This window comes from Ambystoma mexicanum, chromosome 3q, assembly GCF_040938575.1.
Source record: "Ambystoma mexicanum isolate Mex_15411 chromosome 3q, UKY_AmexF1_1, whole genome shotgun sequence".
NCBI classification, from domain to species: Eukaryota; Metazoa; Chordata; class Amphibia; order Caudata; family Ambystomatidae; genus Ambystoma; species Ambystoma mexicanum.
This window is the reverse complement of record NC_090926.1, coordinates 1,303,642,811-1,303,786,989: the sequence shown is the minus strand read 5'-3', so window position 1 is coordinate 1,303,786,989 and position 144,179 is coordinate 1,303,642,811. Positions and strand designations below refer to the sequence as shown.

The 144,179-nt window shown below is 47.2% G+C and overlaps 1 protein-coding gene across 1 annotated transcript; it reads right to left on the bottom strand.

The window, feature by feature from the left end:
- Positions 1 to 64,966: 64,966 nt before the first annotated feature.
- LOC138447914 (zinc finger protein 268-like) lies at positions 64,967 to 140,806 on the bottom strand. The gene is made up of 3 exons (XM_069604431.1): positions 140,692 to 140,806; positions 100,857 to 100,922; positions 64,967 to 68,650 (listed from the first exon to the last, which is right to left on the bottom strand). The coding sequence occupies exon 3, from the start codon at positions 68,130 to 68,132 to the stop codon at positions 66,081 to 66,083; it is 2,052 nt and encodes a 683-aa protein (XP_069460532.1). The 5' UTR covers positions 68,133 to 68,650; positions 100,857 to 100,922; positions 140,692 to 140,806; the 3' UTR covers positions 64,967 to 66,080.
- Between the last annotated feature and the right edge of the window lie 3,373 nt (positions 140,807 to 144,179).

The following is a 144,179-nucleotide window of genomic DNA, read 5'->3' as shown; positions in this document are numbered from 1 at the left end:
CCCCCATCCCACTGGTCGCCCGTGTGTGAGTGAAACCCCATCCCACTGGTCGCCCGTGTGTGAGTGAACCCCCCATCCCACTGGTCGCCCGTGTGTGAGTGAACCCCCATCCCACTGGTCGCCCGTGGGTGAGTGAACCCCCCATCCCACTGGTCGCCCGTGTGTGAGTGAACCCCACATCCCAATGGTCGCCTGTGTGTGAGTGAACCCCCCCATCCCGATGGTCACCCGTGTGTGAGTGAACCCCCATCCCACTGGTCGCCCGTGGGTGAGTGAACCCCCCATCCCACTGGTCGCCCGTGTGTGAGTGAACCCCCCCATCCCACTGGTCGCCCGTGTGTGAGTGAACCACTTCCCCTTAAGTACCTGATGTGCCACATATTTGGACTATCTGCACTCTATTCTGATGTCTCCCTTCAAGACGGGCTGCGCATCAGGTCTGTGCCACATATTCTGTCTCTGCATTAGATGCTGACACCACCCTTTGCGGCGTACCATGTCTGTGCCCCATATTTTGACTTTCTGCATTGTGTGCCTATGTCGCCCCTCCAAAGGGGGTCTGGCTCACTTTTTATCTTTGCTAGCACTTCTGTAACAAAGTTTGTTCTCACAAGCACTTACCTAACTAAGTAAGCCTTCTTTACAGCGACACAATGCCCGAAGGCAGATGTGCGATTTACAAATGCAAATAAATAAAATAAAAAAGATGGAGGGCAAGACACTATTTTTACGGTTTCAAATAGGGCCTTAGGTCTGTTAAAGGCAAGGTCTATTTGTTTTTGAAGACAGTCTGCTTTGGCTGCAATGATACCCTCTTTATATTTTTTTATTGCTGCTTTAGCCTCGAAGAAGTCTGCAGAAGATCTAGTTTTCAAACATAGCTTTTCCCTGCGGCCATACTCTTTTTTTTCTTTGTCCTCAATGAGTCGTTAAACCACTGGTTGTTCCTACAACTGGGTTTGTTAGTGCGGGTAATAGGGGACAAGGTTTCACAGTTCGTTTGTAAACAAGTCATAAGATTTCGGTATAATTCAGCACACCCGTTATTCTTTTACAGGGCAGGGGGACGATTCCTCTCAAAGTTAATATCAGACAATGGCAAGCAAATTATTTCTAAAGAGATAAGAATTTCTTTAAAAAAATGGCAGAGTTCATTTGTGTATATATATTCAAATAGGTACACAAAATCCCTATTCATATAATAACATCTTACTCCACCAATGGGGATATCAATTTATATAATACAATAAAGAGTAAGATGAATAATGTTCTCTACTCACACCCCTCCACCTCAATTAGGAACCTCTGAGAGATTCTCCGGCACTACAAGTCCTGACAGAATAGACTGCGTGCAAAACTTAACTTTCCCAAAAGATTTTTTTAAGTTTATTCAAAATATTTCAACTAAAACATAAAACACTACCCTCACCTAACACAGTGCAATTACTAACACTAAAATACACAGTGTATAAAAATCCGGCCTCAAATTAAACACATACACAAGACACAAAAGGTATCACATAGCAAAATACAAGAAACCTCAATGTGTCATTAAAAAACATATAATCCCAACAGGTTTCTGTTCTTCAAAACCCCTTTCGGGCGAACATTCTTCAGGGGATAATTTAAAACATCCACTATTCTCCTCAACACCATGTTGAATGGGTAGTTTCAGGCAAACGTGGCCTGTAGAGGAAAGACAGAGGAAACTAATGAGTTCCAAACGGAAAGGGATGCTACGAAATGTAGACGCGAGGCCAGCTCAAACCATAATGCCAACCTCACACGGGTCCAAAAACAATGGACCACTACAATTTACCTTTAATTTGTGAACCTTCGATGCACGTCTGTAAATGACCAGTTTGCTAATCTCTCACCAATGAGAAACCAATACTTCACAGGGCGTCACAGTCCGCTGAGGTATCGCAACACCTGAATGAGACAAACCAACATACAGAGACCATACGCTCTGTAAAAGCCAAAAATCACTGAAACAAAAGCTATAACAAAATCATGCCAGAACTACAGTCATAATTACCTCCACAAATGTAGGGATGGGAACTGCGGGAAAAAAGCCCCCAGGGCAGCACCAAATGGACCAGATCCACAAAATTCTATGGCTTATCACAGTATCAATCTGTAAAGCAAAAGTGATCATCAACAAACTGTGGTGCCTATATAAGTCAGATTCTCCACCTTCTTCACCCCATGCATTAGCAGGACTGAAGTTAACCCTAGTAGATAACTGTGTACCACTCTCATGCCAAAATGAAAGCCCGCACCGCTGGTTAATATACCGACCAACTGTACCCCGTGTCAATATGGGTATGAGTATAGTGAGGCTACACCCCAGTAAAAAAACAATCGGTGACATACGAAGCAGCTCAATCACCTAGCATTGTAATCACTACCACTGTGAGTTCAAACATATCAGAGCCGTAATAAATAACATGCAAAACGGGTGCGCGTGTCCTACGAACACTGACATGTTTACCTTCAACGTGCGTGCATTCCGTTACAGAGAACAAGTCACCAACGGGCCATAGAAAGACATCGGCCGTCTAACCAACAGGTTTATACAGACGCGGAAACGCTGTCTGCATATCAATGACTCCAACCTCGGGAGTAAACACAGAAGAGGGACTACACACCTCAGAGGAGCTCACGCCAATGAAAAAAGAGTGGCCATTTTAGCACAGACCCTCAATCGATCCCCACACAAAACCTACGGCCGGTGTTGAGGAGATTAGTGGACCACAATCTAACAACCTGGAGCATTGTTAACAAATAAAGCATATAATTTGTTGTGGTTACAAAAAGCAATGTGAAAAAAACAATGTGTTATTTGTTACAATTACAAAAAGCAATAAGTTGCGATTACAAAAAGATATATATATTTTAGACCACATTCATGAAATTATGAAATGTACACGAAATATAGTCAATACATATTTACAATGTTTCACAATACCGTGACAACTTTGACACTTCATATTTGGAATCGCATACTCAATTTTTTAGGAGGCAAGATATGTAAATATAATATGATCCGACAGAACTCTTCATATTTGACTAACGAGATGCCAATCAATGCTTTCATTGAGCCCTAACACATTGCTTTGTAATTTAAAAATAATTTTTTGCTCCAAATTCAGTAATTTTTGATCTGTCTCTGCTTTACTGCGGCCGTGCACCTTTTTCAATATGAGCCACGTGAAGTCATTATAGCCATGTTTCATGTCAACAAAATGTTTTACTAGGGGAGCTGCAATTGCTTGATTTTAATGCATTGGAACTTTACACTGCCTATTAGCCTTACCCACATAATGTAGGCACACAGGCACGTGATTATATACACATTAGATGTGTTGCAATTGGTCATTTCAGTAAACACCCACTTGACATTAGGCAAAATTTGTATAGATCTGATTTCTTTTGTTTGGGCACACATGCTGCATTTACCACACGGAAAATGTCCTTTTACTTCCGGCAACCCCCACAATCTTGTTTGTCTGACAGGTGGTGTATTCATTTCTGTCACATCATTTCTAATCAATATATTCCGTAAGTTCTGACTTGTTGTAAAACACCTCTTTGCCTCGGTAAACTTTCTTCCATGTTTTCATAACAATGCTTTCGATTTTATAGGATAAATTAGAAAAAGTGTCTACAAAAACAGTGCCAATCTTTCTCTTGGTTTTCATATTTTTCTCTAGCAAAGCCTCCCGGTTATTGTTATACGCTCTTTTGGGAGCATTTCTAATCACTCTGGACGGGTAGCCTTTGGCTAACAATTTATGGGTCGGTACATCTGCACTCTGGCTGTAATCCTCTTTCCTACGGCTGTTACGTTTCAACCTTAAACATTGTCCAAAAGGTAAGTTGGTCTTTAAATGCTTTGCATGATGACTATTAAAATGCAATAGAGAATTTTTTATCAGTAGTCTTATTAAAAGGCTTCACTTCCATTGTGATGGAAGATGGTAATATCCAAAAAATGAGTCTCAAGATCACATATAGACCCCATGAATTTCAAAAAACGGTTCTGTTGGTTAAGCCAAATCACAAAACAGTCAGCCTCTTCCCTCGAGCCATCCCATACGATCAGTATGGCCCTCATTCCGACTCAGGCGTTAAGGGGTTTACGGCGCCGTAAACGGCGCCGACCCTTAACGCCTGATTACAATGTTCCCTTTGCGGGATGGCTTTTAACGGCTGCTTTTTGCAGCCGTTAAAATCCATGCCGCAAAGGGACCTTGGCGATAATTACGGCACCGTAATTTACGGTGCCGTAATTATCGCCTTTCCCCATTCCCATTATGCCCTATGGGGCAAAAATGGGAATGGGGAAGGGGCCATTGGTGAATGGGGAATTACCACCCCACTCACCTTGGAATGGGGCGGTAATTCCGCCATCCACCATGGCGGAATTGCAACCTTAGCGGCATGGACCATGGTGCTAATAGCACCATGGTCCTCTGCCAAGGTTGTAATGAGGGCCTATGTCATCTATATACCTCAGCCACTTCCTTAAATGATGGATATAAGGATTCGTGGCTGGGTATATCACAGTTTTCTCAAAGTACTCAACATAAGTGTTAGCTAAGTTAGGGGCCATGGCCGCCCCCATGGCAGTACCCGCAATTTTTTGGAAAAATGTCCCTTGGAATTGAAAGAAATTTTGAGTCAGGGCAAACTCTGTGCACCATAAAATGAAAGCATTGCTCACAGGATGTCCGTCCTCTCTACTAAGCGAAATTTCCTTCAACCACCTCTAGCGTCGTCTTTGGGGTATCATTGTATAAAGGGATTGGATGTCCAAACCTATCAAAAGGGAATGGCCCGGGACAAATTCTATACTCTCTATTTTGTTGATGGCATCGGTGGTGTCCCTCAAATAGCTTTTCATTTTCAAAACAAAAGGTCGCAAGTAGAAGTCTGCACATTTCGACAGTGGTTCCAGAATGGAGTTAACTCCAGAAACTATTGGACATCCTGGGGGATCAACAAGTCTCTTGTGAACCTTAGGCAAGATGTAAAAGACTGGTACCCTTCCTTGTTCCCTGGTTAAAAACTCATATTCTTGTTTACTAATCATCTCAGAGTCAAACGCTAGAGCCACTTTTTCTTTTATAGTCTTCATAAGTCTGGCTGAGGGGTCACTGGTGAGTTTCAAATAGCTAATATCATCTGATAGAAGTCTCTCACATTCTTTTACATAGTCACTACGATTGTTTAAAACAATCGCTCCCCCTTTATCTGCTTATCTTTAGCTAACTTCAGCGCATATGCTTTTTGAAGTTTACTAAAATTCGAGTTATGAGACTTTTCACAGGACTCTAGTTTACGGACTTCCGCCAGGACCTGTCTTTCAAACACTGTCGATTCAGCAGCGTAAGAATGGCTAGGCGCAAAAAAAGTAGACGCATTACGCAGCCCACTACATTTGTGGCTGTTGTATCCTTCGTGTTCAATGAAGTATTCATTTAAATGTACCTTTCGCATGAACGCAAAAAAAACTCAGTTCTAAATTCGAAAGGATCATGTGGTTTAGTGATGACAAAGCTAAGACCTTTATTAAGGGTACTTTCCTCTTCAGGGGAGAGGGTATAGTTGGACAAATTGGTCACCACTGATTCCTTGTCCGACTCTGTGTCCTGACCTGGTTGTCCCAGTCCCCTCGGTTTGGACCCTGCCCTAAAAAAGGCATCCTTTGCCTTTGTCTATTAGCCCCTTTATGGCCTCTTCCACTCCCTCTGTTCAGATTAGACTGAGCATCAGGGCCATTATCTCCTGTGCTACTTTCTTCACTTGAGCCGTAAGAAGTATCTCTAAAGTGTACACGTCTGTTGTTTTTAGAAGTTTGAAATGTGTTACCAAATGTATAACCCTCAGTAACATAGGGAAAGATTTTTCATGGGAGAAATTGGTAAGATCTCTTTTCAACCTTTTTATCCTTTCTAGGGTGGTGTAATTTTTGAAATCCACTAATCCTTTTAGATGCTGTTCCAATTTCACTTTGAAAGTATCTAAATCTAGGTCTTTTTTTTATTTCTTCTTCCAGTTTAGTGATATCTATCTCTATTTGTTTAGAGACTTCTGTCGCTGTATCAATGATTAAGACTAACCAATCCCTCCCACATTTATTTGATATGTAACTCCATTTTAGTTTGAATTCTTTATTGTCTAAAAATAGACGTGGGGCATTTCTTACTATGAGGCCTTGAGGAAGGGCCTGGTTCTTCAAGTACTCGAGCATGATCGCTCCATGTAGTTGAGTACGTATAAGGTGTTTCCTTAATTGAACTGATTCGCCCCACTGATCATTGTTGTTAATACTGATCTCATTTTCACCTGTTCCTGACAACACTGATAGTGAGTCTAGCAGTTTTCTAACATGGTCCTCACTATATGCTAGACATTTGTCTGCAGCCACAGCCATAGTGTATGGCTCTGGATAAAGTCTTGTTATGTCCCAGGACTTTGTACTGGGACATAACACGACTTTATCCAGAGCCATATATATATATATATATATATAAACGTGAACAAGCGGTCTGTTACCGCGAAACGCGTCGTTATTCGTGTTTGTTTTTCCCATCCTGGACATTTTATGAATTAAAGTATTGATTTTTGGCTGACATTACCTGGTTTCCTGTCTCAGTGTTTTGCTGTGACTATTGCAAGCAAGACTGTTTCCTGTAGTGCCTTCCACCTTTCCTGGACCTTGGTGCAGGGTTTTTAACATATATATTTATATATATATATATATAAAAAAAAAACTTTGTTAAAGGGACGTTATGGTTAAGTTGCGCTACTAAAAACCTATGAAATTCAGTGAAAAAACTTTGTTAAAGGGACGTTATGGTTCAAAGTAAAACCGAAAACCCCCTGAAATTTGGCAGTTATGGTAACATAAGCAACCATAACTCGCGCCACTGTGCACTGCTAACACTAACACCCAGGACATCAAAGATGACATCACAAATGTCATTGATGACATCACTGATGACATCACATGTGCATTTACTTTTCATAAAAACTCTGTACAAGGGATTCTTATAATGCTGACCAAAAACTGTCAAGGATCATTGGGATAAATATCATGAGCTAATCAGTGCATTAAGCAATGCATTGATATAAATAGCATTCTATTATGAAGTTCTATCCAGTATACTAAGCTACTCATGCAGAAACATTGGCAGTGTGTGCAGCATACATGATGAAGGTGCCATATTCATAATCTTGCCATGTTGAATACTGAAATGATAACTGCTTTCTTATTAGGGTTTTGCGTACTGTGAAACATTTAATAAGTAGATAATAAAACCCACTTAATACATAATTATTACAGACAAAACACAAAGAGACAACAACACATACAAATATGAGTATATACAGGGACAGTGAAGTAAACAAGAAAGCAGAAGTAGTAGCAGAAAGAGTTCATAACCTAACTGATTGTCTTTATACAGAGAAACTATTGCTCTGCTTCAAAGCTGCTACTTACCATATGTATGTGTATCACATGATGTGACTGCACCCAAAGGAAAGGAGAGTGAGTATAATGTATACAAATATGAGCATATACAGGGAAGGTCGAGTAATAAAAATAAAACTATGAGAAAGTGCTGATAACCCTAATGATTATCTTCATGCACAGAAAGGATTTCTCTCTTTCAAGCCTGTGTCTTCCGCTATGTATATGTTTCATATGATGTGACTTGACCCTAAGTCTACAAATATAGTACCTTTTCAATGTTTACTTCCTGACTGTTACTGAAGAAAACTATGTGGCTTCGATATGTCAGTAAAGGATAAAAAGGGAAAGCCAGCCATGTGATGTCATCAGTGATGTCATCAATGAAATTTGTGATGTCATCTTTGATGTCCTGGGTGTTAGTGTTAGCAGTGCACGGTGGCGCGAGTTATGGTTGCTTATGTTACCATAACTGCCGATTTTCAGGGGTTTTTCGGTTTTACTTTGAACCATAACGTCCCTTTAACAAAGTTTTTTCACTGAATTTCACAGGTTTTTAGTAGCGCAATTTAACCATAACATCCCTTTAACAAAGTTTTTTTACTGAATTTCATAGGTTTTTAGTAGCGCAACTTAACCATGACGTCCCTTTAACAAAGTTTTTTCACTGAATTTCATAGGTTTTTAGTAGCACAACTTAACCATAATATCCCTGACTTCATATACATGTAACATAGAACATACTAACCCCCTCGTAGTTATTTTCATGTCCGCGGACTACCGCCATGTCCGCGGACATATCGAAAATCTGAGCGTGGTGAATGTAAATTTAAATAGTGTGCCCCATTTCCCCTTTGAAGTTGGCTCTGAAAAGAGCTGTTTTTTTTGTTGTTTTTTTTAACGATGCTTGACAGACACCTGTTATTTTGTATTTTTTTTCTTGTTTGTTTTTCTTACTTTACTCCTAAAATCTTCACATAACCTTCTCCAAAGCAACCCTTACATTCCAAAATAGAAAAGCATTTCCCGTAAAAGATAAAGAAATGCCATCTTCTTTAAAATTAACAGCATTACTGGCATCAATATTCTCATTGTTACAGAAGAACATACCAGCTCTAAGCATGAAGGCACACATGCCTCGGTTGATGACACACCTAGCAATGTTTTGCTGAGGACAAAAAACTGAACTATTGTCCCATATTGCCCTAGGTAGTAATCCAGAAAAAATTACTTTCGCATTTGAAAGGATCTTCATTACGGCTTGCACCAAGCGTTCCAAATCAGCCAACAAAGTAGGGGCACTGACGTTGCCCAAATGGAAAGCACCATAGTGCAAAACTACCACATGCGGACTGTTCATCGTGGCCATATCCTCACAAACTTGTACAATTCCCTGTACATTGTAATCAGGCACAGTGCTCCATACCACCTCCACTCCTTTCACATCAAAGTTCTTTGCAACATGCCTGCATTGAGCGTACTGTTGTAAACCATACACAAACATATCTCCAAGCACCAACACCCTGACTTTCTCTACTTCTGCCATCTTCACCACACACAGTCTCTTTCAACACAAATCCACAACCTCGACATCTGATTGGCTGATCCGTACAGTCTTCTTTCCATGTTGGATTTCCTGGAAAAACCCGGATGTAGCACGCCCTGTCCACAAACAGCCGCGGTGTCCGCGGACGGCGTCCACTTTACTCTCTGTGCCATTCCCTCATTGCATACAGCTAAGCAATCACACAATACGAATAACGTCCTCAGAACACCCCCATTTTGTGAATTTTCGAACATTTCAGGACAATTATCATTTAATTATTCAACATATTAACATTACAAATATTATACTTTCATCTTGTACTCTGCACACAATGCTATGTTTCTCCATTAGTTGCTCAGTATACCAGATAGAATCCCATAATACAATGCTATTTATATCAATGCATCGTTCAAAGCAATAATAACGGTATGATATTTATTGCAATATCCTTGACACTTATTTCGCAACATTATAATAAAAATCCCTAGTACACAAATTCCATGAAAAGTACATACACATGTGATGTCATCAGTGATTTCATCAATGACATTTGCGATGTCATCTTTGATGTCCTGGGTGTTAGTCTTAGCAGTGCACGGTGGTGGCGCGAGTTATTTTTCATAGCTTACCATAACTTGCGATTTTCAGGGGTCTTTCGGCTGTACTTAGAACCATAACGTCCCTTAAACAAACTTTTTTTAATATCACGCAAAAATATACAAACATGGCGTGAAAAAAAACAACTTCTCACAGATGTCTTTACACAGAATGTTGCAAAGTAAGAATTTATGCTCGTTCACAGTGAAGGTCAGCTGCTTCCATTTTTTTCTCGGGCCCCGGAGAGGCTCACGAAGCGGACTATAAGGTTGTATTGTGTTTTGACCTTGACAGACAGAGATTGTGATGAAAGACTTCTCTTGAAGGAGTGTTGCTAAAACGTAAGAGAAGATAAGGATGAAATTTCTGAAACGAAACCACTTTTATATATTATATCACTATGCGAAAGATCGTTCGCACACGCGGAGTCGTATTTTGGGACTGCACTACTTGTAGACAATGGAAATTGCAATTGTATTGAAAGTAACCCTTTAGATTATTTTATACCAAATATAATTACAATAGCGTAGCATTAAAGACTGCTCAAGTTGAACTTGTTCGTTGAAAGTGGCATAATGTTTTCTACCGCGCACTATCACTGCCGAATTGATCCCCTGTCGTTTAGAGGGCTCTGAAAAAGGCAGACGACACAGGGTGGGTTAAAAGAAATAATTTAACCGGTCTATAGGTGGTCAAGCGCTCTACTCGCTGTGCCACTTCACTGTAGCCTGTCAAGTGGCACAGCGAGTACAACGCTCGCTTTGAAATCCGTGCACAGCTTGCTAACGCAGGCCAAACTCAGCCTTTCATCCTTCCATGGTCGATAAATGAGCACCACACACCGTGGTTAATAATAAGCACCACTTAGATACCTCACGGTTCTTAGCGCTATGTGAATGGGAAAATATTATTTTATTATTAACATACTCCGTTGCACTATCTTCGATAGCAAATAGTTTCACGCCCTAATAAATAAAATGATGATGTTTAATGAAGATCGGCTGGTGAGACTAATTTATGTTTTTTAAAACAGGTATGTGGCCCCATTTTGCCTATGTCACGATTTACAGACTCCAGCGGATGGGGTCTTCAACTGCCAGGTGCAAGTCCAAATATGCAACTTCATGACCCTCACCATTTTATGGGACAATCGCCAAGGACCAATATGCCCTTACGCAGTACTAGCGGCTACAAACAACATACCAACCAATAGGGTTGTCTAATGGCTCGTTTTAACCTTCTGATTATCAGAGCGACCATTTTACTGCTTTTATCATAAACCAACAGCCTATCTACCGCAAAGGAACAACGCGTGGCTCAAAATAAACTTTTGCTGATCGACAGCAGAGACAATAGCAAATCGCTGAATATTCACTAAACATTTCATGTGAAATAAATGTACTTTACCAAATGTACAATCCTGCTGTTTACTTTTAAACCACAGTTTCATATTCCGAATTGTGGCGCACTGAGTTGTAAGCTGATCTAACACCCTCTGTACCGCAAAGGAACATCGCGTGCCTCAACATGAACTTTTGCGGATTGACAACAAAGACAAATGCAAATTTCTGAATATTCTCTAAACATTTGATGTCAAATAAATGTACTTTACAAAATTTACAATCTTGCTGTTTGCTGTTAAATCACTGTTTCATATTCCGAATTGTGGCACGCTGTGTTGTGACATAATATGTGTTGTCTTCCGGGTTCTGTGTAAAGTCACTTAGGACTGCAGAGGACTGGGCGCGTTTGATGACGCACCCTGTAACGTCACGGAGAGAGGCGGGGAATATGAATGCTTTGATAATATCAGGCTTAGGGGCGGGAGATATGATTTAGTGTCGCAAAAGCAAGTCAGCCAGGTCAATAGCGCCAGTCATAGGATTATCACATAATGTCGGTGCACACCAGCCGGATTTATCGTTTCTTTAGTGGACAAAAAGTCGGTTGACGCCCATAGGAAATTGTACTATTAGCGGACAAAAGGAGTGGTCTTAAAACACTTTCACCCTGACAACGAACAATACAAACAACGTTCTCAGAACACCCCCATTTTGTGTAATTGCAACCATTTCAGGACACCGCGAGTGTTCTTAGAACACATTCAACTAGACAGATTACAATACGGACAGCGTCCTGAGGACACCCCCAGTTTGTGTACTTACGAACAATTAAGTACACCGCAAGTGTTCATAGCTCATTTTTACCTTCCTTGCGAACAAAAATGACACATACTCCGTCCTCTAAACACCCCACCATTTAGTTTATTTACAAAATGTCAGAACAGCCGTGTTCTCCGCGGACAAATCGAACACAACAAAAACGTCTAGCACATAAAAAAAAAAACATTGAACCTATCTCATACTCCCTCACCCTCCCCAAACACTCTTACACACCAACACACGGCACTAAATACAATTTTTTATCCACGTTTCACCGCGCTGTACGCGGTCGACAGCGAATACAAGATGGCGGGCGCCACAGAAAATCTGACGCGCTCCACGCCCCTCGCCGTCCAATCAGCAAACACGTCGCATGTCCGTGGACATGACGCAAGGCCATGGGCCAATCGGGGAGCTGTCCGCGGAGCGAACAGGGAAGTCCATCCGCGAAGCGAACACAGATATCACTAATTTTTTTGCCTTACGTTTTGGTCATTTTATAAAAAACTACTGGACGGATTTACACCAAGCCCCTGCTCCTGCCGCAAATTTGGTGTAAATCCGTCCAGCGGTTTGGCCTGTGGCCGTGCGCAAAGTTTTTTCCCATTATGTCTATAGGAAAAAACACAAGTTTTGGGACCCCCCCTATAACTGTTCCCCCCCTGGACGAATCCTCACCAAACTTTGCAAATAAATTCAGAGTGGACCATATACTTTTTTTTGCAAAGTTTGGTGAGGATTCGTCCAGAGGGAGCGAAGTTATAAGCCACCCAAATAATGCTCTTCCTATGGAAACACCAACTTAACCATAACTACATGGACGCTACTGCGTCCATGTAATATATATATATGTGATCTTGAGCCTCATTTTTTGGATATTACCATCTTCCATCACAATGGGCTATTACAAGTGAAGCCTTATAATAAGACTACTGGTAAAAATTCTCTATTGCATTTTAATAGTCATAATGCAAAGCATTTAAAGACCAACTTACCTTTTGGACAATTTTTAAGGTTGAAACGTAACAGCAGTAGGAAAGAGGATTACAGCCAGAGTGCGGATGTACCAACTCATTAATTGTTAGCCAAAGGCTACCCGTCCAGAGTGATTAGAAATGCTCCCAAAAGAGCGTATAACAATAACCGGGAGGCTTTGCTAGAAAAAAATATGAAAACCAAGAGAAAGATTGGCACTGTTTTTGTAGACACTTTTTCTAATTTATCCTATAAAATCGAAAGCATTGTTATGAAAACATGGAAGAAAGTTTACCGAGGCAAAGAGGTGTTGCCACCCCTGGTGGCTTTTAAAAAAAGTCAGAACTTACGGAATATATTGATTAGAAATAATGTGACAGAAATGAATACACCACCTGTCAGACAAACAAGATTGTGGGGGTTGCCGGAAGTAAAAGGACATTTTCCGTGTGGTAAATGCAGCATGTGTGCCCAAACAAAAGAAATCAGATCTATACAAATTTTGCCTAATGTCAAGTGGGTGTTTACTGAAATGACCAATTGCAACACATCTAATGTGCATTTAATCACGTGCCTGTGGCCTACATTATGTGGCTAAGGCTAATAGGCAGTGTAAAGTTCCAATGCATTAAAATCAAGCAATTGCAGCTCCCCTAGTACAACATTTTGTTGACATGAAACATGGCTATAATGACTTCACATGGCTCATATTGAAAAAGGTGCACGGCCACAGTAAAGCGGAGACAGATCAAAAATTACTGAACTTGGAGCAGAAAATTATTTTTAAATTACAAAGCAATGTGTTAGGGCTCAATGAAAGCATTGATTGGCATCTCGTTAGTCAAATATGAAGAGTTCTGTCGGATCATATTATATTTACATATCTTGCCTCCTAAAAAATTGAGTATGCGATTCCAAATATGAAGTGTCAAAGTTGTCACGGTATTGTGAAACATTGTAAATATGTATTGACTATATTTCGTGTACATTTCATAATTTCATGAATGTGGTCTAAAATATATATATCTTTTTGTAATCGCAACTTATTGCTTTTTGTAATTGTAACAAATAACACATTGTTTTTTTCACATTGCTTTTTGTAACCACAACAAATTGTATGCTTTATTTGTTAACAATGCTCCAGGTTGTTAGATTGGGGTCCACTAATCTCCTCAACACCGGCCGTAGGTTTTGTGTGGGGATCGATTGAGGGTCCGTGCTAAAATGGCCACTCTTTTTTCATTGGTGTGAGCTCCTCTGAGGAGTGTAGTCCCTCTTCTGTGTTTACTCCCGAGGTTGGAGTCATTGATATGCAGACAGCGTTTCCACGTCTGCATAAACCTGTTGGTTAGACGGCCGATGTCTTTCTATGGCCCGTTGGTGACTTGTTCTCTGTAGCGGAATGCACGCACGTTGAAGGTAAAAATGTCAGTGTTTGTAGGACACGCGCACCCGATTTGCACGTTATTTATTACGGCTCTGATATGTTTGAACTCACGGTGATAGTGATTACAATGCCAGGTGATTGAGCTGCTTCGTATGTCACCATTTGTTTTTTTACTGGGGTGTAGCCTCACTATACTCGTTGTCATGATGCCTACCTCCAAGGAGCCAGGTCCGACCCAGCAACCCCAGAGGCAGGCATCATTCCCCCCAGGGAAGTTCCAGCGGGCCCAAGCTGGGGCCCTTTGGCCGCAGTCCTGGCGCCTTAGGCGCCAGGCTCATGTTGGACCCCAGTCCTGGCGCCTTAGGCGCCAGGCTCATAAAGCTGGACATGTGTTCAAGTGTTTTTATGTGCACTTACCTGATGCAGACCATGCTGCTACATCCAGGACCTCTTGATGCCTGAATGGGACTACTTTACCTGTGGGACTACTTTCCACCTGGGTGTGGTCGGGGAAGGATACATACCTGATCGGTGGAAGGATACATACCTGGAACTTCTTCCAAAGCTATTTAAACCCCACCCGAACAGCCACACGTGCTTCGCGTTGTTCTGCACCTAGCAGCTGGACGCTCACCGTATCTGCTACTGCTTCTGGACTTCAGCCACGCCTGTCAGCATCCTGGGACACCTGCAAAGGGTGATAAGAAGAGAATTCGAGAGGAAGAAGGCCTTACCTGCTAAACCTGCATCACAGAGACATTTCACCGACGATCCTGAAAAGGAAGACATCATTTTTAAAAGCATTTCGCTCTGATCGCTGCAGCGCTGCATTTCACTCACCTTTCTTGGGCGCCTCCATCTTCAGCAGCGATCAACCGGATCCGCAGCCACTTCCCAGAGCCTAGAGAGAAAAAGACAAGAACACAAGGTGAGAGAAGGAAGGGAATAGGTAAAGCTCAGTTTCCTTCTAAGACTTACCTGTTGGGTCATTCCCATTTAATTTCGGGTCTTGCTGCTTCCAGGCATTTTCCGGACCCCGGCCCCTATGGGGAAAAAAGACAAAGACATTAGATGAGCGAATGCAAAAACATTACCTGAGCGCTCATCTAGGATTTACCTGATCTTTACTGGAACTGCACTTTTCACTTCGGGTCGGCGCCATATCTCCAGCATTCCGAACCCCGGCCCCTATGGGGAAAAGACATCAACATTAGCGCTTTGTTGCAAGAAGTCTCCAAAGGAATCTTCATTCATCACCTGAAAAAGACAATGAACATTATTATTTAAAGCTTGAACTTTTGAACTTGCAACAGAACTTTTACAGCGCCTTACCAGTATAATCACGCTTACCTGAACTCCCATCCAACCTCAATCCAGTGAAGTAACTGGGTTCAACGCGCCCCTGCGTCAGAAGCAGGATGGAGAGCTCGTCCTTTCAGACCCTAAGGTGAGACTTCACGGGGGATCGTGGAAGGGTATCGAGGAGGGTTGGAAGGAAGTGGGAGGCTCGAGCATTATTCCGCCAGATTGTAATACTCCCTTTTCACGTACAGGAGGATATTTCTGCGAGCCAGTTTAGCCAGAGTAGAGGGGCCCGTCCTATCCATCTTCAGAGCCCTGCGCTTCACCATTGAAGAGGCATCAGCACTCGAAACCAGGCCAGCGCCCCTGTGGGAATCAGGTGAGCGTGACACTCGTACCCAAATTGACTCGGGGTACAGTTGGTCCGTATATTAACCAGCGGTGCGGGCTTTCATTTCGGCATGAGAGTGGTACACAGTTATCTACTAGGGTTAACTTCAGTCCTGCTAATGCATGGGGTGAAGAAGGGAAGGTGGAGAATCTGACTTATATAAGCACCACAGTTTGTTGATGATCACTTTTGCTTTACAGATGGATACTGTGATAAACCATAGAATTTTGTGGATCTGGTCCATTTGGTGCTGCCGTGGGGGCTTTTTTCCCGCAGTTCCCATCCCTACATTTGTGGAGGTAATTATGACTGTATTTCTGGCATGATTTTGTTATAGCTTTTGTTCCAGTGATTTTTGGCTGTAACAGAGCGTATGGTCTCTGTATGTTGGTTTGTCTCATTCAGGTGTTGCGATACCTCGGCGGACTGTGACGCCCTGTGAAGTATTGGTTTCTCATTGGCGAGAGATTAGCAAACTGGTCATTTACAGATGCGCATCGAAGGTTCACCGATTAAAGGTAAATTGTAGTGGTCCATTGTTTTTGGACCCGTGTGAGGTTGGCATTATGGTTTGAGCTGGCCTCCCATCTACATTTTGTAGCATCCCCTTCCCTTTGGAGCTCATTAGTTTCCTCTGTCTTTCCTCTACAGGCCCTGTTTGCCTGAAACTACCCATTCAACACAGTGTTGAGGAGAATAGTGGATGTTTTAAATATCCCCTGAAGAATGTTCGCCCGAAAGGGGTTTTGAGGAACAGAAACATGTTGGGATTATATGTTTTTTAATGACACATTGAGGTTTCTTGTATTTTGCTATGTGATACCTTTTGTGTTTTGTGTATGAGGCCACATTTTTAGATACTGTGTATTTTAGTGTTAGTAACTGCACTGTGTTAGGTGAGGGTAGTGTTTTATGTTTTAGTTGAAATACTTTGAATAAACTTAAAACCTTTTTTTTTTTTAAAGTTAAGTTTTGCACGCAGTCTATTCTGTCAGGACTTGTAGTGCCAGAGAATCCCTCAGAGGTTCCTAATTGAGGTGGAGGGGTGTGAGTAGAGAAAATTATTCATCTTACTCTTTATTGTATTACATAGAGTTCATTTGTGCACAGCTCAATGTCTCCCCAGGTCCAGTGGAAGTAAGAGTGGAGCAGTTTAATCCCACTCTTATGGGTTACATCAGGATAGTGTCCATGTCCCTGGATCCTCACAACACACCCTTGGTTCCCCCTTTGAGCTCCTACGAGAACGCAAACCTTACTCCGTTTGTGTCCTGGCTGTCTCGAAAGTGCCGGCCTGATGCAACTAGATTGCAAGCACACAAAGCAAACGTTGGGGATATGATGGTACAGGTCAGAGAGACGAGTGCCAAGACAAGTCAGGGAAGGGATGTTGACATGTAGGGAGGAAAAGCCATGTTCCAGTTGCAAGACGGATGTGTGTGGAACTTGGAGAGAGCAGTGGTTTTAGGAATGGGGACTCAACTGATTTACTCTGAAATGGTGTAAGTGATGTGGTATGATTCATGGAATTTTAGTGAGTCTCATAACTTGCACATGTATGCAGTAGAATGTTATTGCTAGTCGCCCAGCAAACATGGAGGGTTCTAAGGTTGGAATTAAGCAATGCATCCCTTGCTGGGGGGGCATTACAGGGTCAGGAAGGGCCCCAGGGCGTTAGTTAGAAGCCCGAGCGAAGCAAGGGCTTTAAGGTTAGAACTGGGGAATTACCTGACCCGGCAATGCCCCCCCTCCACAGCAAGCGATGTATTGTTATTAGTATCACAGCACTTTGCGCCGGGATACTAATATTCTTTTTTCAAGTAGAGAAACGGCGTGTTTTCTGTTTCTCAACTTGAAATAAAACTACAATCCAAGGTGGCTGCAATGGAAGAGGGAGTAGGGAACTACAAATAATACAGCATTCATTCTGCCTCATTAGAATTACTGTTACCACCGTGGTGTCCGGCAGAATAGCCGCCATATTACAACTTTGTGAGAGTGTGCACATACCACTGGTGGTAACAGTAACTCTGTCCGGCAGAAGAGTTAGAGTATCCAATGGTAGCAATATCCGGAATCGGTGGAAATAGCATCATTACCGGAAACAGGGAGAATGGCGGATGCATCTTGAAAAGTACAATCCACTCTGAATCTCCCATTTCCTGTAGCCATTCAGACTCCATACTAGGGGAAACATGTCACAGAAAAAGGGTAAGTCCAAAGTCCCTGAAATGAGGCTGCAAAAGCAAAAGTTCACGGAAGCTATACTCCAGTTCTTAGTAGACGAGGCAGTCTGCCACGCTGAGGTGGTATATGGCATAAGGCAGCGCAGGACCTCTGGCCAAAGGAAGACTGCCATCTGGTCCTCCATCAGAGACCATGTGGTGGCAGTGGGCATTTTCCCACAGGCCTCCAAAGACTGTAGGAAGCGATGGAATGACCTAAAGGCCAGGGTCCAAGCCTCATTTCCAGACACATAAGAGCTTGCGCAGCTACTGGAGGTGGTTCTGTGAAGCCCCTCTCCCTGACACTGTGGGAGCAGAATGCCAGCTCCATTCTACCTGTGGAAGGGATCGAGGGCACCGGAAGCGTGGAAGTAGGAGCAACAAGCCAAGGGGGTGGTGGTGAGTCTATCACTCCCCACCCCAATGGAATGCACTGGCCAAATGAATGCGTTCCCCAGCATTGATGAGCACAATGGACAACCATATGGCAATCATTACAAACGCACGATGGGATCATGTAGAACTGCACATGCACTGTAGGGGAAATGTGCACATGAAGCCATGGAACCATGAGAAGCACTCATGTGTGCTGTGACAGTCCATGTTGCCAAGAGAACCTGCTGCGCCACAACAACAAGCAACATTGTCAGGCCAACAGGCAACATGCATGCACCATGCACACCCTCAGCAGGCACTACTCCCACCTAGCACTAGCTGTACCCATTGGACTGAAACCAACTATGCCGATCATACAAAATGTGTGTAGGAAGAACAAACCTCATGTTGCATGAGTGTCTTGCTAGCCCACTTACCTGTATGCAAGATGACTGACAGCCTGTCATTATCCACCCAACAGGAACACAGTCGATTGATGCTGAAGAGGTTGTGCCCTCTATTACCCAGGACACCTCCACCACTGGCAGTGCATCCACCTCCACCCCTGCACAGGCAGACATGTGAGCAGTGGGAGGAAGAGCAGGAGGGAGGCAGCAAGACCACAGGAGACCTCCACAGTGCCAGCTGCGCCAGTTGTGGAGATACCTACCGTCCCGGCATCAGTGCCCAGTGGCCCATCCACCAGCCATGCCGCTGACACTGGGAGAACAGCACTTGCTGATGCAGGTGCTGCGACAGCCACACTACAGCTGGCCCCTCTGGAGTCTCTTAAGAGTGCTGAATGCACACCTGCACTCACCCAGCTGCCCCCTGACACTCCCTTGTCACCTGTGTCAGACAGGCATCGCCAGGCTGTGGTAGACACAGGGAGCAATGGCTCTCCAGATGCAGAGGACGATACAGGCTTCCGCTTTCCCTGCTTTAGCCCCATGTCTCTGCAGAACCCACTGCCAGAGCACACCCCAGCAGCGATTTGGGCGAGGCTTGATGCCATGGAGCAGTGCCAGGCACCCATGGAGCACCTGGCAGGACAGAAGCTGTCGCATCTGCAGGCGATTAGGGACAATGTTCAGGGCTCTTCCAGAGGTGCTGGCTGCTCACCCAGATCACCACCACCATCCCTACAGTTGTTCAAGGAATGAGGAAACATTTGCAGGTGTTAGGAAGAATTCTCCAGAATGGCTAATTTCCCTTAGCTAATGAGTCCCTCAGCAGCTTTCCTGGATTTCTAGGATGTATTTTTTCCACCTGGTAAGAGTGTGAGCCTTTTTCCCACTCTTACTTGTGTTTTGCTGTGTGTGTAACATTTTTTGTGTTCATAGACTGTGGAACTTCACCTACTCCATAGGCATCATCTTTCTACTGTGTGTTACACAGCACCTTTAGTGCAGTGACACAGGGTTGTCTTTTTCAGACTTCCCACTTTAATCTCCATTGTCTGGGGCTGACTACTGTCTCCCAGAACATGTAAGGCTGCCATTGACTTTATTAGTCTCTTTAAAACCACAGACCCAGTGCATAGAGTACTGCAAAGGGTTACTACTTATCCCTTTTTGTCTGTGTCTCCTGGAGCATTGTTTCGCTCCCTTTTCATCAAGACTTGGCTGGTGGCAGTGGTAACTACCCTATTTTTTCTACCGCGGTTATCTTAAATAACCTTAGTAGTGTTTTAGGCTATCTTGGTAGTCTCAAACTTAAACCTGCTAGACCATATACATTTTTATACGGTCCCGGCTGGGTTTATTGGCCATTTCTTTTTGAAAATGTCTTTCTCGTGTTTTACTCTGTGTGCCAAACCAGGTTTGGTTCCTTTGTTTGCCGCCCTTTCGCGGGCTTCTGCACAGTCTGGGTAGGCAGGATGTGAGGGAGGGGTTTTAGGACCCCTGCCATGGGTTCCCTTGGAAACCCAAGTCGCACTCCTGTTTGATTGGCTGGGTGACTGTCCTTGCCAGGACAGCCACCCTGCTGTGTGATTGACCGCCAGGCTGTATGAATGGGGGAAACTGCATAAAAAGCAGGTCTCTGGGACTGGAAAGGCAGAGTCGCCACTGGAACGAAATAACCGACGAGGAGCTGACAGAAGAGGACCCCTACAATGACTGAACAGCCCGGTGAAACCCTGATGCAGGTCCGAATCTACAGACTCCAACGACAAGAGAAGATCATCCAGGAATCTTCTTCCCCTGAGCTGGTGGGAGCAACCAGTTTGCCCGATCTGCAAACAAGGACTCCCTCGTCTGGTCGAATTTGCTGTACAGAGCTACAATAGGCCGGATAGTCAGGAAGGTCGGACCCTGCTTGGGTTTTAAGGAGCGCACCTTTTATTTGTTGCTTTGCTCTGCTACTGGTTTCTTCCCTGGGCAGTGCAGGACCCTCCAGTCTTCCTACTTCACGTCAGCCCGACAGTCGCTTCAGGAACCGTGAGCCTGCAGGAACTGGCAGGAACGTCCGCCTCAGCTACAGCTTCTTCTCCATTTAAAGGTACTGTGCAAATCCGGTTGTTCATTTCGTCCAGCCGTGGTAAAGGTGTGAAGGTGTGTGAAATCTTTCGCCAATCTGAGGGCTTGTCCTTCTCTTCTCTTTAAACTAACTAACTTTTCTGCCGACCAACTTCGTCCAGAACTCTTGGCAAAGACTTAATCACGAATTACCCTGAACTGTGTGATCTTGAGCAAAATGACTTTTGTCCTGTTGATTTTGGCCCTAAGCCTTTTTGATTTGTAGTTCCTCTTTCTAGATTGCCCTGCTTACTTACCTGTTGGTGCTGCTCAATTTTAGCCTAACTTTGTTTTTCCCTCCCTTTTTGAATTGCTGGAGTGCCATTTTGCTCACACTTCATTTTGAGTTTAACTTGTCCAGAATCTATTGGGAATGGTGTGGTGTATTAGAGTGTGATTTTTAGACTGCTTTACTTTAGTGAAATGTTATACAACTGATGTGTAGATAAATGTATATTCTTTTACTCAGAAACCTTGAGTCAGTGTTTGTTTGAATCATAGTAATTGCTGTCCTTTGTGTAACTATTGATACTGCTCACTTGCGCTTGAGATAAGTCTGGCTGCTCAGCCATTGCTACCACTTTACTGTGTAGTACAGGCTTGTACCAAAGGTGAATTTGTACTGTCACTTGTAGTCTTAATTGTGTGTGGTGTTCCCAAAGGGTACTGCATATGATTCTGTCTAACAGTAGGGCATGTCTGCTTCACAGAGCCCCTCCATTCCTGCATGCAACTGCCACTGCAGAACATCCAGGTCCCTAAGCCCGAGCTCTCCACCTCCATCACCTCCATCACCTCCACAGAGGGATTTGTGCCCAGCACCCCAACGCACCGCTCCTTGCATGATCTAACTCAACGCACATGACATTAAAAACATTTAAATAAGGAAATGTTAACATATTTCGAAGGCACAGTAGGTACTTTGCTTGAGATCGCAGCTTTCCTTTTTGTGCAACGTGGTGTATGATGCATTTTTTAGTCCAGACTTTAGAGGTGGACTCCTAAGGCTTATGCTGATGATGGCATCTCAGTGGACCGGTATGAAGTGCAATTTAGCCGGTCAGATAGCACAGCGGAGGTCGGGCACAGAGTTCAGTCTGCAGCAGTCTTGATGGAGAGATCATTGCAGGCTTCTACATAATACAATCCATTCCAGTATACCTTTGATGGACTTTACATTCCGTGATGCAGTGGACATGTGCAGGCGACTAGCTTCTCACACAGTCATGCACTCACAGTAACGCCACAGCAAAGCGTGTCTGCACATGCGCACTCGCGATATAGTAGCATAACACTACTCGCGGCGCGCATGCGCACACAGTACAGCCGTGCACAGCTCGGCTTTTTAGTTTCCTGGCTCACACACAGCATCCCAGTCGCTACATGCAAACGCGGCCCCGCACGCCAGCCTGCACAGAGCCCGGGACTTCAATTCCAGGTAAATACTTCTCCCAATCTTGCCACTCTACACAGACCCCTTTTTCGTACCATTTAACTTAATGGGCGCACGCATCTCGTTTCTCTCACAGGACAACTTCAGGTTAAAACGGAAATTAAGAGCCACAAATCCACCATTAGATGCTGGTCTCCAGCCTTATGAACAGTTACCACTCCGCCGGCACCACGCGCATTTCCTGTGTTTTATTGCACAGTGCAACCTAGCAAGGTGAGCACATGTCAATTTTGTGCACTTTGGTCAACACTTTCCTGGTATTGACCGTCACTAACAGTATTCTTACCTAGAACTATATGTTCTTTGACTCCTGTAGCCATCCACAGCCGGCTGCCAGAAGCCCAAACCATTGGGCACCTCATGCCATTCCTGTGCCACAGTAATTCCAGATCCATGCAGATCTGCAGCCCCCAAGGTCAGTCCCGTGTCTCCCTTGTCCCTGATTTTATAGTGGTGTACCATATTCATGGAAATTATTATGTCTTGTGTTTTTTAATGAACAAACGTTTTTAACTTTCTACTCAGTCACTAATAGAGTCCCCCTGTCTCTATTTTAGGGAGACCTACTCCAGGCCCAAGATGAAGGCTTTTAGCCGAAACGTCTTACCGACCAGCCCCCCCATACTCCTCCTGGTCCCAACATCTTCTTTGATCTACATCTAGACGTCGACCACTTGTTAGGTCACCCTCCAGCCTGGCTGACCACTTGTTAGGTCACCCTCCAGCCTGGCTATATATAACCAAGAGTTTTTTCATCCATTGCTTTTGTTTTGGTTATTGTGTATTGATTACATGCTAATCACTTGTCACTATAGGTGGTGGTTACACATTGTTTCTTTTAAACACTATCTTGTGTTCTTGTTGCTTGAGGAAAAGTTAAGACAAATAATTAACCTCCTTGCAAATTCTGTATTTGTGAATGAACCTTTTGCATTTTCTGATTGTTTTTTTCAACAAATACTTTTTTCAAAAAAACTACTGATGCATGATTACTAAATGCATCCAGCAGCAAAATAAATTTAAAAAGCTGACAGATTGATATCTATTTATGTCTGAAACTCCTATTTGTGCATTCTCACATTTTAAGTGTTTCTGTATCTCTCTTGACATAATAGAAATAACCTAGGCCTACTAAAATCAAAAAGTAGTCCCCAGAAAACGTAACACGTCAGAACAGACCCCCTTTGTTGACCAATTGATGGAGAGAGAAGCTGCAGCCACTGGCTTTGGAACTCGAATTTGCTTTCTTGTGCTTTTGTGCTATTGTGCGAGTGCACCTTTAAGGAAAACAACTCCTACATCCTTTAAAAACGGAGCGCGCCCTGAGTTTGGGCGCAGAGTTCAGTCTGCAGCAGTCCGCAGCTGAAAGCAGAGGTAAGCCCCAACATATGGCCGAAATTGGCCTACAGACGCACTCTAAGTTAAAGCATTCTTTGCAATTGCGAGACTGTGCTTTGAATCAAAACATGCTGCGACAACATGGAGATGTGTCAGAACTAATAGGGGCCCTGGAGGGGTATGATTAGTCAAGGGGGGAGCCGGATGAGTGTGAGGAAGTGCGGTTAAGACTTCAGAGCCCCCAAAGCCTCCAAAGCACTGAACCCCGACTCTATCCCCCAGGCACCCCCCCATATATACCCCAAAATACATACCCTCCATCCCTTGTGCAAATTGCGATGGAGTGTCTGCATGCCACAAGATTGCAACCGAGGGCAACAAATGCGGCAAAGGAAATCAATGTGGCAGTAGCTTCCAAGATCGATGATCATGGAGACAACGTACTCACTAACGCTACTGCAAGCACCCTGCGGGATGAGGCGGAGGTCTCGACCAGCGAGGTAGCTGAGGTAGCTGAGGTAGCTGACGCTGGCGGCAAATTCAACATGAAGGGAGACCGCAATACGAAGACGAATGCTGACGAAAATACGAGTTGCTGGAGATGGAAGTGCCCACAATTCACACGGATACAAAACTCATAAAATGTACTTTTCTGGAGAAAACAAAGGTGGCCAGTACAAACCTTGCAAACAGCGTAAATAGCGCTGCCACCGAGTCATTTGTTTTGGGGAAACAGTCCAAAATGGAGACGCAAAAAAATACTAACAAAATAAACACTGTGCTTCCTGAGAGAGGCACGAAAGTATTACCGGAGAAAATCGTCATCAACACGCCAAGCAAGAACTACAAAATCACACCACAGCTGCCCATAAAAACGGTATTGGTGCAGACAGGCGAACCAAGAGCTTTGCAAATTCTATCAAAAAAACACTGAGTTTGGATCCTGAAGGAGGCAGGCTGCTGCATAATTCTCACTCAAACAATGTAGCACAAGCGCAACATGCAGATCTGACACAATGCGAGGAAATGGTGTCTGCCTGATACCGCGCACTGGGTTCAAAGAGTAAAGCAGTGTACAATCGAGACAACGGGCCCCTTCAAAACATTAAAGAGAAAATCTTACCGGCAAGGCTCCCGTCTCACTGCTCTACTCCGAAGACGCGGCCTGATTTGAACGGTCCCAACCAGCAGTCGCAAAGAACTGTGGGACTCAGAGTTCAAGGCGACCACGAGCCGATTAATCTGAGCAATGAAAATGAATTTACGCATGTTCTGAAAGAGGCGTCTTCTGCTCTGAAATCCAACCTGTCGGCAGCCGCTTCCATACATATCCATAACAATGTACTAGCAGCGACATCCCTGGCGCTAATCCCTTTTACCAAGCTTTATGAAAATCTACATGAAGCTGTACAAAACAATGGGGCAATGCTGGGTCAACTAAATGAAAAGGTAATAAAAATGGAAAGTTTGAACACAACGTTACAAAGCCGTTTGGATAATGAAGCTGCAACTTCAACACTGTGGCACAACAGACTGAACGATATAGCTGTGAAAGATATTCCGGAAAAGAAAACGCTGATGGATGCCATGATCGAGTGCATGAAACACTTGACAAAAATTCCAGGATACAAATCAACAATGGTCTCGGAGATGAGCTGCAGTGCCTCAAATGCGACAACACAGGTAAACTTGCCAACTGAGGTTTACAATATGAACACGCAGAATAATGTTGTCCAACCTGCTGGGACCATATGAGAATTAACAAACACAATCCCTGGGGAACTTGCCACACCACCAGCTAAGATTCCCAATAAGGCACCAGCCACTCAGAGTGTGAGTCGAAACTCGGCAGAGGCCAGTCACGTCCGAAACAATGAGCGTGTAACCACTCCACCTGAGATCTCTGATAAATCCGCAGAAAAGACAAACAAAGAGTCTTCTGAAAAAGCTCCTACACAACAATCCCCTGTTATTGCACATAGTTCAACAACAAAAATGTAATTTGGAATATTTAGTGGGGCTGCAAAAACCTTGAAGACCGTGAATGTGAAGCAGAAATCGCAAGAGGCGGGCTCTGGACAATCCAAAAAAAAAGGAGAAAAAGAAAAACTGTGTGCCGAACAAATCGACCAGCAATACAAGAAAGTTTCTAAGAAATCTAACTACACTGGCCAAACCAAGTCTATTTGTATGGGGAAAAAATGGGGAAACAACCAAACCAAGACACTTGGATGAGATGAAAATCGTAGTGGTCCCACCGACGAAATTGCCTACTCCGAATCCAAAAACGCGACAAAGATTGGACTCGGATGTACAGTCAATCCACTCAGTGACATCATTCGAAGAGTTATGTAACCTCTCAACTTACTCCGAAGACTATGAGGAGGAAAATAGCCTCGATGATGATTTGGACAGGCAGGACAGAACGGCTGAGATACTAACTTCAAATCCTTGGATTGCAAAAATTCAAAATGGTACAAAATCTGATGGAGAGGGTGCTTGGAAAGATAGACAAAGACGAGTTGGAATCAGACAAGAAAAGGGTATACCTGCACCCATCCAAAGAGGAGCTGAAGAAAGCCAACGATCGGTTGCTCGAGAAATGAAACTAAAAATGCCAGTGAAATTGAATCCTAAATTAACGACAGCTCAGAGACAGAAGGAGCAAAGTCAAGCTGAACAACAAATGAGAGCGGACCTCAAGCCATCGACTTTGAAAATTCTTGTTGCGAATATATTTGAGGACGATAATGATGTTAACCTGAACAGAGGAAATGTAATTCGACTTCTGCATTCAGTACCGGCGCTAAGAACTGTGTCCTCTCATGACATCTCTATTGTCGAATACATCTCAGAAGACCAAGCCGACAGAGTCTATCTGCACATAAAATCTCAGGCTGTACGCAAGATCATATTGTCCGCAAAAGAAGAACTGCTGTTATTGGGTTTTGAGGTGTCAGAAGTGATGCCTGAAACTAACACAAATCAACCCAAAAACAGTGATAAACGCCCGAATGCAATTACCAATGAGAAGCGCAGAGATTAATTAAGGCAACATCTGACCATAGCGCCAAACCCCCAACAATCATCTGGCAAAGGGAAGCCTGGCGGGAGAAATCATTAACTAAACCAGAGCTTCGTAGAAACACCACGGCATTGATATCCTGGAACACCCGAGGTTTCCGACATTTATACGACGACTTTCCTGTGGATCTGAGTAACAACTTTGCAATATGTCTCCAGGAAACATGGTTGAGAAGCTCTGCGGTGAAAGATGGCTACTTGACTTTGTTAAATCCTGCAGGGAAAAACTCCCAGGACCGTCCATTCGCAGGCCTAATAACGATGATAAAGATTGGGACAAACTGGGAAGTGATTGAATCCGAAAATCCAAATATTTTTGTGCAAAGTACGTTGATGCAACACTTCACTGCTAAAACTTCCAAACTGCAGCAGTTACTGCTAATCAATGTGTATTGGAACACGGTTCAGATAACCTCAGAAAAATTTGTGTCATCCGTAACGGCGATTATAGACAAACATCAAAAAACCTTCTCATAATTGTATGCGGCGATATGAACATAACTTGGTTCAATGCAAATGGAGACCATATCAAAGAGACCAGGAAGGAAGGACAAAATCATCATTCAAGAGGGGAAAATGGGAAACCGAATTGGAGGCACGCGATTGTGACATGGCCAATGGACAGGTAGAGGGCGATATACCACCCAATAACACCTGGCATAATATGGGCTATGAGAAGACCTTGGATTATATCTGGCTATCAAAAGATTTTTGGCACAAAATTGTGTGCCTGAGAATAATCCCGACAAAAAAACAGCGACCATGATGCACTGGTAATGCACATGAATTTACCTCTAAAATCAGATATTTCGATTGGCCCAAAATTTGGAGATAAATAACGGGCAAAATAGGCTCAGAATGACTAATAAACAAATAACCTTGCTGACCAATAAATTCCAAATGCTGGACAAGTTTGACGGAGTTGCGGTAAACTATCTTGTACTTCTTCCTCGCCAAAAAGAGGGATCCTTATTGAAAAAACAAACAACTAAAATACGCACTCATGAATGGAGCACGAAGGTAAAAGAGGAAAAAAAGAAGGCTTACAAAGAAATACGGAAATTAAAAAGGCAAGGAGGGCAGGGTGCTCTTGCAAGGATCAAACAACGGAAGCAAAAATATCGCAATTGGGTCAAAGCCTTTGCCTTTTTGCGCGATCAAGAACGAGGAGAGGTCATGCTGGGACTAATAAAATCGAACAATTGCAGAGAGATTTGGCGCACCCTGAATAACTGCACTAGAAATCAAGCAGACAGGATGGCTAGTGGGGTGGCTGAAAGTGATTGGAAAAAACATTACAATAAAGTGTTCTCAAAGGACAATGTAACAACGTTTCCAGCACATGAGGAAGTGGCGGCCGGATGGGACTGCATTGAGACAAGTGAAGACATAAGTGCCGTAATTGCAAAGTTGAAAAACTTGCGTGCGGCTGGGCCAGACGGCATCACCAAAGTCATGCTGAAAACAAACAAACATGAATGGTCGAACTTCATCGCAAAATTATTCGCAAGAATTGCAGAGCATAGAAAAATACCACCTCATGGACAACGGATATAATAGTCCCGATTTTCAAGAAGGGCAATCGGACCGATCCAGCCAACTATCGACTGATTGCCCTACTTGACACAATCGGCAAGATATTCGCAAATTTCCTACAGCAGAAATTAACAGCCTGGGTAAATATGAAGGGAATTACTGATTGTCGTCAAACTGGATTCACAAAGGGCGTCGGGACTGAAATCAACCTGACACTGGTAAATATGCTAAAATTGGACGCCCTAGAAAAAAGGTCAAAGCTTTTCCTAGCTTTTATTGATATGCACCAAGCATTTGATACAATCAACCGCGAAATGCTGTGGCAGAAATAAAAAAACCGGGACTGCCGGAAAGTCTCTTACAACCAATAAAAGCCCTTCATACAATGACATCAATTCAAATAAGAATAAACGAAAAAGGACAACTATCAGAATCTATGAAGACGCAAAAGGGAGTGAAACAGGGCTGTCCGATTGCTGCATGTTTGTTTAAATTGTTCATTGCCTATGTGCCAGCGGCCCTGAGTGACGTGAATTGTTACCCCCCAAAGATAAATGGTCACCACATTAACTGCATAACCTATGCCGACGATTTCGTTTTGATCAACACGACCCAGATAGGGTTACAATGATTACTGCCGAAGCTCCAGTGTTACATGAACTACAATGATCTAAAAATAAATTGGTTCAGTAAGAGGAGCCAAAAACAAAAACTTCCGTTGGAGGACCGAAAACACAGCTATCGAAGAAATTCTTGAAATTAGATACCTGGGGGGTGCTGGTCAATAAATCAATACGGGAATGGAGCTGGGTGCAAGACATCGTGCGACGCATTAAAACTTTGGCCTGACAAGGTACACGAATCCATAGCCTCTACGGAAATTTCACCTTAACACCAGTTCGGATGTTTTATTTGCAAAAGGTAATACCTGCCATTACCTTTGGATCAGAAGGAGGGTGGAACTTAGACCACAGAATTTGGGCAAAATCGGAAGGGTTGTTTTGGAAGCAAGTATTAAAATTGCCAAAATACATATCGATCACCATCATCAGACACGAGCTGGCTTTAGACGAATTGTACGTAACTGTGATCTGGAAGTCGCTGGCACTCCTGAGAAAGATGATAATCCCAAATCCAGAACTGGCGTTTGAAATACTCGCCCTTAGCAACAGACGACCATATACTGGAATACTCTCGCAATGGGTCCAAGGACTAAAGGTGATTTTGCAAGCCGCCGACATAAACAGCGATATGTTGACAGCGCAACCGCAAATTGCAAAAAGAAAATTGAAACAATGGGCGTGGATACAAAACCTGGCCAAGTTTGAAGGATTACCAACAGCCCCAATACTCGGGCCTACAATGAATAAATTGAACAAAATGCCGAGGTATCTGACACAATTTCCGTCACATTACCATTGTGATGGATTTCTTCGTCTACGACTGAATGCCATCAAAACCAAAGAAATGCTGATGATGAGACATGATCAGGCTACTAAGGACAATGTATGTAGATACTGTGAGAGCAAAACAGAATCGCTAAGACACTTAATAACAGAATGTCCTATGCTCAAAGATTTGAGAACTCTGCATCTTGGAAAGTTTACTCCCATAAACTTGAATATGGACAATTGGTGGTTCCGCATATTAAGTGGGAGTTCTGTGCCCTTAACATGTGCAGTAATACATTTTATAGACACAATCATGTGTTAAATTAAAATGGAAAGTCTGACTTGAAAAAGAGTAGAAAACTATTAGTCGCGTAATGCGACATGTGGAATATAGAGTAAGTTGAAAAGTGAAATGAGATGATTTCTTTTCCTTTTTTTGTAATAAAAGTTTGTAATAAACTATATGTTACAATAATAAAAAAATAAAAATAGCACAGCGCGTCGAACGCTCGCTTTGACATCCGCGCAGAGCCTGCCGATGAATGTTCGGATCCCGGCAGGGCCAAACTCAGCCTTTCATCCTTCCGAGGTCGATAAATGAGCACCACACACCGTGGGCAATAAGCAGTGCTCAGATGCCTGATGGTTTAGTTTAGTTTAGTTTAGTTTAGTTTAGTTTAGTTTAGTTTAGTTTAGTTTAGTTTAGTTTATTATTTGTAGGGCGCGCCATGCCCTGGAGCATCAGGGCGCACAAGACAAGAATATGCTCAACTTTGTTACAGGTACATCTACATAATCATAGTACATTCTACAATAAATGAAATATGTACAGGTACATGTGCATGGTCATAATACAGTATACAATAAGCAAGAATGAGCAGGGCTGGAGCTAGGTCCAGACAAGAGGTGATAAGGGTACAGGAATATTTAACAATGTGGAGGTGATATACAGTGGAATAAGTACAGTGATATACAATGGTGTAAAATACAGACCGAGGTATCAGAGCTGGGGCATGCAGGTGGATCGCTAGTAGGGACAGTCAGGTCAAGCAGGTCGGATTAGTTAGATGTCATTAGCTCTCAGCCACTTGGTCAAATTCTGCCTGAATTTCGCGAAGGGCTGGGGTTCTCTTATGTCATGTGGTAGGGAGTTAGTAGCGCCATATAAATGCTGAAACAAAACAAAACAAACAACAAACATTGGTAGGTTTAGAGATGTGAACTGGGCACAGTAAAGTAGTGGATATGTGTGTGTGCGTGCCAGAGGTGGTTTATGCTTATGTGTGCAGACGTCTCTTTGAATTTGTTAGAGGTACACATTTTATTAGGAATTGCAATTTTTCATGTGCAGAACCAGCAATTCTGATTTACACTGTGATGTGTTTAGATGTGCCGTCTCACCTTTCTGAGGAATTGCAGCATTTGTCAGGTTACGCGCACAGAAAGATGGACTTTTAGAGCAGCATGTGTGCACATCTTTGAGGCTTTGCAGCATGTTTAGGTTGCGTTAACCACCTACATGGACATTTAGAACAGCAAGTTTAATACTGTGTTATGCATTATGGTGAAATGGGAATCACTATGGGAAGTGGATGGAAATCATTTATTTTGATGTTTTGACAGATGGTGTGGGCAGGGCCCTGCCTACACGCTGTTTTGTGTAATTGTGTGCATGTATGTTCTCACACCGGAGTGTGTTGATAGAGTATCCAATGGAAAAAGGCGACTGCAGCACTTGCTGGATGGTGTGAGGTTGTTGTGGATGCATAGTGTGTGTTGGGGGCGGTCCTGAGCCCCCCAGCTGCGGTCCCGTAAGCCCCCCCCCCGAAAGGACACACACACACACAGCCTTTCAGTTCAGGCTTCCCGTCGCTCTGCTCGCAGCCGGGAACGCCCCTTTATTTATACACTAGGCGGCGGCGTGCTACGTCACGCCGCCGCGTAAGCCCGTCACTGCGGGCAACGCCACACTCCTCCTTTTTCGGGAGGAACCACAAAACAGTACTTTTAATGATCATAACTTTTTAACACACAACTATGCTATAAACCACCACTGCACACCCAACACCCCTTTATTGTCAACCACCCGGATCCCTGCTTCACAGTTTACACACTAAGTGTCCAAGGGAGGATAGCTCAGCGGCAGCGTGCGCGTCTTGGAAGCAAGACGACACAAAGCAGCAACAGGTTCGATCCCCGGGTCCGCGCTTAGAAACCTCCGGGTGTTTAAGCGCGTTATAAATACGTAACTAAGACAAAAAAACACAATTACGCAACTAAGAAAAACAAACATTTCCTGTAACAGCGCCTCGATGCCTGCGGGCTGTGTGAGCGCTTTATAAATGTAAATAAATAAATAAATAAACATACTCGTTGAGGTAAGCAGGTTTCCCTTGCCCAGCCCTCTGGGGGTACCTCCTGCCTACCTCCGGCCCGTGGTGTCCCTCAGCTGTGGCTCCCCGGATTGGGGAGTCCGGGACCTCGTCCCGGAAGTCTCCGGCGTCGGGGTCCTCTGGTGGGTCAGGTTCCGGCGGAGTGTCAGTCCGGTGATCACCCAGTTTCTTGAAGAAACTCACATTCCGGGTGACGGCAGACTGCCCATCCGAGGCCGTCACCATGGACCCCTTGACGGCCACAACATCCAAGGGCTCGGGTTCACAGGGGAGTGAGAGCTTCCCGTGGGGGTGTCGGTTGCGGACCAGAACTTCGTCTCCCGGCTCAAGCCGTTGAGCCCGGAGACCCCGTCGTAGGTTTTCCTGGTCAATCCTCACTCTCCTTTCCGTTGCAACCCGCTGATCGTCAATCACTCCCGGTTCCTTCTCCCCAACCTCAGGGAGCAGACCTCGGGGACATCTTTTGAACAGCGCTTCCGCGGGAGCCACTCCAGTTGAAGCATGCGGGGGGGTTCGATACACCCGCAGGAATTGGTACAGGGCCCGTTGGAGGGGATGACCCTGTCCCTGGGCGATCTGGAATGTCTTATTAAGAGTCTGCATGAGTCTCTCTGCGTCGCCATTGGCTCGGGGCCACAGCGGTGACACCTTCCTGTGCTGCACCCCGCAGCTCTCCATTAACTCGGAGAACCGCTCACTTTGGAAAGGAGCCCCATTGTCTGAGCACAGGGTGTGGGGAAACCCGTGGGCTGCAAAGATCTTCTCCACCGCCACCACCACATGCTCAAACGCCACGGATTTGCCGAACTCCACGTCTGGATATCTAGAGTATTCGTCGACAATGGCCAGGAAGTGGGTGCCCACCGACGTCGATCCAAAATCCGCGTGGACGACCTCCCAGGGCCGGGTATCTCGGGGCATCACTTCTATTTCGGGCTCCCGTTGCAGCGGAGAGGCTGCCTGGCACCACACGCATGCCGCTACAAAGTCATCAACCTTCTTTTCCAGTTCGGGGAAACCAGACCTTCAGCCGGAGTCGCGCCTTGGTCTTGGCCGCGCCTTGGTGTCCATGGTGTGCCAGCGTGATGACCTCCCTCACTTTTGACAGGGGGACGACAATCCGGTCACCGCGGAGCAGCAGGCCCGACTCCGAAAACGACAACTCGTCTTTGACTTTCCACAGCTGCTCAAGCATTGTTTTGGCCTCAGTGTCTACCCGGCCACCGCCTCAAGGACGGACTTCCAGGAGCCGTGTTGCATCGAGTGCCTCAGTACTTGAAAGCACTCATCCTTGGCCGCCGCGGCCTCCAGCTCCGCCAGAGGCATCGCGTTTGGTGTGGCCGCCTCCACCACCATCTGCACATGGCGGTCAGCCTCCTCCTCACAGGCATCGTGCCCCTCTCCCCCGCGCACCCCCGGGTGGCGGGACAGGTAGTCTGCCGCATTATTGGCCCCAGCCCGGTACACCAGGGTGACAGAATATTCAAGGAGGGCGAGCATCCACCTCTCAATCCTTGCCGGCGGCTTTGACGATGACCCCACCAGGATCGGGAGCAACGGCTTGTGATCGGTTTCCACCGTCACCGGACGACCCAGGACATAGAGTCGAAAATGTCTGCAGCCCCACAGCACCTCCAGGGCCTCCCGCTCGATCTGGGAGTACCTCTGCTCAGTCTCTGATAGTGCTTTACTGGCATATGTCACTGGTCGAACTCCCCCGTTGCTGTCCACCTGAGTCAGCACGGCCCCCAGGCCAAAAGGACTGGCATCAACAACGATCTCCGACTCCAGGGCTGGGTCGAAGAACGCCATGGTGTCTTCCGTTGTGAGGGCTGCTTTGATGTCCTCGAAAGCGGCCTGCTCAAGTGGGGCCCAGTGCCACGCCGACTCCTTCTTTGTCAGTGCCCGGAGTGGTTCCGACCTGGAGGCGAGGTTTTGGATGAAACGTCCACAGTAGGTCACCATCCCCAGAAAACTCCTCACATCTGACACTGACTCTGGAGGCTGTGCCGATTTGATGTCCTGGACCTTTCTTGGATCAGGCGATACCCCTCCTTCCTTAAACACAAACCCGAAGAATTCGATGGAAGTGCGCATGAACTCGCATTTTTCCTTATGCAGGGTAAGGCCCAGAGATTGGAGTCGTTCCAGGGTCTTGCCAAGCCTCCTCATGTGAGCTACTTCCGTCTTTGCAAACACCAGGATGTCATCGCTGATGTTGAGGACGCCCTCGAGATCTGCCAGGGCTCCCCTGATGATATTCTGGAACACCTCGGCGGCAGATGACACTCCAAAACTCAACCTTTTGTACCGGTACAACCCCCGGTGGGTGGTAAACGTTGTTATGTACCTGGACTCCGGGTGAAGAACGACCTGGTGGTAACCTGCTCGGAGTTCCAGTTTCGAGAAGAACCTCGCCCCCTGCACTTCCGCAATTATGTCGTCGATCGTGGGGGTGAGATGCCGCTCCCTCTTTATTGCCTTGTTGGGGAGCCTCATGTCGACACAGATGCGGACCGAATCAGGTTTCTTGGGCTTTCTGGCCACCACGACCGGAGACACCCAGGGGGTCGGGCCCTCCACCTTTTCGATAATGTCTAGGTTTACCAAACTGTCCAACTCCTTGTCCACTTGCTCTCTCAGATGAAACGGTACCCTGCGATGTTTCAGGGCAATCGGTTGGACCGATTCATCAATGTGAAGCCGAACCTGTTCGCCGGTCATCTTCCCGATCCCACTGAAGAGTGCTGCGTACTTGTCCAGGAGATCATTGATGTCTTCCAAATAGACTGAATAGGCGAAACTGACAATCCCCAGGGCCTCGGCAGCCGCACAGCTGAGCAGGGTGTTGTCACTCACCGGGGTCACATAGAAGCGAGCCTTGATCTGTGAGCCGTCATGCTCAACACGGGCTACAAAGGCACCATCCAGTGGTATCGGTTCCAGCCCTCCGAACGCAAAGATGCGAGCTTTCGGTGTGTCCAGCGCCGGGAGGGGATCAAGCGTGTCATAATGTCCTCTGGCCATTACATTTACGGAGGCCCCCGTATCCACGAGCACCGGGACTGGGGAGTGGTTGACCTCCACCACACATCTGGGCTGTCTCCGGCTCTTCCTTTTCAGAACTTCCACACTCGAGACGAAGAAGATGTTCTCCTCGTCCTCCTCGGCATGCTCCACCTGGGGATCCACCTCTCCCTGATCCACCTGGGCCACATTTGGCGGCGGGTTCTGGCGTGGAATCCACGTCCTTGGCTGGCCTCTCGGCACCATCACGGGCAGGGCTGCACGGCATACCTTTGAAAAGTGGTCGGCCAATCCACATCTACCACAGGTCTTTCCAACCGCCGGACAATCTGTCGGGTGAGGGAGGTCGTACCCGCACTTCTGGCACGACTCCGCGGCTCTGCCTGCCCTGTCACGGGGTCCTCCACCAGGACGTCTCATGCCTCTGCCGCCCCGCCACACAACGCACACTTCCTCCGATCTCACTGACCGGGACCCTGCCTCCATCTTGGTGGCCCGAGCCTCTGCCACCTCATGGCACCGGCCGAGCTCCAGTATGCGGGGCAGAGTGATGCCTGGCTCTCTGAGGACCTGCCTTCTGAGTTTGCCGGATGAGCATGCCTGGATAAGCATCGTGCGCATCATGTCTTCTGCGTCCGTCCATGCACATCCTAGGGAGAGGCGGCACAAACGACCATAGAAGGTGTCCAGTGTCTCATCATCCTTCTGTTTGGCCGACAGCATGACAAATCTCTCATAGTCCACATTAGCAAGGGGGAGGAAATGTGCAAGGAGCGCCACCTTAGCCCCATCATAGGAGGCATTAGCAGGTGTGAGGGATTCAAATATCTCCTGGACCGCAGGTCCTGCGGAATAAAGCATGGTGGCCACTCTGCTGTCATCGTCCGTCACCTGAGAGGCTCTGAAATACATGACCAGGTAACTCATCCACCTTCTCCACTGGGGGCCCATGCTCGACGGTGGCCCCGATGCATCAAACTCCGGAATAGGCTGCAGAGCAGCGTGGGCCGCAGGAGCTCTCGTCTGAGCTATGATGGGGATTCCAGGTTGGGCAGCCGGCAACACTGCGGGAGGTCCTGGCAGGGGCAACTGTGGAGCCGGTGGCGGCTGTTGCATTGGAATTACTGGAGGCTGCCCAGGCTGTTGAGGAGTTGGCGCAGCTCCTGCCCCGTCATCCGAGTCTCCAGAGTCAATCATAGGTCTGAGCGCACAGGCACCCCCACCAGTTACCCTGGGGGCCGCAACTCAGCCACCCTTCACCACCCACAGTGTGAGTGCCTTCAACAGTCACATCCGATACCAGGTACACACTCCGAGCCTGACAGCTCACCTGGGACGGGCACCAGCTCCAAGGACCAAGAACACAGCATGCAGGCGTGAATGGCTCTCAATCCTAGCCTTCCCTGATGATGAAGAGGACGAAGAATAAACCACAGCGACTTGATGATGAAAGGGATGAAGAAGATTGCTGTCTCCATCCACTGGCATCCACCAATACATTGGTTGTCCCAAAAATTAAGCCATAAGCATGGAGTAGGCTAAGCAGGTCCAGCCATATTAACCCTCCTCCTGGCTTTCACATGACGTAGTTGCACCAAGACTACATAAAAATCCACAATCCAAACATGGGTGTGCAGATCAATTGCCTGCAAGCAGAATTGCCAAAAATTATGCCCGGACTCACTTCCCCTTTCCAACCGGAAGTCGGAGAACATCCGCGGCCTGTCACACAAAATGGCCGTCGGCCGCGTGTACGAGCCGCAGCCACGGCATAATACGGAGCATCCAGGCGCTCCGTGTGTGCAGAAAAAAATTCGGAAGCCTGCACCGCCGGGCCCGGGCATCCGCACTCGCTCGTCGCCACTGTTGGGGGGCGGTCCTGAGCCCCCCCGCTGCGGTCCCGTGAGCCCCCCCCCCGAAAGGACACACGCACACAGCCTTTCGATTCGGGCTTCCCGGTCGCTCTGCTCGCGGCCGGGAACGCCCCTTTATTTATACACTAGGCGGCGGCGTGCTACGTCACGCCGCCGCGTAAGCCCGTCACTGCGGGCAACGCCACAGTGTGCATGGATGTGTGTTTTTTCGATGTGTGGATTTATTGACCAGTGGGAAAAGGCCACTCTCTGTGGTTTGTTGGTCAAGATTGGCTCCAGTCCTGGTACCAGTTTACTGTGGTGAACATAGTCACTGGTTGGAGGCATTCTCTGTAGTTTGATTATATCGTTAGATGGCGTTTGTGTGGTCCAGTGTGGATACGAAAATAGAAACTTATGGTTTGTTTTTGTGAACCCCATCTAAGATTATTTCATCATTCACATTTTGTGTTTGTTTGTGGCTTTCTGGAATCATTCTGGATTCTTTTCAGATGATTCTGGAGGGCTTTGCAACCCTTACCATCGTATTGTGCAATTAGTCAGCTGGTCTGGTTGTGGACAGTCTTCTCAGTATGAGTTTGATGTCAGAGGCTCAGGGTGTCTGGCCAACACTCTGAGGTTTTGGGTTGCTTTGTCGTTTGTTGACCCAGTTGATTCTCGCTGTGCAGGTCAGTTGCTTGTTTGTGTGTGTGGGGCTTAAGTGTGTGTCAGGTAAGAGTGTTGCCCAGTATGTTGTGGTTAAGTATGCATCTGGCTCACGTGTCATCTGGTTGGAATAGTCTGTTATGTTGGTTAGTCCGGTTCCTTGTAGTGGTAGCGGGCCACGTGCCAGCCCTTACAGTGGCAGTTTGTGCTTGGGGGTGGCAGCCCTGAGGTTCGCCAGTGGCAGTGGTGGACGGGAGGTGTCAGTGTTTCTTCATGATGGTTCGTATTGTAAGTTTGTTGGCCCAATCTGAGGGAGCTAGTGCTCCAGTGTGGCAGGCTGGTGACCCGCCAGTGGCAGTGCTGAGTGGAAGGTGTTTGTGTGTACTTTGTGATGGTTATGGTTTGTTGCAATGTGGGTGTGGTGCTGCTACCTGTGGGTTAGTTACGCCTGGTGGGCCAGCCTTCTCCCTGCCGGCTAAGTGGATGTGTATGTGTCAGGTGTGCAGGTGTATGGTGGGTGTGTAGTGCTGTTCGGTTTGCTAAGTGTGCCTTTTTGTGGTGTAATGGAAATAGGTAAATTGTTAAGTTCATATATATATATTACATGGCCACGTTAGTGGTCATGTAGGTATGGTTAAGTTGCTGTTTCCATAGGAAGAGCACTTTTTGGGCGGCTTATAACTTCGCTCTCCCTGGACGGATCCTCACCAAACTCTGCAAAAAAAGTATTTGGGTCACTCTGAATATTTTTGCAAAGTTTGTTGAGGATTCGTCCAGGGGGGGCAAAGTTACAGGGGGGGTCCCAAAACTTTTTTTTTTTCCCATAGACATAATGGGAAAAAACTTTGCTCACGCCTACAGCCCAAACCGCTGGACGGATTTACACCAAATTAGCGGCAGGAGCGGCGGCTTGGTCCCGAAAGCGTGCTTTGCTTTATTTGGTGTAAATCCGTCCAGTAGTTTTTAAAAAAATGACAAAAATGTAAGTGAAAAAAATTAGTGATATCTGTGTTCGCTTTGCGGACACACTTCCCTGTTCGCTCCGCGGACAGGACGGTGATTGGGCAAGCAGCTTGCGTGATGTCTGCGGACATCTGACGTGCTCTCTCATTGGATGCGTGAAAGCGTGCAGTGCGTCTGGCTTCAGAGACGCCCACCATCTTTGTTCCTCGCATGAGAGCCTTTGTATCCCGCCTGCACAGTAAGTCCCCCACCCCCGTGTGTCTTTCTCCCTCTCGCCCACCCCCCGCTCATGTCCGTGTGTCTTTCTCCCTCCCGCCCACCCCCCGCTCATGTCCGTGTGTCTTTCTCGCTCCTGCCCACCCCCGCTCATGTCCGTGTGTCTTTCTCCCTCCCGCCCACCCCCCGCTCATGTCCGTGTGTCTTTCTCCCTCCCGCCCACCCCCCGCTCATGCCCCGCTCGTGCCCCGCTCGTCTCTCCCAACCGCCCACCCCCTGCTCTTGCCCCGTGTGTCTCTCCCACCCCCGTGTGTCTCTACCACCCGCTGCTCATGTCTGTTTGTTTCTCCCCACCCGCCGCCCGCTCATGTCCGTGTGTCTCTCCCCACCTGCCGCCCACCCCCGCTCATGTCCGTGTGTCTCTCCCCACCCCCGCTCATGTCCATGTGTCTTTCTCCCTCCCGCCCACCCCCCGCTCATACCCCGCTCATGCCCCGCTCGTCTCTCCCAACCGCCCACCCCCGCTCTTGCCCCATGTGTCTCTCCCACCCCCGTGTGTCTCTACCACCCGCCGCTCATGTCCGTGTGTCTCTCCCCACCCGCCGCCCACCCCCGCTCATGTCCGTATGTCTCTCACCACCTGCCGCCCACCCCCCGCTCATGTCCGTATGTCTCTCCCCACCCCCGCTCATGTCCGTGTGTCTCTCCCCACCCGCCGCCCACCCCCCGCTCATGTCCGTATGTCTCTCCCCACCCCCACTCATGTCCGTGTGTCTCTCCCCACCTGCCGCCCACCCCCGCTCATGTCCGTATGTCTCTCCCCACCCCCGCTCATGTCCGTGTGTCTCTCCCCACCCCCGCTCATGTCCGTGTGTCTCTCACCACCTGCCGCCCACCCCGCTCTTGCCCCGTGTCTTTCTCCCTCCCGCCCACCCCCGCTCTTGCCCCTTGTGTCTCTCCCCCTCCTGCCCACCCTTGCTCTTGCCCCTTGTGTCTCTCCCCCTCCTGCCCACCTTTGCTCTTGCCCCTTGTGTCTCTCCCGCTCCCGCCCACCCCCGCTCTTGCCCCGTGTCTCTTTCCTGTTGCCCCCGACTCCCCCGCTCTTGCCCCGTGTCTTTCACCCTCCCGCCCCCCTCCGCTCTTGCCCCGTGTCTTTCTCCCTCCAGCCCACCCCCGCTCTTGCTCCGTGTCTTTCTCCCTCCCGACCACCCCCGCTCTTGCCCCGTGTCTTTCACTCTCCCGCCCACCCCGGCTCTTGCCCCTTGTGTCCTTCACCCTCCCGCCCACCCCCGCTCTTGCCCCTTGTGTCTCTCCCCCTCCCGCCCACCCCCGCTCTTGTCCCTTGTGTCTCTCCCCCTCCCGCCCACCCCCGATCATGCCCCGTGTGTCTCTCTCTCCCTCCCGCCCACCCCCGCACATGCCCCGTGTGTCTCTCGACCTCCCGCCCACACCCCGCTCATGCCCCGTGTGTCTCTCTCCCTCCCGCTCTTCCCCCGCTCATGCCCCATGTGTCTCTCCTCCTCCCGCCCACCCCCCGCTCATGCCCTGTGTGTCTCTCCCCTTCCCCCACCCCCCGCTCATGCCCCGTGTGTCTCTCTCCCTCCCGCCCACCCCCGCACATGCCCGTGTGTCTCTCTCCCTTCCGCCCACCCCGCTCATGCCCTGTGTGTCTCTCCCCTTCCCCCACCCCCCGCTCATGCCCCGTGTCTCTCTCCTGTTGCCCCCCACCCCCCGCTCATGCCCCGTGTCCGTCTCCTGTACCCCCACCCTCCGCTCATGCTCGTGTCTGTCTCCTGTACCCCCAACCCCCCGCTCATGCCCCATGTCTGTCTCCTGTTCCCCCACCCCCCGCTCATGCCCCGTGTCTCTCTCCTGTTGCCCCCCACTACCCCGCTCATGCCCCGTGTCTGTCTCCTGTTCCCCCCACCCCCCGCTCATGCCCCATGTCTGTCTCCTCTTGCTCCCACCCATGCCCCGTGTCTGTCTCCTGTACCCCCCACTCCGCGCTCATGCCCGTGTCTCTCTCCTGTTGCCCCCCACTACCCCGCTCATGCCCCGTGTCTGTCATCTGTACCCCCCACCCCCCGCTCATGCCCCGTGTCTGTCTCCTGTTCCCCCCACCCCCGCTCATGCCCCATGTCTGTCTCCTCTTGCTCCCACCCATGCCCCGTGTCTGTCTCCTGTACCCCCCACTCCGCGCTCATGCCCGTGTCTCTCTCCTGTTGCCCCCCACTACCCCGCTCATGCCCCGTGTCTGTCATCTGTACCCCCCACCCCCCGCTCATGCCCCGTGTCTGTCTCCTGTTCCCCCCACCCCCGCTCATGCCCCATGTCTGTCTCCTCTTGCTCCCACCCATGCCCCGTGTCTGTCTCCTGTACCCCCCACCCCCCGCTCATGCCCCGTGTCTGTCTCCTGTTGCCCCCCACCCCCCGCTCATGCCCCGTGTCTGTCTCCTGTTGCCCCCCACCCCCCGCTCATGCTCCGTGTCTGTCTCCTGTTCCCCCCACTCCCTGCTCATGCCCCGTGTCTGTCTCCTGTTGCCCTCACCCCCCGCTCATGCCCCGTGTCTGTCTCCTGTTGCCCCCCACCCCCTCGCTCATGCCCCGTGTCTGTCTCCTGTTCTCCCCACCCCCCGCTCATGCCCCGTGTCTGTCTCCTGTTCCCCCCACCCCCCGCTCATGCCCCATGTCTGTCTCCTCTTGCTCCCACCCATGCCCCGTGTCTGTCTCCTGTACCCCCCCACTCTGCGCTCATGCCCGTGTCTGTCTCCTGTTGCCCCCCACACCCCCGCTCATGCCCCGTGTCTGTCTCCTGTTGCCCCCACCCCCTCGCTCATGCCCCGTGTCTGTCTCCTGTTCTCCCCACCCGCTCATGCCCCGTGTCTGTCTCCTGTTCCTCCCACCCCCTGCTCATGCCCCGTGTCTGTCTCCTGTTGCCCCCACCCCCCGCTCATGCCCCGTGTCTGTCTCCTGTTCTCCCCACCCCCGCTCATGCTCCGTGTCTGTCTCCTGTTCCCCCCCACCCCCCGCTCATGCCCCGTGTCTGTCTCCTGTTGCCCGCTCATGCCCCGTGTCTGTCTCCTGTTGCCCTCCACCCCCCGCTCCTGCCCCGTGTCTGTCTCTGTTGTTCCCCCCGCCCCCCGCTCATGCCCCGTGTCTGTCTCCTCTTCCCCCCTGCTCATGCCCCGTGCCTGTCTCCTGTTGCCCCCCACCCCCGCTCATGCCCGTGTCTGTCTCCTGTTGCCCCCATCCCCGCTCATGCCCCGTGTCTGTCTCCTGTACCCCCCCACACCCGCTCATGCTCCGTGTCTGTCTCCTGTACCCCCCCAACCCCCGCTCATGCCCCGTGTCTGTCTCCTGTTGCCCCCCCACTCATGCCCTGTGTCTGTCTCCTGTTCCCCCCACCCACTCATGTCCCGTGTCTCTCTCCTGTTGCCCCCCACCCCCGCTCATGCCCCGTGTCTGTCTCCTGTACCCCCCACCCCCCCGCTCATGCCCTGTGTCTCTCTCCTGTTGCCCCCCACCCCCTGCTCATGCCCGTGTCTCTTTCCTGTTGCCCCCGACTCCCCCGCTCTTGCCCCATGTCTTTCACCCTCCCGCCCACCCCCGCTCATGCCGCGTGCGTCTCTCTCCCTCCCCCCGACACCCCGCTCATGCCCCGTGTGTCTCTCTCCCTCCCCCCACCCCCACTCATGCCCCGTGTCTGTCTCCTGTTCCCCCCCACCCCCCGCTTATGCTCCGTGTCTGTCTCCTGTTGCCCCCCACCCCCCGCTCATGCCCCGTGTCTCTCTCCTGTTCTCCCCCACCCCCCGCTCAGGCTCCGTGTCTGTCTCCTGTTGCCCCCCACCCCCCGCTCATGCCCCGTGTCTGTCTCCTGTTGCCCCCCACCCCCGCTCATGCCCCGTGTCTGTCTCCTGTTGCCCCCCACCCCCCACTCATGCCCCGTGTCTGTCTCCTGTTGCCCCCCACCCCCTGCTCATGCCCTGTGTCTGTCTCCTGTTGCCCCCCACCCCCTGCTCATGCCCCGTGTCTGTCTCTGTTGTTCCCCCACCCCCCGCTCATGCCCCGTGTCTGTCTCCTGTTGCCCCCCACCCCCTGCTCATGCCCCGTGTCTGTCTCCTGTTGCCCCCCCACCCCCTGCTCATGCCCCGTGTCTGTCTCTGTTGTTCCCCCACCCCCCGCTCATGCCCCGTGTCTGTCTCCTGTTGCCCCCCACCCCCTGCTCATGCCCCGTGTCTGTCTCCTGTCCCGCCCACCCCCCGCTCATGCCCCGTGTCTGTCTCCTGTTGCCCCCCACCCCCCGCTCATGCCCCGTGTCTGTCTCCTGTTGCCCCCTACCCCCCGCTCATGCCCTGTGTCTGTCTCCTGTACCCCCCCACCCCCGCTCATGCCCCGTGTCTGTCTCCTGTACCCCCCACCCCCCGCTCATGTCCTGTGTCTCTCTCCTGTTGCCCCCCGCTCATGCCCCGTGTCTGTCTCCTGTACCCCCCCACCCCCCGCTCATGCCCCGTGTGTCTCTCTCCCTCCCCCCACCCCCACTCATGCCCCGTGTCTGTCTCCTGTTCCCCCCCACCCCCCGCTTATGCTCCGTGTCTGTCTCCTGTTGCCCCCCACCCCCCGCTCATGCCCCGTGTCTCTCTCCTGTTCCCCCCCACCCCCCGCTTATGCTCCGTGTCTGTCTCCTGTTGCCCCCCACCCCCCGCTCATGCCCCGTGTCTCTCTCCTGTTCCCCCCCACCCCCCGCTCAGGCTCCGTGTCTGTCTCCTGTTGCCCCCCACCCCCCGCTCATGCCCCGTGTCTGTCTCCTGTTGCCCCCCACCCCCCGCTCATGCCCCGTGTCTGTCTCCTGTTGCCCCCCACCCCCCACTCATGCCCCGTGTCTGTCTCCTGTTGCCCCCCACCCCCTGCTCATGCCCTGTGTCTGTCTCCTGTTGCCCCCCACCCCCTGCTCATGCCCCGTGTCTGTCTCTGTTGTTCCCCCACCCCCCGCTCATGCTCCGTGTCTGTCTCCTGTTGCCCCCCACCCCCCGCTCATGCCCCGTGTCTGTCTCCTGTTGCCCCCCCACCCCCTGCTCATGCCCCGTGTCTGTCTCTGTTGTTCCCCCACCCCCCGCTCATGCCCCGTGTCTGTCTCCTGTTGCCCCCCACCCCCTGCTCATGCCCCGTGTCTGTCTCCTGTCCCCGCCCACCCCCCGCTCATGCCCCGTGTCTGTCTCCTGTTGCCCCCCACCCCCCGCTCATGCCCCGTGTCTGTCTCCTGTTGCCCCCTACCCCCCGCTCATGCCCTGTGTCTGTCTCCTGTACCCCCCCACCCCCGCTCATGCCCCGTGTCTGTCTCCTGTACCCCCCACCCCCCGCTCATGTCCTGTGTCTCTCTCCTGTTGCCCCCCGCTCATGCCCCATGTCTGTCTCCTGTACCCCCCCCACCCCACGCTCATGCCCCGTGTCTCTTTCCTGTTGCCCCCGACTCCCCCGCTCATGCCCCGTGTCTGTCTTCTGTTCCCCCCACGCCCCGCTCATGCCCCGTGTCTGTCTCCTGCTCCCCCCACCTCCCGCTCATGCCCCATGTCTGTCTCCTCTTGCTCTTGCTCCCACCCATGCCCCGTGTCTGTCTCCTGTACCCCCCCACTCTGCGCTCATGCCCGTGTCTCTCTCCTGTTGCCCCCCACTACCCCGCTCATGCCCCGTGTCTGTCTCCTGTACCCCCCCCACTCCGCGCTCATGCCCGTGTCTGTCTCCTGTTGCCCCCCACACCCCCGCTCATGCCCCGTGTCTGTCTCCTGTTGCCCCCACCCCCTCGCTCATGCCCCGTGTCTGTCTCCTGTTCTCCCCACCTGCTCATGCCCCGTGTCTGTCTCCTGTTGCCCCCACCCATGCCCCGTGTCTGTCTCCTGTACGCCCCACCGCCCGCTCATGCCCCGTGTCTGTCTCCTGTTGCCCCCCACCCCCTCTCATGCCCCGTGTCTGTCTCCTGTTCTCCCCACCCCCGCTCATGCTCCGTGTCTGTCTCCTGTTCCCCCCCACTCCCTGCTCATGCCCCGTGTCTGTCTCCTGTTGCCCTCACCCCCCGCTCATGCCCCGTGTCTGTCTCCTGTTGCCCCCCACCCCCCGCTCATGCCCCGTGTCTGTCTCCTGTTGCCCCCCACCCCCCGCTCATGCCCCGTGTCTGTCTCCTGTTGCCCTCCACCCCCTTCTCCTGCCCCGTGTCTGTCTCCTGTACCCTCCCACCCCCCTGCTCATGCCCCATGTCTGTCTCCTGTTGCCCCCCCTGCTCATGCCCCGTGTCTGTCTCCTGTTCCCCCACCCGCTCATGTCCCGTGTCTCTCTCCTGTTGCCCCCCACCCCCTGCTCATGCCCCGTGTCTGTCTCCTGTACCCCCCCACCCCCCGCTCATGCCCCATGTCTCTCTCCTGTTGCCCTCCACTACACCGCTCATGCCCCGTGTCTGTCTTCTGTACCCCCACCCCCCGCTCATGCCCCGTGTCTGTCTCCTGTTCCCCCCACCCCCGGCTCATGCCCCATGTCTGTCTCCTCTTGCTCCCACCCATGTCCCGTGTCTGTCTCCTGTACCCCCCCACTCCACGCTCATGCCCGTGTCTCTCTCCTGTTGCCCCCCACACCCCCGCTCATGCCCCGTGTCTGTCTCCTGTTGCCCCCCACCCCCTCGCTCATGCCCCGTGTCTGTCTCCTGTTCTCCCCACCCCCCGCTCATGCCCCGTGTCTGTCTCCTGTTCCTCCCACCCCCGCTCATGCCCTGTGTCTGTCTCCTGTTGCCCCCCACCCCCCGCTCATGCCCCGTGTCTGTCTCCTGTTCTCCCCACCCCCCGCTCATGCTCCGTGTCTTTCTCCTGTTCCCCCCCACCCCCTGCTCATGCCCCGTGTCTGTCTCCTGTTGCCCCCCACCCCCCGCTCATGCCCTGTGTCTGTCTCCTGTTGCCCACCACCCCCCGCTCATGCCCTGTGTCTGTCTCCTGTTGCCCCCGACCCCCTGCTCATGCCCCGTGTCTGTCTCTGTTGTTCCCCCACCCCCGCTCATGCCCCGTGTCTGTCTCCTGTTCCCCCCACCCCCCGCTCAGGCCCCGTGTCTGTCTCCTGTTGCCCCTCACCCCCCGCTCATGCCCCGTGTCTCTCCTGTTGCCCCCCACCACGTTGTACTAATAAAAACCTTTAAAATTTAGTAAAATAAAAATGTTACAGGGACGTTATGGTTAAGTTGCACTAATAAAAACCTATGAAATTCAATGAAAAAACTTTGTAAAAGGGACGTTATGGCTAAGTTGCGCTACTCAAAACCTATGAAATTCAGTGAAAAAACTTTGTTAAAGGGACGTTATGGTAAAGTTGCGCTACTAAAAACCTATGAAATTCAGTGAAAAAACTTTGTCAAAGGAACGTTATGGTTCCAAGTAAAACCGAAAAACCCTTGCAATTCGCCAGTTATGGTAAACTAAGCAACCATAACTCGCGCCACCACCATGCACTGCTAAGACTAACACCCAGGACATCAAAGATGACATCACAAATGTCATTGATGACATCACTGATGACATCACATGTCTGGCTCACTCTTTTTTCTTTTGCTGACATATCTAGGCCACATGGTTTTCTTCAGTAACAGTCAGAAACTAAACATTTTATTTTATTTGTAGACGTATCCTTCAAGTAGGTTCTTACAGTAATTCTGTTAGAGTCCAGTCACATCATATGAAACATACATACGGGAAGACACAAGCTTGAAAGACAGCAATCCTTTTTGTGCATAAAGATAATCAATAGACTTATGAGCACTTTCTGATAGTTCTGTTGGTTTTTTTTTTATGGCTGTACTTTCCCTGTGGGTCCAATCACATCAAGTGATACATATACATAGGGTGAATAGCAGCTTTGAAACAGAGCAATCATTTATTTGCATGAAAATAATCAGTTAAGTTATGAATTGTTTCTGCTACTACTGCTAACTTCACTTTCCCTGTATATACCCATATTGGTATGTGTTCTTGTGTCTTTGTGTTTTGTCTATAGTAATGTTTTATTAGCTACGTATTACATATTTCACAGTACACAAAAATCTATTAAGAAAACAATTATCATTTCATTATTCAACATATTAACATTACGAATATTACACCTTCATCTTGTACGCTGCACACCATGTTATGTTTCTGTATCAGTAGCTTAGTATACTAGATAGAACCCCATAATGGAATGCTAGTTATATCAATGCATCGTTCAATGCACTAATTAGGGTATGATATTCATTGCAATGATCCTTGACACTTGTTTCGCGACATTATAATAAGAATCCCTTGTACACATATTTCATAAAAAGTACATACACATGTGATGTCATCAGTGATGTCATCAATGACATTTGTGATGTCATCTTTGATGTCCTGGGTGTTAGTCTTAGCAGTGCACAGTGGTGGCGCGAGTTATGGTTGCTTAGCTTACCATAACTGGCGGATTTCAAGGGTTTTTCGGTTTTACTTGGAACCATAACATTCCTTTGACAAAGTTTTGTCTCTGAATTTCATAGGGTTTTAGTAGCGCAACTTTACCATAATGTCCCTTTAACAAAGTTTTTTCACTGAATTTCATAGGTTTTTAGTAGCGCAACTTTACCATAACGTCCCTTTAACAAAGTTTTTTCACTGAATTTAATAGGTTTTTAGTAGCGACCTATCACATTCAGTAAAAAAACGTTGTCAAAGGGACGTTATGGTTCAAAGTAAAACCGAAAAACCCCTGAAATTCGGCAGTTATGGTAAGCTAAGCAACCATAACTCGCGCCACCACCGTGCACTGCTAACACTAACACCCAGGACATCAAAGATGACATCACAAATGTCATTGATGACATCACTGATGACATCACATGTGCATTTACCTTTCATGAAAAGTCTGTACAAGGGATTCTTAGTGTAATGTTAATACAAAAAAGTGTCAAAGATTATTGGAATAAATATCAAGTGCTAATCAGTGCATTAAGCTGTGCATTGATATAAATAGCATTCTATTATTAACTTCAATCCAGTATACTAAGGTACTCATGTAGAAACATAGGCATTGTGTGCAGCATACATGATGGAGGTGCAATATTCAGAAGCTTGCCATGTTGAATAGCGAAATGATAACTGTTTTCATGTTAGAGTTTTACGTACAGGGAAACTTGTGATAAGTAGGTAATAAAACCCACTTACTACATAATTGCATTATTATACACAAATCACAAAGAGACAACACCACATACAAATATGAATATATACAAGGGAATTGAAGTAGGAAAAAGAAACAGCAATAGTAGCAGAAAGTGTTCATAACCTAACTGATTACCCTTATGCAGAGAAATGATTGCTCTGTGTCAAAGCTGTTACTTACCCTATCTATATATATCACATGATGTGTCTGGACCCTAAAGAAAATAGTGTGAGTACAACATATAAAAATATGAGCATATACAGGGAAAGTACAGTAATAAAAAAACATCAAAACTATCAGAAAGTGCTGATAAATCTACTGATAATTTTAATGCACAAAAAGGATTGCTGTCTTTCAAGGTTGTGACTTCTCCTATGTATATGTTTCATATGATATGACTGGACCATAAGGGAATTATTCTAAGAACATACTTGAAGGATAAGTCTAGAAATATAGTACATTTACAATTTTTAGTTCCTGACTGTTACTGAAGAAAATCATGTGGCCTAGATATGTCAGGAAAGGAAAAAAAGGGAGAGCCAGCCACGTGATGTCATCAGTGATGCCATCAATGACATTTGTGATGTCATCTTTGATGTCCTGGGTGTAAGTGTTAGCAGTGTACGGTGGCGGCGCGAGTTATGGTTGCTTATCTTACCATAACTGCCGAATTTCCGGGTCAATAAAAGACTCTCTACTTCCCTAGTGTGGCTGTTCCCTTTATAATACCCCCTGATTCAGATGCGCTGGTCAATAAAGCACTCTCTACTTACCCTATTGTGGCTGTTCCCTTTATAATACCTCCTGATTCAGATGCGCTGGTCAATAAAGGACTCTCTACTTACCCTATTGTGGCTGTTGCCTTTATAATACCGCCTGATTCAGATGCGCTGGTCAATAAAGGCCTCTCTACTTACCCTATTGTGGCTGTTCCCTTTATAATACCTCCTGATTCAGATGCGCTGGTCAATAAAGGGCTCTCTACTTACCCTATTGTAGCTGTTCTCTTTATAATACCCCCTGATTCAGATGTGCTGGTCAATAAAGGGCTCTCTACTTACCCTATTGTGGCTGTTCCCTTTATAATACCCCCTGATTCAGATGTGCTGGTCAATAAAGGGCTCTCTACTTACCCTATTGCGGCTGTTCCCTTTATAATACCCCCTGATTCAGATGCGCTGCTCAATAAAGGACTCTCTACTTCCCTAGTGTGGCTGTTCCCTTTATAATACCCCGATTCAGATTCGCTGGTCAATAAAGGACTCTACACTTACCTTATTGCAGCTGTTCCCTTCATAATACCCCGATTCAGATGCGCTGGTAAATAAAGGACTCTCTATTCCCTATTGTGGCTGTTCCCTTTATAATACCCCCTGATTCAGATGCGTTGGTCAATAAAGGAATCTCTATTCCCTATTGTGGCTGTTCCCTTTATAATACCCCGATTCAGATGTGCTGGTCAATAAAGGACTCTCTACTTCCCTAGTGTGGCTGTTCCCTTTATAATACCCCCTGATTCAGATGTGCTGGTCAATAAAGGGCTCTCTACTTACCCTATTGCGGCTGTTCCCTTTATAATACCCCCTGATTCAGATGCGCTGGTCAATAAAGGACTCTCTACTTCACTAGTGTGGCTGTTCCCTTTATAATACCCCCTGATTCAGGTGTGCTGGTCAATAAAGGGCTCTCTACTTACCCTATTGCGGCTGTTCCCTTTATAATACCCCCTGATTCAGATGCGCTGGTCAATAAAGGGCTCTCTACTTACCCTATTGCAGCTGTTCCCATTATAATACCTCCCGATTCAGATGCTTTGGTCAATAAAGGACTCTCTACTTACCCTATTGCAGCTGTTCCCTTTATAATACCCCGATTCAGATGCGCTGGTCAATAAAGGACTTTCTACTTACCCTATTGTGGCTGTTCGCTTTATAATTCCCCGATTCAGATGCGCTGGTCAATAAAGGACTCTCTACTTACCCTATTGCGGCTGTTCCCTTTATAATACCCCGATTCAGATGCGCTGGTCAATCAAGGACTCTCTATTCCCTATTGTGGCTGTTCCCTTTATAATACCCCGATTCAGATGTGCTGGTCAATAAAGGACTCTCTATTCCCTATTGTGGCTGTTCCCTTTATAATACCCCCTGATTCAGATGTGCTGGTCAATAAAGGGCTCTCTACTTACCCTATTGCGGCTGTTCCCTTTATAATACCTCCTGATTCAGATGTGCTGGTCAATAAAGGGCTCTCTACTTACCCTATTGTGGCTGTTCCCTTTATAATACCCCCCGATTCAGATGCGCTGGTCAATAAAGGACTCTACACTTACCCTATTGTGGCTGTTCCCTTCATAATACCCCGATTCAGATGCGCTGGTCAATAAAGGACTCTCTATTCCCTAGTGTGGCTGATACCTTTATAATACCCCCTGATTCAGATGTGCTGGTCAATAAAGGGCCGTCTACTTGCCCTATTGCGACTGTTCCCTTTATAATACCCCGATTCAGATGTGCTGGTCAATAAAGGGCTCTCTCCTTACACTATTGTGGCTGTTCCCTTTATAATACCCCGATTCAGATGTGCTGGTCAATAAAGGACTCTCTACTTACCTACTGCGGCTGTTCCCTTTATAATACCCGCGATTCAGATGCTTTGGTCAATAAAGGGCTCTCTACTTACCCTATCGGGGCTGTTCCCATCATAATACCCCGATTCAGATGCGCTGGTCAATAAGGGACTCTCTATTCCCTATTGTGGCTGTTCCCTTTATAATACCCCCTGATTCAGATGCGCTGGTCAATAAAGGGCTCTCTACTTCCCTATTGTGGCTGTTCCCTTCATAATACCCCGATTCAGATGCGCTGGTCAATAAAGGACTCTCTACTTACCCAATTGCGGCTGTTCCCTTCATAATACCCCTATTCAGATGCGCTGGTCAATAAGGGACTCTCTACTTACCCTATTGCGGCTCTTCCCTTTATAACACCCCCTGATTCAGATGCGCTGGTCAATAAAGGACTCTCTACTTCCCTAGTGTGGCTGTTCCCTTTATAATACCCCCTGATTCAGGTGTGCTGGTCAATAAAGGGCTCTCTACTTACCCTATTGCGGCTGTTCCCTTTATAATACCCCCTGATTCAGATGCGCTGGTCAATAAAGGGCTCTCTACTTACCCTATTGCAGCTGTTCCCATTATAATACCTCCCGATTCAGATGCTTTGGTCAATAAAGGACTCTCTACTTACCCTATTGTGGCTGTTCCCTTTATAATACCCCGATTCAGATGCGCTGGTCAATAAAGGACTCTCTATTCCCTATTGTGGCTGTTCCCTTTATAATACCCCCTGATTCAGATGTGCTGGTCAATAAAGGACTCTCTATTCCCTATTGTGGCTGTTCCCTTTATAATACCCGATTCAGATGTGCTGGTCAATAAAGGGCTCTCTACTTACCCTATTGTGGCTGTTCCCTTTATAATACCCCGATTCAGATGTGCTGGTCAATAAAGGACTCTCTACTTCCCTAGTGTGGCTGTTCCCTTTATAATACCCCCTGATTCAGATGTGCTGGTCAATAAAGGGCTCTCTACTTACCCTATTGCGGCTGTTCTCTTTATAATACCTCCTGATTCAGATGTGCTGGTCAATAAAGGGCTCTCTACTTACCCTATTGTGGCTGTTCCCTTTATAATACCCCCCGATTCAGATGCGCTGGTCAATAAAGGACTCTACACTTACCCTATTGTGGCTGTTCCCATCATAATACCCCGATTCAGATGCGCTGGTCAATAAAGGACTCTCTATTCCCTAGTGTGGCTGATCCCTTTATAATACCCCCTGATTCAGATGTGCTGGTCAATAAAGAGCCGTCTACTTGCCCTATTGCGACTGTTCCCTTTATAATACCCCGATTCAGATGTGCTGGTCAATAAAGGGCTCTCTCCTTACACTATTGTGGCTGTTCCCTTTATAATACCCCGATTCAGATGTGCTGGTCAATAAAGGACTCTCTACTTACCTACTGCGGCTGTTCCCTTTATAATACCCGCGATTCAGATGCTTTGGTCAATAAAGGGCTCTCTACTTACCGTATTGGGGCTGTTCCCTTCATAATACCCCGATTCAGATGCGCTGGTCAATAAGGGACTCTCTATTCCCTATTGTGGCTTTTCCCTTTATAATACCCCCTGATTCAGATGCGCTGGTCAATAAAGGGCTCTCTACTTCCCTATTGTGGCTGTTCCCTTCATAATACCCCGATTCAGATGCGCTGGTCAATAAAGGACTCTCTACTTACCCAATTGCGGCTGTTCCCTTCATAATACCCCGATTCAGATGCGCTGGTCAATAAAGGACTCTCTATTCCCTATTGTGGCTGTTCCCTTTATAATACCCCGATTCAGATGCGCTGGTCAATAAAGGACTCTCTACTTACCCTATTGTAGCTGTTCCCTTTATAATACCCCCTGATTCAGATGCGCTGGTCAATAAAGGGCTCTCTACTTCCCTATTGTGGCTGTTCCCTTCATAATACCCCGATTCAGATGCGCTGGTCAATAAGGGACTCTCTACTTACCCTATTGTGGCTGTTCCCTTCATAATACCCCAATTCAGATGCACTGGTCAATAAAGGACTCTCTATTCCCTATTGTGGCTGTTCCCTTTATAATACCCCCTGATTCAGATGTGCTGGTCAATAAAGCACCGTCTACTTGCCCTATTGCGGATGTTCCCTTTATAATACCCCGATTCAGATGTGCTGGTCAATAAAGGGCTCTCTACTTACCCTATTGTGGCTGTTCCCTTTACAATACCCCGATTCAGATGTGCTGGTCAATAAAGGACTCTCTACTTACCCTATTGTGGCTGTTCCCTTTATAATACCCTGATTCAGATGCACTGGTCAATAAAGGACTCTCTACTTACCCTATTTCGGCTGTTCCCATTATAATACCCCCTGATTTAGATGCGCTGGTCAATAAAGGACTCTCTACTTACCGTATTGGGGCTGTTCCCTTCATAATACCCCTAATTCAGTCTCACTGGCCAATAAAGGACTCTCTACTTACCCTATTCGGGCTGTTCCCTTCATAATACCCCTAATTCAGTCTCGCTGGTCAATAAAGGGCTCTCTACTTACCCTATTGTGGCTGTTCCCTTTATAATACCCCAGATTCAGATGTGCCGGTCAATAAAGGACTCTCTACTTCCCTATTGAGGTTGTTCCCTTTATAATACCCCCTAATGCAGATGCGCTGGTCAATAAAGGACTCTCTACTTCCCTAGTGTGGCTGTTCCCTTTATAATACCCCCTGATTCAGATGTACTGGTCAATACAGGACTCTCTACTTCCCTAGTGTGGCTGTTCCCTTTATAATACCCCCTGATTCAGATGTGCTGGTCAATAAAGGACTCTCTACTTCCCTAGTGTGGCTGTTCCCTTTATAATACCCCCTAATGCAGATGTGCTGGTCAAAAAAAGACTCTCTACTTACCGTATTGTGGCTGTTCCCTTTATAATACCCCGATTCAGATGCACTGGTCAATAACGGACTCTCTACTTACCCTATTTCGGCTGTTACCATTATAATACCACTTGATTCAGATGCGCTGGTCAATAAAGGACTCTCTATTCCCTATTGTGGCTGTTCCCTTTATAATACCCCGATTCAGATGCGCTGGTCAATAAAGGACTCTCTACTTACCCTATTGTAGCTGTTCCCTTTATAATACCCCCTGATTCAGATGCGCTGGTCAATAAAGGGCTCTCTACTTCCCTATTGTGGCTGTTCCCTTCATAATACCCCGATTCAGATGCGCTGGTCAATAAGGGACTCTCTACTTACCCTATTGTGGCTGTTCCCTTCATAATACCCCATTTCAGATGCACTGGTCAATAAAGGACTCTCTATTCCCTATTGTGGCTGTTCCCTTTATAATACCCCCTGATTCAGATGTGCTGGTCAATAAAGCACCGTCTACTTGCCCTATTGCGGATGTTCCCTTTATAATACCCCGATTCAGATGTGCTGGTCAATAAAGGGCTCTCTACTTACCCTATTGTGGCTGTTCCCTTTACAATACCCCGATTCAGATGTGCTGGTCAATAAAGGACTCTCTACTTACCCTATTGTGGCTGTTCCCTTTATAATACCCTGATTCAGATGCACTGGTCAATAACGGACTCTCTACTTACCCTATTTCGGCTGTTCCCATTATAATACCCCCTGATTTAGATGCGCTGGTCAATAAAGGACTCTCTACTTACCGTATTGGGGCTGTTCCCTTCATAATACCCCTAATTCAGTCTCACTGGCCAATAAAGGACTCTCTACTTACCCTATTCGGGCTGTTCCCTTCATAATACCCCTAATTCAGTCTCGCTGGTCAATAAAGGGCTCTCTACTTACCCTATTGTGGCTGTTCCCTTTATAATACCCCAGATTCAGATGTGCCGGTCAATAAAGGACTCTCTACTTCCCTATTGAGGTTGTTCCCTTTATAATACCCCCTAATGCAGATGCGCTGGTCAATAAAGGACTCTCTACTTCCCTAGTGTGGCTGTTCCCTTTATAATACCCCCTGATTCAGATGTACTGGTCAATACAGGACTCTCTACTTCCCTAGTGTGGCTGTTCCCTTTATAATACCCCCTGATTCAGATGTGCTGGTCAATAAAGGACTCTCTACTTCCCTAGTGTGGCTGTTCCCTTTATAATACCCCCTAATGCAGATGTGCTGGTCAAAAAAAGACTCTCTACTTACCGTATTGTGGCTGTTCCCTTTATAATACCCCGATTCAGATGCACTGGTCAATAACGGACTCTCTACTTACCCTATTTCGGCTGTTACCATTATAATACCACTTGATTCAGATGCACTGATCAATAAAGGGCTCTCTACTTACCCTACCGTGGCTGTTCCCTTTATAATACCCCCTGATTCAGATGTACTAGTCAATAAAGGACTCTCTACTTACCCTATTGCGGCTGTTCCCTTTATAATACCCCCTGATTCAGATGCGCTGGTCAATAAAGGACTCTCTACTTATCCTATTGCGGCTGTTCCCTTTATAATACCCCCTGATTCAGATGCGCTGGTCAATCAAGGACTCTCTACTTACCCTATTGCGGCTGTTCCCTTTATAATACCCCGATTCAGATGCGCTGGTCAATCAACGACTCTCTACTTACCCTATTGCGGCTGTTCCCTTTATAATACCCCCTGATTCAGATGCGCTGGTCAATAAAGGGCTCTCTACTTACCCTATTGTGGCTGTTCCCTTTATAATACCCCGATTCAGATGTGCTGGTCAATAAATGGCTCTCTACTTACCCTATTGTGGCTGTTCCCTTTATAATACCTCCTGATTCAGATGTGCTGGTCAATAAAGGACTCTCTACTTACCCTATTGCGGCTGTTCCCTTTATAATACCTCCCGATTCAGATGCGCTGGTCAATAAAGGACTCTCTACTTCCCTATTGAGGTTGTTCCCTTTATAATACCCCCTAATGCAGATGCACTGGTCAAAACAAGACTCTCTACTTACCGTATTGTGGCTGTTCCCTTTATAATACCACTTGATTCAGATGCACTGGTCAATAAAGGGCTCTCTACTTACCGTATTATGTCTGTTCCCTTTATAATACCACTTGATTCAGATGCGCTGGTCAATAAAGGACTCTCTATTTCCCTAGTGTGGCTGTTCCCTTTATAATACCACTTGATTCAGATGCACTGGTCAATAAAGGGCTCTCTACTTACCCTACCGTGGCTGTTCCCTTTATAATACCCCCTGATTCAGATGCGCTGGTCAAAAAAAGACTCTCTACTTACCCTATTGTGGCTGTTCCCTTTATTATACCACTTGATTCAGATGCACTGATCAATAAAGGGCTCTCTACTTACCCTACCGTGGCTGTTCCCTTTATAATACCCCCTGATTCAGATGCGCTGGTCAAAAAAAGACTCTCTACTTACCGTATTGTGGCTGTTCCCTTTATAATACCCTGATTCAGATGTGCTGGTCAATAAAGGACTCTCTACTTACCCTATTGCGGCTGTTCCCTTTATAATACCTCCCGATTCAGATGCGCTGGTCAATAAAGGACTCTCTACTTCCCTATTGAGGTTGTTCCCTTTATAATACCCCCTAATGCAGATGCACTGGTCAAAAAAAGACTCTCTACTTACCATATTGTGGCTGTTCCCTTTATAATACCCCCTAATTCAGATGCGCTGGTCAAAAAAAGACTCTCTACTCACCGTATTGTGGCTGTTCCCTTTATAATACCACTTGATTCAGATGCACTGATCAATAAAGGCCTCTCTACTTACCCTATTGTGGCTGTTCCCTTTATAATACCCCCTGATTCAGATACGCTGGTCAATAAAGGGCTCTCTACTTACCCTATTGTGGCTGTTCCCTTTATAATACCCCGATTCAGATGCGCTGGTCAATAAAGGCCTCTCTACTTACCCTATTGCGGCTGTTCCCTTTATAATACCCCCTGATTCAGATGCGCTGGTCAATCAAGGACTCTCTATTACCCTATTTCGGCTGTTCCCATTATAATACCCCCTGATTCAGATGCGCTGGTCAATAAAGGACTCTCTACTTACCCTATTGCGGCTGTTCCCTTTATAATACCCCCTGATTCAGATGCGCTGGTCAATCAAGGACTCTCTACTTACCCTATTTCGGCTGTTCCCATTATAATACCCCGATTCAGATGCGCTGGTCAATAAAGGACTCTGTACTTCCCTATTGAGGTTGTTCCCTTTATAATACCCCCTAATGCAGATGCGCTGGTCAAAAAAAGACTCTCTACTTACCGTATTGTGGCTGTTCCCTTTATAATACCACTTGATTCAGATGCACTGGTCAATAAAGGGCTCTCTACTTACCCTACCGTGGCTGTTCCCTTTATAATACCCCCTGATTCAGATGCGCTGGTCAATCAAGGACTCTCTACTTACCCTATTTCGGCTGTTCCCATTATAATACCCCCTGATTCAGATGCGCTGGTCAATCAAGGACTCTCTACTTACCCTATTTCGGCTGTTCCCTTTATAATACCCCCTGATTCAGATGCGTTGGTCAATAAAGGACTCTCTACTTACCCTATTGCGGCTGTTCCCTTTATAATACCCCCTGATTCAGATGCGCTGGTTAATCAAGGACTCTCTACTTACCCTATTTCGGCTGTTCCCATTATAATACCCCGATTCAGATGCGCTGGTCAATAAAGGACTCTCTACTTCCCTATTGAGGTTGTTCCCTTTATAATACCCCCTAATGCAGATGCACTGGTCAAAAAAAGACTCTCTACTTACCGTATTGTGGCTGTTCCCTTTATAATACCACTTGATTCAGATGCACTGATCAATAAAGGGCTCTCTACTTACCCTATTGCGGCTGTTCCCTTTATAATACCACTTGATTTAGATGCGCTGGTCAATAAAGGACTCTCTACTTCCCTAGTGTGGCTGTTCCCTTTATAATACCACTTGATTCAGATGCACTGGTCAATAAAGGGCTCTCTACTTACCCTACCGTGGCTGTTCCCTTTATAATACCCCCTGATTCAGATGCGCTGGTCAAAAAAAGACTCTCTACTTACCGTATTGTGGCTGTTCCCTTTATAATACCCTGATTCAGATGTGCTGGTCAATAAAGGACTCTCTACTTACCCTATTGCGGCTGTTCCCTTTATAATACCTGCGATTCAGATGCTTTGGTCAATAAAGGGCTCTCTACTTACCCTATTGCGGCTGGTCCCTTTATAATACCCCCTGATCCAGATGCGCTGGTCAATAAATGACTCTCTACTTACCCTATTGGGGCTGTTCCCTTCATAATACCCCTAATTCAGTCTCGCTGGTCAATAAAGGACTCTCTACTTACCCTATTGAGGCTGTTCCCTTCATAATACCCCTAATTCAGTCTCGCTGGTCAATAAAGGCCTCTCTACTTACCCTATTGTGGCTGTTCCCTTTATAATACCCCAGATTCAGATGTGCTGGTCAATAAAGGACTCTCTACTTCCCTATTGAGGTTGTTCCCTTCATAATACCCCCTAATTCAGATGCGCTGGTCAATAAAGGACTCTCTACTTCCCTAGTGTGGCTGTTCCCTTCATAATACCCCCTGATTCAGATGCACTGGTCAATAAAGGACTCTCTACTTCCCTAGTGTGGCTGTTCCCTTTATAATACCCCCTGATTCAGATGTACTGGTCAATAAAGGACTCTCTACTTCCCTAGTGTGGCTGTTCCCTTTATAATACCCCCTGATTCAGATGTACTGGTCAATAAAGGACTCTCTACTTCCCTAGTGTGGATGTTCCCTTTATAATACCCCCTGATTCAGATGTACTGGTCAATAAAGGACTCTCTACTTCCCTAGTGTGGCTGTTCCCTTTATAATACCCCCTGATTCAGATGTACTGGTCAATAAAGGACTCTCTACTTCCCTAGTGTGGCTTTATAATACCCCCTGATTCAGATGTACTGGTCAATAAAGGACTCTCTACTTCCCTAGTGTGGCTGTTCCCTTTATAATACCCCCTGATTCAGATGTACTGGTCAATAAAGGACTCTCTACTTCCCTAGTGTGGCTGTTCCCTTTATAATACCCCGATTCAGATGTGCTGGCCAATAAAGGACTCTCTAATCCCTATTGTGGCTGTTCCCTTTATAATACCGCGATTCAGATGCACTGATCAATAAAGGGCTCTCTACTTACCCTACCTTGGCTGTTCCCTTTATAATACCCCTAATTCAGTCTCGCTGGTCAATAAAGGACTCTCTACCTACCCTATTGCAGCTGTTCCCTTTATAATACCCCCAGATTCAGATGCACTGGTCAATAAAGGACTCTCTATTCCCTATTGCAGCTCTTCCCTTTATAATACCCCCTGATTCAGATGCGCTGGTCAAAAAAAGACTCTCTACTTACCGTATTGTGGCTGTTCCCTTTATAATACCACTTGATTCAGATGCACTGATCAATAAAGGGCTCTCTACTTACCCTATTGCGGCTGTTCCCTTTATAATACCCCGATTCAGATGCGCTGGTCAATCAAGGACTCACTACTTACCCTATTGCGGCTGTTCCCTTTATAATACCCCCTGATTCAGATGTGCTGGTCAATAAAGGGCTCTCTACTTACCCTATTGCAGCTGTTCCCGTTATAATACCTCCTGATTCAGATGCGCTGGTCAAAAAAAGACTCTCTACTTACCGTATTGTGGCTGTTCCCTTTATAATACCACTTGATTCAGATGCACTGATCAATAAAGGGCTCTCTACTTACCCTATTGCGGCTGTTCCCTTTAGAATACCCCGATTCAGATGCGCTGGTCAATCAAGGACTCACTACTTACCCTATTGCGGCTGTTCCCTTTATAATACCCCCTGATTCAGATGTGCTGGTCAATAAAGGGCTCTCTACTTACCGTATTGTGGCTGTTCCCTTTATAATACCACTTGATTCAGATGCACTGATCAATAAAGGGCTCTCTACTTACCCTATTGCGGCTGTTCCCTTTATAATACCCCGATTCAGATGCGCTGGTCAATAAAGGCCTCTCTACTTACCCTATTGCGGCTGTTCCCTTTATAATACCCCCTGATTCAGATGCGCTGGTCAATCAAGGACTCTCTATTACCCTATTTCGGCTGTTCCCATTATAATACCCCCTGATTCAGATGCGCTGGTCAATAAAGGACTCTCTACTTACCCTATTGCGGCTGTTCCCTTTATAATACCCCCTGATTCAGATGCGCTGGTCAATCAAGGACTCTCTACTTACCCTATTTCGGCTGTTCCCATTATAATACCCCGATTCAGATGCGCTGGTCAATAAAGGACTCTGTACTTCCCTATTGAGGTTGTTCCCTTTATAATACCCCCTAATGCAGATGCGCTGGTCAAAAAAAGACTCTCTACTTACCGTATTGTGGCTGTTCCCTTTATAATACCACTTGATTCAGATGCACTGGTCAATAAAGGGCTCTCTACTTACCCTACCGTGGCTGTTCCCTTTATAATACCCCCTGATTCAGATGCGCTGGTCAATCAAGGACTCTCTACTTACCCTATTTCGGCTGTTCCCATTATAATACCCCCTGATTCAGATGCGCTGGTCAATCAAGGACTCTCTACTTACCCTATTTCGGCTGTTCCCTTTATAATACCCCCTGATTCAGATGCGTTGGTCAATAAAGGACTCTCTACTTACCCTATTGCGGCTGTTCCCTTTATAATACCCCCTGATTCAGATGCGCTGGTTAATCAAGGACTCTCTACTTACCCTATTTCGGCTGTTCCCATTATAATACCCCGATTCAGATGCGCTGGTCAATAAAGGACTCTCTACTTCCCTATTGAGGTTGTTCCCTTTATAATACCCCCTAATGCAGATGCACTGGTCAAAAAAAGACTCTCTACTTACCGTATTGTGGCTGTTCCCTTTATAATACCACTTGATTCAGATGCACTGATCAATAAAGGGCTCTCTACTTACCCTATTGCGGCTGTTCCCTTTATAATACCACTTGATTTAGATGCGCTGGTCAATAAAGGACTCTCTACTTCCCTAGTGTGGCTGTTCCCTTTATAATACCACTTGATTCAGATGCACTGGTCAATAAAGGGCTCTCTACTTACCCTACCGTGGCTGTTCCCTTTATAATACCCCCTGATTCAGATGCGCTGGTCAAGAAAAGACTCTCTACTTACCGTATTGTGGCTGTTCCCTTTATAATACCCTGATTCAGATGTGCTGGTCAATAAAGGACTCTCTACTTACCCTATTGCGGCTGTTCCCTTTATAATACCTGCGATTCAGATGCTTTGGTCAATAAAGGGCTCTCTACTTACCCTATTGCGGCTGGTCCCTTTATAATACCCCCTGATCCAGATGCGCTGGTCAATAAATGACTCTCTACTTACCCTATTGGGGCTGTTCCCTTCATAATACCCCTAATTCAGTCTCGCTGGTCAATAAAGGACTCTCTACTTACCCTATTGAGGCTGTTCCCTTCATAATACCCCTAATTCAGTCTCGCTGGTCAATAAAGGCCTCTCTACTTACCCTATTGTGGCTGTTCCCTTTATAATACCCCAGATTCAGATGTGCTGGTCAATAAAGGACTCTCTACTTCCCTATTGAGGTTGTTCCCTTCATAATACCCCCTAATTCAGATGCGCTGGTCAATAAAGGACTCTCTACTTCCCTAGTGTGGCTGTTCCCTTCATAATACCCCCTGATTCAGATGCACTGGTCAATAAAGGACTCTCTACTTCCCTAGTGTGGCTGTTCCCTTTATAATACCCCCTGATTCAGATGTACTGGTCAATAAAGGACTCTCTACTTCCCTAGTGTGGCTGTTCCCTTTATAATACCCCCTGATTCAGATGTACTGGTCAATAAAGGACTCTCTACTTCCCTAGTGTGGATGTTCCCTTTATAATACCCCCTGATTCAGATGTACTGGTCAATAAAGGACTCTCTACTTCCCTAGTGTGGCTGTTCCCTTTATAATACCCCCTGATTCAGATGTACTGGTCAATAAAGGACTCTCTACTTCCCTAGTGTGGCTTTATAATACCCCCTGATTCAGATGTACTGGTCAATAAAGGACTCTCTACTTCCCTAGTGTGGCTGTTCCCTTTATAATACCCCCTGATTCAGATGTACTGGTCAATAAAGGACTCTCTACTTCCCTAGTGTGGCTGTTCCCTTTATAATACCCCGATTCAGATGTGCTGGCCAATAAAGGACTCTCTAATCCCTATTGTGGCTGTTCCCTTTATAATACCGCGATTCAGATGCACTGATCAATAAAGGGCTCTCTACTTACCCTACCTTGGCTGTTCCCTTTATAATACCCCTAATTCAGTCTCGCTGGTCAATAAAGGACTCTCTACCTACCCTATTGCAGCTGTTCCCTTTATAATACCCCCAGATTCAGATGCACTGGTCAATAAAGGACTCTCTATTCCCTATTGCAGCTCTTCCCTTTATAATACCCCCTGATTCAGATGCGCTGGTCAAAAAAAGACTCTCTACTTACCGTATTGTGGCTGTTCCCTTTATAATACCACTTGATTCAGATGCACTGATCAATAAAGGGCTCTCTACTTACCCTATTGCGGCTGTTCCCTTTATAATACCCCGATTCAGATGCGCTGGTCAATCAAGGACTCACTACTTACCCTATTGCGGCTGTTCCCTTTATAATACCCCCTGATTCAGATGTGCTGGTCAATAAAGGGCTCTCTACTTACCCTATTGCAGCTGTTCCCGTTATAATACCTCCTGATTCAGATGCGCTGGTCAAAAAAAGACTCTCTACTTACCGTATTGTGGCTGTTCCCTTTATAATACCACTTGATTCAGATGCACTGATCAATAAAGGGCTCTCTACTTACCCTATTGCGGCTGTTCCCTTTAGAATACCCCGATTCAGATGCGCTGGTCAATCAAGGACTCACTACTTACCCTATTGCGGCTGTTCCCTTTATAATACCCCCTGATTCAGATGTGCTGGTCAATAAAGGGCTCTCTACTTACCGTATTGTGGCTGTTCCCTTTATAATACCACTTGATTCAGATGCACTGATCAATAAAGGGCTCTCTACTTACCCTATTGCGGCTGTTCCCTTTATAATACCCCGATTCAGATGCGCTGGTCAATCAAGGACTCCATACTTACCCTATTGTGGCTGTTCCCTTTATAATACCCCCTCAAGCAGATGCGCTGGTCAAAAAAAGACTCTCTACTTACCGTATTGTGGCTGTTCCCTTTATAATACCCCCTGATTCAGATGTACTGGTCAATAAAGGACTCTCTACTTCCCTATTGTGGCTGTTCCCTTTATAATACCCCCTGATTCAGATGTGCGGGTTAATAAAGGACTCTCTACTTATCCTATTGTGGCTGTTCCCTTTATAATACCTCCTGATTCAGATGCGCTGGTTAATAAAGGGCTCTCTACTTACCCTACCGTGGCTGTTCCCTTTATAATACCCCACTGATTCAGATGGGCTGGTCAATAAAGGACTCTCTACTTCCCTTTTGAGGCTGTTCCCTTTATAATACCCCCTGATTCAGATGTGATGGTCAATAAAGGACTCTCTACTTACCCTATTGCGGCTGTTCCCTTTATAATACCCCCTGATTCAGATGCACTGGTCAATAAAGGACTCTCTACTTCCCTATTGAGGCTGTTCCCTTTATAATACCCCCTGATTCAGATGTGATGGTCAATAAAGGACTCTCTACTTACCCTATTGCGGCTGTTCCCTTTATAATACCTCCCGATTCAGATGTGCTGGTCAATAAAGGACTCTCTACTTACCCTATTGTGGCTGTTCCCTTTATAATACCTCCCGATTCAGATGCACTGGTCAATAAAGGACTCTCTACTTACCCTATTGCGGCTGTTCCCTTTATAATACCTCCCGATTCAGATGCACTGGTCAATAAAGGACTCTCTACTTACCCTACTTACCCTATTGCGGCTGTTCCCTTTATAATACCTCCCGATTCAGATGTGCTGGTCAATAAAGGACTCTCTACTTACCTTATTGTGGCTGTTCCCTTTATAATACCCCTGATTTAGATTTGATGGTCGGAATTGTTGAGCTGGATAAAGGACATCATAGGGGCTCTCTTGAAGCTCGGTCCCCTCACACTGCTTCTGGGGATACAGCCCAAAGATCATGATACATATAGATTTCCTAAAATGTGGGAGGCTCTCCTGCGTCCGAGGAGAATAGCAGTAGCACAAAGGTAGAGGCAGCCCTCCATTCTAGATCAGTTGGACTGGCTGCAGAAGGTTTGGTGCGATTATTTGATGGAAAATCTGATGTATACGGCACGTAATGACTTAACGTTTATGGAAGCTTGAGTGGGGTCTTTACGGTGAAATACAATTCTTTACAAGGCAAGCCAACTCCTCAAGGGTCTCAATTATTGTCCGCTCCCTAGACAAGGGAGGTAAGGGTAGGGTTACCCTCATCGCCCTAACCAGTGGCAGCAAATATGGTAGCCTCTCCCCTAGACAGGGGAAGTAATGGTAGGGTTACACTCATCGCCCTACCCAGTGGGAGCACATATGGTAGCCTCTCCCCTAGACAAGGGAAGTAAGGGGAGGGTTACACTCATAGCCCTAACCAGTGGCAGCAAATATGGTTGCCTCTCCCCTAGACAAGGGAAGTAAGGGTAGGGTTACACTCATAGCCCTAGCCAGTGGCAGCAAATATGGTAGCCTCTCCCCTAGACAAGGGAGGTAAGGGTAGGGTTACCCTCATCGCCCTAACCAGTGGCAGCAAATATGGTAGCCTCTCCCCTAGACAAGGGAGGTAAGGGTAGGGTTACCCTCATCGCCCTAACCAGTGGCAGCAAATATGGTAGCCTCTCAGTCCCAGTTTGGTTATCTGAGATTTGGTAACCACATGGTTAGTTCCTAGTGATTGACCTCATACCCTGGGTATTACCTTACGTCTCTTGTATTATTCAACCGGATGTTATTGGAAACTATTGGTCCACAGATGGCAGAGATATCACAGGATTGCATAATCATAATGTTGTTCTCTGGCTTGTAATTAACATGCCGAGGTCCATCGATGTCTTCTTTTCTTTTATTATGTGTTGGTATCTTATGTTGTGTTCTGTGCTTACAAATAACTCAAACACAGACTGATAAAAAAAATCCCAATTGCACACATTCCAACATAAAACCATGACCAGGACTAATTAAAAAGTGACTTGCCAATGAGCAAAGACAAAGATCAAAAGAAACTGATACAAACATACACACTGAGGCATTAGTATGAAACATTTCTTTAATTACATTTGACAGATAATGCAATATCATTTATCAGCATTTCATGTGATTGAATTTATGAACTATGGCAGAGACTGTTTAAATCAGACATTGACCAGCTTAACATTGTTCATATTTCATTTGGAATATTGTGATATCTAACAACAGAATTCCTGGCTACAAAGTGCCCAAGCCGACATATAAACTTTGGAAACCCTCCTTTCCCTAGTCTTATTTGTATTTATTTTTGTGTTCATGTTATGTTTTGATGGGTTTGCTTGATATGTTCTTTGTTTTTTTGGCTCTATGCTGAATATTTCCATTTCTCCCACATTTGCTCTCCAATGTAATGATCCAATGTATGTACAGCTAAAATTGTTCAAGATTGTTCACTTGCCATTACATAGCCTTGCAAAACACTGCAACTGGTCGCAGCACGTGTCGGCTAAGACACTTTGTAACCAGGAATTGTGTTGTTCGAATGATTATATGAATGTGATACCAACATATTGGTTAAATCAAAACTTTGAAAAGTTTTAAAATCAGATGAGTGCAGTGTTTTGGAGTGATTCTGCTAACTCTACGTATTTAACATAAATGCCTTTAAGCATTTTAAAAATGTCTAGTGGTCATTCCTTTGCCTGAAGGTCCTCAAGAGGTGTTTGAGAGGATGGGTACCTTATATACAGCAGGTACTCCCGGTCTGATAAAACACCTCGGGAGGATAGCTCAGCAGCAAGGTGCTCGCCTTGGAAGCTGGACGACCCAGAGCAGCACAGGTTCCAGCCCCGGGTCCGCGCTTAGAAACCTCTGGGTATTAAGCGCGTTACAAATAACCTATCAAATATCATATATATCACCAGTGCCTCTGGCAATAATAACCAGAAACTGTTGAAATAGGCTCACTTTGCAATGGACAGGGGTTCAGTAGCCAATGAAAACTGATGAGCGGAGGAGCTAACCTTCCATGTCAAGAGCCATAAATGGCAATCTTAGTTTGATTTCAGAAATCCCTCACCGACTTTTTTTCTTTTGAATGGTGGGTGCAGATGAGGTTTCTCGCCTGTATGTTTTGTCCCGTGGAGAAAAAGAGATCCACTCTGACAGAACCCTTTTCCGCATTCAGTGCACTGATGAGGTTTCTACCCAATACGTGTCATCAAGTGGTAAAAAGACCACTGTTTGTGCTGAACCTTTGCCCACTTTCACTGCACTGATGAGGTTTATCACCTGTATGTGTTCTCAGGTGGTAAAGAAGATCTCCCTTCACAACGAAGCATTTACCACATTCAGTGCACTGATGAGGTTTCTCTCCAGTATGTGTTCTCAGGTGGATAGTTAGATATACCTTCTGACTGAACCTTTTTCCGCATTCAGTGCACTGATGAGGTTTTTCACCAGTATGTGTTCTCAGGTGGTGAATAAGAGTTTCCTTCTTGCTGAACCTTTTCCCACATTCATTGCACTGATGAGGTTTCACACCTGTATGTGTTCTCAAATGGGTAATAAGAGCTCCCTTATTGCTGAACCGTCTCCAGCATTCAGTGCACTGATGAGGTTTCTCTCCAGTATGTGTTCTCAGGTGGATAATTAGAGTTCCCTTCTCACTGAACCCTTTTCCGCATTCAGTGCACTGATGAGGTTTTTCACCTGTATGTGTTCTCAGGTGATGATTAAGATGACTCCTATTGCTGAACCTGTTCCCGCATTCAGTGCACTGATGAGGTTTCTCTCCAGTATGTGTTATGAGGTGGCGATTAAGAGCTCTCTTTGTGCTGAACCTGTTCCCGCATTCAGTGCAGTGATGAGGTTTCTCTCCAGTATGTGTTCTCAGGTGGTGAAAAAGAGTTTCCTTCTTGCTGAACCTTTTCCCGCATTCATTGCACTGATGAGGTTTCTCACCTGTATGTGTTCTCAAATGGGTAATAAGAGCTCTCTTATTGCTGAACCTTTTCCCGCATTCAGTGCACTGATGAGGTTTTTCACCTGTGTGTGTCGTCTGGTGGATAGTTAGTGATCCCTTCATACTGAAGGATTTCCCACATTCACTGCACTGATGGGGTTTCTCACCTGTATGTGTTCTCTGGTGGATAGTTAGATGTCCCTTCACACTGAAGCATTTCCCACATGTAGTGCAGTGATAAGGTTTCTCACCTGTATGTGTTCTCTGGTGGATAGTTAGATATACCTTCTGACTGAACCTTTTTCCGCATTCACTGCACTGATGAGGTTTTACGCCTGTATGTGTTCTCAGGTGGTAAAGAAGATCTCCCTTCATAATGAAGCATTTACCACATTCAGTGCACTGATGAGGTTTCTCTCCAGTATGTGTTCTCAGGTGGTGAATAAGAGTTTCCTTCTTGCTGAACCTTTTCCCACATTCATTGCACTGATGAGGTTTCACACCTGTATGTGTTCTCAAATGGGTAATAAGAGCTCCCTTATTGCTGAACCGTCTCCCGCATTCAGTGCACTGATGAGGTTTCTCTCCAGTATGTGTTCTCAGGTGGATAATTAGAGTTCCCTTCTCACTGAACCCTTTTCCGCATTCACTGCACTGATGAGGTTTTTCACCTGTATGTGTTCTCAGGTGATGATTAAGATGACTCCTATTGCTGAACCTGTTCCCGCATTCAGTGCACTGATGAGGTTTCTCTCCAGTATGTGTTATGAGGTGGCAATTAAGAGCTCTCTTTGTGCTGAACCTGTTCCCGCATTCAGTGCAGTGATGAGGTTGCTCTCCAGTATGTGTTGTGAGGTGGCAATTAAGAGTTCTCTTTGTGGTGAAAGTTTTTCTGCATTCAGTGCACTGATAAGGTTTTTCACCTGTATGTGTTCTCTGGTGGATAGTTAGAGATCCCTTCCCACTGAATCTTTTCCCGCATTCAGTGCACTGATAAGGTTTTTCACCTGTATGTGTTCTCTGGTGGATAGTTAGAGATCCCTTCCCACTGAAGCTTTTCCCGCATTCAGTGCACTGATGCGGTTTTTCAGCTGTATGTGTTCTCAGGTGGGGAATAAGATGTCCCTTCTGGCTGAACCTTTTCCCACATTCAGTGCACTGATGAGGTTTTTCACCTGTATGTGTTCTTAGGTGATGATTAAGATGACTCCTATTGCTGAACTTGTTCCCGCATTCAGTGCACTGATGAGGGTTCTCACCTATATGTGTTCTCTGGTGGGAAGCGAGTTCGCTCTTAAGGATGAACATGTTCCTGCATTCAGGGCACAAATAAAATTTCTCATCGACAGGTATTTTCTGATGGCAAACAAGACCTCTGAAATTATCCTACCGAAGGTTTATGCAGTTTCAGTGTGTGGATACCATGTGTATTCACAGAGGATTTACACAATGTTCTAAACTACCTTTATATGCAGACTATATATAACATGTCACATGTGTTTTATCATCCATAGGCAAAATAACAGGACTTATTTGCAGAAAACAATGCACGATTCTTAGGATCAGTCTGACAAGCTATATAGATATTAGATCTCTGCCTTAGTGTGCTGGATGTTATGATGAGGGTGTTTCCCTGAAAACCCTCAGGAATTCAATAGGCTTCTCCAATCACAGTTGCTCGTTTCTTTGAAACGTCAATTAGTTCCTAGACTGGTATCCATCAAGATGTGTAGATAACGCATATTCTCTCAGTGAAGCTTTGTCCTGCATTAGTCCATCAGAGAAATAAACAGAAACTCTGTTTCATTTTTCTGGCCATCAATCACCTATAGAGGTAAAAGGAGATTCACATTTATAATGAATACAGGTTGAAGATCACGGGCATAACATTTACCAGGTAGAGTGGCTCCGTGCTAGTTATTTAGTTTAATGAAGTACTTGATAGGACTTTGAAACCCCATCTATTGGAGACATGTACATGGTAAAGAAGTAATACTCTACCCATTAAAAAATAATGCAACACTTCCCAAGCAGATCTGATGGCAGCTGGAATAATTTGTTTTGCTTTACAGTTAGACCTTATTCTTAATATTGAAGACTTTTCTACAGAGTAAAAAAGAAACTGGAAAAAAAATACTTTACTTATCGGCACTGTACACTCATGCTCCGCCATCATATTTATTCAGCAAGGCCTCAACTAGCACACGGGAGAGACACATTTCCATACATGATTGTTAAGGCCATATATGTTTCTCTTCAGGCCAGCAGTTTGTCTCCAATTGAAATACATCTTGTGACCAGCCTAGTATGTCATGAGTAGTGTCCCTGTCATGCAAATATAAAACAGGTATTACTATTGAAGAGGCAAGGACTGATTTGAGATTGAAAGAAAAAAAGCAAGTGTCGTCACTATAAGAATGATGCTGGCCATGATGACAGCCAAACCATGAATGTAAACCCATATGTCTCTGCAAACAGATCCATCTCCTGAAGGATTGAGTAAAAGTACAAGCTGAGATCAGAATAATCATATCTTTGGCATGAGGCAAAGCCTTTGAGTGTCTCCCCGTACTATCATCACATCTGCCTTCCAAATGTTTTACCTCTTTCACTATTACCACATACCCAAAGTTGCTTGGCCAAGAAAGCATGCTTTTATTGACTTGTTGATCAATATTGCTGCCTAGTGATCAGAAGGATGCGTTCCGCTTTATTGGCAAGCAGCAGGTGCAATTGTATGTAAAACTCACCATTTTCCATTACACGTTCCAGTTGCTTCTTCATACAAAAGTTCACATTGAAAGTTTGCACATATGTTCTACCTCTGAATGCCCTGTGACGCTTGGCATGACCATAACTTTGTTAAAGGGACATTATGGTTAAGTTGCACTAATAAAAACCTATGAAATTCAATGGAAAAATGTTGTTACAGGGACATTATGGTTACAGGTAAAACCGAAAAACCTCAGAAATACGTCAGTTATAGTATGCTAAGCAACCATAACTCGCGCCACCACCGTGCACTGCTAAGACTAACACCCAGGACATCAAAGATGACATCACAAATATCATTGATGACATCACTGATGATATCACATGTGTAGCCCCTTCTTTTTTGTTCACTGACATATCTAGGCCAGGTGGGTTTATTTACTGACAGTAAGAAACTTAACATTTAAAAGGTATTACATTTATAGATGTTGCTATTCTCACATGTTCTTACACTACTTCCCTTAGAATTTAATCGCATCTTATGATGTACATATATAGGGGAAGAAGCAGGCCTGAAACGCCGCAATCATTTTTTTGTCTGAATACAATCAAGTAGGTTATACACAGTTGCTAATGGTGCTGCCTCTTGTTTGCTTACTTTACTCTCCATATATAAGCCCCATATGTGTATGCATTGTAGTCTATTTATGTTTTGTGTGTATTAGTAGGAATATGTAGTAAGTGATGCATTATTAGCTACTTAGTACATGTTTCACAATACGGAAAAGTCTGATACAGAAACATTCACCGTTTTACTATATACCTTTGGAAAATTACAAATATTGCACCTTTATGGTGTATGCTGCACCCAATACCTACATTTCTGTATGAGTAGGTTCCTGTACTAGAAAGAACACTGCAATGGAATGTGCTTTATAACACTACATTGCGTAATGAAATATGTAGTTCATTACACATCTCTCGATCTCCCTGATACTTTTTTGCCAACATTACATTCACAACCCCTTGTATGACCACTAAATGCATATGTGATGTCATCAGTGATGTCATCAATGATATTTGTGATGTCATCTTTTATGTCCTGGGTGTTAGTCTTAGTAGTGCACGGTGGTGGTGCAAGTTATGGTTGCTTAGCTTAGCATAACTGATGAATTTCTGAGGTTTTTCGGTTTTACCTGTAACCATAGCGTCCATGTAACAACATTTTTCCATTGAATTTCATAGGTTTTTATTAATACAACTTAACCATAACGTCCCCTTAACTACGTTTTTTCATTGAATTTCATAGGTTTTTATTAGTGTAACTTAACCATAGTGTCTCTTTAACAAAGTTTTTTCAGAGAATTCCATGGGTTTTTACCAGTGCATACTATTTTCCTACAACTTACTAATATCATACTTATCCCAATATAGCAACGTTTGTGTCCAAGTTACAACATTTCACCTTAAATCTCTGCCATTTCCCACCTTCTAGCATCATTTTGAACACTTCTATACTTTTTCCACTGTTTTTGCTTCCGTCGACGTCCGCGAACTTCTGACGTCACTGTGGACCTTCCGGACAGTGCCACATGACCATACATAGACGCAATACATTTTTCCAACATTTATATTAGCATTTTTTTGTTATGCTAATGGGAATAATGTGGTGTTCATACTGTTCTAGAGACTGGAACTTGGGATAACGGCCCGGCAGCCCAAGTTATCGGCACAAGCAAAATGTTTCTGTGTGCGCCCTGATGCTTGCAGGCTTCAGCGCATTATAAATAAATAACGAGGGCTCCAGACCATTATCCTCCATTGCAGCCTCTGCAATGGCGGGTAAAGGCCATTAGCACCCCTGTTTCCCAAAGCGAGAACACGGGGCGCTAGTAGGAAGGAAAATCCTTTTCCAAGATGGCCACCATGGAAAGAGAAGGTGGGGCTCAGGACAGAGCCCCTCTTCCCTTTCCATGGCAGCCTGCAGAAGGCAAAGTCAGAACCCTATGACCATAATACCACAAGCACATTTTTTTCCCTTTCAAATCTATCCTACTTTTGAATAACTTTATCACATAGCCTGTCCCAGGTGGACATGGGCACTTTAACTCAATTTTCCATCCCTCGCAGTCAAGGCCAGTAGCAAGATTGCCCGGGTCATGACCTTATACCATGACCCGGACAATTTGGCCACTGCCCATGATGGCCACAGGCTATACCTCAGTCACCAAAGGTATATCACTATTTTTTGTACCTATATTATGACACTTGTTAAAAAATAAAACACAGGCACGTTTGCAAAACCATGCTTTCAGGTCCTTGTCAATGCTCTTACATGAATTTGCTTGAAATCTGCCCATCTTTTTTTTCCAAAAGTGTGAAAATGTATGTTCATACATTAGTCATATAACTTAGCCCCCAACTTGACGAAATCCATTTAGACTTTACACAGACGTTCAAGGTTGGGTCTATAATCTTTCTGAAAACTTTTGTCCACATTCATCAAACGGCAACAAAGTTATACGCCATCTAGAAATGTTAAGACCCCCTCTAATTTAGCCTCCTCTTGGGAAAATCCCACCAAACTTTGCAAAAACATTTATATCTAGATTTTTAAATCGTTTTGCAAACTTTTGTGCAGATTCGTCACATAGCAACACATTTATAAGCCTTTACAATATTTTGGTACCCCCCTCTAATTTTGTCCCATCTTGACAGAATCTCACCAAACTTTGCAAGAACATATATATATAACACTCTGTTTTAATTTTATTGGTCGGCTAGTCTGGGTCCAGAGGACCTTGTTTACGCAATCTATTAGGGGTGACAACCTTCTCAGAAGGTCATTCCCTAGTAAACAAGGGGTGCCCTCTGGAGTCACTACTATGACCGGGTGTTTCACCTTGTGTCGGCCAATTTTAATGTCCAAATGTCCTTCCCGTCAAAGTTCTGAAGTTGTCCAGGAAGAGAGGTGAGAGGAATTTGGTAATTCTCCCCCCTCCCTGCATTTAGTTCATCAAAGGCCCTTTTGGACAAAAGGGTAGCTTGGGATCCAGTGTCCACCAGTGCCAAAATTGTACCCTGCCCATGTACTTGTACTGGGGCATAGTATCTTCCCTCCTTCTCCTCAAGGGGGCACAGATAATGCACATTTTTTGACAACTGGTGGGCTAATTTTTTAGTTTTGGACATTGCGAGAGAAGAGATTTGGGCAGAATTCTGTGGAGAGTCATGGGAATCTGAAAGAAAAAGTTGGCAACTGGAAATTGGAGACGTTTTGGGTTCCCCTGTTTCCGGTTCTGGGCCGCCCCCCGCCCCCTTTTTGGAGGCAGTCACCAGGATGGGTTTGAACCAGGGGACTTTCTCGCTGTTGGTTCTGGGATGAGATGATGGGCGGCACTAGCTCAGTCCCCACATCTACCCAGTCTGGATTTGAATCCCTTGGGACCCATTTTTCTTTGGGAGGAGTTCCCCCATCTCTGAAGGAGAAAATCCTTTTCCCAGGATCCTCTGAGGATCCCTCTGCCTCAAATTGGAAGATCTGTACCTCCTCCACAAACTGGGTCTGTTTGGGTCCTTTGTTTCTCCTACCTCCTCTCTGCTCCTTGGGTGGCAGACTTTCAGGGGTAGGAGATTTTGTTTCCGGTTCCTGGGTTTCCAGGGGCTGTTTACAAGTGGGGTAGGAATCTTCCTCCAAGGCTTTACACCCCCCTTCCCCTTGTGCAGAATGCCCCAAGCTCTGGGCCTGGTGCTCCAGAACAATGACGGGGCCAGCACCCCAATAACCCACCGGTTCCCACTCAGAACAGGTTTAAAGATTGAATGCATTCTGCTACCTTTTTCACATAATTTTAACAGGATTGATTACTCAGACTGCACTGGTCCATAACGAACATTAGTGTCCTATGGATTATAAGGTACATTTGATTGATTACACATGGTTATACGCTACACTAAGGACATCTACAACAGTCCTATTGCAAATCTCTGATTATGTTTCTTGTTTCTTTTTCTTTCCACTCTTACAACTACTACTATACCGTTGGAACGCATATTGGAATTGGTATGTGTGCTCATATACGTTTGATTTTTAATTGATTGTGCAATGACTGTTCCTGCATTGTGTTGAATTATTGTTTTGTAACGGCGATAGATTGGGCATATCACAATCATTGTACGGCCCTGACGAAGGTTAAATTAACCGAAATGCATTGGCTAACGTACACAATATTATAGCCAGTATCTTTAAGCCCATCCACTTTGAATATGAGATTGAATATTCAGGAGTGATAAGAACATTAATCGATGTGCAATAAATATTACATTTTTTTGAGAAAACAATAGACTATGTCTATATTGAATTTTTACGTAAATACAGGAATTACAGCACAGAATTGGAAGTTCCCTACTATTAGGGCAAACTGAGAGCACCAGTCTTAATAGAGATATTCCACTCTATTTTTCGTTTTTTCACATATTTTGGTCCTGATGCCATAGGACCTTCATCAGACTGGTAGCCCCAGGCTAAAACTTGATCAATGAATACTAAATGAATCACGTTTGATTAAAATTACAGTAACAGAACGTGGTGCCCACCTTCAACCTCTTTGTGTTAGCATCTTTTCTCAGCATAACTCAAGGTGGAGGCACACATTGAATATTCTAACCAAATATGTCATTTGCGAACATTGAAGCAGTAACCACAAAGAAAGCTGAGACTTTAGGCTTCTCAACGGAAGAGGCCACTAAAATACTGGGTTTAATAAAAGATACTGGATTTAATACAACCAGCACCAACAAAGAAGACCCGACACGTCAAATAAAACAATTGGAATACCTAATCCGCAAGGAAATCAACCGAAAACTGCATGCAATCCCACTGGGCAGATACTACAGAAATCACAGAATTCCGAGGGGTTTGCGGATTCAATTGAGACCCACGTTGTGTAAAGAAAACAAAGAGTTCATGAAGAAATGGGAAGCAATACTAAATAAGTGCTCTTTAGACTTGATCTTATTAACAATACAAGAACTGGCAAGCAACCGCCAGGATCTAAGTAAGGAAATTGAGGAGATTGAAAGCCAACTAGTAGCTACGCTAAATAGGGAAGAGGTGGATGCCATCCTTGAAGACATGAACAGCAAACTGTCAGAATATAAAACAGAGCTTGAAAATAAGAAAATCAGAAAATTCAAACGAGACACTTACGATTATATAAAAGATGAGGTGTATAATTGGATGGACAAGTACGGACCACTGCTAAGGACACCAAAGCCAAATAACAGAAGTGAAACATCCAGTTCAGAGACAGGCACAGAAAGAGAAGGTACAAACCAAGAAGAAGAAGCAAGCACAAGTGCCACAGGAGCTACTGGTATAACAGAACCACCAAGAGAGGACAGAATTCCTTTTTTAGACAGAGGAAGAAGAGAACTAGAAGGGGGAAGAGGAAAACAAAAAGCAAAACCGAACACAAGACTACAACAAAGGAAAACTTAGTTATACATTTATCCTCCAGAGTTCTCACTTCCACAGAGATACAGACCCTAGAGAAAGGTCTCAGCTTTGTTCCCACGCACAACAGTACCCTTTTTGACTCCAAAATTGAATTATACAAGCTGATTCGAAAAAATGAAACTAAAGGTATTCTTTAGTGAGCTGGAACAAGAAAACATGTCTGAAAGAGATCCTCTAGACCTAAAAGAATTCAAGGGAAAGAGTAATTTTATTCCTCCAATTAGTGTACCATCGGTGGATATATTTCAAAAACAAGTAACCAGAGACTTGGAGAAAATAAAGTTCGGTCATTCAAAGAACAAAAATATGAAACCTAATGAATTCAAATTGATTTATGGAGACGAAACGTTAACAATAAGAGCTGCAGACAAAGGAGGCAGTATAGTTCTCCTTAATAGTCAAGATCACGACCGAGAATGTGTATGGCAACTGAATGATGTAAATACATATGCTCCTTTGGACACAGATCCCACAGAAGAGATAAGAAAGAATATGGAGACACTATTGTCTAAAGCAGAAGAATTGGAATGGATCTCACACAACACAAGGAAGTTCCTCACGAATCCACATCCCTGTATACCTCATTTTTACACGCTACCAAAAGTGCACAAGGATCCACAAAAACCACCAGGGAGGCCCATTGTGGCAGGTACCAACAGCATTCTAGAACCACTGGGAAATTATATTGACTATTTCTTACAACATCTAATTCAAAAAACTAGCACATACATTAAGGGCTCGACTCATTTTTTCCAACAATTGAGAACAATTCCATTCAACCCTAATCATATCTGTTTCACCGTAGATGTCAAGAGCCTCTACAACTCCATTCCTCATAACTTGGGCAGAGAGGCAGTAGAATGGTTATTATTACAAGAAGGTGAGATACAAGCACAGAAGGAATTTATAATGGCACTCTTGGAATTTATCAGCAACAATTCTTACTTCCAATACAAGAGCACACATTTTTTGCAAGTTGCAGGTACATCTATAGCGGCCACCATGGCACCTTCTTATGCCAATGCATTTATGTACAAATTCGAACTTGAACATGTCCTTCAAAATCCACAATGGCAAAAGAATCTGTTAATATGGATCAGATACATAGATGACATCTTCGGCATTTGGACAAGTACAGAATCTGAACTTTACACTTTCTTTGACTATCTCAACAGTACAGACCCTCGGATCCAGTTTACTCATGAACATTCAAATAAAACCATACATTTTTTGGATGTGGAAATAAAGGTTACCAATTGTGAATACCGCACTACAATCTATCGCAAGAGCACTGATCGCAACAATTTACTCCAAAGGTTAAGCTTCATCAACCAAGTCTCATCAAGAATCTCCCTTACAGTCAGATGTTAGGGATAAAGAGAATAGTCAGTGACCCCACAGAGTACCAAGAATCATTGAAAGAGATGGGGAACAACTTTCTGGAGAGAGGGTATTCAATGGAACAAATTGACACAGCTGCTGTTCGCACTAGCACACAAAGCAGAGAAGAATTATTGAAACCCAAAACCAAGACAGAACAAAAGGCGCCATTGGTCTTTGTATCAAAATACTCAAGGCAAAGTAGTCGAATCAAATCGATAATCAAGAAACATTGGAACACCATAACCTGTGACCAAATAATAGAACATCTTTTCAAAGAACTCCCCACTTTTGCATATCAAAGGAGCCAGAACCTTAAAGACAAATTGGTTCACACGAAACCCATGCGGAAACAAAAGTTAACAGATCGGATTGGCACTTTTCCATGTCTCAACTGCAGTAATTGCAACTATATCATCAAAGGAACAAGCATAAACCATCCACATTCGGGAACGAAGATCAAGTTGAAAGATTATTCTACTTGTGACACACAAAACATTATTTATGCCATAAAATGCCCCTGTGGGCTATACTATGTTGGCCAGACACAATGGACTGCAAAAATTCGATGGAATTAACACTGTTCATTCATAAGGAATAACACAGCGACTTCAGCTGTGGCTAGGCATTGGCAAGAGAAACACCACAATTTGGCACAGATCAGATTCATAATTTTGGAAGTGGTCCAGAAATACAAGTATGAAAATCTACAAAAAAGACTCGACCAACGAGAAACATTTTGGATAGATCGTCTCAGCTCTCTGAGACCCAGGGGATTGAATGAAGAAATAAATGATATGTGCTTCTTATGAGTGAAACCACCTTTTGAAAATTAGTATTTAGAATTGTGACTGTTGATGTTGAATTGTTCTTTTATTTTTTTCCCATTATTTTAGAATGTTTTTGGGATCCTCTTCAGGTGCTGCCACCTTGGGTGGGCGCCCTTACGCACAGACAATCTACCCCAGTTGATGTGTACATGCGACAACACAAAATACTCAGACATCCATACCACAGTTAAATGAGTATGTGCATGATATTAAGTACTTCACAAACACCATGTTCCTCTTAAACAACGTTTTTCATTGCTCGTCTTTGTGAGGCTCGAGTGCAACTTGCACCCGTAATTTTTAGTAGTGTATCTCTTTAAATACCTCGCACTCACTTTCCACCCAGCGTGGCCTTTTGGCTACCTATCACGTGAACAATAGGCTTCTCTGCCAACACAGGCGAGACATTCTCATTCCACAGACACTAAGTTTCCCTTAACACAGTGAGCGTTTGTTCTTGAATAACCCAACACCACGTTAACAAGCGTCTAGTAGTCATGGTGACAGTCCCGCCTCTTGTGCTTGCACAGAGGCGGGACCCAAGGCGTACGTGCATCCACGCGACGCCTTGGTATCACCATGGTAACCAATAAATACCGCCCTTGTCAATCGCGCTCGCACTCCTGCGCCAGCGTTTGACATTGTAGGAGCGTTTCTGCTGAGTACCGCTAAGCGGATTTTTCGCGTTCGAGATCAAAACAGGTTTAAAGATTGACTGCATTCTGATACCTTTTTCACATAATTTTAACAGGATTGATTACTCAGACTGGACTGGTCCATAACGAACATTAGTGTCCTATGGATTATAAGGTACATTTGATTGATTACACATGTTTATACGCTACACTAAGGAATTCCACAACAGTCCTATTGCAAATCTCTGATTATGTTTCTTGTTTCTTTTTCTTTCCACTCTTACAACTACTACTATACCGTTGGAACGCGTCTTGGAATTGGTATGTGTGCTCATATACGTTTGATTTTGAATTGATTGTAAAATAACTGTTCCTGCATTGTGTTGAATTATTGTTTTATAACGGCGATAGATTGGGCATATCATAATCATTGTACGGCCCTGACGAAGGTTAAAGTAACGGAAATGCATTGGCTAACGTACACAATATTATAGCCCGTATCTTTAAGCCCATCCACTTTGAATATGAGATTGAATATTCAGGAGTGATAAGAACATTAATCGATGAGCAATAAATACTACATTTTTTGGAGAAAACGATAGACTATGTCTATATTGCATTTTGCATACAGGAATTACAGCACAGAATTGGAAGGTCCCTACTATAAGGGCAAACTGAGAGCACCAGTCTTAATAGAGATATTCCACTCTATTTTTCTTTTTTCAAAGAATGCAGCACAGAAATAAACTGATATGGTTTCAACAAAAGATAATATGATCACTTTTTCCCTTGTGACAACTCACTCCCCCCTTGTGCAATAGAAAGAGATGGAAAGAAGAGCACACAGTTTTCAGGAATACAATCAAATGCAGTTCAAATTCCAGTTCCCCCCAGCATGTTTAGAGAAACAGGGATGATTAAAACAGGCAAAAATACTTTTAAATGTGATTTGCAATGAAGTGAAAAATATTCTAAAAATGATTTTAATTCCCTTTAGGAGATTCAGGGTAGGTGACAGCTACTTTGAATTAGTTCAGGTCAACACTAGCAATGATTCAGGAATAATTTATCAGAGTGAAAATGAATTTCAGCAGTGGAAAGCAGGAAGCAGCTAATTTTACAAGTGGTGAAATTGAGCTAGTTTCAATGTGCCTAAAGTGCAATTACGGGAAAACTATAAGATGTCGTTTTGTTGGCAAGCTGAGGATCTTAGCTTTAAAATGACAGTTAAATCTCGCTTCTAGGACATACGGTTCAAAAGATACAGACGTTTTTGTGGAGGTCGATTTTCCGAATGAAGTCAAGATTTCAGAATGACAATTGCGCTTTGACAGGTTGGAAATCACAGAATAGACACACGATTTCTATGCAGTTCTGGACAGGTTGAATTGGATGGGATAAGCTTATTTTAAACTAAGGGATAGGTTCTGTACAGTTCTTAGATACTCACTCCTAGTTTTGGAAGGGGATGGACCACGTCACCGATCTGGTCAAGTTTGGGCTGCGGTTCTGTATACACCAGACAGTCTCTGGCACTGGATCTGCTCACATCGGTCTGGTCTGGGTCTGCTATCGGCACTGCACGGCGGTCTGGTCTCGGTTCTGGCACGGGGTTCTGGATACAGCTCTGCTTTCTGGGTCGGGTTCTGGTTCTGGCACAGGGTTCTAGCCAGAATCATACAGCTCGCCCGGCTGTTGAGAGGTTTAGTTAGGTTGCTGGATTCTGAGGCCTGCTGAGAAGAGTTCAGCTTTTGGGTTTGGGCCTCTCTGCTTCAAGTTCTGGAGTCTATCTGGAGTCTAGGTTCTGGAGCCTCAGAAGTCTGGAGTTTTTGTCTGGATATGGTCGGGCAGCGTGCTGCACAGAAATCGATTGAAGAGTGGAAAATTAATGTCTCTATCTGAGTCTCAGTGGCTCTTTTTATGTTTTTTGAAAGTGGGTGGGAAGGCTAACTTTCTGTGCCCAACCCTGTGAGGATTTGATAGGTTAAAGGATTTGCTGTGACCTGACTGGAGAATGGAATAGTGAGTCAGAATGAGTCAGAGTGATGCTATGTTTATGGCTTGGCTGATCTCCCTCCAATTAGCATTTACTTAGAAAATAATTTTTCATAACCAAACATGCTCCCCAGATACACAAGTTGTTGAAATTACATGTACACATCGCAGATGAATTAAGACAGGTCTCTGTTCAACCCTGATCTTTCTAAGAGCTTGGGTTCAGAAATGACAACATTTTGCACTTTTAGTGGGTTTCGCCATATTGGTTTTTTATCAAATCTTCCAGGGAGGTACACCCCCTCTCTGTGCATATTACTGGAAGTTCTTAGGTTTCTAGCATAAACCCAGCAGTGACAATATTAATAATTATGGGGTTTGGTCTCAGAGCATCCTACAGCGTCCAGCTTCGTCTCAAATTGTGGGTGCATTTCTCATAATAAGAATCCCCAAATTGTACATTTCTGTCAGCTTGATACAATATTTTATAAGCAATTTAATAAAACATACATTTTCCCCCCACTGCAGTACACCCATTGGTTTGTCCCCGCCCCTAGAAACTTGGCTGTGACTCAGAGAGGTCAGATGTCTTTCCTTCCCCCAGAGCAGTTGTTCAGGCTCACCCAAATCAGCATATTCTGTTCAATTGAAAGAGTCTATTGTCTTGACTGAGGTCAGCAGATCCGGGTGCCTTGGCCAATTCCTGTTCACACCAATCTGTTAATCTCTTGGCCAAGGGCAGAAGGGAACACTTTGTAACTCTGCAACCAATGTCTACAAATTGTCTTTTCTTGCAATATAACCCACATTTTTAATACATACATTAAACAATTCCTTCCTTCAAGTCATTTCAGAATATAGTTTTAAATTGTATCCACCTCTTAGCAAGTCTTCCTTTGACATAGTTTGGGCTCCATGTTCAACTTTACAAAGACACTGGTGCTTTTAAAACACTGGCTTTCTGGTAGTGGTGAGTCATGGTACTGCAGCTTTTTGACAGCTGCCTTACCAGTAAGCAATCCTCAAAATATACTTTGTTCAAATATAGATGCACTTCTGTGGACCTCAGATTCGTGTAGATTATTGCGGGAGAATGATGTTGACCCCCCAACAAGGAGGTGGGACCTTTTTAGTGGTTCTGTGAGCCATGATTTTAGCAATTTTGTACAATCAAGAAAATGAATTGTTGAACAGCTCTGTATTCCTTTGTCTGCTTTTGTTCTGTGGGCAGCCAAAGGATGGGGCTGGCAATGGTCTCCTGTATTAACACTGACAGAGGCAAAATAAGGTGGTGGCCTATCTGTCAGGTTTTCACTGTGCATTTTTGGATGATTTCTGGCAAGCAGCCTGCTTTCCGGCAGCCCTTCTGATGTTTCCGCTGCCAGTAACGCACAATGATGTTGCAGGGCTTGGATGAGTGGGTTCAAACATCCTACAATACAGCCTGAAAGGAGGTATTAACCATGTACCAGAGGTTCGTTACTAACAACGCGTGAGCATCATTCAGAGGTGTTTGTGAAGGGATTATTGTGCATAATAGATGTGAAATTCTTGAAGTACCCAGAATATGTCCTGGCACATATTGGAAAGATCAAAGAAAAGTCTGAATAATATTTTTTTGGTGCTCGCCCAACATTCCAGTGATCTACGTACACAGTCAAATACTGAATTAGAGGCACCAAATCGGCATTAGTTTCCATCTGGGAGAGCCTTAAACCCACAGTGGACGACATCACCTCAGCATCCGTACCTAGACATTGCAGAGGCCTTAGAAACTGTTAACACTAATTGGAAGGCGCGAGGAAACCAGACTCCATAACAAGTGAATGGATGAGAATGTTTCTGATGGACAGAACAGAAGTCACCTACCTACCCCCTTTCAGTTCCAACCCATGACCCATTACTTGTGGAGCTCCCAGGGATCAAGCTTCTAGGCATTTCCTGTCAACATCTATGCAACCCCTTTGTTTAAGATCATGAAATCTGACGGGTTCACTTGTTACAATTATGCAGATGACACACAAATCATAACAAAATGACCAGACAACGGAAACTCCATCCCTGTCTCAGCAACTGCCTCGTGTTAATAAGCAAATGGACGACGGGCAAGTACCTAAAACTCAATCCAGACAAACAGGAAATAGTGATAGTTAACGCCGCACCTGAAACGCCTCTAGCAGGTCCTTTGGTTATCTGCCCTAAGCCATCTTAAATGACCATGAAACTCTGCTTCTTCGGTTCCACGTGTTTTCATCATAACCATTATACCAGTTTGCACTTTAACCTCGCCAATTTTCCCTGCAGTCATTTTTGCTGATTTTATTGTTTCATCTAACCCACCTCCACACCCTGCAATCACCACCCACAATCCCCTGCCCCAAACACACAACACCGCTTCTTTCTATAAAAAGCAAACGTGTAAAGTGGCCACATCAAAAACATGGCATATGGTTCTTCCAACTCTACGCTATACCGACAGAATATACCCATCGGCTCCGTTGGATACGTAGTGCTGGAACTCATATACCTGATCCTTTAAAAATGGAGTAGTAAAACAGCGTCTAACTAGGCATGGCGGACTACCCTTGAATGAATCCAAGACGCAGCAGTCAGACTAGTTCTCAGACTCAACAGGAGTGCACACATAACACTGGCGTTCAGAGCACTTCACTTGTGACCAATCCAAAACATGTCCTACTTCAGGACCCTCTGCATCGCCCACAAGGGTCTTGGAAGGCCAAGGAGCAGACATTATATAAAGGAAAATCTCACCTGGAGACCTGAGATCAAGAAACGACAGACTATTGGAAACCAGAACATTTTGCAGAAAAAGACTCAGAGGTTTAATTTCTATAGTTTGAGCTATTCAGTGGCGTTGAAAGCACTTTAAGCCAAAACTCTGGTCAAGAAAATAAGAGCTTCAAAGTGGAGCTAGGAATGAGGGGCTGCAATGCTTTCAAATGGAGAGGACATGCGAGGATGGATGCATGGTTATGTGTCCATCGATTTAACATCCATTAGTAAGTGAAATCTATGTGATTTTCCACTCATTCCCATTTATTCCCACCCAAAACCACACCGCTTTTACACTCTTGGTTTATGTTGTGTGTAGAATTTGGCAGCCATTTCTACTTCCAAAATAGTTACTGCTAAATGTTCATGATGTTAGCGAGGTATTTTACTTGATTTCTGCTTTACAAAAATATATATCAGTGCTTGTAAGTTATATAACACATATTTATTTTGTAATAAAAATGAACAACTTGACATTAAAAAGGAGTATAGATGTGTTTTGATTGAAAATGTCCATGTACTAACCTATGGGTGTTGGTCTAGTGTTTTATGATGGAAGCAGTATCTGATTGCATGGGCGGTGTGCTAGGGGTGTGGCGTGATTTCATTGACTCTGGTGTGTTTTGTTTGGAGATCGAAAGAGAGAGGTAAGGCTGTTTGTTTTCTCCGTTATTATTGGCTTTGTGCTACTTGTTTCATTGTGTGGGGCAAAGTTTTACAATCTAAGTATTTATGAAAATAGTTCAACTAGTTTGAACACATAAAATGTGCTCCATGACCCTGACCAGCTTTAAAGTATGCGTCTTTGGAATGGCGTGATCCTTCCTTTGTTTCTAGACATGAGTAGAAGTCTTGGGGCCTCAGGCTGCGTTTGGTCTTTACAAAAACTGTATGTATTGGAGTCAGAGAGATCTCTTAGAGCCCTGATTTCACTGGTCGCCAGGAGATTTAAAGAAGCTCTCAAAGATACATTCCTTAGAGCTTGGTTTGGGAATTTCTTGCTGAATTCTTGGATCTGGTTTATCTTTTTTGCAGTCGGAGGGAGTTGAATTGGCAGTTTCTTTTTCTCTGCTAGTTCTTGAGTACAGATCCGGTCTTGCTTTTGCATCTTGCGTTTAACCCTTTGCGGGTTGTGAATCAGGTCATCTTCTGTACATTGAGTCTTCCCCTCAATAACCCATTTGATCAGCATTTTGCAGCGCCCAACTTTCATCTCGTTGTTCAGGCTGTGCATCATAGTAGTTTTTATGAAATGGCGCTTCAGCAGCTTTTCCCTCACGTAAATACTTTTAAAATGTTCTCCATGGCGCCTGAGCTGCTTTCCTAAACTGGGTACCCGGACGCCCACCGAGCATCATAGCTCCCTCTTCCATCTTGGTTAGGGGTGCAGTTGCCACCTAGAGCTGAGCCTCCTTCAGAGATTCTGCTGCTGGTTGGTCACCAGTGGCACTCTCTGCCATCACTGCGTGCCTACTCTGGGGGTGGGCGGAGGTGAGGGTTGGTGACAGACAGTGCAGGGCTAGGTTCAGGTGTCGGCTTCCACCCCCTGCTCTAACTCGTGTGTGTGTCTGTGTATGTGCATCCCCTGCCCATGTATGCATGTGCTAATGCGATGTGTTTGAGGGATGCTGGAGCAATTTGTATGTATGAGCGATGGGGAGCAGAGGTGGACTGCAGGTGCATGAGTCCCCCAGAATCCAGTAGCGGCACAGCTGGAAGGCTGCCTGTGCATGCACTGGCCCTGCAGAGATGCTAGTGCTGGATTTCTAGCTTTGCTGACGAGGAAGGCTGACCCTGCATTTTCAAGAAAGCAGTCGTGGTGCTTTTACCGCAGCACAGATTTGACTTTACAGGGAGTCATTGGAAACAACCCATGCAAATCACACAAAAAAACATAAAAGGCCTAACGAACGACCAACGCATGCCCAGAAAAACATACATATGAAAGACACTTAATGCATCAGAACGTACAACGGTCCATAAAACACGCATAGTTGAGGTTCTCACCACCCCAGCTCTAAATAATGCACACATAAGTAAGAAAGTGACAGAATCAGTACAGCATGGAGGAATGCAAAGTTGGAAAATGCACCCAGGTAAGTAACCATTGCAAGTCAGTAGAGGGACACAGATAGTAGCGAGGCAGCGGGCTAGGGGTGGTAGGAGACAGTCAGCAGACAGTAGGAGAGTCAACGTTTCCAGCAACTAAACTGGTGACGGCAGCATTGGAGCACCTTCCAGCACCGGACAGGGACAGACAGGGGCCTTTGTGTGGGTCTTGGTGCTCCTGGCCGGCTTGCTCGCCTGATGGCTCCCGAAAGTCGACGGTGAAGAAAAACTGGCCAATCATAGGCAATGTGACTCAGTTGCTGTGGCAAACCTCTGAGGCACTCCGGTGCCCATGAAGAGAGCGGCCATGATGTAGAATCAATGGAGGCACGGGCCGATGAACCACTCACGTGTTAAAGGCTTCAGACGGTGTGGAAAAAGCAGAGTTACTGAAGTTGGAATTTAATTGATTTGCTTTCATAGCGTTCGTTCAGAATACTTTTTATAAAATGGCGCTACCAGCCACCCCAAAGTACATGCCAAATTTGCCCCATGCTTGTAACCACATGGTTCCCCTCTTGTTCCGTTTATAAAATGTCTCTGTGGCGTTCAACTCGTGTGCCGGCGCTCTATGACCCACTTATTCCTTTTAGTTGAAGGATTTTAATAATTACTACAACACAAGGTGTATTATAGGAGCTTTTAGGAAGGCACTAATAAAAGTGCTCTGGGCCACTTTACAATATATGCTTGGTTTACGGCAGGCTTATAAAGTTAAAAAGGTAAACCAACAAAGAGACAGATACATTATTACTTCAAACTAAACATTTGGCTGCTGTGCTGCCACTGTACAACCCTATTTGTTTTACTTTAAAGTTGTTAGTAATTATTATAAGGCGGGATGGATTCAAGCTCCTAGGAGGAACGGATAAGAGGAATTCCGTTCACACTGTTAAGGCTACTTCGGCAGCCTTTGCCTTCCTGCTTTTAATGCTACTTCTGCAGCCTATAGCTTCCTGCTTTTAATGCTACTTCGGCAGCCTATACCTTCCTGCTTTTAATGTTACTTTGGCAGCCTATACCTTCCTGCTTTTAATACTACTTCAGCAGCCTATACCTTCCTGCTTTTAATACTACTTCAACAGCCTATACCTTCCTGCTTTTAATACTTCATCAGCCTATACCTTCCTGCTTTTAATACTACTTCAGCAGCATATACCTTCCTGCTTTTAATACTACTTCAGCAGCCTATACCTTCCTGCTTTTAATACTACTTCGGCAGCCTATACCTTCCTGCTTTTAATGCTACTTCTGCAGCCTATACCTTCCTGCTTTTAATGCTACTTCTGCAGCCTATAGCTTCCTGCTTTTAATGCTACTTCGGCAGCCTATACCTTTCTGCTTTTAATGTTACTTCGGCAGCCTATACCTTGCTGTTTTTAATATTCCTTCAGCAGCCTATACCTTCCTGTTTTTTAATGCTACTTCGGCAGCCTATACCTTCCTGCTTTGCTTTTAATGCTACTTCGGCAGCCTATACCTTCCTGCTTTTAATGCTACTTCGGCCGCATATACCTTCCTGCATTTAATGCTACTTTGGCAGCATCTACCTTCCTGCTTTTAATGCTACATCGGCAGCCTACACCTTCCTGCTTTTAATGCTACATCGGCAGCCTATACCTTCCTGCTTTTAAATCTACTTCGGCAGCATATACCTTCCTGCTTTGAATGCTAATTCGGCAGAATATACCTTCCTGCTTTGAATGCTAATTCGGCAGAATATACCTTCCTGCTTTTAATGCTACTTCAGCAGCCTATGCCTTCCTGCTTTTAATGCTACTTCAGCAGCATATACCTTCCTGCTTTTAATGCTACTTCAGCAGCATATACCTTCCTGCTTTTAAGGCTCATACTACCATTATCTTATACTGCTTTTTATGCTGCCAGCATAGTGGCATTAGGCATTGCTTACAATTCATAACATTGTCTCTTTTGTTTATGTTAAATAGTGTAGCACTAACTAACTACTTCAGGTGGCAAAGCAATAATGCACGTTTTATTTTTTACTTACTATACATCACAAATGAGTCCAATGTATTTCATTGGAGTATAGATAGGAAGGAACGACATAAGTAGGGACACAGTGTCTGCATTGCAACATACATGGGCAGGAATGACATATCAGGAGGTACACAGAGTCTGCATTGCAACATACATGGGCAGGAATGACATATCAGTAGCAGCACAGTCTGCATTGCAACATACATGAACATGGTGAAGAATGGCAAAGCAGGTGGGACACTGAGTCTGCATTGCAATATACATGGGTAGGAGTGCCATAGCAGGAGCAACACATGCTGCATTGCAACATACATGGGGATCTAATAGCTCCATGTCTGCCTCCAAACTCGTAATGAGGCCCAGAGTCTGCATTGCAATATATATGGGAGGAATGCCATAGCAGGAGGGACACTGATTCTGCATTGGAATATACATGGGGAGGAATGCCATAGCAGGAGGGACACTGATTCTGCATTGCAATGTACATGGGGAGGAATGCCATAGCAGGAGGGACACTGATTCTGCATTGCAATGTACATGGGGAGGAATGCCATAGCAGGAGGGACACTGATTCTGCATTGCAATGTAAATGGGGAGGAATGCCATAGCAGGATGGACACTGATTCTGCATTGCAATGTAAATGGGGAGGAATGCCATAGCAGGATGGACACTGATTCTGCATTGCAATGTAAATGGGGAGGAATGCCATAGCAGGATGGACACTGATTCTGCATTGCAATGTACATGGGGAGGAATGCCATAGCAGGAGGGACACTGATTCTGCATTGCAATGTACATGGGGGGGAATGCCATAGCAGGAGGGACACTGATTATGCATTGCAATGTACATGGGGAGGAATGGCATAGCAGGAGTGTAAGGGAGGAGAGGTATTTTGCCCCCCGTACATTATGCATGAAATAAGTCTATTTGCTCGTCCCATTGTGGGGAGACGTCCTCCTTGTCCTCCCTCACAAGAGTGGCAGGAAGCCGTGGGCGATACACTAAGACTCCATTTTGTGCCTCATTAGAATCCATCTTGGCTTTTACTGGGCCGCACACTGATCGTTGTAAAAGCCTCTCTCCCTTCGCCAGCGCCGTGCACAGTCAGCCTTGACAGCCCCGCCACCTCCTCCCCTGTCTGCACTGCTGCGGCCCTGTTTGTCAAGGATGGCACTCTGTCAAGAGTGGCACCGGGCACCCAGGTAGGTTTTGGGTGGCTGTGCTGAAGTAAGGTGACAGATGAGCACACACAGCAGGAAGCTCAACAAGAAAGTAGAAAAGGTAACAGTAGCTGTGAACAAAAAGGGGCAGAGAATACAAAGGTACAAACAAACTGGATTCCCTCTTGGGGTGTATGCAGAAAATGGGAAAGAGTGTTCCAGGGACCTTTGGAAACTCCAGCCTTCTGCACAGATTGCTATCACAGAGGCCCACGCTGTATGCTCATGGCTGGGAACAACAGCAGTGGGTGTCTGTACAGAAACAGTATAACTGAAATGGATAACTTAAAGGAGAACCAAAGACTCAAGGAAGAGAAGGACAGGGATCAAGAACAGGGAGTTGCAAACAAGGAAGGGAGTAAGGGAGCAGTAGCCAGGAAACAGGGAGGCTGCAAACAAGGAAGTAGGGCTGGAGTAACGGATGGCACAAGGTGCAGGCAAACTGTAGAGGACTGCAGAGAACTGTAGTAGGCTGCAAGGCAAGGAGTCCAGAGGAGCAGGACAGAGAGCTGTAGTAGGCTGCGGACAGAGAGCCCAGAGGAGCAGGGCAGCAAGGAGCGAGCCCAGAGGAGCAGGTCAGCGATGCAGGGAGCCCAGAGGAGCAGGACAGAGAGCTGTAGTAGGCTGCAGACAGAGAGCCCAGAGGAGCAGGGCAGCGAGGCAGGGAGTCCAGAGGAGCAGGACCGAGAGCTGTAGTAGGCTGCAGAGCAGGGAGCCCAGAGGAGCAGGGCAGCGAGGCAGGGAGTCCAGAGGAGCAGGACCGAGAGCTGTAGTAGGCTGCAGAGCAGGGAGCCCAGAGGAGCAGGGCAGCGAGGCAGGGAGCCCAGAGGACTAGGGCTGAAGGCAGCGGAGTGTAGCAGACTGCAAGGCAGGGAGCCTAGCGGAGCAGGGCAGCAAGGAGCGCTGGAATCAGAAGCCGGAAAAAATGGCAACAGGAACAGCATTCAAAATCGTGGCTCAAGGCAAAAAGGTGCTGGGAGAACTCTTAATGCAAGAGACTGAGCTCCTGCAGGCAGCTGCTTAAATAAAGCCCTACCCTGTACTGAGGCAGTCTAATTGGCAGCACCTGGAGCAGCACACCTGTAGGCAATCTGCCTCCTCCCTCTATGGTCCTGAGAAGGTGGAAGCAGCACTGATCGCTCGGGCTTCTGGGGATTGTGGTTCCAATACTGACGAATGGGAATGGCCAGGAATTGATAGCTGTAGCAAGGTGCATTGTGGTACATGTAGTTAGTTGAATTAAATAGGAAAGTACCAATGCTATACAAATGGAAATTAAGGACCAAAATGTGAATAGGGGTTGTTTAAAGAGTATTATGAAGATAAACGAGTACCATATCATCCATGATGGTTGCCAATGTGTGTGCCAGTGGCACAGGAGTGATAGTGTTCTCACGGAAGCCCAAGTACGAATTGTTGCAAACAGAAACAGTATTTTTCCCTCTTTCTCTGAGCTCATTGCCCTGTGTGTGACCGAGGCGAATCTTGATTTGTGTGCCCATTTGTACCCACAAACCTTCTCCTGCTTCTTCACCCCCACCTTCAGAAGTATTGTGTGCATAACCCTTTGCCCCTCGATTCTCCTTTCATGTAGCAGTCGGTGGGACCCTTAACCCAGACCACCTTAGATTGCCCCCATATAACTATTCCAGCATGATCATATATTCCCTGTGAACTAACACCTATCAATTCACTGGTTTGAACCACAAGGCACGAGGAAAAACAACCCCCAGACCACGACCCCAAGATAAGGTACCTAGATTAGATTAGCTAGAACAACTGTATCTTGTGGACCGAGCCTGACCTTCACCCTGTGAGCCCAGCTGCCACACGTGCCCATAGACCGCCCAGGTTACAGCAAGCAATTGGAGTCTGGCACCATATGCTACAACATACTGGGCCATAGGGGCCCCACCAATGAATGTGGACCTTTTATCCCTATATGGAATGACGTTTTTTGCATTCATAACTCACTTTTCATGTATCGTTTGGCAGAGCGCTCTCGGGCTGCAGAGTCCTCTGCCTGCATCATTTACTTGATAAACAAATCTCTCTCTTGGTCTCATTCCCTACTGCGGTGTGTCTGTTTATTTTGTGTGCGGGAAATGCATTTGGGGAATGACCACCTTCACTTGGTGACCCCGACTTGATTGATCCGAGAAGACCCCCGAACACTGCGGCAAGATCCGGGGCTCCCCCATCAAGGCCGCCGTCACCTACGGTGACCGGTATTTAGAAACGTGTGTGTTTTTAAAAGAGGATCCGCAGGTCCCAGCTTTGCAAATACCCAACCTACTGCTCGCCAGAACCGGGTTCAGCCCTTGATTAGGGGTGGCACCCCTTAAATAAATTTATTAATTTGTAATGCGCACCAGACCCAGGGGTATCACCCAGGGTTTGTCGTTTCACTGGGTGTTTAAAAGGAAATAATGTGTGTAGTACAGTGTTTTAAAGTATAATTTCAAGAACTTGTGTCCAAGGTTTAAAATCATTTGCGGCACTAAGAGTGGTAACTGATACGCACGCACACACGCGCATCCAGACATTGGGGAGGAGCAATGGGCGCAGATATACCCCTCTCACATATTTGTCAGCATCTGCCCTTGTATAGTGAGAAAAGATGGAAGTATCATGGGCAGTGACAAACAGAAATTAAAGGGGAAGAGATCTCTTCAGTATGGCCAGAAGGTGGGTCTTTCGAGAAGCCAGTGTTGGATCTTGTAGCAACATATTTAGGGCCTGATTCATGGAAACATTTTATAATGGAGCAATCCCACAGGAAAACGCTCCATGAATCGGACCCTGGAAGGCAAAGTACAAGGGGAAACAACTCCAAAACAGACGAGAAATGTTAGACCTTTGGAGGATGTTCGAAGAAACGCCCCCGTCTAAAAGCAAAGAAAGGGATTCACAGCCCGCGGTGGCAGCAAACCAGGAGGAGGGGGGGGGGGGAAGACAGAAGGAGGGGATCCTAAAAGATTGTACCCGTTGCTATTGACTAAATCTGCTAAGGGATACTGTTAGCCATTGTATCTACCCCGACCAAGCGCACCAACACCGGTAGGAGCAACCCCTTCCCCCTATGACCCTACTGCCACATACCGTCCAACAAGCACAACCCCAGCTGACATAGGTAGTCTCATCCGGAGTGTTAGGCAGAATTACATGCAGAACCCTTTGGGAACACAACACGCAATTAAGACTACAAGTGACAGTACAATTTCACCTTTGGTACAAGCCTGTACTACACAGTTATAGTGGTAGCAGTAGTGGAGCAGCCAGACTTATCTCAAGAGTAAGTGAGCAGTACAAGTGTTTACACAAGGGACAGCAATTACTATGGTTCAGGCAAACACTGACTCAAGGTTTCTAAGTAAAAGAATATATATTTATTTACTCAACAGTTGTATAAAATTCAACTATTATAAGCAAGATAAAAATCACAATAAAAAAATACACCACACCACTTCCCTTAAATTCTAGACAAGTTAGGCTCACAAAATGAAGTGGGAGCAAAATGGCACTCCAGCAATTTAAAAGGTAGGGAAAGACAAAGTTATTAGAAATTAGGCAAAACCAACAGGTAAGCAAGCAGGACAACTGAACAAGAGAGACTACAAGGTTAAAATCAGATAGAAAAGGTTTAGGGCCAAAGTCAATGGTTCAAAAGTCTTTTGCTCAAGATAATAGGTTCAGTGTAGTTCGCGGTAAAGTTCGTGGCACAGATTCTGGACGAGATTGGTCGATAGAAAAGTTAGGTAAAAGAGAAGAGAAGGACAAGCCCTCGGATTGGAGAAAGATTTCAAACACGTTCACTGCGGCTGAGCGAAACGCACAACCGGATTTGCACAGTACCTTAAAACAGAGACGGAGCTGTAGCTGAGGCGGACATTCCTGGCAGGTCCTGCAGGCTCACGGTTCCTGAAGCGACTGTCAGACTGACAAGAAGTAGGAAGACTGGAGGGTCCTGCGCCACCCAGGGAAGAAACCAGCAGCAGAGCAAAACAACGAATAAAAGGTGCGTTCCTTAAAACCCAAGCAGGGGCCGACCTTCCTGGCTATCCGGCCCACTGTAGATCTGTACAGCAAATTCGACCAGAGGAGGGGTCCTGGCTTGCAGTTTGGGCGAACTGGTTGGACCCACCAGCTCAAGGGAAGAAGTTTCCTGGAGGATCTTCTCTGACGTCGGATTTGGAGATTCAGACCTGCAGCAGGGCTTCACTGGGTGGTTCAGTCTTTGTAGCGGTCCTCTTCTTGCAGTTCCTCATTGTTTCTTTCGTTCCAGTGGTGACTCTGCTCTCCCAGTCCCAGAGACCTGCTTTTTATTCAGTTTTCCCCCATTCATACAGCCTGGCTGTCAATCACACAGCAGGGTGGCTGGCCTGGCAAGGCCAGTCCCCTTAGCCAATCAGACAAGAGTGCGACTTGGGTTGCTAAGGCAACCCATAGCAGGGGTCCAAAGATCCCTCCCTCACATCGTGCCCCTCTAGACTATCAGGCGCCTTAAGGAGGGCTTCTGTGCAGAAAACCACGAAAAGACAGCGAACAAAGGAATCTTCCCCAGTTTGGTGTGTAGAGTAAAACACGAGAAAGACTTTAACAAAAAGAATTGGCGAATAAACCCAGCCAGAACCAAAATAAAATGTATTTGGTCAAGCAGGTTTATGTTCGACGCTACTATAATAGCCTAAAACAATACCACGTTTATATAGTATAATCGCGGTAGAAAGGTTCGGGTAGATACCACTGCCACCAGCCAAGTCTTAATGTTAAGGGAGCAAAACAAGGCTCCAAGAGGCACAGACAAAAAGGGATAGGAGTTAACCCTTTCCAGTACTCCATGTAAGATGGGGTGTACTGGGTGTTAGGGAGAATTCTCTCTTTAGGCTGGATTTCCTAACCTAGTGAGTCCCCCAGCAGCTTTGCTGTATTTCTGAAGTTTGTTTTTTCCTCCTGCCAAGAGTGAGACTCTTTTCCTCCCACTCTTGAACATGATTTATGGTATTCCTTTGACTGTTAATGTGTTTTATGGGCTATGGGGTCCTTTACTCCATAGGGTCTCATGTGTTTTTACTATGTGTGTTACACGGCACCCTCCGTGCAGTGACACAGGGGTGTCATAGTGACACCCCACCATAGACTCCATACCCTGGGACTGACTACTGTCTCCCAGGGCATGTAAAGTCACCATTGGCTTTACTAGTCCCAAATTATTAACAGAAACCAGTACAAACCATCATGTTGTGGACGTACTGGTTGGGGCAATTTGATTGCCCCGGGGTCTGTTAGTCGAGGGGGCACGTCTCCGTCCCCCCTGATCGGGTTTTGGCTGGTGGCAGTGGAAACTACTTTTTATATTCGACCGCAAATATTTTCCTATGGGATTTTCCCATTTTTCGAGGCTACCAACTTTAATTATTTAATTCTCATAGCCTCGAACATACCGCCGGTTTATTTAATTAATATTAATTCTCCGGTTGCTATTTTTTGCCAAGACTCGATTCCAAAATGGCGTTTGTGTTCTCTTCTGTGACTCCAACCCAAGTCGAGCCCTTTGTTCCACTTTTTGGTGGGCTTCTCCACAGAAGCCTCCAAAAGTGGTGCCACTCTGTCTGGGTACCACAGGGGGTGTGAGAGGGGGTTTAGGCACCCTGGACTGAGTTACCTTGGTAACTCAAGTCGCACTCTTGTGTGATTGGCTCTAGTGGTGAGCCGGTAGGCTCACCACTTAGCATGTTTGAGTGACAGCTAGGCTGAGTGAATGGGGGTTTCTTGCATAAAAGCAGGGCTTTGGGGATTGGAACTTCAGAAGTCACCACAGGACCTGAGAATCCGACGAGGGAGAAGCTGAGCCGATCTACCACGACGACACCACCGGTGGAGCCCTGCACAACCGACTCACCACTTCCCGACGACAGAGAAGATCTCCCGGCTGGAGAGGCTTCTTCCCCTGACTGGTGGGCACAACCAGTTTACCTTTCTTTCTTCGCACCCCAGCCCGGTTTGTGTTCAAACTGCCCATGCCAAGCACCCCGGCAGCCGGATAGCCACTCACCACTGAACCGTGAATCACCGGACCGCTCCTTGTACCTGAGAAACTCTGTGGAAGGTTTCTTCCCTGGCAGTGCAACGGACTCCTGTCTTCCTCCACAACGAGATCCTCTCTTCCCCCGGACGAACCACCGACTTGCATCCGCTGCCAGGAACAACTGCCCCCGCTGGAGCATTCTCACCACTTTAAGGTACCGTGTCCGCCAGGCCTCCCTTTCTAAAGATTGCTACAAGGTAATAATAACCCCTTAACCTTCTGGACTGGGCTGGCCGCCTTGACCCTCTAACTGCTCCCTTTCTTTGGTCCAACTCCTTTTTGAACCTTTACAAGACTTTTGTGCACTGCAACCGTGTGACCTTGGACACATTTCGTTTGGATCCTCTGAAAGTGGATCCGGCCTCTTGAACTCTAACTTCACGGTTTTACTTTGCTTTCCTCTCTTGTTATGTTCTGGTAAAAGTGTTGGGATCTGTTTCGGTTTTACTTTGCCTTCCTCTCTTGTTATGTTCTGGTAAAAGTGTTGGGATCTGTTTCAACTTGTTCTCTGCTTTTCTCTCCCTTTTTAAAACAAACTATTAGAGTACCATCTACGTTAAGCGCTCACCGCTCTCTGAAAATACGTGGGGCTTTACTTAAGACTTGTCTAATATTCTTTTAAGGGAGTGCATATCTTTTAGTGACCGTGTTTTTGAATTGCTTACTATTAGTGCCTGTGTGTTTTTCTAGATGTGGTTTTTAAATAAATAATTATATCTCTTTTACACCAAGCCCTGGTCAGTGTTTAATTGTTCTACTGTGTTCTCTTGACCTATTGTGAATACTCTGTATACTGCCTAACTCTTCTTGAGGGAAGTCTGACTGCTCAGCCACAGCTACCAAGTGAATCTGTGTGGTACAGACTGCTACCAAGTGGGTTTACTGCCAAACACCTGTAGTCTTAAATCTTTTGCAGTGGTCCCAGAGGGAACTGCACAGGTTTCTGCCCAACACTGGGTCTGTAATTTAAAGTGACTACATAAAGTTAATGGCAACTTTACCTGTTTCTGGGGGACAGTAGTCAGCCCCAGAAAAATGGAGTCAGAGGGAAGTCTTAAAGACAACCCAGTGTCACTGTACTGAAGGTGCTGTGTAACACACACAAAAAGTGGTGCACTTGGAGTAGGTGAGGCTTCAGTGCCCAAGATCACACAAAACGTGAAAACACACACAGCAAAACACATGTAAGAGTGGGAAAAAGGCTCACACTCTGACTAGGTGAAAAAAATAAACCCTAGAAATCCAGCAAAGCTGCTGAGGGACTCATTAGGTAAGGGGAATCAGCCATTTATTGAGAATTCTCCCTAACACGGAGCATTGAAGATCGCATCACCAACACCCAAACGGAGTAAGCCCGACTACGTGTACAGTGTACAGCCACACCACCCCCGCCTCCAGCCAAGGTTCCTTCTATTACGACAGACAGTGAGAGGAAGTCCGGAGACCTCCTCTTCCGCATCGACAATACCCCTTTTAAAATCATAAGAATAGAAGAGGAAGGTGAACAGGTAGGTGTAGGGCCAGGCAGTGTGACGTCATAAAGGGAAGAAAGAGAAGAAGAAGAAGAATGTTGGAGCGACATTGACAAGTACGGGGAAGGAGCAATACGAGGAGACGCGCTAGCCCAGTATCTAACTCCACGGGTGGGGGCAGAAGAGGCAGGGTGGCAAGAAAGACTACGGAATAGGATGGGGAGAATGGCAGTAGCAAGGAAGAAAGGGGCACAGGTGAGTAAAGGAAGGAAGAAGACATGTTTACAAATGCCTCCTATACACAAAGGAGTGGGGAGACCCCATTATGTACCCTGGGCACAGATGTACAAAACGAATTTACTAAAGACGCTACCTCCACTTTCTGGAGGAAGGGGGAAATGGATATACGCCTTTGGGAAAAACACTGCTGGGGTCCCTTTAGCTATAGGGGATGTCAAGAGCTTGTTAGTAATGGCTGTGGGTGACCAGGCAGACAGTGTGTGGATAAAGGCGTGGTTCCTGGGAGTGACAATGGATTGCGACATACACGACGGGGCATGGTTTAACAATGTAAGGGCACAAGTGTGGGATGCACTGTGCAGATCCTTCGCGGACACCCCTGACTTGCACTCAGTAATGCAATGCACATTGGGGGACGAGGAGGATGCTGCGTCGTACATTCTTTGGGTGCAGGACCTGTGGAGGTCGGAGACGGGCACGGCTTGGGACCAATCCACCTCGCTTTTTTACTTTATTATCAAGAGAGGCCTCCCGAAGGAGGTGCAGAAGGCCTTAGATAGAAGCCAAGGGCTGGCCAGAAATACAGAGCATCATAGAACACCACTGTAGGAGGATCAAAGAAAGGGAGAAGGAGATAGCACAGAAAAGGCTGGCCGATGAGGCAAAACTCGTACAAAATAAACTGGTGATGGTCGTAGCGGTAACATCAGCCCTACCCACAGGACGGCAAGGAGACGGGGAGGAGGGCCGATAGCAATACAGGCTAGGATGGCAGCAATTTGGGCAGCAAACGGGCAAGAACAATGGGATGGAGAAGAACAGTATGGATGGCCCCAGTGGCAAGGAAGACCTGGAAGAGGAAGAGGTGGGTATCGAGGGCACAGAGGGGGGGTATGGAGGACAAGGACCCAGAGTGGGAGGACAGGGGCATGTTGGTCATGTGGTAGATGGGGCCATTTTGCTAGAGAATGTCGCTCTCGTCCCATGCAAAACTATCCAAACATGCAAAGGTTCAACAACGAACAACAGTATGGTCACCCTCACCCGGGAAGTCCGTATGGACTGCCTATGGGAGGGCATGGACAGGAAGAGCAAATGAACACACAATTCACACAGGAGCCTAGGGCGCAACCGCAAGGGGCGCAGCAAAGACTAACACATCAAAACTAAAAGAGGAACACACACGGTAACCCTTTTGACACCAAAAGGCGCGCCCGCACAAGCACCATTTTGGGGAATACTAATGGTCGGAGAGAATGTCTTCACTTTCTGGGAACTAATACACACCCAGACTAGGACAGCCCACAGAAAGCGCTTGCGTGTCCAGTGCTATCAACTACCCTACGTCCAGGCGAGGAACCACTGGTGGGGGCGGAGATAGGAAACAAACAGTTCATCTTCATGGTGGACTCAGGAGTGGAAAAATCGTGCCTAATGGAAGGCTGGTTTCCGCTCTCAGGCTGGAAGTTGGAGACGCAAGGTTTTTCTGTGGCTGTGGTCACGGTTCCATACACTAAAGATCGGGACATTACGGTGGGGGGCAAAACAGTGCGAGCACCCCTATTGTATCATGAAGAATCGCCAATAAATTTGCTGGCGAGGGACCTTCTTAGCAAGCTCAATATGCCCATTTCCTTTACTAAAAGAGGCATAGTTTGCTCAAACCCTGGGAATATGCCCCATCAGGGCAATGCTGTTGATCAACACCATAACAAACGAGATAGCAGTTAGGGAGGGGCCAACTAATGCAGATATGTTCATGTATGGGATACAAGTATTGGCAAGAGTAGTGCCTGAACTAACACGTCAGGAATAGAGAGTGCCATCTGACTTTGTCTTCCACCCTGTAGCTGCCCCCGAAGTATTGCCAGGTACAATTCTTTCACTTGATCTGCAGGGGGTGCAAGTATAACCAACTTGTATTGTGGTAATAGGACTGGACACGCACGGCTGCGAGTGGCAATCAGTACTATGCATAGATCCCAACATAGCGCTGCGCGACCTAACAGATGAGGAGCTGTTCACTGACAATGACAATGATGGGGAGATGATAATGGAAATATGCATGCACTGTGATATAATGGTTCAAAACAGACAAGTAACAAACCCCCTCATGGCCAGTGTCAATGCACCTCCATAATTTTTTGATGGGGACATTCAACAGGAACCCCCTACACTATGGACAACGAACCCCCACGATGTAGGGCTTTTACAAGAAGTGACACCAGTTAAGATTAAACTCAAGCCCGCGGCCGTACTGCCCCGAGTGAAACAATACCCTCTGTAAAGGGAAGCAGAGGAAGGAATAAAAGAAACAATACATGCACTACTACAACAAGGTATCATCGTACCATTAAATTCACCTTGTAATAGAGCGATTTATCTGATCAAAAATGTGAAGGGAGGGTCTTTGGGGATGATACAGGATTTACGCCCCCTTAATGTCATACACAAGGAGTTTCCCCTTGCCCCAAAGCATGCATCCATTTTGTGTAGCATCCCGACATCCTGTGACCACAAAAGTGATGGGTGGAAGGTTTTGAACGAATCTGTACCACTGGTAATCTCTGGGCAACCTTCCACACCACCGTTTTTTAGCCCGTCTGCGCCATTGCAAAAGGGGTCCAGCCATATGCAAATCAGTCAGGTACTGCCACCAATGGTAGCAGCCCAGCCCGAACTGCTAGGCCAGGTCCCCTCTGCACGGAAACACAAGCAACCCCAGACATGTTTCGGCCTTGTTGGGCCTCCTCAGTGAGGTCCAGCTTGGTTCCCTATGGCGCAGCGAGCCAGGGACCCACGTCTGGGCATACCCTCTCTCACATGGAGAGACAAACTGTGACCACAAAAGTGATGGGTGGAAGGTTTTGAATGAATCTGTACCACTGGCAATGCTCTGGGCAACCTTCCACACCACCGTTGTTTAGCCTGTCTGCGCCATTGCAAAAGGGGTCCAGCCATATGCAAATCAGTCAGGTACTGCCACCAATGGTAGCAGCCCAGCTCGAACTGCTAGGCCAGGTCCCCTCTGCACAGAAAGAACGATGGTCTGGAGGGTTGCCCAGAGCGATGCCAGAGGTTAAGATTCATTCTAAATCTTCCAGCCATCACCTCTTTTGTTTTGCTATTGTCACCCCGAGTGGGACGGGTATGCCCAGACTTGGTCCCGTGCCTGCTGGGCCTAGAGACCCAAGCTACTCCTCACTGATGACGCCCAACAAGGCTGAAACATGTCTGGGGACGCTTGTGGTCTCGTGCAGAAGGGATGTGACCTAGCAGTTCGGGCTGGACTACCAAGCCTGGGGGTGGGACCAAGCCTGATTTGCATTTGGTATTTCCCCTTTTGTAATGGCTTGGCAGGTGAAGAACGATGGTCTGGAGGGTTGCCCAGAGCGATGCCAGAGGTTCAGATTCATTCTAAACCTTCCAGCCATCACCTCTTTTGTTTTGCTAGCATCCCGACATCCGCCATGTGCTTTACAGTGGTAGACTTGAAAAATGCTTTTTTGACAGTACCTCTTGACCCAAGTTCCCAATATTTGAGCACATTCACCCTAGGAGGAAAAGGATGTGAGCATTGTAGAATACCACAGGAATACTGCCAGAGTCTGAGTATTTTCAACAGAATATTGCATGAAGATCTTGGCAATATTGATGTCAAAAGCACAGTGATACAGTACGTAGATGATCTCTTGATTTGTGGTGAGGATGAGGAACAGTGTAGAGCATATACCATCACATTATTACAGTTGTTGGCACAGAAGTGATACAAGGTGGACCGAGGAAAGTTGCAGTACTGCCTAACAGAGGTACTGTACCTGGGACAACTAATATCAAAGGATGGCAAACGAATGCTCCCAGACAGAGCAGCAGCAGTGCCCGCGACAATCAGGCCCGGCAAAGTGAAAGACATGCATAAGTTCCTCGCCATAAGTAATTATTGCCGAGCATGGATATTAGACTATGCATCCTCCACAAGACCCATGCTACAAGAACTAAAAGAAGCACAAAAGGAAAACGCAGCCATCACATGGACACAAGAGGTGAACACAGCCTTCAACACACTTCAAAACACTAAAGGACCTTATTCATTCTGCGCCAGTTCTAGCAACCCCAGATTCTGAACGGGAATTCTATTTGTTTTCCCACTGCGATGGAACACTTATGACAGCTGTCCTAACACAGAAAACATCTCTAGGGCATAGGTCATTGGCGTCATACAGTGGAACACTAGACTCAGTGATGCTGGTGCATTTCGCGTGGGAACAGGCTCTCGCCGCTACTGCCTTTGCAATTGAAAAGAGCGCCACCATACTGATGGGCTGATCGGTAACATTGTTTGTCAAACACTCATTGTTTGCAATACTAAAAAGATCAAAGTCCACACTTACAACACAGAGAGTGACAGCTTATGAGATAATACTCTCAAGCACAAACATTCACATAGTGCTCTGCAAAACAGTGAATCCAGCCACTTTCCTTACTGAGCCATGCACGGTAGAAGACATGCAAAATCAAGATTGTGCAACATATGAAGGGGTGGGTGATGACATTCCGAAAGCAAATGAGAACGCCCTAGAAGAAGGTGAGGTATACTTCGTGGATGGGTCGGCATCCATCTGCCCAGAAATAGGTGAATAGCATGTGGGCGCAGCTGTAGTAAGAATGGAAGAAGGTGAGGTATACTTCGTGGATGGGTCGGCATCCATCTGCCCAGAGATAGGTGAAAAGCATGTGGGTGAGAAGGGGAGTATGAGACAATTGTGCAGAAACGCTTACCCATGCATTTCTCGGCACAAGCAGCAGAGCTTGTGGAATTAATTGAAGTATTGCGTGCAGCAAAGGGGTGTGCAGTGACAAAATACTCAGACACTGAATATGTAACCACAGCGGTACATGCTGGTTGTCCAGGTGGAGAAGGAGAGGGTTTAGAAGGGCAGACAGGTCCCCAGTACAACATGCAGAAATCTTGAATGAGCTTATAGAAGCATTAGCAGAACCATCAGTTGTGGCTCTGGTAAAATGCCAAGCACATACCAATAACAGTGACGTCATCTCTTTAGGAAACACGGCAGCAGACGCTGACCTCCTTTGGCGCCAAAACTGTACAGGGAAAGAAGTAATGTCTGTAGAATTATTGCACGTCGCATTCCAGCTGTTACACTTCCCAGCACACACAGCCAAACAACATATAGCTGCGGACATCCAAGAAGACTGGTTTGTCCCACAATTACAAGAACACTTGGCTTAAATGGCAATTGAATGTGTGACATGCCAAGCATACAACTCTGGTATGACCCTCAGGACACTGCGAGGCACATTGCCATGTGAACTGCACATTGATTATGCAGACATGGGAGAAAGGTGCAATGGAGCAAAATATCTGGTGGTAGTCTGCCCCTTTTCCCGCAGGGTAGAAGCAGGACCATGCGCACACCCAGATGCGAAATGCGCAACAAAATTCCTGGTAAGGGAAGTGTTTCTGCGGTGGGGGATTTGAGATGTCATATGCTCCGACAACGGAACACACTTTGTAAACAACCTCTGTAAAGAAGTAACATCACTACTAGGGATTAAAGACAAGTTATGTTCCATTTACCACCTGCAAGTGAATGGGGTGGTCGAGAAGATCAACAGGCTCTTTAAAAGCAGACTGTCAAAGTTATGCCAGTCCCTTAATAAGAATGGGGTTTATTGTTTGCCGTTAGCTTTGTTCTAACTGCGCACACAACCTAGCAAAGACCACCACTTGTCCCCCCACGAGATAGTGACAGGAAGACGTATGCAAACCCCATTGTCCCCAATAAGGAGAGTGTCAGACGCCCATAATACGGCCACAATACTGGGAGAGGAATACAAGGATTATTTGACACAGCTCACACGGGCAGTAAGAAGCATAGCTAAACAGGTTTCCCCGCCCTTCACCAGCGAATGCGAGACAGACACAAACACTGCAGCTGCAGACAGCCCCCCGACACAACTAATGCCTGGGGACTTGGTTTACGTGCAGAGTTTTGTGAGGAGATGGAATTCTCCAAGATTTCATGGCCCTTACGAGGTGGTGTATTGTACACCCTCGGCAGTGAAAGTTAAAGGCCTGAAGTGTTGGATACACCTCTCCTACATTAGAAAAGCAAATGACAGTGTAACGCCACTTCGGGGACAGAAAAGTGAACAAGAGGTGGCTGTACCCTAGTAGTAACATTAATTAGATAGAGAAAATGATGGTTTTAGAATACAAAGGAATGTGCAAAGATTTCAATACGGACAAAGCTGATTGGTTACTATGAATGACAGTAAAATGTATATACATATATAAGTAATTGGTCCTTTACGGCTGTCTCTGTCTCTCTATCCCTCTCTCTCTCTATCCCTCTCTCTCTCTATCCCCCTCTCTCTCTCTCTCTCTCTCTCTCTCACTCCTACCACTCACTCCCGCTCTTTCCCGCTTTCATTCTCGTTCTCTCATTTTCACACTAAATATCTATGTCCCCTTTTGAGAAATATGTTGTTTTGCCATAAATGAAGGTGCAGTTAACACATGTATTTCACTCTGTAGGTGCAAACATGGCAGAAAGGAGGGCCCTCAGTGACAACACAGCGAATGTAGATTGCAATAGGGAAATGGTTACTGCTACTAGGGCTTATGCGCATGAATGTGGCCTCTATTTTACCGCCATTGTGTTTGCAACTATATGATTATGTTTAGGACTGTACTGGTCAGTGTCTTTTATAGCTGGTAGCATAAAAGAAAGGGGGAGGGGGTAAAACTGGAGCAAGAAGGCACACACCTAGTATGGGATGGGCTAAAGTTAATATGGGCTCATAATGTCCCTACGAATATTACCACTCTGCAGAAAAATAAAACGGTGAAAACCCCACAGGTTGAATGTCCAATACTAAACACTGATGGAATTGGGACTAATGTTTATAATGAAGATGATTTACCCAATACTAATCCACCAACGACCTTTGAACCTACCTCAAGTAACACTTATAGGAACTTTACGCATCAAACCCCCACCCCGCGTACCCAGCCTGCCACACAGTACTGGCAACATACCAATGGTCAAAATGAAAATATTTCACTGAGCATTTTTCCGATTTGTTAAAGGTTAATGAACTCACATAATAATCAAGGGGAGAGGAACAGGAGGAAAGGGGGGGTCTGGGGTTGGATGCAGTAGAAGACCCCCGCCACCCAGATCAGACATGAGCACCATGGGAGAACAAGCAGCCAACGAAAGCTGATATGTGTGTTCCCTGATACCTCATGCATCAGGAAGACCCAAGGTCTTATTACCCCAAAAAACTCCTATAGCTGATGCCCAATGTCTCATTCATCTAGCACTCTGTAGAATTTGAAGTACCTTCCAAGCACACACAGTAGCATTACAATTGCTCCAGAATGAGAAAACCTGTCACAGCAAGCCTCAAGGAGTATTGTGCATCAAAGAACCATTTTTTGTCATAAAAGGGACACTGTTCACGGAAAACAAGTGGCAAGAGGAAACAGTGACGTGCAAGGCAGAAGCACTGCAGGGACTGTCGGAGAATAAATGCCAGTGGATCAAGAAAACATGCACTCAGGCCTGGTCCCAGCACATTGCCAAACTAACAGCACTCGAAAAACCAATCAAAATTCAACGTGAAGTCCAAAACGAACTTTGCTTCCACAGAGAGGGGAAGGTGCCCATGGGACCAAACAAACATTGCAACTCATCCTCCTTGACATGAAGAAGGGAACAGCAGCATTGATGGACAGTTATTGGGCATGCAGCAAACAGGCATACTTGCACCTCTCACCGTCATGGACAGGTACTTGTGCCCTGCCCACGCTGCATTCGGCCCTCATGGTGATTCCGGAGAGTCATGTCCAGGGGGCGAGGGTCCCCACCAGAATGCCTCCAGCACCCCAGTCTACAACCAAAGAACCCCCGCTTATGATGTGCTGTCAGAACATAAGCTGCAAGAAAGAGTGTCGCGCAAAAGAAGGGCATCAAACTATATCTCTAGTGAACTTTTAGCACAGATACTTGACAGATTTAGGCTCTTCAATTCGACAGAGACATTTTTCGCATCACTCATACCAAGGGCCTGATTCATAGATTCCAGCGCAGAAGCAGCGCAAGCGTGGCGTGCCGAGAGGGACAGTGCGCCATGCGTGCGCCAGCCGGGGCGCAAAGCAGCATCTGTGTGCCACGCGTATTCATGGATTTCCTGAGCCAGTACCAGCCGTGGCGCAGTGAGCATCCATCTGCGCCAGTAATACTCCCAACACCGCCCCTTGCGCTGGATAAAGCCAGTGAAATGGCCAATATGGCGCAAGGCCCCGCACCATCCGTGGCCCAGCACACAGCTCCCCTCCATCGTAATCGCATGAAAAATTGGAGCCTACAACACTCGTGCCAGCCAAATAGCATGAAAAGGCCCTCACGTACCCCCGCGAAATCCAATCGCGTGAAAAGACCCTGGCGTACCCCTGCACAATCACGCACCCCGCTCGCGCCAGCCACATCGCATGAAAAGGCCATTGCGTACGCCCGCGAATCCAATCGCGTGAAAAGGCCCTTGCGTACCCCGCAAAATCGCGTACTCCGCTCAAGCCAGCCAAATCACGTGAAAAGGCCCTTGCGTACCCCTGCGAAAGCACGTAACCCCCTCGCATCAGCCAAATTGCATGAAAAGGCCCTTGCGTACCCCTGCGAAATCGCGTACCCCGCACGCACCAGTCAAATTGCATGAAAATGCCCTTGCATACCCCTGCAAAATCGCATACCCCGCTCGCGGGCAAATCGTGTGGAAAGGGCTGCGTGTGCTGCCATCAGCCAAGAACACACCCCGCAGGCAGCCCACACCACAAGGGACCCCCCAATACCCCTGACCGTACCCGCAGGCAGCCCACACCACATGGGACCCCCCATTCGCCCGTGACCATACCCTGCAGGCAGCCCACACCACAAAGGACCCCTCCATCACCCATGACCATACCCACAGGCAGCCCACACCACAAGGGACCCCTCATCACCCATAACCAAACCCCACAGGCAGCCCACACCACAAGGGACCCCCATCACCCGTGACCATACCCACAGGCAGCCCACACCACAAGGGACCCCCATCACCCGTGACCATACCCCACAGACAGCCCACCCATGACCATACCCTGCAGGCAGCCCACGCCACAAGGGACCCCCCTCATCACCCGTGACAATACCCGCAGGCAGCCCACACCACAAGGGCCCCCCATCACCCTTGACCATACCCGCAGCCAGCCAACACCACAAGAGACCCCCCATCACCCGTGGCCATACCCACAGGCAGCCCACACCACAAGGGACCCTCCTATCACCCCTGACCATACCCGCAGGCAGCCCACACCACAAGGGACCCCCCCATCAACCGTGACCATACCCCGCAGGCAGCCCACCCGTGACAATACCCCACAGGCAGCCCACACCACAAAGGATACTCCCATTACCCGTGACCAAAACTGCAAGCAGCCCACACCACAAGGGCCCCCCATCACACCTGACCATACCCGCAGGCAGCCCACACCACAATGGACCCCTCATCACCCATGACCATACCCGCAGGTAGCCCACACCTCAAGGCATCCCCTCATCACCCCTGACCATACCTGCAGGCAGCCCACACCACAAGGGACCCCCCATCACCCGTGACCATACCCCGCAGGCAGCTCACACCACAAGGGTACCTCCATCAACCATGACCATACCCGCAGGCAGCCCACACCACAAGGGACCCCCCCATCACCAGTGACCATACCCCGCGGACAGCCCACCCGTGACCATACCCTGCAGGCAGCCCACACCACAAGGGACTCCCCTCATCACCCGTTACCATGCCCGCAGGCAGCCCACACCACAAGGGATCCCCCATCACCCGTGACCATACCCGCAGGCAGCCCACACCACAAGGGACCCCCCCATCACCCGTTGTTAGGCAGAATCACATGCAATACCCTTTGGGAACACTTCACACAATTAAGACTACAAGTGTAAGTACAAATTCACCTTTGGTACAAGCCTGTACTACACAGTAAAGCGGTAGCGATGGCTGAGCAGCCAGACTTATCTCAAGAGTAAAGTGAGCAGTACAAGAGGTTACACAAAGGACAACAATTACTATGGTTCAAACAAACACTTACTCAAGGTTTCTTGGTAAAATAATATACATTTATTTACACAGTCAGTGGAAAACATTCCACTAGTAAGAGCAGCCCAATATCACAATCTAATATACTACAATACACAACCAATCAGTTTCTGAACAAGTTCAGCTCCCCTGAAGTGGAAGCAAAATGGCACTTCAGTTACTTTAAAAAGGGGTTAAAAGAATCAAAGCACAAATACTTTCAGAGGTAGGGCAAATAGTTTCCGTTCACTACAATCAGTAATTCAGTTCAATAGGCCTGGGCCAAAGTCAATGGTTCAGAGCCTTGGATAGGATAGCACAGTTCTGGTAGTAAACGGTTAAGTCTTTGCCATGGTTTTTAGAAGTAGTTGGTCAGACGAAAAGTTATATGTCGACTTAGGGAAGGACAAGCCTTCAAAGTTGGGAAAGTTTCACAAACCTTCACCGCGGTAGAAAGGATTTGCTGACCGCACTTGCACAGTACCTTTAAAATGAAGAAGAGCTGTAGCTGAGGCAGTTGTTCCTGGCAGTTCCTGCAGATCTTGCTGTTCCTGAACTTCAGTCGTGGGGACAAGAAGGAGGATGTCGGGAGGTTCCTGCACTGCCCACGGAAGAGGCCACAAGCTTAGTTTAAGGTGTGAGTGCCTTAAAGACCACAAATTGGTATCCTTCTCACTGGATATCCGGTTTTCAACAGCACTCTGAAGAAAATTCAACCAGTATAGAGACGGAGTCCAGGTGACTTGCGAGTTGGTTGTTCCCACCAAACTCAAGGGAAGAAGTTAACCTTGAAGGGCTTCTCTATCGAGGGAGTTTCAGGCAATTCGGACGTGCAGCAGGGCTTCACCGGTGGACCAGGAGTTGCAGCAGTCGTCTTCCTTCAGCTCGTCTTTGGTTCTCTCGTTCCAGTGGTCGACTCTGCTTTCCAAGTACCAGAGGCCTGCTTTTAAACAATTTTCCCCCATTCATTCCAGCCTGGCTGTCACTCACCCAGCAGGGCAAATCATGCCAGAGTCAGGTCCTAGGAGACTAAGCACAGGGAATTTTGGGCACCTCCCTCACATCCTGTCCACCCCAGACACTCAGGCACCAGAGGAGGGCTTCTGCACTGAAGCCTGCCAAAGGCCAAAGAACAAAGGGACCAAGCCTGGTTTGGCGCGCAGAGTTAAACACAAGAAGGACCTTTCCCAAAAGAAATGGCGAAAAAAGATGACCAGAATCTGTTTTTACAGATAGGTCTTGGGCGCCATATTGAAAAACATGGCTTACTCGATTTTTAGCTACTAGTGTTCGCTGTCGGGAAAAATCATGGTAGTTTGTTCTAAACCACTGCCACCAGCCATTTCAAGAGGGAAAGGGTAACATTTGATTGTTACATGAGTGTTTAGACTCAGGGGATGCTAGGCAACCCCTCCAGCACGCTATAGGAAGATAGTGTCTGCTGGGGTCTGTAAATTTAAAAAGACTAGTAAAGTCAATTTAAATTTACATGCTCTGGGAGACAGTAGTCAGTCCCAGAGAAGGTATTTAAACCTTGGGAAGTCTGAAAGACATCCCTGTGCCACTGCACTGAAGGCGCTGTGTAACACACAGAAAAAGATGATGCCTATGGAGTTGTTTTAAAACTCCATATCCAAAGAACACAAAAGTAAAACACACATCAAAATACATTAAAGAGTGGGAAAAAAGGCTCACACTCTTTCCAGGTGAAAGTTAAAATCCTAGAAATCCAGCAAAGTTGCTGGGGGTCTCAAAAGGTAAGGGAAAGTAGCACATATTGAGAATTCTCCCTAACACTCGTCCCCTCCAGACTTAAGGACAGGAGGATTTAATCCACTCCTGGATGAATCTCCTTATTCCAGTCGGTCAAACATCCTGGAGAGACCATCAGCATTTTGGTGGTGACACCCTGACCTGTGCTCAATGGTGAAATCAAACCCTTGCCGGCAGATTGACCATCTCAATAGTTTTGGATTTTCCCCTTTCATTTGCATCAACCATCTCAAGGGTTGGTGGTCAGTCTGAATGACAAAAGTAGAACCATACAAGTATGGCCTAAACTTCTTCAGTGCCCACACAATAGCAAAACATTCTCTTTCAATAGTTGCCCACCTTGTCTCAGGATCCTTCAGTTTCTGCTGATGAAGCATACGGGGTGCTCCCTACCTTTCTCATCCAGCTGACTCAGAACTGCACCTATACCTGTAATTGAAGCATCTGTCTGCAAAATGAAGGTTTGGTTATAGTTAGGAGCTCTTAGGACTGGAGCTTGACAAAGGGCTTTCTTAAGTCCTTCAAATGCTTGAGTGCACTCCACATTTCACCTGCCCTTTTTAGGAAATTTTGGAGAGCGATCACATTCAAGGGAGAAGCTATGGTCCCATAGTTCTCTATGAAGTGCCTATTGTAACCAGTGAAGCCTGGGAAGGCTCTCACCTAGGTCTGAGTAGTAGGGGTGGCCCAGTTTTGTACAGCTTGTACTTTGCTAGGCAATGGCCTGATTTCACCTCCTCCTACCTCATGTCCAAGGTAGACCACTTTACTCTGACCAATTTCACATTTGCTAGCCTTTATGGTCAGATGGGCCTGCTCAAGAGCCCGCAAAACATATCCTAAGTGGTCAACATGTTCTTTCCAAGTAGGGCTGAACACTACAAGGTCATCCAAGTATGCCATGCAGAAGTCCTCCATCCCATTCAGAACTTGATTAACCATCCGTTGTAATATTGCAGGTGCATTCTTTAGTCCAAAAGGCATTACTTTAAACTGGTAGAGGCCTGCTGGGGTTGAAAATGCAGTTTTCCCCTTGGCATGGTTTGTCAGGACTATTGACGAGCAAGAGAATGAGAAGAGGTAAAGAGCAAGGGAGGAAGCCATTGACAGAGGGGACCATCGATGATTAGCAAGAGAATTAGAAGGGGAATAGAGCAAGGGAGGAAGCCATTGACAGAGGGCACCACCGTTGATGAGCAAGAGAATGTGAAGGGGAATAGAGCAAGGGAGTAAGCCATCGATGATGATGAGCAAATGAATGAGAGGGGAATAGAGCAACGGAGGAAGCCTTTGAGAGAGGGTGCCACTGATGATGAACAAGAGAATGAGATGGGGAATAGAGCAAGGGAGGAAGCCATTGGGAAAAGGGGCCATTAATGATGAGCATGATAATGAGAAGCGGACTGGAGTAAGCGAGGAAGCAACTGAGAGAGGACGCCATCGATAGTGAGCAAGAGAATGAGAAGGGAAATAGAGCAAGGGAGGAAGCCATTGATAGAGGAAGCCATCGATGATGAGCAAGAGAATGAGAAGGGAATAGAGCAAGAGAGGAAGCTATTGACAGAGGGGACCATCGATGATTAGCAAGAGAATTAGAAGGGGAATAGAGCAAGGGAGGAAGCCATTGACAGAGGGCACCATCGTTGATGAGCAAGAGAATGAGAAAAAGGGAGGAAGCGATTGATAGAGTGGGCCAGCAATGCTGAGCAAGAGAATGAGAAGGGGAATAGAGCAAGGAAGGAAGCCATTGATAGAGGACGCCATCGATGATGAGCAAGAGAATGAGAAGGGGAATAGAGCAAGGAAGGAAGCCATTGATAGAGGACGCCATCGATGATGAGCAAGAGAATGAGAAGGGGAATATAGCAAGGGAGGAAGCCATTGATAGAGGAAGCCATCGATGATGAGCAAGGAATGAGAAGGGGAATAGAGCAAGGGAGGAAGCGATTGAGAGATGACGCCATTGATGATGAGCAAGCGAATGAGAATGGAATAGAGCAAAGGAGGAAGCCATTGATAGAGGATGACATCAATGATGAACAAGAGAATGAGAAGGGGAATAGAGCAAGGGAGGAAGTGATTGATAGAGGGGGCCAGCGATGGTGAGCAAGAGAATGAGAAGGGAATAAATCAAAGGAGGAAGCCAATAATAGAGGAAGCCATCGATGATGAGCAAGGAATGAGAAGGGGAATAGAGCAATGGAGGAAGCCATTGAGAGATGACGCCATTGATGATGAGCAAGAGAATGAGAAGGGGAATAGAGCAAGGGAGGAAGCCATTGATAGAGGGAGCCATCAATGATTAACAAGAGAATGAGAAGGGGAATAGAGCAAAGGAGGAAGCCAATGATAGAGGCAGCCATCGATGATGGTGAGCAAGAGAATGAGAAGGGGAATAGAGCAAGAGAGGAAGCCATTGATAGAGGGCATCATGGATAATTAGCAAGAGAATGAGAAGGGGAATAGAGCAAGGGAGGAAGCCATTGAGAGAGGAGGCCATCGATGATGAGCAAGAGAATGAGAAGGGGAATAGCGAAAAGGAGGAAGTCATTGATAGAGGGAGCCATCGATAAAGAGCAAGAGAATGAGTGGGGAATAGAACAAGGGAGGAAGCCATTGATAGAGGGCACCATCGATGATGAGCATAAGAATGAGAGGGGAATAGAGCAAGGGAGGAAGCCATTGATAGAGGGAGCCATCGATGATGGTTAGCTAGGAAATGAGAGGGGAATAGAGCAACAGAGGAAGCCATTGATATAGAGGGCGCCATAGATGATGAGCATGAGAATGAGAAGGGGAACAGAGCAAGGGAGGAAGCCATTGATCAGAGGGGGGCCATCAATGATGAGCAAGAGAATGAGAAGGGAAATAGATCAAGGGCGGAATCCATTGAGAGAGAGTGCTTTTGACGATGAGCAATAGAATGAGAAGGGGAATAGAGAAAGGGAGGAAGCCATTGATAGAGGTATCCATCGATGATGAGCAAGAGAATGAGAAGGGAATAGAGCAAGGGAGGAAGCCATTGATAGAGGGGGCCATTGATGATGAGCAAGACGATGACAATAGAGCCAGTGAGGAAGTCATTGAGAGAGGGTGCCATCAAAGATGAGTAAGAGAATGAGAGGGGAATAGAGAAAGGGGGAAAGCCATTGAGACAGGGGGCCATCGATGATGAGCAAGAAAATGAGAAGAGTAATATAGCAAGGAAGGAAGTCATTGAGAGATGACGCCATCGATTATGAGCAAGAGAATGAGAAGGGAATAGAGCAAAGGAGGAAGCCATTGATAGAGGGGACCATCAATGATGAGCAAGAGAATGAGAGGGGAATAGAGAAAGGGGGAAAGCCATTGAGAGAGGGGGCCATCGATGATGAGCAAGAGAATGAGAAGGGGAATAGAGCCAGGGAGGAAGCCGTTGATAGATGGTGCCATCGGTGATGAGCAAGAAAATGAGAAGGGCAATGGAGCAAGGTAGGAAGCCATTGATAGAGGGCGCCATCGATGATGAGCAAGAGAATGAGAAGGGAAATAGAGCAAGGGCGGAAGCCATTGAGAGAGGGTGCCATTGATGTTCATCAAGAGAATGAGAATGTCATGACCCACAGGACTCGCCCCTTTTGGTCTTCCTGGTACTTATCGCAACGGGCCTTGCATTCCCTGACACTCCCAACATGGCAGTCCAGCGTGACACCTTCCGCGGTCTATACGTTGGACGTAACGTATTCTACTAATAGACCGCACCCCCGCGGCTCTGTGCGTCTCAATGCTATTGCCAAGTAGCGATCAGACGTGTGCTCCGTAGTTCGCTGTTTTGCTTTCCTTGTTCCTAGCTTTTCTACTCCATTTCCTTGCCCCTTTCCCTTTTCCTCTTGCTTCCTGGACTCATGCGCCATCAGCATGTCTTCTTCGTTTCCCGGATCCCCGGATTGCTGCAACCCGGAATCTTAAATGCACGCTGGAGTCAGAAGAGACTCGCTCCGCCTTATTCAAGTCCAGGTCTGTCCGCAAGAAGACACCGCCCACGGATTCCAGCAAGGATCGGTCTCAGGTGAGAAAGAGGGAACTCCGTGACAGTTTGAGATGCCTACCGACCGCACTCGAAGTCGACATGGAAGCTGCCGTCCAGGGCCTGATGCGAGGTATGCAAGAATTAACCAGCGAGGTGCAGAATTTAAAGGCGGAAAACGCAGCTCTCAAGCAATTAGTTATATCCCGTGATTCAGCCGCAAAATAAAGTGTGTTACTGGGCGACATTGTTGACAAATATGATGGGTCAGCAAAAACCCTTCGTGGATTCCTGGACTCATGTTTGGCTCACTTTACATTTAAGCCCTATTACTTTTCCACTCCCAGGGCTAAGGTGGGTTTCATAATCTCTCACCTTTCTGGAAATGCTTTAACCTGGGCTACACCCCTAGTTAACTCCGGCGACGCTCTCCTAGATGACTACGATGGTTTCATACGGGCCCTAAAGACCATGTTTGATCGCCCAGAGCAGGTCTTTAGTGCCCAGGAACGCCTCTTAGACTTTCAGCAGTGATCCCAGGATGTGCTCACATATGTAACCCGATTCAAGCAATTGGTCAAGGAAGCTGTTTGGTCTCCGGAGGCAAGTTTTACCCTTTTCAGGAGAGGACTACATGAGGAGATTAAAGATGAGTTAGCCAGAGTGGCCCAACCAAACTCAGTCCAGGCTCTTATGGACCTTGCCATGCAAATAGACTTTCGCATCCAGGAAAGGAAGGCAGAGAAGAAACAATCTAGAGGAAACCCTCCGAAGGTGTCCTTTGAGAGTACTCTCTGACACAAACCCAGGGTCAGTCACCGAACCAGAACCCATGCAGATAGGAGCCTTCTGTGGACCCATATCCCTGCAAGAAAGGATGATAAGGATTAATACGGGGTTGTGCATGTATTGTGCCTCAGACAAACACTTGGTTGGAGAATGCCCTCTGGCCCCTCCTCGGCGTTCAGGAAATGCCAACTCCCAATCCTAGATGGAGCAGGGCTTCGGGAAAGAGATGTTTGCTCCACATCAATTCCATTCTTGAACTCTCCTGGACAAAACAATCTAGTGATACTACAGGCCTTCCTATCAACCTCCGGGAATAAGACCTATCCTGTTTTGGCCTTGTAGACTGCAGGGTTATGGGAATATTCATTGATCAAGATTGGGTTATTAGTCACCACATCCCATACGAAACACGAAGCATCATGCAGCCGGTGGAAGCGATCGATGGAAGACCCCTCACTTCGGGGCCCATAAACCTGCAGACCAAAGAGATCCAGCTTTCAATTAACCACCTCCAAAAGCGGATTACATTCGACATCATTAAGTCAGCCCATTACCCCATGGTACTGGGTATGCCCTGGTTACAGAAACCCAATCCGTATATCAATTGGACAGCAGGATCACTATTCCTAGGCTCAGAGTTCTGTATGTCTCACTGTCTAATCCTGGATCCCTCCTTCCAAAGAACCACCAAGCACCTCTCATGGTTTCCAATATCATGCAGGTTCCTAAGGCCTATCAGGGATTTGTTGGTGTGTTCTCAACTGCCATAGTCCAGGCCTTACCCCCTCACAGGCCTGAAGACTGCGCCATGGACATGGATCCCTCAGCAGTGATTCCCTTCGGCAGGATGTTCATCCTTTCCGAACCTGAGAAAAAGTCCCTCCGAGAATACTTGGATACCAACCTTGAGAATGGCACCATAAGACCTTCAAAATCTCCAGCCGGAGCTTCATTGTTCTTTGTTCCTAAGAAGGACACTAAGGAACTCAGACCCTGCCTCGATTATCGTGGATTAAATCAATGCACCCTTAAGGACCGGTACCCTTTACCCTTAATCTCGGATATCCTGGAAGCGGTCAGAGGTGCTGTGATTTTCACGAAAATGGACCTCGGAGTGCCTATCATTTGATTCGTATCCGGGAAGGAGACAAATGGAAAACAGCCTTTAGAACACCCTTTGGTCACTTTGAATATCTGGTCATGCCCTTTGGATTAGCTAATGCCCCAGCAGTCTTTCAACGTTTTATGGACAGGGTGTTCTCTGACATACTATTCCTCTTCGTCATCGTCTACCTGGACGACATTTTGATCTACTCCAAGGACCTTCTATAGCATGAAGAGCATCTAAAGGCAGTACTACAACGACTCTGTGAACATAAACTCTTGGCCAAACCCGAGAAATGTCTGTTTCACGTTGCTTCTGTTCATTACCTAGGATTTATCCTTACTCCAGAGGGAATTGGCATGGACCCTTCAACGGTAAAGGCTATATTATCCTGGCCTGCTCCCACGTCCGTGAAACAAGTTCAATCCTTCCTGGGGCTTGCCAATTTCTACCCGAAGTTTATACCCACCTTCTCTGAGATTGTTCAACCGATTGTTGCTCTCCTGAAGAAAGACACCCCCTTTGTCTGGTCTATTCCGCAAGATAAGGCATTCCAACTCTTTTTTTTTTTGATAACACATTTTATTATGTTTTATGCAATAAAACAACAACATACCAAACCTTAATTGTAAGACTTTGCATACAGGTGACAGAGTAGCACGGATAAATACATTTAGATATAAGCAATCGCAGAGATACCAGTAGTGTAAGTACATTGGATGGTAAGATAGCTGGCAGTTTGTGCGTCCTGGTATAAGCGAGTGTAGACCTTATACACTTTCACAACAATACAATTTGACGACATTACAGCAAAGTTACATAGTCTGTTCCCATTTTCCCCAGATCTTATCAGCTTTGCCCGGGCAGCCTCTAGCCTGGTAGACTCGGCGTTCCATCAGGATGACTGAGTCCACGTCTGTTATCCAGTGATCATATTTTGGGGTGTTTTCTGAGCCCCACAATTGTGCGATGTTCCTTTTAGCAATTCCTGTGGCTGTTGAAACAAGTAGTTTTTCAAATCGTGACAATTCTATTGTATCAGCGATGCCCAATAGAAGGAGTTTGGGCTTCGTTGGAATCGGGCGGCATATGGCCCTGGAGAGTCTCGCGCTGCATTTGTGCTAGAATCGTTGTATGCGTGCGCATTGTCAGAGGATATGATAGAAGGTTCCTTCTGTTTGTTTGCACCGTAGGCAATTGGGATCGGATGTTCTGCCCCAATTGAACAGAGCTATTCGAGGATAGTATATCCTGTGCAGTATCTTAAGTTGTACTAACCTAATGCGTGCTGAGATTGCGCATTCTCTAGGGTACATCAGAATTTCAATCCAGTCTTCAGGTAATATAGGGTCAATATCAATTTCCCATTTCGCCTTCAGATTCAGCAGTTCCTTTGTGGCAAATGAAGAAATGGCATTGTACATGGTAGATGTAACTTTGTTACTCACACTGTCAACAACTATATTTCTTTCTATTGGCGTGCATTCTGGCATGTCCACAAGTTGGGTCCTGTGCAAAGCTAGCGCGTGCTGCAATTGCCCATAGTGATATTGTTCAGTCTCTGGGAGGCCATATGCAGTAGCGAGCTCAGGGAACTGTATTAGTTGGTCATTAACGATTATCTGTTGGATTGTCTGTACATCAGCTGCGGCCCAGTTGGCCATTTCGGGAGATCGACAAGGTTTGGGAGCCTAGCATTGTTCCATATGGGTTGGACTGGGGTAATTTTGTTGTCCCAACCTAAGTGTTTATGCACTTCTTTCCATACCAAGGCTGTATGTACTGCTATTGTGCATTCGGGCGGGCGGGTTTGTTTACAGTAGAGGCTTTCAAGTGGGGACATACCGTGTCTCGCCGCTAGCTCTTCTCTTATGTGTGGGATGGTCGGGTCTCCGTGTAGTATGTCATTGACTGTTGCCATCTGAGTCGCCCAATAATAGATCTGAATATTCGGGAGTCCAATTCCCCCCTCCCATATCGAGCGCTGGAGAGTTGAGAGGGCGATTCACGGGCGTTTCCCACCCCACAGGAGTATACGTGTTGTGGTATCTATTCTGTGGAATTCCGCAGTGGGAACATGTAGGGGGGCATTCTGGAGAATGTATAAGAAGCGGGGTAGGGACAACATCTTGAAGAGTGCCGCCCTTCCTAACAGTGTCAGTGGTAGCGCCTGCCAGTGGACTACGTCTTGTTCATATCTTCTGATAACTGGATGTAAGTTTTGTTTTATGTAGCTATCCAGCCCGTTGGTTATTAAAATACCCAAGTATCGGAACTGATTGGTTTCAACCTTATATGGGGAGCCGGATGTCGGTATACAGTCTACCCCTTTAACTGGGAACAGCACGGATTTAGACCAATTTACTTTGAGTCCGCTGAAGGTTCCACAATCTATTAGGAGTTGTGTGACCACAGAGCAGGAGGCCGCTGGGTCGCCCAAGTGTATTAGGAGATCGTCTGCATAGAGTGATACTCTATCTTCCCAATTCGGGCCCCATCTAAAGCCAGTCCACGTGTTGGTGTCTCGCAGGAGGGCTGCTAATGGTTCTATTATTAGTGAAAATAGCATTGCCGAAAGTGGGCAACCTTGTCTGGTTCCCTTGCCTAATCGGATGATGCGCGACGGCCACCCATTTACTCTAACTTCGGCCAGTGGGTTATTATACAGGAGTTGTATCCATCGTATGAACGGTTCCCCGAATTGCATCTTGCGCATTATGGCCCAGAGTGCCTCCCAATGAACAGAATAGAATGCTTTTTCAAAGTCTATGGCCAACAGAGCCAGGGATTGTTGTAGGGCCGGTGCTCTCTCTAGTGCGAGATGCAATCTACGAATGTTCATTCTGGTCGACCTCTGGGGCATGAAGCCACATTGGTCCGGATGGATCAGAGATGTAATGACTACTTGTAATCTATTAGCTAGTATTTTAGCTAGTATCTTAGCTTCACTATTAATGAGGGATATGGGCCGATAGGAGGTGCATTCTTCTGGGGGCTTATCCTTTTTGGGAATTACTATGATGCTGGCCTTGTGGAGATCTGTTGGGAGCTCGCCATGTTTTAGGGAGTATTCAAACACATTAAGCAGGTGAGCGGGTATATCTAGATGGTTTAGCTTTTTCCAGATGTCCACCGGAAACCCGTTCGGGCCAGGGGTCTTGCCTGCTTGGAGTTGCCCGATGGCAGTTGATATTTCAGTAGTAGGGATTTTGCTGTCTAGAGCGGAGATTTGATCAGTGGTGAGTGTTGGGAGGGCAATATTGGTTAGTATAGTAGTATCTGTGGCAATGGTGGGGGGTTTGTATAGGTCTTCATAGAACTCGGCAAAGCGTTCTGCAATCTCTACATCAGTGTGAACTAAGTTTGCGTCTAAAGTTCTAATATGGTTCACCTTCTGTTGTCCTTCGTCTCGCTTTTCGAGCCACGCAAGCATTTTGCCTGCCTTGTCTCCTGTCTCATATACACGTGCCTTCATTGCAGCATGTGCCTTCCTAGCACAGTCCAGAGACAGATTGTGCAGCTTTTTCCGTGCCAACAATAGGGCCCTATTCGTCTCTGGGGTGTCACTGGCTATGTGTTCCATCTCTTTGGATACGACCACACTCTCCGCCTCGATGAGTTTTTCACTGTGCTTCTTTTTTTATGGGATGTCCATGATATAATTTCTCCGCGAAGAACCGGTTTATACGCCTCCCACAATGTATTGGGATTATCCACCGAATCTGCTTTATGTTCGAAATAATCGGAGGTAGTTGTCTCCATCATCTCCTGAAATTCTGGGAATCCTAGGTAGTAGGAGTTCAACCGCCATGAGGGTGGCGGTCGTGGTCTTGCTGATTCCAATTCAAGCAGGAGTGGGGAATAGTCGGAGATTCCACGCGGCAGGAAGGATGCACTGCTTAGTTTGTGGATAGATTGATGTGGGAGGAAGAAGTAATCTATCCTAGACATGAGGCATGGGCCCCCGAATGGAAGGAGTACTGTCGTGTCTGAGCATGAAGGGCTCCCCACGCATCTCATAGGCCCATTGCTGACACGAAGGAAGCCAATCTAGTCGTGGTGGACGGGTTCCTGGCCCTCAGGTGTGTACGGTCCAGGGTATAATCCATGACCTCGTTGAAGTCACCCCCAATCACCATTGTGTCTGCAAGTCCCGTTGCCACGATGGGGGTAATTTCGTTCAGCAGCTCATTAAGGAGAGCTGGCAGGGAGTATACTGCCATGACTGCCAGTGTTTGTTTCCATAGCTTTGCTTGAATGTACACATATCGGTCTCCTGTGTCTTGCAATGTGTTCGTAATTGCCAAAGGGAGCTTCTTGTGAATTAGTATAAGGACCCCTCTCGCGCCCATAGAGAAGCCAGCATGTACCGCAGTGCGGTAGTTTGATCTTTGGAAGAATTTGCATATGTTTCCGGCTAGGTGCGTTTCGGTCAACATGGCTATATCTGGGGAGTGTCTGTTTAGATGCTGGAGGACCAGGCGTCTTTTGATGCTATTACCTAATCCATTCACATTCCATACCAGGAGTTTGAGTTTTCTTTGGTTTGGAGTGTTCTCAGCCGCCATTGTTGTTCTGGGATTTGTTTTCACAGGTGGATCTCTTCGGTCGCATACCCGTCATATCCATCCCGCTTAGTCTACATATCGTACCCCTCTTGCCTCTGTATGCTGAACATTGAATACATTTAATAAATCCAACTCCCCCCTCCCCATACTCCACCCACAACTGAAGCATCTGTCGACCCATTGTTTAACTTTTAAAACAATTTAACTGTAAACTACATCAATCTGCCCTGTGACAGTCCGAGTCCAGAGCACAGGTGTGCCAGGTGTTGTCACTGAGAGCAACACAGGGCAGGGCAGTGGAGCTCCGCTATGGGCGCTCCGAGTCTACTTTGTGCCCGGTGGGGGGGGGGCGCCGTGTGGGTGGCCGCCAGCCGGGGTTGCCGACGTCGACACTCTTGCAGTGTGCGATGCAGCATTTTGCGGTATATTTGTCGTGATGTGGACGTCCAGGATCTTGACGATGTTTACTAATCCTCCACCTGTTGTGGGATTCCGATCTGCTGTTGTTGTTGCGGTACATGATCAGGTGGTCGCTCAGGACGTGGCCTATTCCGTTCTCCTCTCCGCATCCCGTTGGCACTCCAGTCGCCTTCTATATGCTCTTCAGCCCAGCTCCACGCCTCCCTTGGATCAGTGAAGTGTACTGTTGTATTTTTGTGAAAAATCCTAAATTGGGCGGGGAATACGAGCCCATATTTAACTCCCATTGCTTGGAGGCATTTTTTGAGGGGGTCAAATGATTGACGCGCTTTCTGAACTTCCCTGGTGAAGTCAGGGAAAAAGGCAATTCTTGATCCATTGTACATGATAGTTCCTTTAGACCTCGCCAGCTGCAGTACTGTATCTCTATCTCTATAGTTTAGGAACCTTGCTATAATTGTACGAGGCGGTGCTCCCGGTGTGATCTTGCCGGTGGGAATACGATGGGCACGCTCAATGGAAAAGAACTTGGAGAAGGACTGTGCGTCATATATGTCCGCGAGCCACCTCTCCAGGAAGAGCTCCATACAGTCTCCCTCTGCCTTTTCTGGAAGGCCGAGAATACGGACATTGTTGCGCCTTGATCTGCCCTCAGTATCATCTGCTCTTGCTTCCAGGAGCTTTATTCTTGCCATCATGCCAGCCATCTGACGATTAACTCCACGGAGGTTGTCCTCAGTTTCGGAGATCTGCATCTCCGCCTCCCTGGTGCGTGACGTTAGCTTCTGGAGGTCATGTCTAAGCAAGGATACATCTGCACCTATACTGTCCATCTTTTTCTCCATGGAAGTTCTAGAGCTGGCAATGGCACCCATAATGTCTCTGAGGGAGATATTCTCTTCCATGCTATCCGAGTCTTGTTGTAGTGGTCTCTCTGGGGAACGAGACATTGGTGTAGTTGCATATTGTTCAATCCTGCTTTGTGTGATGGTCTTTCTGGGCTTATCTTTCCCCATTGCAGGTCTTTTGGTGAAGTGGCTGTGTAGGTCCAAGACCTACCTGGAAGGGGGGGGGGCCCGCTATAGGGCAGGGAGACAAGTGTTGCTGAATGGGAGGGAGATTCCGGTATGGTAGGTCCACTCTTTCAACTCTATGCAGTAGGGATGTTTACAGTTCCTGTGTGCGTGTCAGGGACAATTTTACGCACTGCGATTCCGTGGGAGTTGCTTCCAGTGCCTCTCACAATGGTGAATGGGAGCCCTATGAGTGCGCACAGGGAGGACAATGGTGCTTAGTTTCCCACAGTTGCGTTTATCGGGTGGGAAAAACGGTGCTGTCCAAGCTGAGGAGGCACAGAGGTAGCCGTTGCTCAGGGCCCCGCAGCAATGGTGTGTTTGTTTTGTTGAACGCCTTCTGGTGTATAGTCAAGATAGCTTGGACTTTCTCGCCGCTGCTTGCTGGCAATACGCGCTAGATTGGTAACTTTTTGGGGCTGGGAACGTGGTCTTTGTTCATGTACGTCTGGGCAGTGTCACACAAGATGAACGGGTTCTATCTCACGTCCTCGAAGCTCTCAGCGCCACCAGGGACGACGGCGAGATGGGCACGAATTGGCGTAGGAGCTGTTGGGGTGCTCCCGGGGCACAGGGCACCCACGTTGTTTTGCAGCTTCACTGCCGTGCTGAACTCTCCACGTGTCTCGTGGCGATGGGATTCCTGCGGCCTATGTGGGGAACAGCGGGGTCCGCATCGAGCGGCGTTGGTCCAGTGCCACCCGCCAGGGGACAAGGATCAGTTCTCCTCCCCTCCCCTCTCCTTACCGGCATAGGATTGTCCGCAGCAAGGCAGCCGGGGAGGACGTGCGGGCGCTCTACGAGGAGCGAAGCACCCGCATCCGCAGCACAGGGGCCGAATTCCGCCTCGAGTTGGCCCCCTCCGGGGAAGTGGGGATGGGGGGGCTCTCCGGCGCTTTCCCACGCGCCCGATAGGGTGACAGCTCGATTCACCCCAGGCTGCTTCCGACGCGATGGGCACCAGGCTGTGTGTTCCGCACGTCCGCCGGCAGCCGCCTGGGTCCATTGCTGTCCAGGTGCGGCGGGAGGGTCTCCCCTCGCAGTTGTGCACGCGGGAGCGCCCGAGACCACCTCAGGTAGTCGGTGTAGTCCGGCAGCTGGGGAGGCGGGCGACCACCGGCTCCAAGCAGTTGATTCCCTTTCCGGAGCCGATGGGTGGGTGATTGCGCGTCGCTCGTTCTCTCCTGGGCCTGATGTAGCTCCAGGCCTCGCGGTCTCCACCTCTCGTGTCCTCAGGCGGCCATCTTGGTCTCCCACCACGGTTCGTTGTCTGTGATCTCCGCGGGTTATATCTCGCACAGCTCGCACCGATTCTGATCCGGGATGTTCTGGATCGAAGCAGCAAAGTTTCGGACGTCTCTGCAATAGTTTTGGGACTCCGCAGTAGTATTTTAAGAGCAGAATGAGTGAAGGATTGGGCTGGCGGCCGGGAGTGGCGAGGGATCACGTCCTCATCTTACGCCCGCTGGCCACGCCCCCAAAGGCATTCCAACTCTTCAAGACAAGATTTACTCAAGCCCCCATTCTGGCCCAACCCGACATTGATCGACCATTCCTTGTGGAAACGGATGCCTCTAACTACGCCATTGGAGCGGTGTTGAAGCAAGAATTTGAGGATAAACTAGAACACCCCATTGCTTACCTTTCACGAACCCTGACTCCCAGTGAGACACACTACTCCGTCCTGGAAAAAGAACTTTTAGCCATCCGCCAAGCCTTCACTGAGTGGCGACATCTACTCCTGGGAGCTAGATATCCAGTCCAGGTCCACACGGATCACCGAAATCTTCAAATTCAGCAGGCATTAGAGTGTCGGAACAGTCGTCAGGCTTGTTGGGCCTTCTTCTTTGCCCAGTACCAGTTCCATATCACTCATGTTCCTGGATCACAAAACATGATTGCTGATGCCTTATTTCGACGGCCTGACTATGAAACTACCGAAGATAAGGCCTATCCTAAAATGCTTCACCACACGATTTTTGTAGCTCAAGCAGTCAATCTCCTGGAAGAAATCCGAGAACAAACCCTATCCTCTGAACTCTGGAAGAATATTTCAAGAAAGAATCAATGGAACCTGAGAGTCAAGGAAGGATATTTGTTCAAGGACAACGCTCTGCTCATTCCTACACAAAAATTACAACAAAGGATAATAAACCTCTGTCATGATACCCTTCACTCCGGACATCGTGGCATCACCAACACCCTCCACCTCATACAAAGACAATTCTGGTGGCCTAAAATGAAGACTGACGTACAACTATATGTCAGAGCCTGTGCAATCTGTAGTCAGAATAAACATGACAACAAGAGGCCAGCGGGTCTTCTGCTACAACCCGCACTGCCAACAAGGCCATGGGAATTTATCGTGACGGACTTCATTGTGGAATTACCGCCTTCCAGAGGGTACACCACCATCATGGTCACCATTGACTTGTTCACTCATATGGCTCATTTCACACCCCTCAGTAAGCTACCATCCTCATCTGAACAGGCTGGAATCTTCCTGGAGCACATATTCCGCAATCTTGGACTTCCTTCCAAGATAATTTCCGTTCGAGGACCTCAATACGTCTCACAATTCTGGAAACACCTCTGTCAAATATTAGGAATCCAACGCGCTCTTTCATCAGGTTATCACCCTCAAACCAACGGGGCCACAGAACGTGCTAATCAGACTCTGGAACAATATCTTCGATGTTTTGCCACTAAGGTTCAGGATGACTGATCGCTCCTGACACCCGTGGCTGAATTCGCCTATAACAATTCCGATCATTCAGCAGTTAAGACCAGTCCCTTTTATTGCAGCCAAGGATTCCATCCATCAGTTCTGCCCTCAGTTCTTCCACAACCCACACCGGTACCTACTGTCGACTCCTGGATTAAAACACTCATCAACATACATAAGGAGACCAAAGAGCACTTAGAGAAGGCCAGAACACAGACCAAGAGATATGCGGATTCCAAAAGAAGACCTGGGCCTTCTTATTCAGTTGGAGATCAAGTCTGGTTGTCCTCGAAATTACTACCCCGACATCTACGGCCAAACAAATTGGTCCCCCGGTATTATGGTCCATTTTCCATCAAGGAAATTATAAACCCAGTCTCATACCAGCTCAAGCTACCAGAATCCTGGAAAAAGATTCACCCAGTTTTTCACACCTCCTTATTGAAACCTTACATTCAATCCTCCAGGAAATCCTGCAGACCCACTCCTGTGGTGGTGGACAATCAACTGGAATATGAAGTGTCCCGGATATGCGACTCCAGGTATAAACGGGTCAGCTTCAATACCTGGATATTCCCCCCAGTGAAAGAACTTGGGTACCACTTTCTAATCTGAATACCCCTCGACTGCTCAGAAGATACCACCTCATACACCCAGGCAAACTTGGAGGAACAGGTTTTCGGAAGAGGCATGCTGTCATGACCCACAGGACTCGCCCCTTTTGGTCTTCCTGGTCCTTATCGCAACGGGCCTTGCATTCCCTGACACTCCCAACATGGCCGTCCAGCGTGACACACCTTCTGCGGTCTATACGTTGGACATAACGTATTCTACTAATAGACCGCACCCCTGCGGCTCCGCGCGTCTCAATGCTATTGCCAAGTAGCGATCAGGCGTGTGCTTCGTAGTTCGCTGTTTTGCTTTCCTGGTTCCTAGCTTTTCTACTCCATTTCCTTGCCCCTTTCCCTGTTTCTCTTGCTTCCTGGACTCGTGTGCCCTCAGCACACCTTCTTCGTTTCCCGGATCCCTAGATTGCTGCATCCCGGAATCTTAGACGCACGCTGGAGTCGGAAGAGACTCGCTCAGCCTTATTCAAGTCCAGGTCTGTCTGCAAGAAGACACTGCCCACAGAGTCCAGCAAGGATCGGTCTCAGGTGAGAAGGGGGGAACTCCGTGACAGAGAAGTGGAATAGTGCAAGGGAGGAAGCCATTGATGGAGTGAGCCATCGATGATGGTGACCAAGGGAATGAGAGGGGAACAGAGTAACAGAGGAAGCCATTGACAGAGGGCACAATCGATGATGAGCAAGAGAATGAGAATAGAGCCAGGGAGGAAGCCACTGAGAGAGGGCGCCTCAATGATGAGCAAGAGAATGAGAAGGGGAACAGAGCAAAGGAAGAAGCCATTGATCAAGGGGGCAATCGATGATGAGCAAGAGAATGAGAAGGGAAATAGATCAAGGGCGCAAGCCATTGAGAGACGGTGCCATTGATGATGAGCAAGCACTGAGAAGGGGAATAGAGAAAGGGAGGAAGCCATTGATAGAGGTAGCCATCGATGATGGTGAGCAAGAGAATGAGAGGGAAATAGAGCAACAGAGGAAGCCATTGATAGAGGGCGCAATCGATGATGAGAAAGCGAATGGGAAGGGAAATAGATCAAGGGCGCAAGCCATTGAGAGACGGTGCCATTGATGATGAGCAAGCACTGAGAAGGGGAATAGAGAAAGGGAGGAAGCCATTGATAGAGGTAGCCATCGATGATGGTGAGCAAGAGAATGAGAGGGAAATAGAGCAACAGAGGAAGCCATTGATAGAGGGCGCAATCGATGATGAGAAAGCGAATGGGAAGGGAAATAGATCAAGGGCGCAAGCCATTGAGAGACGGTGCCATTGATGATGAGCAAGCACTGAGAAGGGGAATAGAGAAAGGGAGGAAGCCATTGATAGAGGTAGCCATCGATGATGGTGAGCAAGAGAATGAGAAGGGAATAGAGCAAGGGAAGTAACCAATGATAGGGTGGGCCACTGATGATGAGCAAAAGAATGAGAAGGGGAATACAGCAAGGGAGGAAGCCATTGAAAGAGGGGGCCATTGATGATGAGCAATAGAATGAGAAGGGGAATAGAGCAGTGGAGAGGAAGCCCTTAAGAGAGGGTGCCTCGATGATGAGCAAGAGAATGAGAAGGGGAACAGAGCAAGGGAGGAAGCCATTGATCAGAGGGGGGCCATCGATAATGAGCAAGAGAATGAGAAGGGAAATAGATCAAGGGCGGAATTCATTGTGAGAGAGTGCTTTTGATGATGAGCTAGCACTGAGAAGGGGAATAGAGAAAGGGCGGAAGCCATTGATAGAGGTAGCCATCGATGATGGTGAGCAAGAGAATGAGAGGGGAATAGAGCAGCAGAGGAAGCCATTGATAGAGGGCGCCATCAATGATGAGCAAGAGAATAAGAAGGGAAGAGAGCAAGGGAGGAAGCCATTGATAGAGGGCGCCATTGATGATGAGCAAGAGAATGACAATAGAGGCAGTAAGGAAGTCATTGAGAGGGTGCCATCAATGATGAGCAAGAGAATGAGAGGGTAATAGAGCAACAGAGGAAGCCATTGATAGAGGGTGCAATCGATGATGAGCAAGAGAATGAGAAGTGTAATATAGCAAGGAAGGAAGCCATTGAGAGATGACGCCATTGATTATGAGCAAGAGAATGAGAAGGGAATAGAGCAAGGGAAGAAACCATTGATAGGGTGGGCCATTGATGATGAGCAAGAGAATGAGAAGGGGAATAGAACAAGGGAAGAAGCCATTGATAGAGGGGGCCATTGATGATGAGCAAGAGAATCAGAAGGGTAATAGAGCAAGGGGGAGGAAGCCATTGTGAGAGGGCACCATCAATGATGAGAAAGAGAATGAGAGGGGAATAGAGAAAGGGGGAAAGCCATTGAGAGAGGGGGCCATCGATGATGAGCAAGAGAATGAGAAGGGGAATAGAGCCAGGGACGAAGCCATTGATATATGGTGCCATCGGTGATGAGCAAGAAAATGAGAAGGGCAATAGAGCAAGGTAGTAAGCCATTGATAGAGGGCACCATCGATGATGAGCAAGAGAATTAGAAGGGAAATAGAGCAAGGGAGGAAGCCATTGAGAGAGGGTGCCATTGATGTTGATCAAGAGAATGAGAAGCGGAATAGTGCAAGGGAGGAAGCCATTGATGGAGTGAGCCATTGATGATGGTGACCAAGGGAATGAGAGGGGAACAGAGTAACAGAGGAAGCCATTGACAGAGGGCACAATCGATGATGAGCAAGAGAATGAGAATAGAGCCAGGGAGGAACCCACTGAGAGAGGGCGCCTCAATGATGAGCAAGAGAAAGAGAAGGGAAATAGATCAAGGGCGCAAGCCATTGAGAGACGGTGCCATTGATGATGAGCAAGCACTGAGAAGGGGAATAGAGAGAAGGAGGAAGCCATTGATAGAGGTAGCCATCGATGATGGTGAGCAAGAGAATGAGAAGGGAATAGAGCAAGGGAAGTAACCAATGATAGGGTGGGCCACTGATGATGAGCAAAAGAATGAGAAGGGGAATACAGCAAGGGAGGAAGCCATTGAAAGAGGGGACCATTGATGATGAGCAATAGAATGAGAAAGGGAATAGAGCAGTGGAGAGGAAGCCCTTAAGAGAGGGTGCCTCGATGATGAGCAAGAGAATGAGAAGGGGAACAGAGCAAGGGAGGAAGCCATTGATCAGAGGGGGGCCATCGATAATGAGCAAGAGAATGAGAAGGGAAATAGATCAAGGGCGGAATTCATTGTGAGAGAGTGCTTTTGATGATGAGCTAGCACTGAGAAGGGGAATAGAGAAAGGGCGGAAGCCATTGATAGAGGTAGCCATCGATGATGGTGAGCAAGAGAATGAGAGGGGAATAGAGCAGCAGAGGAAGCCATTGATAGAGGGCGCCATCAATGATGAGCAAGAGAATAAGAAGGGAATAGAGCAAGGGAGGAAGCCATTGATAGAGGGCGCCATTGATGATGAGCAAGAGAATGACAATAGAGGCAGTAAGGAAGTCATTGAGAGGGTGCCATCAATGATGAGCAAGAGAATGAGAGGGTAATAGAGCAACAGAGGAAGCCATTGATAGAGGGTGCAATCGATGATGAGCAAGAGAATGAGAAGGGTAATATAGCAAGGAAGGAAGCCATTGAGAGATGACGCCATTGATTATGAGCAAGAGAATGAGAAGGGAATAGAGCAAGGGAAGAAACCATTGATAGGGTGGGCCATTGATGATGAGCAAGAGAATGAGAAGGGGAATAGAACAAGGGAAGAAGCCATTGATAGAGGGGGCCATTGATGATGAGCAAGAGAATCAGAAGGGTAATAGAGCAAGGGGGAGGAAGCCATTGTGAGAGGGCACCATCAATGATGAGAAAGAGAATGAGAGGGGAATAGAGAAAGGGGGAAAGCCATTGAGAGAGGGGGCCATCGATGATGAGCAAGAGAATGAGAAGGGGAATAGAGCCAGGGACGAAGCCATTGATATATGGTGCCATCGGTGATGAGCAAGAAAATGAGAAGGGCAATAGAGCAAGGTAGTAAGCCATTGATTGAGGGCACCATCGATGATGAGCAAGAGAATTAGAAGGGAAATAGAGCAAGGGAGGAAGCCATTGAGAGAGGGTGCCATTGATGTTGATCAAGAGAATGAGAAGCAGAATAGTGCAAGGGAGGAAGCCATTGATGGAGTGAGCCATTGATGATGGTGACCAAGGGAATGAGAGGGGAACAGAGTAACAGAGGAAGCCATTGACAGAGGGCACAATCGATGATGAGCAAGAGAATGAGAATAGAGCCAGGGAGGAAGCCACTGAGAGAGGGCGCCTCAATGATGAGCAAGAGAAAGAGAAGGGAAATAGATCAAGGGCGCAAGCCATTGAGAGACGGTGCCATTGATGATGAGCAAGCACTGAGAAGGGGAATAGAGAGAAGGAGGAAGCCATTGATAGAGGTAGCCATCGATGATGGTGAGCAAGAGAATGAGAGGGGAATAGAGCAACAGAGGAAGCCATTGATACAGGGTGCATTCGATGATGAGAAAGAGAATTAGAAGGGTAATATAGCAAGGAAGGAAGCCATTGAGAGATGACGCCATCGATTATGAGCAAGATAATGAGAAGGGAATAGAGCAAGGGAAGAAACCATTGATAGGGTGGGCCATTGATGATGAGCAAGAGAATGAGAAGGGGAATACAGCAAGGGAGGAAGCCATTGAAAGAGGGGGCCATTGATGATGAGCAATAGAATCAGAAGGGGAATAGAGCAATGGAGAGGAAGCCATTGAGAGAGGGTACCTCGATGATGAGCAAGAGAATGAGAAGGGGAACAGAGCAAGGGAGGAAGCCATTGATCATAGGGGGGCCATCGATGATGAGCAAGAGAATGAGAAGGGAAATAGATCAAGGGCGGAATCCATTGAGAGAGAGTGCTTTTGATGATGAGCAAGCACTGAGAAGGGGAATAGAGAAAGGGCGGAAGCCATTGATAGAGGTAGCCATCGATGATGGTGAGCAAGAGAATGAGAGGGGAATAGAGCAGCAGAGGAAGCCATTGATAGAGGGCGCCATCGATGATGAGCAAGAGAATGAGAAGGGAATAGAGCAAGGGAGGAAGCCATTGATAGAGAGCACCATTGATGATGAGCAAGAGAATGACAATAGAGCCAGTGAGGAAGTCATTGAGAGAGGGTGCCATCAATGATGAGCAAGAGAATGAGAAGGGTAATATAGCAAGGAAGGAAGCCATTGAGAGATGACGCCATCGATTATGAGTAAGAGAATGAGAAAGGAACAGAGCAAGGGAATAAACCATTGATAGGGTGGGCCATTGATGATGAGCAAGAGAATGAGAAGGGGAATAGAGCAAGGGGGAGGAAGCCATTGAGAGAGGGTGCCATCAATGATGAGCAAGAGAATGAGAGGAGAATAGAGAAAGGGGGAAACCCATTGAGAGAGGGGGGCCATTGATGATGAGCAAGAGAATGGGAAGAGTGATATAGCAAGGAAGGAAGCCATTGAGAGATGACACCATCGATTATGAGCAACAGAATGAGAAGGGCAATAGAGCAAGGTAGGAAGCCATTGATAGAGGGCACCATCGATGATGAGCAAGAGAATGAGAATGAGAATAGAGCCAGGGAGGAAGCCACTGAGAGAGGGTGCCTCGATGATGAGCAAGCACTGAGAATGGGAATAGAGAAAGGGAGGAAGCCATTGATAGAGGTAGTCATCGATGATGGTGAGCAAGAGAATGAGAGGGGAATAGAGCAACAGAGGGAGCCATTGATAGAGGGTGCAATCGATGATGAGAAAGAGAATGAGAAGGGTAATATAGCAAGGAAGGAAGCCATTGAGAGATGACGCCATCGATTATGGGCAAGAGCATGAGAAGGGAATAGAGCAACGGAAGAAACCATTGATAGGGTGGGACATTGACGATGAGCAAGAGAATGAGAAGGGGAATACAGCAATGGAGAGAAAGCCATTGAGAGAGGGTGCCTCGATGATGAGCAAGAGAATGAGAAGGGGAACAGAGCAAGGGAGGAAGCCATTGATCAGAGGGGGGCCATCGATGATGAGCAAGAGAATGAGAAGGGAAATAGATCAAGGGCGGAATCCATTGAGAGAGAGTGCTTTTGATGATGAGCAAGCACTGAGAAGGGGAATAGAGAAAGGGAGCAAGCCATTGATAGAGGTAGCCATCGATAATGGTGAGCAAGAGAATGAGAGGGGAATAGAGCAGCAGAGGAAGCCATTGATAGAGGGTGCCATCAATGATGAGCAAGAGAATGAGAAGGGAATAGAGCAAGGGAGGAAGCCATTGAGAGAGGGGGCCATCGATGATGAGCAAGACAATGAGAAGGGGAATAGATCAACAGAGGAAGCCATTGATAGAGGGCTCAATCGATGATGAGAAAGAGAATGAGAAGGGTAATATAGCAAGGAAGGAAGCCATTGAGAGATAATGCCATCGATTATGAGCAAGTGAATGAGAAGGGAATAGAGCAAGGGAAGAAACCATTGATAGGGTGGGCCATTGATGATGAGGAAGAGAATGAGAAGTGAATAGAGCACGGGAGGAAGCCATTGAGATATGACGCCATCGATGATGAGCAAGAAAATGAGAAGGGGAATAAAAGAAGAGAGGAAGCCATTGATAGAGGGTGACATTGCTGATAAGCAAGAGAATGAGAAGGGAAACAGAGCAAGGGAGGAAGCCATTGATAGAGGGTGACATCAATGATGAACAAGAGAATGAGAAGAGGAACAGAGCAAGGGAGGAAGCCATTGATTAAGGGAGCCATTGATGATGAGCAAGAGAATGAGCGGGGAATAGAGCAAGGGAGGAAGCCATTGATAGAGGGTGACATCAATGATGAACAAGAGAATGAGAAGGGGAATAGAGCAAGGGAGGAAGCGATTGATAGAGGGGGCCAGCGATGGTGAGCAAGAGAATGAGAAGGGAATACATCAAAGGAGGAAGCCAATCATAGAGGAAGCCATCGATGATGAGCAAGGAATGAGAAGGGGAATAGAGCAAGGGAGGAAGCCATTGATAGAGGTTGCCATCGATGATGAGCAAGAGAAAGGGAATAGAGCAAGGGAGGAAGCCATTGATAGAGGGCACCATCGATGATGAGCACGAGAATGAGAGGGGAATGGAGCAAGGGAGGAAGTCATTGATAGAGGGAGCCATTGATGATTATCAAGAGAATTAGAAGGTGAATACAGCACAGGAAGAAGCCATTGATAGATAGAGCCATTGATGATGAGCATGAGAATGAGAGGGGAATAAAGCAAGAGAGGAAGCCATTCAGAGTGGGCGCCATCGAAGATAAGCATGAGAATGAGAGGGGAATAGAGTAAGGTTGGAAGCCATTGATAGGGGAGCCATTGATGATGGTGATCAAGTGAATGAGAGGGGAATAGAGCAAGGGGGGAAGCCATTGATAGAGGGAGCCATCGATGATGGTGAGCAAGGGAATGAGAATTGAATAGAGCAAGGGAGGAAGCCATTGATAGAGGGCGCCATCGATGATGAGCTAGAGAATGAGAGGGGAATAGAGCCTGGGAGGAAGCCATTGATAGAGGGTGACATCAATGATGAACAAGAGAATGAGAAGGGGAATAGAGAAAGTGAGGAAACGATTGATAGAGGGGGCCAGCAATGGTGAGCAAGCGAATGAGAAGGCAAATAGTGCAAGTGACACTGGGTACCAGGGGCCCCCGCAGCCCCTGCGGTGCACGGGGCCCCAGTAGTACATGCCCTGGGACGGGCCCCTACTTGGAGAGAAAAAATGGAGAAAGAAAAAATTCAAATTCTTTATTTTTAACTATTTCTTTTTTAATTCACTCTGCAGTCATACAGAAATAATTTCAGTAAAATAAATAATTTCTTTTAGAAGACAGAGTGACTACAAAAACAAACTTTCTTTTTGAAGTCCGAGGACAACCCCACCCCATGACATGGAAGACCCCAGCCTGGAGGCCTCCATGTCATGGGGTGGGAAGAGCCCTATGACTTCAACAAGAAATCGTTTATTTTTGAAGTCACTCTGCCTTCATAAATAATGTATTTCCGTTATGGTTTGTGTGTGAGTGCATTTTGAAATGTGTAGGTGGCTGTCTATGTGAGTGTATGGTGAAAGGGTGCACACTTAAATGCATGGCTGGCTGGGTGTGCGTGTGTGTATATGTTGAATGGTGTGTGTGCTTGTGTTCAGGGGCGCAACAAAACCTACATTTCCGGGGAGGGGGGGCTATTCCTTCAAATGTTGGGGAGAGGTGCTAACTTCATGGGCGGTGAGGGAGGGGAAGACTTATTTGTGTGGGGGGCTTCTAACTTCTTTATGCATCTCAACAAGACTATTCTAGTGCAGCTTCACTGTTACAAGCAGTTAACTCTCTCCTTTAAGTCTGAAAGCACCCACATATGGACTGCTGTGAGAATGAGTGGTCTCCTGTTCCCTCTCTACTCTTCCAATCACTCCCCTGGCATGCAAGTACTAAACCCACATCACAGTTTTAAATTCCCTAAAATATTTGGCGTTTGAATGCAGGTACTAACAGTGAAATGCTTTACGATAGTAATTGCTGGGCCCGTGTTAACAGCGAAACCCAGGTGCCGTTTAACATCTGTGTCCTGTTGTGTCCGGCAACTTCTCTTAAGGTCAGCCACGTTCAGTCAAGATTTCAGGGGATGGGGGGAGTGCTGAAGCCCAGTCAACTCAATGGTGTTACGCCACTACTTGTGTTTAATGCCTTCATTACTTATTGGTAATCGTCATTACTCCTAGCCCTATTCTTCCTCGGCCCTATACTTGTGTATGAGGCACTGTACCTCATACACAAGTACTGGGATGAGGTAGAGGTACATGCCTGACTTAGCTACCTGTAATCTTCATTACTCCTAGTCCCACTTTTCCTCATCCCAGTACTTACCTATGAGGCAACGAGCCTCATGCATAAGCTCTGGGACAAGGAAGAGGGATGTGAAAGTAATTCTGGACCAAGGTGCTCATTTTGGAGATTGCGGTACGGAGGTGGGAGGTAGAGGGGATGTGTGGGGGGTGTTAGGCAGAAACCTGTGCAATTCCCTTAGGGACCACTGCAAAATATGTAAGACTACAGGAGTTGGCAGTAAACCCACTTGGTAGCAGTCTGTACCACCCAGATTTACCTGGTAGCTGTGGCTGAGTAGTCAGACTTCCCTCAAGAAGAGTTAGGCAGTATGCAAAGTATACTCAATAGGCACTCAGATACAATAATACAAGCAAACACTGACCAGAGCTTTGGTATCAAAGTATATAATTATTTATTTAAAAACACACAGTTGAAACACTCCAGCACTCTTATTGTAAAATATTCTAAACACAGTTACTATTGTAATATATACACCCCTTTTTCCTTATCAGCTAAGTCACAGTAAAACACCACTTATTTTCATACAGAGGTGCGCGCTTAACTAGATTGCACTCCGATAAGTTTGTGAGAAAGGGAGGGAAAAAGACAGAATATGAAAAGGTACACCACTATAAGATTCAGGAACACTGTTAGCAAGGGAGAGAGCAAAAAGTCACTGGTGAGCCAAAGTCCAAAGGCTGGGCCCACTCTTAGAAAGAGCAGAGCACAAATGCGCCCAAGATCACACAGTCACACTATGCTTAGAAAGTCTTGCAGAGGGTTCAAAAAGGGTTTAGAGCGGCTTTAAGAAAGTTTAGCCAGGGTGTCCCGGACTAACCCAGGTTCGAAAGCCGGGGGCTAAATCTACCCCGTACAGTCGGTAGCAAGGGAAGCCAGGCGGGACACGATACCTTAAGTGGAAAGGATCCTCCAGCAGTGGCAGTTGTTCCTGGTAGTGGGTGCAAGTTGCGTCGTCATCCAGGGGAAGAGAAGATCTCGTCTTGGAGAAAAGATGAAGGTCGTTGCACTACCAGGGAAGAAACCAGCCGCGGAGTCTTCCGGTTAAAGGTGGTACCTTTGTTTCGCGGTCGTGGTAAAACGTGGTATCCCGGTTGCCGGGGTGCTTGGCACGGGCAGGGCAGCCACGAGGTACGTCGGGAAAGCGAAAAGACGGTGAAACTGGTTATCCCCACCAGTCAAAGGAAGAAGACTCTCCGGCGGGAGATCTCCTCTGTCGTTGGGAAAAGTGGTGAGACAGTCCAGCAGGGCTCCACCGGTGGTGGTGTCATGGCAGGTCGGCTCAGCTTCTCCCTCGTCGGATTCTTAGGTCCTGTGGCGACTTCTGAAGTTCCAGTCCCCAAAGCCCTGCTTTTATGCAGCAAACCCCCATTAACTCAGCCTAGCTGTCACTCAAACATGCTAAGTGGTGAGCCGGCCGGCTCACCACTTGGGCCAATCAGCATGGAGTGCGACTTGAGTTGCCTAGGCAACTCAGTCCAGGGTGCTAAATTCCCCTCCACCCATCCTAAGTACTCCAGACAGAGTGGCACCACTTTGGAGGGCTTCTGTGGAGAAGCCCGCCAAAAAGTGGAACAAAGGGCTCGACTTGGGTTGGAGTTACAGAAGAAAACAAAAACGCCATTTTAGAATCAAGTTTTGGCAAAAAATACCAACCGGAGAATTAATATTAATTAAATAAACCGGCGGTATGTTCGAGGCTACCGTAAATAATTAAATAAAGATAGTAGCCTAAAACAATGGGAAATCCCATAGGAAAATATTTGCTGTTGAATATAAAAAGTAGTATCCACTGCCACCAGCCAAAACTCGATCAGGGGGGACGGAGACGTGCCCCCTCGACTAACAGACCCTGGGGCAATCGAATTGCCCCAGCCAGTATGTCCACAATATGATGGTTTGTACTGGTTCTGTTCAGAATTTAAGACTAGTAAAGTCAATGATGACTTTACATGCCCTGGGAGACAGTAGTCAGTCCCATGGTATGGAGTCTATACTGGGGGGTCACTATGACACCCCTGTGTCACTGCACTGAGGGTGCTGTGTAACACACATCACAAAAACACATGAAGCCCTATGGAGTAAAAGACCACATAGCCCATTAAACACATCTAGATTCAAAGAAACACACTCAAATCATGCCCAAGAGTGAGGGTAAAAGAGTCTCACTCTTGGCAGGAGAAAAAAATAAACCCCAAAAATCCAGCAAAGCTGCTGGGGGACTCACTAGGTTAGGAAATTCAGCCTAAACAGAGAATTCTCCCTAACGGGGGGGGGGGGGGGGAATGTGCGATAAATCATAATGGTTGTCCATGTCCAGGCTAAACAGGCTTGATATGTGGTGTTAGTAGCTGAGAGGCATTTTGGTGCAGCCAGTCTAGTCATTTCTCAGTTTGGTTTGACTTTGTTTTAACTGGGTATCTCTGATAAAGCAGTCCTGCTATGTGTGATTACCTGGCTAGACTGTCATTTGGGTGCTGCCAGTCTAGCCATTTCTTGCTGCAGCACTGTATATTTTTCTGGGCATCTGTGATAAAAATGATATGATATGATACAAGTAATTTATAACACACCTGTACACAGGTGTTTCTAGGTGCGACAAGACAAGGGAGGGATGATAGACGGAGGACAAGACAAACGATCTTACTAGGCCTTGTGTCATTGAGATTGTGCAAGTGCGAGAACGAGAAATGCAAGGGGATAGGGAAGGGGGCCGGGGAAGTGCAAGGAAGAGGGGAGGGGAAAACAGGGCAGTAATGCTCTAAGTGCAGCCAGGGCAGCATGGCTCTGGTAGTGCAAGGAGAACAAGGGACTGTAGGGTTACAGTTACAGCCCCTAAGTGCGTGGTAGCCCCGGAGGCAGTGGAGAAGGGGATTGATCAAGAAAGAGCCTTGGCTCAGTGAGACTCTGAAGGTAGCCAAGCAACCAGTTGGAACAACAGACAGCTAGGTCAGGTAGGTCAGATGGGGAGGGAGAGAGAAAGCAGAAGAGAAGAGATAAGTTTGAAGCTGCTTCCAGAACTTCAGGTGGTCCGCTCAAGTTTGAGAGGGGCAGGGAGGCCATTCCAGAGGGAGGCACCTGCAGAGGAGAGAGATCTGCTCCCCACTCTCTACCTGGAGAAGCGTCTAACCCTTAGGGAGTTGGAGGTAGCTGGGGGAAGGTCTCGAGAAGGAAGGTATTTTGGAAGAGAGCGTTGGATGTAGTGATTTCAGTCCTGGAGAGATACGATCCTTGCGCTGGAGGCCAAGGATAAGTCTTGCAGTCCTGTTCTGTATTAGTTGCAGATGGTGGAAAGTAAAGGAAGGCAGATTGAGAACGAGGTTGTTGGAGTAGTCCAGCCTAGAGAGAAACAGGGCTCTGGAGACAGTGAGCTTCTGGGGGAAAGTCAGAAAGGGAAGAGTCCCTTTGAAGAGGAGCAGCTGGTAGTGGGACGTCTTGGCGACACCCGAGATGTGAGGAGAGAAAGAGAGAGTGGAGTCGAAGATGACATCAAGGTTTTTTGCCTCACAGGAAGGCGAAGGAAGAGGACTCAAGGTGAGCGGCCAGAGAGAGGGAAAGCAGTGTCAGGCGTCCCAATGAGAAGGATCTCCGTCTTAATGGCATTAGTGCAGAGATCGTTGGAGGCGCACCAATCCTGAATCACGGATACACAGTCATGAATGAGCGAGAGATGAGGTGACTGAAGGAAAGCTGACTGCCATCTACATAACAATGAATGTTACAGGAGAAGGTAGAGATCAGGTGGGCCAAGGGGGCCAAGTAGAGGTTGAAAAACCAGGGTGAGAGAAAGGTAGCAAGTTGGACCTGTGAGGGGCAGTCCAAGAGGAAGGAGGTCAGCCACTACAGTGCCTGATCCATGATGCCCAGGTCCTCACGTAGTCGATTGATCAGGATGGCGTGTATGACTGTGTCGAAGGCAGAGGAAAGATCAAGGAGGATGAGGATGAAGGAATGCTGGAATCAAGGTTAGAGAGGAGTTCTTCACAGGTGTTCAGGAGAGCAGTTTCCGTGTCTCTGGCAGCTCCGAAGCCAGACTGATGGTCATGGAGACAACCAACAGATTCAGTGTGGATAGTAAGCTGGGAGATGGCCAGCTTTTCCAAGAGTTTGCCCAGGAAAGGGGTGAAGGAGATTGGGCGATAGTTTGCCGGCCAGGTAGGATCGGCAGATGGCTTCTTGAGGAGTAGGTGCACAAGGGAGTGCTTAAGGGGAGAGGGGAATGTTCCAGTTGTGAAAGAGCGATTACAGAAATCGGCTAAGGCTGCAGCAAGGGTGTCAATGTTGTCCTTGATGGTTCTGGAGGAGCAGGGGAGCACCTGTTTGGATGACACTTTCATAGATCGGACTTGTCTAGAAACCTTGTCAGGTGTTGTCAGAAAGAAAGAGGAGAAAGGAGGAGGAGAGGTAGAGATGGCCAAAGGAGGGCCGAGCGAGGAAGAGGAGATAGGGGACAGGATGTCCTTTGTTTTGGCCAGAGCCATACAGAGGGCCTGGTAGGGAACAGGAGAGGTAGAGACTGCTACAGGATTGACCAGTTCCTTGCACATTTTAAAGAGTTTGGCCCTGTCGTTAGAGGCCACAGAGACGCAGGCTTGAATGTGTGCTCTCTTCTTGATGAGTGTTATTGCTTCGACTGGCATTTTGGTGCAACCAGTCTAGGTATGTCTAAATGTGGCCTGGCATGCTTTACTGTAATGTTATTACGTGTCTACACTGGTCTACATTGTGCAGCCAGTTGGACATGTTTTCAATGTGGCATGGCATTTTTAATAGCAAAGCATTAAGGTTCCTGTGCACTGTTGGTGACTTGCATGTATTGGATTGGTGTTACCCTACAAAACAATTGCAAACACTCTGGCTGTTTAGCAATTTTTTCTCCGAAAATGTGCTGTATATAGCATTAAAACACATATTTATATCTTTCTCTTAGTAACGTGTGCGGCATATCCCTTCCGCAGCATGTTTGTGTGTATTGTGCAAGCGTGATAATCTAGGCCGGCCCAGAGTGTGGCGTGACCTGTGATTTGTTGCTGATTTGAGGGGGGTTCCCTCAGCATGGCTCGCAGGGGGCCCCCACATTTTGTGTTACGCCACTGGCAAGGGAGGAAGCCATTGATAGAGGGGGCCAGCGATGGTGATCAAGAGGAAATATGAGTGAGAAAGTGTGAGAGGAAAGGAAATAAAGCGAGTGTGAGAGAGGAAGGATGAGAGGAGTAGAAAGAGGGGGGAAAGGTGGGTGGTGCAATAAAGGGGGTATGTAGGGTGAGGCTAGAGAGAAGGGGTAGCATGCGTGGTGGGGTTACAGATAAAGGGGTAGAGTTGGGTAGAGAAAGAGGGGGGAGGATTGGAGGGAGTAGAGAGAAGGGGTAGCATGCATGGTGGGGTTACAGATAAAGGGGTAGGGTTGGGTAGAGAAAGAGGGGGTAGGATGGGAGGGGGTAGAGAGAAAGGGTAGCATGCGTGGTGGGGTTACAGATAAAGGGGTAGAGTTGGATAGAGAAAGAGGGGGTAGGATGGGAGGGGGTAGCATGTGTGGTGGGAATACAGATAAAGGGGTAGAGTTGTGGAGAGAAAGAGGGGGTAGGGTGGGTGGGGGTAGCATGTGTGGCAGGGTTACAGATAAAGGGGTGGAGTTGGGTAGAGGAAGAGGGGTTAGGATGAGTGGGGTAGAGAGAAGGAGTAGCATGCATGGTGGGGGTTAGAGAGAAAGGGGTAGAGTTGAGTAGAGAAAGAAGGAGTAGGGTGGGGGTAGAGTTAAGGGGTAGCATGTGTGGCAGGGTTACAGATAAAGGTGTGGAGTTGAGTAGAGGGAGAGGGGGTAGGATGAGTGGGGGTAGAGAGAAGGGGTAGCATGCATGGTGGGGTTACAGAGAAAGGGGTGGAGTTGAGTAGAGGAAGAGGGGGTAGGATGAACGGGTAGTATGCGTGGTGGGGTTACAGATAAAGGGGTAGAGTTGAGCAGAGAAAGAGGGAGTAGGGTGGGAGGTAGAGATAAGGGGTAGCATGTGTGGCAGGGTTACAGATAAAGGTGTGGAGTTGAGTAGAGAAAGAGGGGGTATAATGAGTGGGGGTAGAGTGAAGGGGTAGCATGCATGGTGGGGTTACACATAAAGGGGTAGAGTTGAGTAGACAAAGACGGGGTAGGGTGGATGGGAGTAGAGAGAAGGTGTAGCATGCATGGTGGGGTTACAGATAAAGGGGTAGAGTTGAGTAGAGGAAGAGGGGGTAGGATATGGGTGGGGGTAGAGAGAAGGGGTCGCATGCATGGTGGGCTTATAGATAAATGGGTAGAGTTGAGTAGAGGAAGAGGGGGTAGGATGGGAGGGGGTAGAGAGAAGGGTTAGCATACGTGGTGGGGTTACAGATAAAGGGGTAGAGTTGAGTAGAGGAAGAGGGGGTAGGATATGGGTGGGGGTAAAGCGAAAGGGTAGCATGCATGGTGGGCTTATAGATAAAGGGGTAGAGTTGAGTAGAGGAAGAGGGGTAGGATATAGGTGGGGGTAGAGAGAAGGGGTAGCATGCATGGTGGGGTTACAGATAAAGGGATAGAGTTGAGTAGAGGAAGAGGGGGTAGGATATGGGTGGGGGTAGAGAGAATGGGTAGCATGCATGGTGGGGTTATAAAGGGGTACAGTTCAGTAGAGGAAGAGGGGTTAGGATATGGGTGGGGGTAGAGAGAAGGGGTAGCATGCATGGTGGGGTTACATATAAAGGGGTTGAGTCGAGGAAGAGGGGGTAGGATATGGGTGGTGGTAGAGAGAAGGGGTTGCATGCATGGTGGGGGTATAGATAAAGAGGTAGAGTTGAGTAGAGGAAGAAGGGGTAGGATGGGAGGGGGAAGCATGCGTGGTGGGGTTACAGATAAAGGGGTAGAGTTGAATAGAGGAAGAAGGGGGAAGGATGGGTGGGGGTAGAGAGAAGGGGTAGCATGCGTGGTGGGATTACAGATAAAGGGGTAGAGTTGAGTAGAGGAAGAGGTGGTAAGATATGGGTGGGGGTAGAGAGAAGGGGTAGCATGCGTGGTGGGTATTTATATTAAAATCACAACTACCTGTAAACTGACGTTAAATGTTTACATCAGGAAAAAATAAGCGGTTTATTCAAGGTTTTCAAATTAAGGTAGGGGTTGGTTGCTGCCTCACAGCATGTTCTGAACGCAATAATACCCTTTTTAGAGGGCATTACAGTGAAGTAATTGCCTTCAATCCCGTCTCAAGGCTTCCAGGCTGGGGGCCCAATTATTAAACCCCTCCATTTTCTGGCACCGAGCAGATAGAACCTTTTCCTAACACAAGCTTCCGTTTATAAATGAGAAAAGAAATGAAGGTGCAAGAAGCGGGCAAATACCCATGGATCCGGGCAGGGAAAGCGGGCAAATACCCATGGATCCGGGCAGGGAAAGCAGGCAAATACCCATGGATCCGGGCAGGGAAAGCAGGCAAATACCCATGGATCCGGGCAGAGAAAGTGGGCCAATACCCATGAACCCGGGCAGAGAAAGCGGGCAAATAAACATGGACCCGGGCATGGAAAGTGGGCAAATACCCATGGACCCGGGCAGGGAAAGCGGGCAAATAACCATGGACCCGGGCAGGCAAAGTGGGCAAATACCCATGGATCCGGGCAGGGAAAGCGGGCAAATAACCATGGACCCGGGCAGGGAAAGCAGCAAATAACCATGGACCTGGAAAGGGAAAGCGGGCAAATACCCATGGATCCGGGCAGGGAAAACGGCAAATAACCATGGACCCAGGAGGGGAAAGCAGGCAAATACTCATGGACCCGGGCCTTGAAAGCGGGCAAATACCCATGGACCGAGGCAGGGAAAGCGGGCAAATACCCATGGAACAGGGCAGGGAAAGCGGGCAAATAACCATGGACCCAGGCAGGGAAAGCGGGCAAATAACCATGGACTCGGGCAGGGAAAGCGGGCAAATAAACATGGACCTGGGCGGGGAAGGCGGGCAAATAAACATGGACCCCGGCGGGGGTGAGGGGGTAGCGGGCAAATACCCATGGACCCGGGGTGGGGGGAGAAGCAGGCAGTTAACCATGGACCCGGGCGTGGAAAGCGGGAAAATAAACATGGACGCGGAGGCGGGGGAAGCGGGAAAATACCCAAGGACTGGGCAAGGAAACTTGAGACTTTGCCGCTGTGTCTGCAAGGTTCCCATGAAATAAGGTGCCATTGGTTCACCCTTTACAGGGGCAGGTTAAGCCCCCCCCCCCCAGTACAGGGCCAGTCTGGAGGCTGAGGGGAACCCCTTACCTGCAGAAGACCTTTCGGGGCTCAGCCCTCCCCGGGGGAGCCAGGAGGTCAGAACCCCGTCAGAACACGGTGCACTTTTATTTTAAGCAAACACGGGGGTCCTTATAAGCCCTATATTTCCAAGGCATATATTACGCCTGAGTGATATGTTGTGTAAAGGCCCTGCACTTTCGGGAGATTTTGGCTGGAGCTGCCAACGTGGCCCCTGGTGAGGGAGACTCCACGCAGTTCAGGGAGACTTGGGCAATAATGCCAGGTATGGCGCCGGTATTACCGCCGCGGAACTGGGCATATCTGCCTCCAACGTGGGGTTCTCGCATTCGGTGCAGGGTCACAGCTCTGCTCTGCAACACTCACTTGTTTAAACTTTATATATGGGGGGGGGCAAGAAAACAGAAAACACCCTCATCACCCCCCCCCCCCCAGCCCCTCTCCGCCACCATACACAAGAGTAAAAAGAAAGTCTGCAAAACGACATAAAATGCAAAAGTGGGTGCTACTCACCAGTCCAGGGGGTATGTGGGTGAAGGGGTACAGCACAGCGCCTAGCTAGGAAGAGGTGGTGCCAGGCGGTGCCAGCGGCCAGAAGTGAACCTCTGGCGCAATGCACGCAGCAGGCGTCTCAGGAATGCAGCACAGCCCCCCCCCCCCCTCCCCACCCCCAGACACCTTCCCCGGGCAGCCCGTACCCTGCTCCGCTGATATTCTGCGCCCAGTAGCCCCGCCCTGGAGCTCCCCGTGTGAGAGTGTGGGCACTGCACGGTGCTGGGTGTGCAGTGCAAGCAGGAAAGCGTGGAGTGCCAGCCTAGGGGGCAGCAGCGCCGGCATCGCCCTGTGCTCATGCACGACATGCCGAGGGAGATCCTAGGGTCGGACTGGCACAAGAAATAGGCCCAGACACCCAAAAAAGTGGCCCTGAAACCATCATCCGTGAATTGCGTCAATTCACGACTTTACAGAAAATGCCATCCCAGAAACTCACACCTGGGTGCATTGCCCTTTGCAATAGTGGGGCAACAATTCAACATGGCTGCGCAGGACACTCTACACGAGAATGCTGGAGGCCCCTGGGCCCAAAACAATACCCCAATATTCAAAAACCCCGGAAAACCTCGGGCCCTGCATGTGACCACCCCGTGCAGTGTACGAGTAAAAACGGTGCCCCGCCGCACGGCCATAATAACAACACTGCGGTACCCACCTGCGCCATGCGGTCACCCCGAGTGCCCTTACGGAGAGGGATCTCCATAGATACGTCCCCAAATAGTCTACTGCCCAAATCCATTTCCAAAAGCCGAAAACACCCAGGGTAGCACTTACCAGTGGTGCCCCTGCTCTTTCCGCGCTGCCTTGCTGCCCCAAAACATGCGGTATGTGCTCCCCAAATCTCACACTACATGAACTCCTGAACCCAGAGCCGCCATGCACGTCCCCCTGCCGTGCAACAAACACATGAAAGTGCTGCGGCGCCCGCACTGCACTCATTAAAACACTGCACTTTTGACCCGGCGGCAGCCGATCCACCCCGGTACCAGTACAGAAATTGGCGGGCGCCGCACCTTACTGGGTTTCTAAATAATCTAGGTTTGGCCTGTGGAAATGTTTAGTGCACCGCTGCTGAGCTGCCAGTGGGTCTGAACAAGGAGGGACTTTCATTTGGCCTCATTGCGACCCTGGCGCTAAGGGATTACCGCTACCGGTAAGGGTACCGCTACCGGTAATCCCTTAGCGCCTGATTACCCGGTCCCTTTGCGGGTTACCACCTTAACAGCTGGTTTTACCAGCCATTAAGGAATGGACCTGCAAAGGGACCTTGGTGCTAATTACGGTACCGCAATCTGCGGTACCGTAATTACCGCCTTCCCCATTCCCATATGCCCTATGGGGCAAAAATGGGAATGGGAAAAAGCCATGGTGAAATGGGGAAGTACCGCCCTGCCAACATTGCAATGGGGTGGTACTTCCCCATTTCACCATGGCGGACTCGTTACAATACCGCAGCAACCATGGTGCTAACAGCACCATGGTTTAGCGCCGGTGTGTCAGGCGAGGAAACTAAGGGCCTCATTACACGGTAGGCGTTAACCATGGTGCTAATAGCGCCATGTTGCCGCCGGTATTTTACTGTGTCCGCCATGGTGGATGGCGGAATTACCGCCCCATTACAAGGTGTAAGGGGGCGGTAATTCCCCCTTCACCATGGCCCTTCCCCATTCCCATTTGAGCCCCCATAGGGCTCAATGGGAATGGGGAAGGAACAAATAACGGTACCGCTATTAGCGGTACCGTTATTTGCTCTGAAGTCCCTCAGCGGGTCCCTTCCTTAACGTGTGGTCTGACCACACGTTAAGGAAGGGACCCGCTGAGGGACCTCGTAGTAGGGCTCTAAGGGATTACCATCCGTGCTCTTACCGGTGCTGGTAATCCCTTAGTGCCATCTGTGTAATGAGGCCCTAACAAGGAAACGGGCGGGAAGGAGGAATTAGGGTCGGCTAGGCGGAACGGGACGAGTTGGGGGGCGGGTGTCATGCGTAATGGTCACCAACGGACGATGGGAAGCGCGGTCGTTGTTGCCAAGGCTAGATTGGGGGAGGTCACCGTTAGGGGGTCGACGCACTAGGGGATGGAGGGGCAGCGGACCTGAAAATGGGGGGTGCAGGGCGATGTAGAATCAGGCTCGCAACCAAGGGGCCACACCAGGTTGTATGACCCAGTCCCCGGGCTGCATGAAATGCGGGACGATAGAGGGTCTGGAAGTTGAGGCGCGGGGTGGGGGAAAACAGCACGAAAGCGTATGGAGGGGCGTCCGAACGGCGCCACAAGAAACAAAAGCCCAGGAAGAGCAGGAAACAGAACCTGGGAAGGTGCGAAATGTAACAGCAAGGGGTCGAGGGGATAACCCAGCCGCCCCCAGGAAGGAACAAAAGGCCGGGTGGGGGTATAAGTAAGCCTGGAAAAGGAGAGGGGGCACAAAACCAGGTAAGAGCTCACCTCTCTCGGGTAGCCTCTTAGTGCCTGGATAAGGGGAAGGAAAAACGTTTGCTCTTGCGGGCTCACGCATTTTTCTACCTCTCTGATTTCGTTCTAATCGCAGGGGCTACAAACGGTGCCGGAGCAGGAGCGACCCAGAAGTACCAGCTGCGAACGAACAAAGGACTTTCGCCGTGGTCAAACGAGAAGCGTGGCCAACAGAATTCAGACGAGAAGGATGGTGGAAGGAAGAGCAAAAAGGGCCCAAGAATTCTCTGAATGGGCAAGAAAGGCGGAGAAGGAGTATGGGGCACAATCGGTGCTGGAGGTAATGCAGAAAGAAGAAAGAGCAAAATCAACGTCACCTCTGCTGTTCATAGAGCCCAGCAGCAGCGAAGGAGAAGACGAGGTACCGCAAGGACCGGAAAGGGGAAGAGCGGAGTCGAAGAGATCAGAGGAACAGACGAAGGCACCAAACAAGAGAAAGAGAAAAGATAAAAAGAAAGGTACTGTGAATAATAATGTGGGGAATAAAATAGTAAAAATGTTAAAAAATTGCGTCACGGTTTCGGGTAAGTCGCCCAGAACCAAGAACAAGAAGAGCAGATGGGGAAGGGATCCAGGGAGGAGCAGCAGGGGAGTTCCTCAGCTGCAACTAGCAGTGATGACGAAGAAAGGGATCATCTAAGGGCTTGGGTAAAATAGAGAGGAGTGGTGAGCAGGGGAAAACAGAGAGGGGCAGAGGGGGCAGGGACAGAACCCAGGAAAACCCAGTCCCGGCACCACAAGGGGCACCAGTAGAGCCCAGGTAAACCCCGTTCCCGGCACCACAAGGGGCACCAGTAGTCCCGGTGCCGCAAGGGGCACCAATGATCCCGACACCGCAAGGTGCACCGGCAGGGCCAAACATAGTGACAGGGGCCACACTACCGGGGGCAGCACCGACGGTGGCGGCGGCGGAAAATGGGGGGCCACTCATAACGAAATATGGCAGGCCAACCATGGGTAAAGACGCACAGGGC

Coding starts and splice junctions, on each gene's coding strand:
- LOC138447914 (XM_069604431.1), bottom strand. CDS start 68,132: ATGTTCATCCTTAAGAGCGAACTCGCTTCCCACCAGAGAACACATATA.